Source organism: Struthio camelus, chromosome 13 (assembly GCF_040807025.1).
Source record: "Struthio camelus isolate bStrCam1 chromosome 13, bStrCam1.hap1, whole genome shotgun sequence".
Classification (NCBI taxonomy): Eukaryota; Metazoa; Chordata; class Aves; order Struthioniformes; family Struthionidae; genus Struthio; species Struthio camelus.
The window spans coordinates 2,424,689-2,529,787 of NC_090954.1; the positions used below are offsets into that span (position 1 = coordinate 2,424,689).

At 49.4% G+C, this 105,099-nt stretch overlaps 3 protein-coding genes and 2 long non-coding RNA genes across 7 annotated transcripts; 3 read left to right on the forward strand and 2 right to left on the reverse strand.

Moving 5' to 3' along the window:
- Nucleotides 1-9,275: 9,275 nt before the first annotated feature.
- LOC104147040 (interleukin-5) lies at nt 9,276-12,302 on the forward strand. The gene is made up of 3 exons (XM_068960104.1): nt 9,276-9,401; nt 11,721-11,855; nt 12,210-12,302. The coding sequence occupies exons 1-3, from the start codon at nt 9,276-9,278 to the stop codon at nt 12,300-12,302; spliced, it is 354 nt and encodes a 117-aa protein (XP_068816205.1).
- Nucleotides 12,303-32,945: 20,643 nt separating this feature from the next.
- IRF1 (interferon regulatory factor 1) lies at nt 32,946-39,379 on the forward strand. 2 transcript variants are annotated; one of them, XM_068960081.1, is made up of 10 exons: nt 32,946-33,117; nt 34,414-34,505; nt 34,634-34,733; nt 34,925-35,101; nt 35,449-35,498; nt 35,623-35,758; nt 35,934-36,059; nt 36,735-36,778; nt 37,642-37,777; nt 38,242-39,379. In XM_068960081.1, exons 2-10 carry the CDS (start codon nt 34,419-34,421, stop codon nt 38,340-38,342), a joined length of 957 nt encoding a protein of 318 aa, XP_068816182.1. In that variant the 5' UTR covers nt 32,946-33,117; nt 34,414-34,418; the 3' UTR covers nt 38,343-39,379. The 2 variants fall into 2 exon arrangements, with proteins under 2 accessions (XP_068816182.1, XP_068816183.1); XM_068960082.1 differs by having other exon boundaries at nt 32,976-33,117; nt 36,732-36,778.
- Nucleotides 39,380-44,653: 5,274 nt separating this feature from the next.
- Nucleotides 44,654-59,147, reverse strand: LOC138069176 (uncharacterized). Its single transcript, XR_011144005.1, has 2 exons — nt 59,017-59,147; nt 44,654-58,843 (listed from the first exon to the last, which is right to left on the reverse strand). It is a non-coding gene; the product is annotated as an uncharacterized lncRNA (long non-coding RNA).
- Nucleotides 59,148-63,997: 4,850 nt separating this feature from the next.
- LOC138069177 (uncharacterized) lies at nt 63,998-69,950 on the forward strand. The gene is made up of 2 exons (XR_011144006.1): nt 63,998-64,135; nt 65,785-69,950. It is a non-coding gene; the product is annotated as an uncharacterized lncRNA (long non-coding RNA).
- LOC104146829 (organic cation/carnitine transporter 2) lies at nt 66,528-101,121 on the reverse strand. Of its 2 annotated transcripts, XM_068960079.1 has the most exons (10): nt 100,576-101,121; nt 91,981-92,084; nt 86,998-87,152; nt 85,525-85,696; nt 82,779-82,905; nt 78,050-78,150; nt 74,517-74,731; nt 73,488-73,670; nt 72,243-72,378; nt 66,528-71,286 (listed from the first exon to the last, which is right to left on the reverse strand). In XM_068960079.1, exons 1-10 carry the CDS (start codon nt 100,966-100,968, stop codon nt 71,199-71,201), a joined length of 1,674 nt encoding a protein of 557 aa, XP_068816180.1. In that variant the 5' UTR covers nt 100,969-101,121; the 3' UTR covers nt 66,528-71,198. The 2 variants fall into 2 exon arrangements, with proteins under 2 accessions (XP_068816180.1, XP_068816181.1); XM_068960080.1 differs by lacking the exons at nt 85,525-85,696; nt 86,998-87,152.
- Nucleotides 101,122-105,099: the final 3,978 nt, after the last annotated feature.

Below are 105,099 nucleotides of genomic sequence, written 5' to 3' on the forward strand. Positions count from 1 at the left end.
CATCCTGGTCCACTGAAGTCAATGACAAAATTTTGATACTTTCTTTGTACGCGCTTAATTTTGTGGTGTTGAGCGTTATGGCTGCCATTAAGCAGTGCTTTTATAGAAAATCCTTCCCTGCAGTTCGTGACGTGTGGATGGAAGTCACAGTTTTCTAAAAGAAGTATCACTCTTACAGAAATCCTGGGTTTGTCATTAGCCAAAATATAAATAAGAAAAGGCCTTAAGCCACGTCTTATTAAGGAAACTTATAAAATAGGTCAAGAAGAAATATTCCTGATCTTCAAAAGTCTTTTTCTCTCAGATCAGTAATGAAGGTATATCTTTCCTTCTTATTAAAATATTGCCTTGAACAACAAACAATACTCTGCAGCAATATGCTCTTATTCTTCTTCTTATTTTTATCCTAATTATTAGCATTATCTATTGTTATTATTATAGGAATCTAAGGAAGACCATTCCTGTCCAGAGAAAGAGGTATTTCTTCCGATTGCCCAGAAACTCTATCAAAAATTCTTTGAAAATCTGAATGAAAAGAATCACTGTGCTTGAAAAGCCAGCTGGACACGTGGTTTATACAACACTATAGCTAGTTCTGACAACATACTGCAAATCTACCAGGGAACTCCATGAAGAGACAGCACAACATTAACATGAATGTTTTATATATATTATGGGATATTTATAGCTTTATTTCTTATTGCAGCTATTTATGTATTTATTTAATTTATAGAGAACGTTTGTATTTTTATGGAGTTGTAACGTTCAAAGTGATAGTGAATGACAGAAGTATTTAAAGTTATTCATTCTATTGTATTTTTGTGTGATATAATATTTAGTATGTATGTTAAGGCCTGAATAAAACTGTGAGTGAAATTAAAAAATATATAGATTAGAAGGCAGATCCATAAATGTGTTCTGCCACAAATGTTTACAAAATTGGCAGAATCTTTCTTTTCTGGAGTCAGGAGAAAAAACTGAGAGAAGGCTTACGTTTAAATATGTGTTTAATTCAGTTTGAAATCAATGTGTTTTCCTCAAATTCTATAACATAACTGCAGTGCAGTGTATCTGTATTATGAACATTATTTATTTTATATATTTGTTGTGAAAATATACTTATTTTAACATTACTATACCTTGAAATTTGTTTTCAACCCAAGCTATTTTCAAACTTTGGAGCACAGAGCGGAGAATTTGTGCTTGTTGGCACAGTGCCAGGCAAATATGAGCCTCCCTCCCCAACATAGGTCTTTCATGGGTTATTATAGTATAAATATACTAATGATGATTGTAACAACATAAACAAAAGTAATAGTAAATGATGTCTAATTTAGGCTGGATTTGTTTTTTCCCCGGTATAAAGTAATTTTTTTAATAAAGTGAAAGATGTGTTTGTGATTTATTTTTTCTAAATAAAGATACTACATTTTTCTAGAATCTGAAGTGTGAGAGGAAAATGATGCTTTTATTAACGAACAGACGCCTGTGATGGTTTCAGAATCAAATGCATAGGGTTTCTGCGTGGGTGTGAATTATCTATCTAGCTTTTGAGGCATGAAGCAGTTTGAGGAACCGCCTAATCTACGTGCTGTGTAAGCGTTAAGTCAAACATAGTTGCCATAGACATATTTTTGGAAGTCGTAGAAACTCGCCTATGAAGTAAAACACTTGAATAAGTAATTTAGGAAAGCTGCGCTCAAGGAATTGAATGAGGCAGGTAGCTATGTTTGGAAGATCATATCAGATACCCAAAATATGAGAAGTAAAGAAGCAGAAGGGTGGCTGAGAGCTGAGGATGACGTCCAAAGTCCTGACAGCAGAGCAAAGTGACTCCCGTCTTGCTAACTGAGAAAAGTTAAGATGAAACCAGACATTGTTATTAGTAGTGTATTAGTGCTTAATCCATTAGACTATGAAATTATAAACCTTAGCTGAAGGGAATGAATACCAAAGCAAAGAGGAAATGCAAGAATATTGACCAGTCACACAGCTCAGTGTCTATACCATTAGTCACCGCAAGAGATTTAGCAACAGTGGAAAATATTGAAACTTTTAATTTTGAAACAGCTTAACATTAAAGGTACCTCTCTAAACAGTGCTCCTGTGACGCATCCTAAGATCTTTAACTCAGCTCTTGCGGAGATGACAGTGCATCCTCGGGGATATAATAAGCCAGGAAACCCGCCCTGTGGCAGAGAAAGGGCGCTAGGGACCTGGACAACAGCTTCCACATGTAGCAACTACAAGTCATCTAACACTGGAGAGCTTCATTTTTTTCTTACATTTTATGCTTCATTTCAGTTTTCTGCACAAAAATGAAGAATATCAAAATCAACGTTTTACCTCAGAAAATAACGTTTGCAGAGACCATATAACCCTACTAAAAAAACCCCAAACCTTTCAACCGAACACTGTGGAGTGGCTGCAGCCATTATTACAGCTCATGCTAAAAACTCGCCTTTCTTCCCCAAGGGCGCTAAAACACGTCAAGAGCGGGCGCTGTAACGCAGTCTCTGCCGGCGAGCGGGGCCGATGCGCTCGCCAACGCCAGGCTAAAACAGGCGAGGCGAGCGCGGACAAGCGCGACTGGCTGCTTAAAAGCCCACGTTGGGGCCAACTAGTCCAGGCAGCTTTGCAGCAGAAGAGCGCCCTAAAGCAGCATCCCGGCCTGCAGCACTCCGCTCCTCCCCACCAGCGCATCCTTCCTCTGTTACGCGTAGCACTGGTCTGGCAAGGGGCGCTAATAAAAATACTTTTCTACAGCAGAGCTGTGTTTTCACGACGGCTCTCGCGGGAGTCGGGACCATCACGAGACGACGGTACGCAGTCACAGCGCCCCACGCCGAAGGGCGCCTGGCCGGCGGCCCGGCCGCGACGCCCAAGAGCCGTCGTGGAGCCCTCCTCCAGCCGCCTTTGGAGGCGGCAAGCGGGAGACTCTCCGCGGCTCCCTTTTTGAGGAGCCCGAGAAGCTGGCCTTCCCTTCTCGGACCTTCTGGCTACAGCCCTGCCATACGCCAACTCTGCTTGTGCTTCGCTTTTTTTTCTCTGCTCCGGCGGTAGAGAAAGCCGTCATGGGCCTTGACAAGCAGCGGGGAAGTCTAATTTCTTTTCATTTCGCTCTTCGAGAAACATTTCACTTTCTGTGTTTGCACAAGACTAGACTCTGCAGCTAGCAGTGTTTGGAGCACTTACAATTCTCATTTTGTGCTATCCGCTCTTCAGAAATCACTGCTGCCGGGATAAGAAGACAACTTATGGTCCTTCAGAACATTTTGGAATATCCTGGCTGGTTGAGTGGGAGGAATGGGATTTCAGTGTGTAGAGGGACTCTCTTGCCAGCACCAGGTTTTGGCTGTTTTCATTCTGGCCAACCTGCAGAAAAAGCATTTCAGAACAAAAAGTAGAGGTGCTATTTCAAACTGCGTCCATCAAGATACATGAAGGCGATTTTTAGGAGTCCTGGGAGTAAAAAGGCTGTAGAAGAGTTTATGAAGCTGGCTTGAGCAAAATTTAAAATTTACATTCAACGTTCTCTGTACACCACCGGGGATGAATAGGAAAAGCTTGAGGATTCATTAAATAAACTTGATTAAGGAAAACCTCAAGGCAAAAACTAAAACTGTCCCAGAGCCTGGCCTCAGGAAGTTCTGCAGCCGCATGAGGAGGACACTACACACCAAACCAGCACTCCTTCCTCACAGCGTGGTTTATGGGTGTGGGAATTCAAACTCAGTCTGTCTTTTTAACGATAAAAATCAGAAAACCCCCCAAAAAATAGAAACAAGTACACTGAACTGTCTAAGCTGAAAGAACTACAGTTACCGGCTTTCCAACTCCTACCAATTCAATTTTGAGGCAGGGCAAGCTAAAGGATTTTAGAAACAAAAAGAAATCTTGAAGTTGCGAGAGAAAATGTTAAAATCTAAAGAACTGAGCAGGACACAACTTCCTAACCATTGCTCCTCTAGGGTGTCGTATAAAAGCGGTTACTGCACAGTAGTAGAGATCCTTTTTAACCATTCCCACCCACATTTCCCGTGACACTGATAAGGTTTCTAGCATGGACTGGGCCTGACTTTCGTAAAGCCTTTACTGTAGACTGGGGCGTAGAGAGAGCAGCAAAAGACATCAGCGTTTCTCTTAGCTTTGGCTAAGTCCTGAGGAGCAGCCGGCTCCTCTGCAGGTCATCTTCCTTTCCTTTTTTTTCCTCTTGTTCCTTTTGCCTTGCCTAGCGCAAGCGTCTCACCCTGTGCAAGAGCTCTGTGGAGCTGGGGTGAGAGCGGCATCTAATACCAGCCCCAAAACAACGTTATCCAGCACAAAACAGAGACTGTGTTCTTCTCTTTACTATTCTCCTTTCTTACCTGGGCATCCTCTGCCTTGGTTTGTCTTAAAGAAGAAGCAAGAATGGACCGCGAATAAGCAGGTCAAGGCCATCTCACCAACGTTTTCTCTTTTCTTTCAGCAAAGACAGTTACCAGCATTTTAACATCACCAAAGAGACCGGCAAAAGTAGGGGTTTCTTGCTGTGCTGCACTCTGCGCAGATAAAGGGAAAGGCAGTATTTGTGAAAATGAAAGTCTTTTAGTTAAACTTTGCATTGTATGTGCTTTATTCTTTTGCTGTGTATTTGGTAAAAGGCTCAAATCCTAGGTTTAAAATAACCCTGTAAAACCAAGCGCATTGTTCTCAGTGAAGCCCTGAGGAACTACTCCGCATTGCCCAGACACCTCTGTCCAGCAGACTCCGATCTCCCGGCCGGAGTCAAACCCACTCTCCCCTGCAAAACTAGTCAGATATTTCACATGTCGTTTCCAGAAAATGATCGCTCCCACAGAACATTGCCGAAGCATAAACAACATTCCTCCTGATAGCCCGTTTCTTAAGAAAGCATTTTGCTTTGTGTTACTTAGGTCAAGACCAGTCTTTTCAAAATTTCTCAATTTTCCTGGCTTAGATCTGACTTTAAAAAAAGCAGCTGCGCAGTTTGCTGTGGCAGAGGTGCTCCGGGGAACTGCTGCGCTGGGAAAAGCGTTACTTCGGGATGCTTTTCCAGCATTTCGTCTTTTATCTTCCAAGGTAAGGAACTTGCAAGTTCCATCATCTTCCAAGGAGGGACTCCAGGCTCCCTGCTAGTGCTCTGCTTTTTGCATTTATCTAGCTTTTCTCTGTTGCTGTCTGGAAGAGGTGAGGCTATAACTATGGGTGAAACAGTCACTGCAAGTACAGGAGATGACCAATTTGGAGCCATAAAATTTGCCAGGATAAGAGAGAACTGGGTTTCAGCTGGGTCGCTTGAAACTGACCCCCAGCACAAAATATTCAAACATAACCAATTATAGAAAGCATTTCAGAACGTTTCTACAATTCACTAATAGCACATTTGTATTGTAAGAGAAATTATAAATGATTTCTGGGAATCTTCTTGGTCCCACCGAGACAATTCTCCTTCTGTGGGAATTAAGCTGGCTCCCAAGGCGGGAAGAGATGCCATCTCTGGTCCTGAACGGATTTCTGCCCCAGGAGCTGGGAGGAGAACAACCAGGCAGGAGGATTTTTCCCCAAAAAACAAAGCTGCAATTCTTTATGCAACTAAACCTGTGGCACTGGCTGCTGCCAAAGTCCCTGTGGGACCACAAGGCAGCTCCCAGAGCAGCAGCTCAAGTGAGACATTGCAACAACTGATGAAATTCCTAAGAAACACTTATCTTTAACAAACAATATAATATTTACTATTGAAGTTAACTGATGAAATGCGATTTCCATGTGCAAGATTACATTAGTCAGAAGTTACCCGTTTATTGAGGACTTACGAAATGAAGATATGTTCCAAAGCCCTAGGACACACTCGTACCTCTAGCCTGCCCTTGCAGATAAGAGAGGAAAAGGACACCAAGTCTGTCACAAATGTTACTCTTTTCTAGGACACCATTTGCCACGACTGAAACACCCACACATCATTTCATGCAGCATCCCCCTCCCAGCGCTCCCGAACCACGCAGACCCTGGCCACCACAGCCGCTGCGCGAGGTGCGGTTTGGAGATGGGCTGCTCTGCCAGGCCCTTTTCCTCTTCTTTTCACCTTGGACACGGAAGGGGAGAGGAGGAAGACGCACGCAGGCCTCCTCACCCCAAAGCACCCCAGAGCTCCTCTACTTTGCTCTGGCCTGCAACCCCGCAGAGGAACGCAAATGGTTTCAAGCAGCCGTTGCCATCTTCAGGGGAAAGTCCATCTAGGAAAGTCACTGAAGTCTATTTCATGATTTTCAGAAGTTTCCATTTTCTTGAGCCTGGCAAGCTAGAAAGGCACAAGTTATTGCATGGTCTCCATGCTGCATCAACGGAGCATGCCAGTAAATAAGCCTTATCTGAGCATCACAGCTTCATGCTTATCTAGATGAATGAGCAAAACCAGCTACTGCAAACAGCTGCAGCTTCAAGCTAATGATGCCAGCAAAAAGACATTAAGGTGACAGCAACATACAGCAGCTCGTTAGCTCCTGCATATCATTTTAGGTCCACCTCCGCTGGGGACTGCAATGCTGATAGCTGCTGTGTTTGCTGCAGAGGCTTCGTGGCACTGTTAGTCCAGCAGCTCAATCCTGTATTTGGTGCCAAGCAACAAGTGCCGAGCAGCTCCCACCACAACCCAGGCGCTGCCATGTGCCGGCAGCGGGACCTTCACGAGAACATGTAACTGAGCCACCACCATGCGGGTCAAAAAGTCATAAAAGTGCATGAGCAATCTCAAAATTAGTCTAGCCTATCAACCTCTTCCAAGCTAGAGTAACCACGTTTGTGGTTGAATGGTGCCTGTTCTCATGGGTCAAGATAAGGACCGCAGTTCAAGGCTGATCCCGCCTCTGCTAAAACCAGATGGCTGTGCCTCCCCTAGCAGCATGACTGGACACATGAGTCCAGCCCTCCTGGGATGCCCAAAGACTTTGCGAATACAGTGCAGCTGCAGACTTTAACTGATGAACTTGCTCAGTTCTTACAAGTTAGTGGGAGATCTTATGAAACCTCCTACTACACTTGCTCAGAGGAATTACTGCTTCTCCACGCAGTGCCTGCTCCAGGTCGTTCTCTCCCAAGCAGCGCCTTGCCCTGGTGATCACGCAGCTGCAGCTCTGCACCAGCAGACCCTCGCACAGCCTTGACCCTGGCTTTGCTCACACACTCATATCGTCTGATTCTTTTTTCAGTAATATTCCTAAATTGGCCGTAACATGAAAGCTGCTTGTCAGACCCTGAGTCCCACTGAAATACCTATTTTGTTTGTCAGAGTTCATGAATTCATTAATTAGTTTATTTATTCATTTTCATTTTCCTGTTCATTTCAAATTCATATTAAATCACTTTAAATCAATCCACCTGTTTTTTCTCCAGCTTCCAAAGTCTCATCAGAAATATTTTATTTGCTTGTTATTATTATTATTATCACTACTACTCCTGGTGCTTGCCGTGCCTTCACTCTCTCCGTGCTCACAAATCGGACTAATCGTAGAGCTACAAAGGTGAATGGTGTGGACAGCATCTCTAAGGTAAGGATCTCTACTTGCTTACGCTGTCCTATTTTGTTCTTGCATTGTCCTTCACCTTCTTCACCAGGCATTCACATGTAAAGAAAGTGTTAGACCAGTAAGGAATCTGAAGCTAGAAGATGCGATTTTAAATTATGCAGGCACACCGAGCTAGCTTAAAAACAAAACAAAAAAACTAACACTCGAGCAGGTTTAAGTTACCTCAAGCAGAAGAGGCAAAAAAAAAAAAAAAGAAACTGTATTACCAAACCTTACCATTTTGGAGTAATTAACAAAAAGACTCAATGATTGTACAAAGGTGAAGAACAAACCTTGTTTTGGGAGGAGCTAGCCAGATTCCTGATGAAAGACCAGCTTATGGCTGGCGTTTGTAACAAAAAAAATGCATAGCTATATTTCTTGGGAACTGCAAATCAAGGAGTTCTTGGGAATCTGCCAACCCCAAAAAAAGAAAAAAAGCACGCAGTTCATATAGAGTTTTAGGACAGTGCTTTGATTCTGCAGAAGAGGTTGAAAGCTCAGATGTGTGCAGGAAAAAAAGGAGGAGGAAAGGCCGGAGGCAGAAACTCTGTTAGCAATAGTGTCGGGCGCGAGGACGAGCGGGACACAGCCGCCTGCCTGCAGTAATGACTGCCCCAAGGCCCAACGCAACGGGACTGGCGAGAAGAAGGAGTAACCGTTTACAGAAGAAAAGGAAACGGTTGCAGCAGGGCCCGATGGACCCGCCAGCCCAGCAGCAGAGCCGGTCACTAGAGCCGAACCGGATTCTGCGGCATCCCTGGGGTTGCCAGGCTAAGGGGAGCAGGAGCAAGGAGCGAGCTGGCACTGCTCGCCATGCAACCGCAAAGACCCAACTCTCCCTTATGTGTAGCCCCTCAGGAGTTAAATATACTTACAAAAAAGGGAAATTTCCTGGAGTCCTGCAGCAAGTTCAAAATCAAGTTGTCCATGGATGCCTCCAAGGAAGGGGTCCACACCGAGCATGGCTGGCCATATGCCAACCACAGGGGGAAGGAGGCTTTGCTCAGAAAACTAGTACCATTTTCTGGGAGGCCAATTGACTATAAAACACTTCCCGCCATTGCCAGAAAGCACAGTGGACCAAAAATGAGATTAAATATTTTCACTTATCTGATTTACGAACTCAGTCCGAGGTGATGGGTAGCACCGTGCGTGCTCTCTGCGAGCTCTGACCGATGCCCTCACATGAAGCCCACATTTCTGCAAAGTTATGACCTCTGAAATCACATCATTAGAAAGCACTACGAATAAACATGCGAGCCTTTTGCACAAACACTGTTGTTTTTCTAGGCAATAGTCCATATTTTTTTCTGTAGGATTTTTTTTTTTCACTCCAGAGTCTCTTTTTTCACTGCATGTCTGAAGGCTGAAGGCTGTTATTACGGAAGCAGCCTTTGATTTCTAGAGAAGTGCAGTGGAGACTTAGTCTTGGCTCAGGCCATTATACGTTTTACTGCTTTTGAAATTAAAAGGCCACATCCTTGCGTCTTTGCTACCTACTTCTGCAGAAATGCTGACTGGGTGAGGAAAATGCCCAAAGATTAAACACAAAATTTACTGGAAACCTCTTCCAGAAAGTCTCATCAAATGGCATTTTTTTATCAGTTTCAAAAATCACACTACACTGTTCATTTCCTTGTAAAGAGATGATAAAATGGTAGAGGACTGGTCCAGAAGCACTTAGAGATTCTCTGAGACATCAGGACAATGAAGACACATCTCTATTTTATCTTGCTGGCTACAAGTGTCTGCGCTGCTCCCCAGATGAGCAGTATAGCTGAATTACTGACGTTATTAGAACAAATTTATAGCTCAGTGGCAGAGGACACTCAGGTGAGTTCCACTTACACTCTTCTAGTCTGAAACCTGAGATATTTAATCTTGGTAATATTTAATCTTGCTCTCTGAATACTTTTATTAAAAGTTGAACAATCTATTAGTGTGACATCATATTTTTATTATATTTAATGCATGAAGAAGATATTTGAAAGTCTTAATACATTGTTTTTCAGAGTCTGAGGATTGAAACTCCACTTCATATAGACGTAAGTAAAACTTTTTTTAAATAAAGTTAACCTTTTCATAAATTTAGTCATCTGAAACGAAGAGAGAGTCTTAAACCTATTGTCTCCCCAAAGTACTCAATTTGTATTTAAGATAATAGTTTTGCACTTTAAATGTACTTTTTATGTAAATAATTATATTTTAAAGGAAGATATAATAATTACAAAGTTATTAAAAACATTCAAATATGAGTCAAAGATATGTTGTGACATAAAAACAGCCAAGGACAGTAGTAAATCTTGGCTTATGCTTTTATAAACCTTCTATGGACTAACATATCCACATCCACTAGTGATTTTGTGAATCATCCTTTTTAATGAAAGGCAGTTAAAAAGCAAAGAAGAAGCAGCTCATTGCCTGTTTTTGCTTGCCCATCTGCATCCTGCATGCACAAAGACTTTTTCTCACATCAGAATGTTTAGTCTACTTTTAGAAGTGGATTTTTATTTCATTAGCATTAGTAACAGGATGAAATAGTTGTATTACCACATTTTGCCTGAATGATGTTGTTTTAAAGTCTTCATGGCTTGAGCACAAGACACTAACTACTATGTATCTGTTTTATGGCACCTGTTTTAAAGGAGAGGTTGAATTCCTCTTTCTTCCTTTGCCACCCTCTTTTGCATCTCCAATAAATTTCTCATGTTCTCTGGTAGTTCAAAAGAGCCGTATTAACTCTCTGTGTAAAGGCTGTTTTATTTGCAAGTTGGCTTTTTAATAACCTCTTTCTCTCGATGTGGACACTGCTAGTAAGATCTTATTCTGCTGTGCCTCACCCGGCAATCTAGATTTACCGTGAGAACGCGTTCCAGCCCAGAGCTTAGGTGACATCACGGCCGGGTGCCTATCTGTGAGGATACGGTCCGAGGCGCTGAGGAGCAGAATAACTCACAGCTCCCACCTCAGCCAGGCAGGGCAGCTTCTGGTGGCAAACCCAGCCCGCTTCTTGCAAACCAGGTCTAAAGCCCTCAGCTTTGTCACTCCTCTCTGTGTCGCTGTGGGGAGTTTAACGGAGAACGCTCTCCTCCTCGGTGCAGGCTTTGGGGCTTTTTAGCCTCAGGGTTCTTAGGAATGGGAAAAAAAAGCAGGACGAGCTCGCTCGAGCTCTCCCCGGCACGTGCGGAGGAGTCCCCGCGCTCCTCCGCCGGCCAGGGCTGACCGTCACCAGCACACCGGCAGGAAAGCTGCTGCTCTCCAACCTGTGTTCGGGAGTAGAGAACACACCAAACCATGCGTTATTTCTGCATGTGTTGTTTCTAATTCATCCTTTGCAAAAGCATCCGGCTTCCCAAACAAGGCCTTGGGAGAAGCGATCTTTCTAGGCATGTTGTCCCACTGCCAGGAGGGGCTGACAGCCAGCCACATACTGGACAAGAGCATCATAGGAATGACGCTGGCCTTTAGCGGCTGTCTGCATTTCCTCTGACGTCCACTAATTAGCTTTTTTGCTTTATTTTCATCACCCTCTTCTCCCATTACACCTCTCTCCAGTCTGTTCTTGCCTCTGACGGTGGTTTCCTCATCCTCCTGTCCTTAGCTGAGCTCTTTTAAAACAGTCCCACATCAGCAAGTGCAACTGTCACCACTCAGCTCTGCTGCAGTCTTGTATCCTTTTTAACCATTCTTGTCTGGATTTGTGAGGTCTTGGAGACAAATACCAGCTACAGCTGCTGGGCTGGAACCGGCCAGCTCCAGCAGTCCCAGCTTCTAACATAGGCAGCTTCCCGCATGCAAACTGAAGCCATAAACCCTAATTATCTGCCAACACAAGCAGTCAACATAATGAATCAAACTGGTCTTCAAATGGCCATAAAAGAGAGGACTAAATTTGTAGATCATTATAAGGCTCACCAGGACATTACAGAACATACTAGCGTCTACCAGATTTCCATCTGCAGAGTAAGTAATCATGCACATACATAAATTAAGCACGTTTGCCTAAATCATTCGCAAATATGAGTCCAAAAGTCAGTAACACAATTTGTCACCCAGCTAGCTGAATATAAATCAAGATAATTTTTAATGAACTAGTTGTAGCTCACAGTTACAAATTCCTGTGTTTCAGTTTCGTTATTTCTTCCATCTTAGAATGCAAATTGTGTGAACAAAATCTTTGAAGGAACAGAACTGTTGAAAAACAAACTTGATATGAACAAATTCAGTGCTTTTTTCCAAAAATTTGAACGACTGAAGCAATCACTCACACCAAGCCTGGGAAAAGAGGTAGGAATTTATTTCTGTTATATCGTTTATCAGAGATCATGCAGCAGGGCAATCGGTTAAAAAGTGGTCCACAACTCACAGCTGCACCCTCATTGCTACCCAAAAGGGAATCAATTTTGCTTAGTAGGTGGAGGAAGAAACCCTAATATATGGAAGAAGAAACCCTAGCATTATTTCACATTTCTACCCTTTCCTTATTCTAGTCTTCAGTTTGACCCATCTCTAAAACAAGGATTCACATACATCATTGGCATATTTATAGTTTAAGGAAAATTTATAGGATGATTTCAAGATAAAAAAATTCTACATAATTGTTAAATATTAAACAATTTCATTGTCTTGATTATTTTTCAGGAGGAATGCCATACAGAAAGAAAGAACCCCAAAAGATTCATAGAAAAACTGACAACATTCATCAGAAAATCATCAAAAAAACCAAGAGCGTAAAGTTATTAATTTCTAGGATTGCCGTAGGATTTAAACAAGCAGTAAAATGTATATTTGTTTTAGAAGTCCTCTTTGTGTTAATATCGAGAGGGGCACACCTCCAGTTCCAGTGGTTCTGTATTTGGTCATGTTTGAAATGTAATCGCTGAAATTATCAATGGCAAAATGTCACTCGTATTTGCAGATGAAAATTTAGATGCTTGTTAAAGCAAAAAGTCCAGAGTCTTATGCAAGTACTTGACTACTCAGAAAACTTTTTAGTTTCATGTGGAAAGGTCAAGTTTAGATTTGCTATATTTAATTTCAAAACAGTTACAACAAGAATGAACATGCATGCATGTAAGCAAAAGCTACTGGTTCCTAATACCTACCTTATCTTAGCATATGGCACTGGGGGCTTCACAAACTGTGCCATAAATATTGCACGATATATGGAGATGTGATATGACTATATTTCCTTTGCTGTTTTTTTAAGATCGATTTTTGAGGAGGAACAGTTTCACGAGGGGACAGCGTGCATCCTAGCAACACATGTTGAGAATCCTTTCAGGTTTAAGGTCAAATCTTTGCTAGAAATTTTCGCTGATACTACACAGTCGCAGTAGAATGGGACCCACAAATGGGTATTACTCAATGATTTGTTTAGAAGAGCAAGAATCCTTGTATAGACCAGTAAACCAGTACGCAGCTGATGTTGCTAAAATAGTTAATTTTGCTCAGGGAACCGGTATTGGCTATACTAGTAAAATCTCACCATTATAACGTCTGTCTGTGATGGAAAGGACTAATCAGTACAATTATATTAGCAAAAATTTTCTAGTACAGAGTTGGCTTTGCCCCTATTCTGAAACCAGGATGACCAGCAAAGTCATGTTGACCTAATATTTCACCTACTATGTTTTGCATAAGCTTAGCTACTTACACATCGCTTATCAGCAAGGAGTACAACAACATTGCACTCATGCCTACAGGATTGCCTTGATTTAGTATGCTTAGCACTCAGCCCCAAATTTTTCACAACCCCTGAGAAACACATCCTGAGATTTTTCTCTACCTGCAGCTTTATTAGGATCAATCTAAATTTGGTGACTACTAGTTGTAAGGATGGGGGCATGCACCACTTCGAGAATTAATATTCCTTCCTAAAAAATAATGGTCATGACAGAAGTGTTTAGATCAATCTGAATTTATTTTTATGTTGTCAATTAAATTATATTACTTCTACAGATATATGTATTTCAGAGAAAATATTTATTCTGTATTTTTACTGCTTTTAATAAGGTGAATAAATGTGCATCTCTGCGCTTTTTCCACAAATCTCCTCCAAGCTATTCCCATACTCGTGCAAACCTAGCCACCGCCAAATATCTGATCATCAGCAGAATTAGATCCCTGAGACGAATGAGCTAACATATTGCTAGGGCTATTTCTAATGGTGCACAAGTTAAAAAGCAGGGATGCAAGAAGATCCTTTAAGGTGCACACCTGAGTAATGGAGCTCAGCCAGCACCTCTGGCTTTGCTTTAACAGAGCTGTTTAGGAGACAGGATCACAGAATCACAGCACGGTTGAGGTTGGAAGGGACCTCTGGAGATCATCTAGTCCAACCTCCCTGCTCAAGCACGGTTGCCTAGGGCACGCTGCACAGGACTGTGGCCAGACAGCTTTGGAGTATCTCCAGGGAAGGAGGCTCCACAACCCCCCGGGCAACCTGCTCCAGGGCTCTGTCACCCTCACAGGAAAGGAGTTTTTCCTCACGTTCAGACGGAACTGCCTGTGGTTCACGTTGTGCCCGTTGCCTCTCGTCCTGTCACTGGGCACCACGGAGAAGAGTCTGGCCCCATCCTCTCGACACCCTCCCTTCAGAGACACATACACATTGATCAGATCCCCCCTGAGCCTTCTCTGCTCCGGGCTGAATAGTCCCAGCTCCCTCAGCCTTTCCTCATCTTAGGAGAGATGCTCCAGGCCCTTCATCATTTTAGTAGCCCTTCGCTGGACTCGCTCCACGACCTCCATGTCTCTCTTGTAGTGGGGAGCCCAGAATTGGACACAGTAGTCCAGGTGAGGCCCCACCAGGGCTGAGCAGAGGGGGACGATCACCTCCCTCCACCTGCTGGCAACACTCTGCCTCATGCACCCCAGGAGACCATTGGCCTTCCCGGCCACGAGGCCACATTGCACTCCCAGGGCCTTCTCGGCAGAGCTGCTTGCCAGCAGGTCAACCCCCAGCCTGTCCTGGTGCCTGGGGTTATTCCGCCCCCGGTGCGGGACCCTGCACTTGCCTTTGTGGAACTTCAGGAGGTTCCTCTCCGCCCGGCTCTCCAGCCTGCCCACGTCCTTCTGAATGGCACCACAGCCCTCTGGTGTGTCAGCCACTGCTCCTAGTTTTGCATGATCAGCAAACTTGCTGAGGAGGCACTGTGTCCCTTCGTCCAGGTCACTGATGAATGTGTTGAACAAGACTGGAGCCACTACTGACCCCTGGGGGACACCTCTAACTACAGGCTTCCAACTAGACTGCACCGCTGATCACGGCCCTCCGAGCTCTGTCACCCAGCCAGTTCTCAATCCATCTCACTGTCCACTTATCTAACCCACACTTCCTGAGCTTACCTAGGAGGATGTGGTGGGAGACCGTGTCTAAAGCCTTGCTGAAGCCAACGTAGACAACATCCACTGCTCTCCTCTCATCTGCGCAGCCAGTCGTCCCATCATAGAAGGCTACCAGGTTGGTCAAGCATCATTTCCCTTTGGTGAATCCGTGCTGACTACTGCTGATCACCTTCTTGTCCTTCACATGCTTAGAGATGGCCTCCAGGATGAGCTGTTCCATCACTTTTCCAGGGATGGAGGTGAGGCTGACAGGCCTGTAGTTTCCTCCTTCTTGCCCTCTTTGACTCCATTAGTGATCTACAGAGCACATAATGATGGCCCATGGAGACCAAAACAGTTGGTCATAGAAAAGCTTACTGGTTTCTTTGCCTCTTTTTTAACAATTAAAAGAGAAAGAGAAAGAATCCAAGCGACAGTCTTGGTTGTGCAGTCCAGCTGCACAACCGTGCTGTGGGGATGGCAGAGCTGGGAGCTAGGCAGCTCTTCTGTGCCCTCACATGCAGAGACCTGCCAGCGTCTGCACCAGCATCCCATCTACCGGCCACCCCTTCTCGCCTGCCTGGCTCCCGGCACGGGGGCGGAGGAAACGAGGAACTGATGACGTTACTCATGTATCTACATTTGAAATACTCATACAGACGTCTCCTCAGACCCACAACAGAAATTATAGTCTTTGCCATTCACAAATAAACCTTCATAAACAATGTGCCTTTAGTAGAAAATGTTGCTGCCCTCCTCCTGGATGCCATGCTGAGTTTCTTGATGCTCACCTAAGCTGGAGCTGGGTTGTGGGTGGGGGCAGAGGACTTGGGGGAAACTCAAGAAAGCCCCTCTGTGGAACGAGTGTTGTGGGTTTGATAAGAGGCGGTAGGAGGTTTTCTCCTCCAGAAGTAAGCCCAGAGAGAGCAGCTGAAGTCTGAGAGGCCAGGCCAGGCACTGAGCACCGCTACACAACTGCTCAGAGCCTCAGAGGAGGGAGGGAAAAGACCCCAGGGGAGGACATCCCACCCACTGGGTGGAATATGCTTCTGGCAAACACGCCGTTATTGAATTCTGTGAGAATAAACATTTGGATATAAGATGCCTGTCAGAGGGAGGACAAGAAATAAAGAATTTAATTAGAAAGGTGTTTCAGATTTTTTAGGATTGTTGCAAGGGTATTAGTGACTCAGGCTTCAATCCTGCTGTTATCCGCAACGGAAGAAATCTCCCATGCTAGGGATTCCCCGGTGGAGTGATTCGTGTATCCGTGAACCCCACACAAAGCAGCATGCTGCTTGAGATCAGCAGGATGGAGCTGACCTCTAATGCTCTAATTGCTCGAAAAAGAATTCCCTATTTGGATATCCTCCACATTACAGCTCTGTATTTCACAATTAGCATATCAAAAAACATTGGAAACAGGATGTCAGAATGAAGCACGTTTTGCTAATAAAGCAAGGGAATCGAAAGCTGGGTACTGGCGGCAGGTTCCTCCTACGTTAACTGCACATCACTCGGAATAAACACAGTTTTCCCTGGCCCTAACAGGACATTAGAGAGCCAACCACAATTATCACGATTTGCAAGTTGCAAACCAATAACACTCCAAGCAGGCAAGGAAAATTAATATAGATTAGAATTGACTGAAAAAAAAAAAATCCAACATTTTGGTCTGATTTGGAATAAGACAAAATCTCTGAACTCTTTATATGAAGAAACACTAACGGAAGATCTGACTCCGACGTGTCAGGACGCTCCGTTTCAGGTTGACCCCCGCTCTTCCTCCCTGCAGTGCGCCCCAGGCGCTGCGCCTCGGCTCCCTCTGTGTTTCTCCACGCTCCCAGCCTCCCTGGCAGATCCTGGTCTCCCTCCTGACCAGCCCATCCGCCACCAGCCGCTGCCGTCACTGTGCGGTGGCTGGTGGAGGAGCTGCTCCCACTGAACGTCAAGCCTGTGCAGGAAGGCAGGACCCTGATGACCTGGGAACTACAACTCCCATGAGACACCAGAGGTCTCTACCTTAGCATTTTAATCAACTTCCGAGCTCTATTTTTCTCCTTTACGCATCAGATTAGGCATCAGAATCAGGGACAGCTTTGGCCGAGAGGGACACTGGGTTGGCCGTGGCACAGCTGCGACGGTCTCACACCGCCCTCCAGTGCGGCATGGCTGATGCCTGCGGCGCACGGATCTGCTCGGGTTCGGTTCTTCCACCTTCCGCTGGGTCTGGCCCAAGGCAAAGGCCCCGTTGCGGGGGTCTCTCTGCGCTGCGGGGTGGTGCAGCCACATGGGACCCCCTAATGCAGAGCTCCCACCGCTTTGTTTTCCCATGCGCATGACAAACTCAGTGCATCAAGTTCAAGGACATGGCAGAAGGGGCAACGCGCCAATCGGATAAGAGAAACAATAAAAGAGCCTCCATAATTCAACAATCTGATTGAAAAAAAAATGGCCGAGGGAAATCTTGAAGGGGAGGATTTCACTGGAAAAGGAATACTTGTTATCTTCTTTTATGTTCTGTTTTACCTCTGCAAACTGTCTGGAAGCTCCTTGTTCTGGAAGGGGTTAAGAAATAGTTTATCCTTAACTTTTTACCCCTTTTTTGCAAATTATTCCTTAGACTCTTTTAGCCTGCACAACAGTGATTCTGCTTTTAATCTGCCAGATTGGATTTGGACACCATTTGGACATGTGAGCTACTGAGAAAGGGATTCGTAGCCGGAGAATTTCCAACTATTTGATTTAATTGTGCTGAATTTCCTGGGTCTGACACCTCTCAACACCACGTGCCGCTGCCCAACTCCTTTTTCCTACACATCACCAGAGATCTCTGCTGAAGCACGGGCGAGAATATATGTGATATCAGAAAAAACATGCAGTAGTAAAGCATGCCTTTGTCGCATTGATACTTTTCTTTCCCCCTCTGTGTTTTCAACAGTTATCAGCCAGCTTTCACGACCAGCCAACTCTCACCCAGCTTTCACAACATAGCTTCATCAGATGGCGTGAGCGAGCGCGGCTGCTGGCAAAACAAGGATTGATGGGCAAAATGATTATTTATACGTTACTTGGGCAGGAAAGGCCTCGACCTACCACACTTGTCACTCTGTTCCTGTAACCCAGCTTCCAAAAGGCAGCCGGGCAGACGACGAGGGAGCGCCGCCCGCCTCGCCCGCAAAGCCCCGGCTGCCGGCAGCAGGTGGCAGCCGGCGACCGCAGATCCCAGCGGCGGCAGCAGCGCCCTGGCCCGGGGCGGCTGCGCGGGGCCGGCGCCGTCCCTGCCGCGCAGGTGAAGGGGTAGGTGCCTGCAGCCCTTCTGCAGCCCTGGGACTGTTGTGTTGGTGGAAAGAGCGGGAGGAAAAGAAGAAATGAGGTGCGTGCTAGCAAGGGATGGGGTCCGCACACTTGATAACCGCGCTGGAACGGGTCTGGAGAAAGGATGACCCGCGCTGCCGGAGATCGCCGCAGACCGAGGCCAGGACCCGCTTGCTGCGGCTCTTTCCTTTTCTGGGCTGTCGATACGAAGCCGGACTCCGAAACGCACCTTCCTCTCAACCCTTATGTCTTCGCAACGAGCCTTTGGCCCGACAGTCTTGGAACCGCAGCCTTGGTGAGCGGCGGCTCCCGCGGGCGAGGACGCCTCGGGCCAGCTCGCGCCCTCTCCCGTGCCGCCGGGCCCTCGTGCCAGTGCAAACGCAGCCTAGCGCCGTTAGTCCGGCCTGGGACACGACCGCTCCGAAGAAAGGCAACGATCTTTAACTGCTTTTCTGGCTTTGGCCGTGCAGTTTCCCCTGACCACCTCCCTGCTCCCGGCTCTGCCGCGGGCTTCACGGCGCCGCTGCGCTCTTCCCCCAGCCAGACCTTCACAACTGCCATTGCACGCATTGACTTTCCCCTCCGTAAGGAAAGATAAAAGGTCCTTTCCCCGCCTAGAGCGGCTCAGAGGGGAAAGGACCCGGGACCCCTCCCCGACCTTCCCTGGGCGCGCTGGCATTTCCGTCCTGCACCTGCCAGGCGATGCCGTCGTCTGTCCTCGGCCCCGCAGCAGCACGCCGGCGAGCAGGCGGCATCTCACAGGGTCGAGAGCAGCGGGAGGGAGCAGTCAAACTACCCGGTGGGATCCCGCACTCGCGCGGGATGGGTCAGATAGGAGGAAAAAAAAAAAAAAAAAAAAGTCTTTTTTGAAGCAGAAACACATGCTGACTAGTCTGACAAAGCTAAGGATCCCCTGGATCTCAGTAAAACCCTTCCAAAACGCCATGTAAAACCCCTGCTGATTCCCAGCAACAAGTTTTCAAGCGCTTGGCAATGAAGTGCATCAACCCGAACGCTTGCGCGGGGCTGGCGGCAGTTGCGACCGCCACAGCGAACGGCACGCTGCTGCCTCTCGCGGACTCAGCGCCCATTCCCAGGCACCTCACCCCAAACCCAGGCGCTGCCCTGCCTCCCTGGTCCGGCCCCCCACGCCAGAGAGCACTGCAGGCAGAAGCACCGCCACCGGAGCCAAGGAGCGGCTGGCTTTGAATAGCACAAAGTCATTTCTGAAGAGCTAAACTGTGCCAACAAGCAAAAAATAAGTGAAAAGTTGATGCTGCACTGCTACAGCCTTGAAAAGCAGAAGGCAGTTTCTAAGTATTACGCTAAGAGCATCAGCAAAACACCACCAACAACACAAGAAACCCTCCAAAAGAAGCTCCTCATGACACTGCCTCTTCTAATATTTTGATCTTTGTTCATATTTTTATTATTTTCTGTATTTCTTTTTACCATTTATTATTGGATGCTATGCCGGCATAAAGACCGCTCTTGCCGCGTTTCTACATAGTTATACCTATTTTCCTTCCCGGGATCTCTTATTGAACTAGCTCTTCCCGTAAGACAGGTGAATGCTGCTGCTGCCTTGCTTCAAGGTGCTCCGAGCAGCACCGGGAACGGCGCGCAGAAGCGCCGGCTCCGTCTTCCCTGCTCCAGGCACTGGATCCCTTTTGCTTCGGCGGGAAAAGACTTGCTCTCAGAGCAAGCCAAGACAGCTCTCTAGGAGCCGGGAGGCGCTCAGAAGCGGGGGACTGGCATGTGCCGACAGCCCACGTCAGCAGTTACGTTAGAACTCTAAGCAGAGAGGATGAAGGGGGAAAAACAAGCACTTACTCCTTTTTCAGTCTACATTCTCATTCTCGCTGTGAAAGAATGACGCTATAGCACTCCTTTAACCTAACTGAATGATTTCACAGTATTTCTGATTTATTAGAGCTAAGTCCCATTTGTGTTTACTAGGTAACTATAGTAGCACCTGCCTGCCCAACCCTGCTAGGTGCCAAGGTTTCCAGCCGAAAGGGCATGGCCCGAGCTGAGGGCTGCGAGCAGGGATGCAAATCATCCCCATTAGGATGGGAATTGTGTTGGGTTCCTTGGCACCAACACTTTGCCTCAGGTTTAATTGGCGCAGGAAGGATGTGTCATCCTAAAATATAAAGTAATTGACTAGAAAACAAGCGTTCATTAACATAACAAGCACAAACCCATTGACACAGCATAAAAGCCTGTTAAACGTACACATACAAACGCTTACTGCGAAAGATCGCGCGTGAGACTTCACTTGGCTCAGGGCGCACGTCTCAGAGGAGCCGGACGGGACGGGACGGGACCGGACGGGACGGCAAGGCCCTGGCCGCGCTCCCCTTCTCCAGGACCCCAGCAAACAGCGCGCGAGTCACAACCAGCGGTACACGAGCGGGGAACGAAACACAACAACGGAAAGCGCCAGTGACAGAACAGTCGGCAACAAAGAAGTTAAACCATTCTCCATCAGTCAGGCAAGCGTGACAAGCCAAACATCAGCAAAGGCAGGAGCTTTTTACTTTAAAATAGCTAGCGGATTTAGCTGACAAGCAGAATCCTAGTCATTTTCCCCCAAAACTACTACTTCGGTTAAGCACTCCCCCAGGATCCATCCGGATCCCTTTGCAAGTGTAACGGATTTCAGCTGTATTCTAAATATTGCCTTCTAGTTTCTAAAAGGTTCAAAACAATTGTCTCATCCAGCACACCCAAGAAGAGTCAACACATCCTTAACGTAAAGTGATATTCTTTTACTTTAATTATTATTTTTATGCTTCGTTTTATATTTTTACACTAATTGATCCTGGTAACCATGAGTTACTCATTTTCAGAGCAAGATACTGTATTTCCTATAGCAAATAACAGCAGCTGTCTATAAAATCATGATTTTAGAACTCCTATGTGCCTTGGAGAGGATAAATAGTGACCAGCTGCTCATGGCCTCTTCCAGCAATGGACTAGGGCCCATCGACTAAAGCTTGTGAGATGCAGGTTCAAAGCAAAGGAGCTGGAGGTGTTCTTCACACAATGCACAGCCTGGAACATGCACGTGGAAGAGAAACCCGTGGAGGTTCCTAGACAGACAAAAATGTCCTGGGGTGAACTTAGAGGCTGGGAGAGCATTAAGAGGCTGGGAGAGCATTAAGAGGAAACACCATACACACTTTCACCCATTTCTAATCTTCCTTAGGCATCAGCTTGGGGTCCCTGCTGGAGGCACTGGGCTAGGTGGTGGCAGCCCCTCGATGCGAACCAGCCCACCCGCTCATTCGTTCTGGTATCACGCAGGAAAGGCAAGGGCACTTCTTGCCTTCCCGAGATGGTCACCATGCCCCTCCGTCCTGCCGCGCTAAGCCACAGGGTTTAGGGGGCCTGCACCGCGCCTCTGCCAGCCCCGTGCACGAGCTACCGTCTCCGGTGGGGGCAACCTCAGTCTGCAGCCCTGCGCTCGGCAGCCGCCCACGACTCAGGTGCCTCGTTGCCATCGCGGGACAAGCCTGCAAAGGGGAGGCCGAGACAGCACCTCAAAGGCAGTCCAGAGGCAGTGGGCCAACCGCCCAGAGACCGCTCGGAAGTCAGGTAGCGTTCTGCAGAAAAAGGCTGACGTTATGCTCCTCGCTGGTCGTTCTAGGACACAATTTACTGATAGGAGCTAAACTTCTGGGAGGGATACCGTGGATATCATAGTGGCTACAACTTAACCGTGACTGTGGCTGGACGGCCAGGCCAGCTGTGCTCTGGAGATAGCTAATCAGCAGGATTAGACAGGAGATGTTTCTAAGCGCGCAGATGGAGCGTAGCGACGCTGCCGAGTCAAGCGCATCGCCGTGAGCGCGTCCTTCGGAGACGGGCGTAGGACTGGGTTAAACCGTGCCAGCCGGGCTCGCAGGGGACCAGCTGCCGGAGAGCTTGAACCGAAGGCACACAGAGACTAGCTCTATAAAAATCCGACCAGCAAATTTAGTTTAGTCAGGAGTTTGGAAACTACCCCCCTGACATTAGCATGTCAGGAAGACTCCTCGCAGGAGACAACATAACATGGTAAAGAAAAATAATAATAACGGTAAGGGGCAAAACCCAATTTCTTCGTGCATCTTGTCAGAGACCATCGCCGGGCCCCACGGCTGCGGCGCACAGCTGGGGCTTGCGGGCAGCGCCCCTCGGCGCGCCCTTGTCCGCGGCGCTGTAAATCCGAGAGCCCAGAGCAGCGCACGCCGCCGCTGCCGCCCCGGCGGCTTCGGGCGCTGTTTTATCCCCGGGGGGGGGCAGAATGGTGCCCACCCTCCCCCCTCGGTGGCAGCATCCAGGTGCCACCGGGGGGCTTTCCCGGCGCGGGCGGGTTTTCCCGGCGCGGCGGCTGGAAGTCCCGGCGCATTCCTGCCCCTGAGTCACGGCCGGAGCCCGGGATTCCCCCGCCGCGGACCCCCCCCCCGCCGCCGCCCCCCCCCCCGCCTCGGCGCGGACCCCCCCTCCCCGCCACCGCGGCGCCCCCCCGCGGCCGCACCGCGCCGCGCCGATTCCCGGAAGCGGCGGGGCCGCCGCCGCCGCTCCCCTTGCGGGAAACCGAAACTCGACGGCGGCGGCGGCAGCGGCCCGGCCCCGGCGCACGCAGCACCGGGCGCTCCTGCTTCGGGGCACGTCGGTGCTGGAGCTTCCCGCCCCCGCCCCGCTGCTGCCGCGGGTGGAAGGGCGATGGGAAGCCGCCCCGGCAGCCAGCGGACCCCTGGCCCACCTGCGCCGCAAAGCGGGGCGACCCCGCTTCACCCCGCGGGTCTGTTGGCACTTTAACGTGCTCTGGTTTATGTCGTGCCGCGCCGTCCGTAAAGCCAGCCTGGAGCAGGGGCGGAAACCGCTGGCTCAGCCCCGACGGGCCGGGAGCCCTTGCCCCCGTCACCCGTGCAAAAGGGCAACTTCTTCGTTCCTCCCAGATAAGTCAGCAATTCTGCCATTAAAAGAAGCGAGCGGTCATGTGCTTCCCGCAGCACACTGGCAGTATCCGTAGTCCTGCGAAGCATGACTCAGATGTCAAACACATGCCGTGCCACACGCTGTGGTCCCCCGGAGGGACAGTCTCCACTGCAGTATCACAAACAGTTAACAAATAATACAAATAAAATCTCTGCTTTTTTCAGAGGTCATCTCCACCTGGCAGGCAGGGAAGGCGACGCTGTGCCAACAGGCTGGCAGCCAGGGCGAGGGGCATCATGTCAGGCAGCTGGTGCCCACGAGGTGTTCCTTCTTCCAGAGCCGCTCCGGCCCGGCCCGCAGCTGGTTTCGATGGGCAAGAAGATGTTTTGGACCCTCCGAGTTTGTCTGTGCATTAGCCAACATAGGAAACTGCTCAGGAGGGCTTTTCCCCTCCGTTCCTTGGCGGAAGGGCGAGGATGAGCTCTGCAGCAGATCCATGGAGGCCCTTCTAGCAGACCGGAGACGCTCATCCACATGGCTGTTCACAAGCTCTCCAGCATCCAGCTGGGTACTTAGCTCAGCCTTTCCCCATTACTTTCCCTTTTCTGGAGGGGAAAACCAGCGTTTGTACCATCCTCTTTTGGAGGATCTAAAAAGCAGTGCCCAAAAATGGCCGCTGAAACTGGCTCAGCTCCAGTTCAGCTAAACTGGCGTTGCGCGCTGGGGACCTGCCTTGGCGCAGGGGGACAAGGCTACACTAACGGCCATGCAGAAATGAATTAAATGATTATTCCTGAAGCATCACATCTCACTCTTGCCCACGTGACATTAAACAAACTGCGTTATTATCAAATAAGGCCGCTGTTCTCACCTTTGGTCTGTATTTGACTAGATAGGTTTGGTGGTCTGCATCCAACAGCAAGTTAATATCTGAACAGGGCATAAACTCAGATGTTTTAACAAGTCTACTGCTTGAAGAGCAGCGTTTTCACTGTTTGCTGTAGTTTCACTAGGAGGTTCTAGGCACAAACCCACCGGTTCCTTCACAGCTCTTGTGCCAAGGCCTTACAACAGAAATGGGGTTTGAGTCCTGCAGCACATGAGCAGAAGCTTCCTCAACATATGAAGAGCTTTCCCAGCTTATCCTGACCAAACGGTCTTTGGTGTCCTGCCCCTTGGCTCTTACCTGTGTCAAGGAGACAAGCCTTACTGCGTTCCAGCATCTGCAAGACCTTCCTTTTAGGCAGCTCCTCTGCACTGTGATGGGGCAGTGATTTTAACAGGATCGCTTACCCACGACATATTTTTTCCTTGCAGGCTGTAGCTACCTTTGGTTTAACTTCTGCTCTTCAGATGGGTCACAAGGGAATTAATTCAAGCACATTAAGTTCAAATTGATATTCTGAGGGCATATAAAAAAATCCCTAATACACAACTCACCTTTTTTCTACCGAGGCAAGCCAAAGGAGCTCCAACAGCATCAATGGGACTTTATCAGCGTAAAACGAGAGGACTCCCCATTTGACCTCATCAGGGCTAGCTGCCAGGAACTGAGGACCACAGGGCACCGCAGGCCAGGGTGGTCCTGCTGCTGCCCTTTGGACGTGCAGAGAAGAGATTCACCCTTCTGTGAGTGAAGCCCCTAGAGGCAGGACAGAGCTGACTTTCTCCAGCCGTTGGTGGGGCGGCTCAGGATATTGCAGGTCTGCACCCTCGTTAGGCAAACTCCTGCCAGGTGTCGAGGTGCTTCGCCTCTCGCGGGACCAGGCCCACTGGCAAACTTCACTTTCCTCTGCAAGTTTTTCATGAAAGGTCTGGCTCCTCCTGCAAGGTTGGGAGAAAAGCAAAGAACAGGGGTATTCTGGAGACACAAGTAAAATTCTTTGAATTTTCACTTTTTCCTACCCAATTAAGCCCATAATGCCATTTTATTTTTAGTTTAAAAATTCACAATGTTATCAACTGAGGGAACTGAACTGATTTCAGGAGAGCTTGGATTAGGTGCTAAAATAGATCTCTCAGATTCCAGGAAACTGTAAACGGCCCATCCCAGGATATATTTATTGTAGCCTGCAGATCAGAGCACTCACTAGTATTACCTCATGCCAGCTGGGCAGAGTTTCAACATTTTTCACATTATTTTCCTCCATGTGCTTCAACCAAACTTCCTTTCTGTAAGAGAAGCATTTATGAGAAACAGAAACAACTTGCAACAAGCATTGCAATCTCAAGGCTACAGGCAGAGAAGCAGCTGGTTTTTTGTTACTAGCCTTTTCAGCTTTTCAGCCTGGTACCCTACCATTGCACAGCAGCCTTCAGCCCTGCCTTAACCCCTTGCAGCCCAGAGGGCGCAGCGGGAGGCACGCGTGCTGCCTACGGGCCGGGACGCTGGATGGTGGCTGGGTGCTTGTTATCAGGGAGCCAGCGTATCCCTGGCTCAGCGAAGGCTGCGCACCAATGTGATACGCCTGGGTTAGCCACTGCAAAGGGAGCTAACGGGTTCTGGGTTTGATGGGGAAAAGGGAGGAAGCAAGCAGGGAAGGAAATGAGAAAGGGTCTGCCTTAGAGCTGGTCTCTCTAGGATGGAGGGAGATAGGACCGCACAGGTAGGCAGCGATGAGAAGAGGTGGGGAAGGGAAAGGGGATGAATCCGAGGTCCGGGAGCCGCAGGCTGCTGGGAGGGGAGCGGCGCTGGAGGAGTTTAAAAGAGCAGCAGGTAGCAAGGGAAAACAAAAAAGCTGGGCCCCCAAAAAGCTGGGCCTGGAAGGACTGTTGAGTACTGGTGGGCATGGAAAGGTCACGATACGCTGATGGAAGGAAGCAGACAGAGCAGCAAGGAAGCAGATAAGAGGGTCTCGCTCACCACCCTCCCTCTCTTCCCTTCCACAAAGCCACGCTCCATCCTGTGGTTATCGACCTTCCCTGCCCGAACACGGCACCTCGGGCCCGCTCCCTCCCCAGGGCTCACTGGCATCTGCCCGAGGCAGATTTCTGCGGCAGCCCTCCCTCGTCACCAGCGCCCGAGCAGGGCTTCCCCACCGCAGACCTTCTCTGCTGGTCTGATTCAAGCGCCAGGGAGAGGAGAGCTCCAAGCAAAGCCTGCCGTAAGCGCTTGGCACAATGCACGCACTTCACGTGCAGCAGCTGAAGGCCTTTCCCTCTGCCCATTTTAAAAAAAATATCCTTACAAGCGCTACCTCTCCATTGAGAATCGTGAAGTCTGGACATAGACGGGTGGAGGATCCCTCTTGTCACCCATGTTCCATAAATCACATCACCCAGCTCCCACTGCTCCTTTAGTCTCAGCTTTACTGCGGGGTTGGGTGTTACCCTCCGTGAACGACTCCTTGGCTTGGCCAGCAGACCAGCTCTTAGAAAAGCTACGGCCAGCCCTGCTCTGCCACAGCTACCCGGCGCAATCCGCAGGAAACCGCTCTGCCCCAGGCTTTCTGGTACAGGATTTTGACAACGTTTACAAGTCTAATTCCTAACCATTTCTGTGAGAGGTAAATATCCAGCCTCCCCATCTCAGCCCAAGCTCATTCTTTTTCCACACATTAGGGATTTGAAATCCAAGGGTCATCTGCCTTATACGTACCTCATGCACAGCGCAGGGTGAAGGAGCCTTTGGCGGGGAGCTTGTTAGGAAGCTGGCGGGCTCCTTTACTGCTGCTCTGGCATATAACTTTACCTGGAGGAGAATGCAAAATAAATGCTGGGTGCATTTCCATTCTAGATCCTGGGATGCAACTTCTGCAACCGCATCGGCACTGGAGCGTGCGGGTGTCCTCCCCTTCGCCCCCGCAGCGCTCCCAGCTGGGTCGGGTGCTGGCGGTTGGCTGCGGGGTGGAGCGCGGCAGGCCTCCCCTCCGCTCAGAGGTAATCTTGCTCGGGGGGAAAAACAGTACAGCTGTGCGGCACATGAGATGCAGAAGATACTCTTCTTCCACTGCAAGAGAAGCAACCTCTTCTGATTAGCTCTGGCCTGAGTTTGGCCTACGAATGGAAGAGAAACTTTGTGCCACTATTTTCACTAGGGAAGGGAGAGCGGTGCCATGAGCTCGGAGGCAGCAGTTTCGACTCACTGGTATGGGATGCCTCTGAGAACTGCCCCTTTCGCATGCACATACAGCCCCGTGGTAACCGGCACAGTCTCTGGCACTATTTCTGTAGCACAGGAGCGAAGCCACCTTTAACTGCTGTTTATGGCAGCTTAACCAACCATAACCGTTGAGACAGGAAACAAAGAACTGTATTTCAGCCAGTACACCCAATTCACAATCCTCTGTTCTTGTACAATACACCAGGAACTTTGCAGCTGATCCCTAGCAGTTCCTGGTTGTTTAGTGTTACTTGAAAAACAGTCCTCCTAGGAGCACCTTAATTCAGGACGTCACTAACTGAGATGGAGAGGTGTCCGCTACGGTATCATGAATTCCACTTGCTGGACCACTGTTGGAGTTTTGTTCGGTTTTAAATAAAAACACTATTAAATATTTCCTCTGGATTATGGAAGCAGTCCTAGACTTGGGATCATCTTGAATTGGGTAAATATGATTAAATGTTTTTAATGACCTGCTTCTCTGTGTCTCGGGTTACCATTAAAGAAGAGAATTAGCAAATCACAGGGGTAACATGAAAATGAATACATTAGAGACTGCAAGGTGTACAGAACCAAAAGGCCACCCAGGTCTTATCTAAGGTAAGATTGCCATTAAACAGAGTGCAAAAGAGGACTCCGGCTCTGCGAGGGCACCAGAGATATTGGAATTTGTGGAACTTCTCACTAAGTGATAAACTGGGTGGAGCAGAATGTTTTTATGGCCAATCATCTATTTGCTTCTTGAAGTGTGTTGTTTACTCATTGCTCATATTTTTCTGTAAATACAGGGTAAACTCAAGTGTGTAGTCTTACTGTATTACATATGTTATTTACTCCCATTAGCAGCTGCAAAGTTTGCTAGCGTAATAGTATAAATGGGAATAAGGAGTAGGTTTTGTAACGTTAGTTTAAGGAGAGCCTGATACATAAGAGCATAGGTAAGAGACAGGCTGTTATTTCCTTGTTTGAGCTGAGAGATAACCAAGAAGTAAACGAGCAGAAAGCATACAGCTCCGGCAGGTCCCTCTCCACAGAAATCTGTGTGCAGATCGGGGACAAAAGAGAGATATAAAGATCAATTAAGTTGTCTATCACATTGAGTGGGATCTTGATGGATTTAATTCAGCGGAAAGAAGTGGAGATTCGGGGCTAAGGCTATTAGCCTTCCTTTGTGCACGTCTAGGTGTATTCGTTTGATGCCTGATGCCAATATCTTCTGATAATAAAAACCGAAAATAGTCCATAAGTAACACAACAGTATCCAAGTCATATATCAAACAAGACGTTGTTCAAAATTTAGTCCTTTAAAGTACTTAAGATATCTTTACCTTATACACATGCTGTCCCACCAGACCAGGAAGCTCAGACCGAATTTTTCTTAAAGGTGCCTGAGAGGGAAACAAACACACCATGGGAGGCTGGAGCTTGTAAGGAACTACAAGCTGGTCTTTTATCTACACTTAGGTTGTATAAAAGGGGTTGTGACTATTTCTGTAGATGACTTTTGCATTGGAACCTCAAACACACTCTGTCATCCCCTTTCCGGGTTACATCTCTATGTTATGTCTGACTACTATTTCTGAATACCTTACACGGAAAAATGACTTTATGCTCTCGCACGGACTATGCATTGTACACATCCTCGGGCTATCCCTGCCTTGGCCGTCTACCTCTCTCCTTCTCTGATTATTTGTTTAACCTGCCTAGTATTTATCTACGCTGTAAGTGCGCTGGGGAAGGGTGCCTGCAAAGGCCTGCCTGGAGGACGCCGCTACCGCACAAGAGCATGAAACAGACAAAAATGACTTTAGCGAAAGCACTGACACTTACAGGGTTTTTGTCTTTGTTTTTGCTTTCCTGCCTTTAAATCCAGGTTTGAGGTTTTCTTTAACTTTTATGTTACAAAAATGAAGAACACCTACAATGGAGTGGCCAAGACCAGACCTCAGTTGGGAGTTTTTTGAGAAAAGGCACTGAAAGGAGACTAGATTACAGCTGTGATTATGCCAAGGAGCCCAGTTTAGGCTGTCCAGGCTTCTAAATGAACTGCAGAGAACAGCCAGTCAACGTACGTGGTACCGCGTTTTACCACAAAAGTCATCTGCCGAAAGCAGAGGGGACCTGTGTCCTGTGACTCAGCTGCGGCGCAGCGTGCCCGGGGATTGCTCGGGGGACTCCGGCGCCCTGCTGCTTTTAGCCACGCAGTTAGTGCACGTTCGACAATGGCAGCACTACACTTCTGTACGTCTGCTTGCACCATTTGGAGGAGTCAGGTGGACACCGGACAGCTGGTTGCACGCCGGCCACCACATGCTACAAAAACATAAATGTAGAAGAGATGATCAGCAACATCCCTGATAATTTTCACATGTTTCATTTCATTTGATATCAACTCTGCTTCCACCACCCACCATTGCTCCTATTACTCCAAGCCTTACTGCATCCCTTCTGGAAATGACTGGCACCCAATAAATAAAAATACAGGTTTGGACCCCCTTCTCAATAGGAGACAGTAAACGAGAGTAGTTTGGAGTCGCTACCGATCTGGGGTCCCGCAATTGCGTTGCGTGGGACTCGGCAGCTCAAAGATGGCACTGAGAGACGGAAACTTCACATCAAGTTCGTAAAGAGCAGCCCAAGTCCTGGCCGAATTCCCGTTTGGCTAAAAATAGTCTCGGCTGGAGCCTGCATTTTACTTACTTCCTTTCCTAATTTATTAGTGTCACTATGGGCTGGCAAAAAATCTTCAAGTCTTCATGTTGGGGTGCTCATGCCACATCGGTGGCGACAGCCACTCCAGGTGGCTGCTCCTCTGCTCCAGGAAGCGCATCAGGGGGTGACAGTGCCGGCCCTGCTGCCAAGGAAGCATGTGTCATGGGGCTGAGCATCCTGTGGGGTGTGGGACCCTCATCGGCTGTAGGGCTGAGCCAACGAGGAAAGGTATGCTGCTGGACCTTGTACTAACAAACAAGGAAGGGCTGGTTGGAGATGTGAAGGCTGGGGGCAGCCTTGGCTGCAGTGACCACAAGATGGTGGAGTTCAGGATCCTGCGAGGAGGAAGTAGGGCAATAAGTAGGATCCCAACCCTGGACTTCAGGAGAGCAAACTTTGGCCTCTTCAGGGATCTTCTTGGAAGAATCCCATGAGATCAGGCTGTAGAAGGAAGAGGGGTCCAAGAAAGCTGGTCAATATTCAAGCATCACCTCCTCCAAGCTCCATAACAGTGCATCCCTATGAGCAAGAAGTTGAGCAAAGGGGGCAGGAGACCTGCACGGATGAACAAGAAGCTCCTGGCAAAGCTCAAACATAAGCAGGAAGTGTACAGGAGGTGGAATCAGGGACAGGCCACTTGGGAGGAATATAGGAACGTTGTCAGAGTATGCAGGAATGTGACGAGGAAGGCTAAGGCCCTAAGGCCCATTTGGAATTAAATCTGGCAAGGGATGTCAAGGACAACAAGAAGGGCTTCTTCAAACACATCAAATAGCAAAAGGAAGACTAGGGAAAACGTGGGCCCGCTGCTGAATGGGGCAGGGGTCGAGGCGACAGAGGATACAGAGAAGGCAGAGCTGCTGAATGCCTTCTTTGCTTGAGTCTTTACTGCTAAGGCCAGCCCTAAAGAATCCCAGACCCTGGAAATCAGGGAGAAAGTCTGGAGAAAGAAAGACTCTGCCTTGGTCGAGGAAGATCAAGTTAGAGATCATTTAGGCAAACGTGACACTCACAAGTCCATGGGCCCTGATAAGATGCCCCCCACGAGTGCTGAGGGAGCTGGCAGACATCATTGCTAGGCCACCCTATATCATCTTTGAAAAGACATGGACAACAGGCGAGGTGCCTGAGGACTACAAGATAGCAAATGTCACTCCAGTCTTCAAAAAGGGCAAGAAGGAGGAGCCAGGAAACTACAGGCCTGTCAGCCTCACCTCCATCCCTGGAAAAGTGATGGAACAGCTCATCCTGGAGGCCATCTCTAAGCATGTGAAGGACAAGAAGGTGATCAGCAGTAGTCAGCACGGATTCACCAAAGGGAAATGATGCTTGACCAACCTGGTAGCCTTCTATGATGGGACGACTGGCTGCGCAGATGAGAGGAGAGCAGTGGATGTTGTCTACGTTGGCTTCAGCAAGGCTTTAGACACGGTCTCCCACCACATCCTCCTAGGTAAGCTCAGGAAGTGTGGGTTAGATAAGTGGACAGTGAGATGGATTGAGAACTGGCTGGGTGACAGAGCTCGGAGGGCCGTGATCAGCGGTGCAGTCTAGTTGGAAGCCTGTAGTTAGAGGTGTCCCCCAGGGGTCAGTAGTGGCTCCAGTCTTGTTCAACACATTCATCAGTGACCTGGACGAAGGGACACAGTGCCTCCTCAGCAAGTTTGCTGATCATGCAAAACTAGGAGCAGTGGCTGACACACCAGAGGGCTGTGGTGCCATTCAGAGGGACGTGGACAGGCTGGAGAGCCGGGCGGAGAGGAACCTCCTGAAGTTCCACAAAGGCAAGTGCAGGGTCCCGCACCGGGGGCGGAATAACCCCAGGCACCAGGACAGGCTGGGGGTTGACCTGCTGGCAAGCAGCTCTGCCGAGAAGGCCCTGGGAGTGCAATGTGGCCTCGTGGCCGGGAAGGCCAATGGTCTCCTGGGGTGCATGAGGCAGAGTGTTGCCAGCAGGTGGAGGGAGGTGATCGTCCCCCTCTGCTCAGCCCTGGTGGGGCCTCACCTGGACTACTGTGTCCAATTCTGGGCTCCCCACTACAAGAGAGACATGGAGGTCGTGGAGTGAGCCCAGCGGCGGGCGGAGAAGATGATGAAGGGCCTGGAGCATCTCTCCTAAGATGAGGAAAGGCTGAGGGAGCTGGGACTATTCAGCCCGGAGCAGAGAAGGCTCAGGGGGGAATCTGATCAATGTGTATGTGTCTCTGAAGGGAGGGTGTCAAGAGGATGGGGCCAGACTCTTCTCCGTGGTGCCCAGTGACAGGACGAGAGGCAACGGGCACAACGTGAACCACAGGCAGCTCCGTCTGAACATGAGGAAAAACTCCTTTCCTGTGAGGGTGACGGAGCCCTGGAGCAGGTTGCCCGGGGGGTTGTGGAGCCTCCTTCCCTGGAGCTTTGGAGCCTCCTTCCAAAGCTGTCTGGCCACAGTCCTGTGCAGCGTGCCCTAGGCGACCGTGCTGGAGCAGGGAGGTTGGACTAGATGATCTCCAGAGGTCCCTTCCAACCTCAACCGTGCTGTGATTCTGTGATGCTGTGGGGCGCGGGACCCTCGTGGGCCGTGGGGCTCAGTGCCCCCGTGGGGCCATGCTCTCCCAAGGGGCTGCGGGGCCAACCTCACCCTCCACCGCGAGCGGTGTGGAGCCCCCACGCGAGGCCCTGCCCTCGGGGGCCCGACCCTGCCCGTGCTCCCGGGGCCGCCCCGCTGCCGGCCGGGCCGAGCGCCCCGACGGCCCCGCCAGCCCTACGACGGGGGAAGCGGCGGGGGGGGGGGGACCCCGGCCGGGGCGGGGGGGGCGGGGCGAACAGCGAGGGGGCGGGGCGAGCGGTGCGGAGTTGGGGGGAGGCCGGCGCTCCCCCCCGCGCCGCTAGTGCAACAACAGCCTGATTTCCCCGAAGTGATGCTGGCGGCGGCAGCCAATGGGCGGCGCGACCGCCCCTCGCGGCGGCGCTGATTGGCCGCAGCGCTGCCCGTGCCCGGGGCGGCGGGGAATCCCGGGCGCCGCCGCGCTAAACCCGAGGGCGCGCCCCGCGGGCCGCAGAGGCGGGTCGGCGGGCGGCAGGCGCGGACGGCTCGGCTCGGCTCGGCTCGGCTCGGCTCGGCTCGGCTTCTCACGGCTCGGCTCAGCACGGCTCGGCTCGGCACAGCGCGGCGAGGTGGGTGGCGGTCCCCACCTCCCCCTTCCGCCTCTCGCGCTGCACGGCGCCGGGGCTCCGGGCGGGGAGGCGCTCCGCAAAGGGCGGGCAGGGGCCGTGGGAGCGGCCCCGGGGCTCGGCTCGGCTCGCTGCAGCGCTGGCCTTGACCATGCGGAGGCGGTGCGCGGGCGGGCGCCGCGCCGGCGGGGCGGTTGTCGACAGCCGGGGGCAGCTCGGGGCCGGTGCGCTGCCGGCGGATCTGTGCCGTCGGGGGGCGCCGGGCATCCCCCGGCGGGCAGCGGGCGGCGGCGCCGCGGCCCCTTACGTAACCGGGCCGGGCCGGGCCGGGCCATCCGCGCCGCGCGGGGGCGGGAGGTGAGAGGGCCGGGTCGGGCCGGGTCGGGCCGGGCCGGGCCGCGGCGGCGCCCCCGCCGCGGGGAACTGGCGGAGCCCGTCGCCGCCGGCAGCGCTCCCGCCCGCTGCCCCCGCCCGGCGCGGTGCCCGCCTCGGGGAACTTGGCGCGCTATTGTTTTGGAAATGCTGGTGTGTCTATCTGGGGGGGGGGGGGGGGGGGAAGCAAAAACAGGAAATATATTTATGCAGAGGAAGGGTTGATAGCAAACTGCCTCTGTCGCACTTCGTGTCAGCGGCGGGGAAGCGGCCTCGGACCGCAGCGTTAAGAGGCGCAGTTTTGATGGTGGGGCTTATTTTGCTAATTAGGAGTCCCTTGCAGCCCAGCTTTCTCTTTTTCCTTTTGCGCAACTAAGCAGATAAGACTCAAGAAAGCGAGTGTGCAGTTAGTGCTACTAACAGCACAGTGCGATGGCTGCAGCGCCTGGGGCTCTGTACTGTGGCCGCAGCCAGCAGCGTGCAGGGACCGTGCAGGCAAGCGAGCAGCCCCTCGCTACCTCTTGCCATCCAGCATCACCCACCTCCCACTTTTTCCCGGGAAAGCTGCAAGCCAGTGTTGATCCGTTGGTGCTGGGAGCAGAGCTGCCTCCTGCCAGGCAGAGGTTGAGGCTAGGCTCATTCTCTTGCAGGCTGGGTCACAAAAAGTTCCCTCACGGCACTTCTTGCGGGCCTGCTGCTGCCTCCAGAGCTCAAAACTGCAGCTAGTGTTACATGATAATCCAGCTAGAGCGAGCGAGACTGTGATTCGGAAGCAGATGAAAGATGCTGAGAAAGTTTTGGTCGCACTGGCAGCGTGAGCAGTAGCCAGCGCAGCAGCAGAGGGGATGAAGGGAGGCGGAGGTCGCCGGCAGCATGCATGTGGTCCAGAATGAATACTTTTTTGCTGAGCTATTATTTCTTCCATAGACAACATGCCAGTGTCAAGAATGCGCATGAGGCCCTGGCTGGAAATGCAGATTAATTCCAATCAAATACCGGGACTGACATGGATTAACAAGGTGAGATTTTTTGCAACCAAAACCTATCTATGCTGCTACTGAGTAATCTCTGATTCAATTCATCATTATAAATTGGCACGTGAGGAATCTCCTTTTTTAATTCAAAACTCTTATTGGTTTAACTTCAGGATAAGATGATGTTTCAGATCCCTTGGAAACATGCAGCTAAGCATGGCTGGGACATGGAGAAGGATGCCTGCCTCTTCCGGAGCTGGGCTATTCATACAGGTGCGTGCTGGCTTTAAGATTTTATCTGTCAGATGGATACCTCAAGTAGGGCAGCTTATTCTGTCTTGATTTACAGTTCAGGTTATCAAATTAACTTTTTAAAGAGAAAAATAGAAAAAGATTATTTCCTTGCAGGAAGAACAACCACTGCAATCAAAAGTCTGAATGTTCACACTATTTCTTATTTATAGGAAGATATAAAATAGGTGAGAAAGACCCTGACCCTAAAACCTGGAAAGCAAACTTCCGCTGTGCTATGAACTCCTTGCCCGATATTGAAGAAGTGAAGGACAAAAGCATCAACAAAGGCTCCAGTGCAGTCAGAGTGTACCGAATGCTGCCGCCCCTGACGAAGGATCAGAAGAAAGGTAAGCACGCGGGAAGCCAGCCGGGGCGAGCAGGCCCTGCTGCTGCACTTCAAACACTGCTTGAATTTCCTGCCCCACTTGCAGCAGAGCTGCTGGTAGCAACACTGTTACTGGGGTTAGTCACCGGTTATTGCTATCAGTAACACGTTGCACACGTACAGTAACAGTTTGTACAAACTGTTCATTTTATCCCAAATTCTTAAAACATACCTAAAAGGGATCATTAGGAAGCGACCAGGATTCACTTCTGCAGAGCAGGACTTTGCTCAGAGCTGCAATGGTTCATACTCACGTAAAACGTTGGCTGTGAAGCCCTTTCTCATATTGGTCTTATTTTTATTTAACAGAAAGGAAGTCAAAGTCATCAAGAGAAGCAAGAAACAGGAGCAAAAGAAAGGTATGTGTGTGTGGAAGCAGCTGAAGAAGCTAGAGGTTTTGGTGGTTTTCTTGCTTAATTTTTTTCATATGGGAACTTGTACATTCTTAGACAAGTATCTCATGCCTTGCCCTTATTTTTGTAGTCGTATGAAGACATGAAGACAGAGGAGTCAGTAGAAAGTCTAACCAGTACTACTCTACCGGACGACCACAGTGGTTACACAGTACATGGCTACACGGGCCAGGAAGTGGAAGTGGAGAGCACATCCATCACCTTAGGTGAGATTCAATTTTTAGCACTCTGAGCAGAGTGGCAATTGCTGTTCAGGCTAAAGCAACAAGCTCAGCACCAAAAGGTGTTGGCAGCTTTCTGTAGGGATGGCGTGAACCAGGTGGTGGGGAGAGAGGGTGGTGTGTGCCTGCTCTGAAGCCCGACTCTGGTGTGTCCCCGCAGACCTCTCGCCCTGCGAGGTGAACTGCTCCCTGACCGACTGGAGGACGCCCATGGAAATTGCCATGGCCGACAGCACCAACGACCTCTACCAGCTCCAGGTGTCCCCCCCAGCTTCGTCCTCAGAAGGTTGGTATTGCTTCCCCCCTCCCCAGTCTTTCATCAGTCTACTGGAAATAGCCTTGCTCTAGCAGTCTGTAGGCGAGGCTACAGGATGAGAGAGTGCCCTGGGGTATTCAGAGAAGCAAGGGTTTTCTTGTAGACCAAATCACCTCCACCTGATGGCTTTGGGTTACCGGAGCTGACCAGACTGTGGCCAGGTCACACAAGTGAGGAGCTGGCCTGCGTAACTTGCAGAAGTCATTGCTTACCAGCAAAAGGCCTCACACCCAGCTCTTAAGGCAGATTTCGTCTCGAAATCTTAATGTTATGGCACAGATGGGTCAACACAGGAGGCAGAGGAGAGATTTCTGACCCGAGTGCCCTAGGAGGGAGGGATGCCAGAAGCAGGACACTGAGTTAAGTGCTCAGGTGACCGCCTCCACTATGGCAGCGCCTAGATAGAGGCAAGTGGAACTATTCCCATGTGCTGACACTAACTCTCGTGGATCACCTGCCAGCAACTGGAGAAGTTCTTAAATCTGAATAGTTACTTAAAAAACCAGAAAAAGGTAGTGGTGTTGTGTGAGAAGAGAATGTGATGTGGGTTGTGGTGGTGAATAAGTGTGAGAGAGCTAGCTTAGTGAGGAAAAATTGAAGTATTTGTCTGTTTTCTTCTCCTTTTCTTATGTACTTATGAAGCAGTCACAGACGAAGATGATGACGAAATGAAATCGGACATTTTCAAGGTAAAATTAGCCCTTCTCTTGAGATTGAAATTGCTCAGGGTTGCTGTTTGCCCCAAGACAGGAAGAGAAGCCATTACCTGATCCATTGATAATCCTATACAGGCTGAGCATAGAGTTACTGCAATCCAAGACCCTATTTAATGAGGAAGCCTGAAAAATTAAATACAAGGAGGAGGCCAATTTGCAGGCGCGAACGAGAGAATACGCATACATGGAAATATATACTATTTTTATGAAAGTCAGAGAAAGCTGTTCAGTACTGCTAGAAATAAAGGTTGTTCTGTCAGAGGCTGCAGAGACTTCTGTTCCCTAGAAAGAATTTATTTTTTTTTAATCTGCCCTTCCTTCTGCCTCTCACGTGTACATGTCCAGACACATCACGCTCATCCCACTGATCAGATGGCTACTTCCTTCATGGAAGGTGCTCTGCCTTTGTTTTGGAATAAAATTAGTTTCATACCTTTAGCAAGGGAAGGTAGCACTTGCTCTTTCGCTGTTGCCTTCCCCTTCTCCACCGTCATTTGACGAGGGCGGAAGGACGACATCGTGGCACCCGCGGGAGGGACGGGCCGCCCTTTTTCACTGGTGTCCTGGGGCGCTCGCTGCACGGGCGTTTGGCTTCTGGGCGATTACAGGGCGAGCTGCAGCGTGGTTTTGTGATGTACATCCGCAGCTACCTAGTCGTACAGGTTTTCATCCCTGTGTCAAAACGAAACCTCTCTTTTGCTTTATTTGCCATTACTAAGCTTGCATTGGTCGTAGGGAATTTACTTTGTGCCTGTACTTTTTAAAAAAGTGTTCTCCTCCCCCAACACCCGTCCCCTAACTTCAGGCTTTATCACCATCTCCTTACTCTCTTACAGCTGCTGGAGCCAGTCCAAGAATGGCACGCGACCAGCGTCGAGGGGAAAGGCTACCTCACCAACGAGCCCGGCACGCAGACCTTGTGCAGCGGTTACACCTACAAGGAGCAGGACGCCGAGATCGACACAACTTCAGGTACGAGTCCCCGGACTAGGGCTTATCGTCAAGGGCAAAGGAAGACGCAGAGTAACGTTTTCGTGCGAGAAATAAATTGGGAGGGAGAAAAGCAAGCTGAGGAATTCGTACATTCATCTATTTGGAGACTTCTAACTAGCCTGTCAGAAGACTGAAAAGAATTTGTTGAGATTATTAAAAAAAAAAAAAAAATCCAGAGAAAAAATTATACCAGTAAGGGTATGCGGTAGACTTGTCTCAAGATTATATGCTTTTAAGCTTTTCCAGTTTTCAGGAGCATCTGATAACATAAGAATTTCGACTAGCAATTGCTTAAAAATAGGACAGTGGTAATAAAGATAACATTTTAGCAAAATACTAGTCTATTGAGGAATCATTACATTTTTTTTTCCTATTAATAGGTTGTAACTGTTTTGCTCCTGCTGCGTGTGATTCATTACTCATTTTCATTTTATTTTCTCTAGGAGAACTAGGCTTCCGATTCTTTGACCAGAAAAGCAGCCTGGACTTCTCGTGGCTGGAGACGGTCAGACCCACCATGCAAGCCATCCCCTGCGGCTTGTAGGCCGCTGGCTCTCGCCAACCACCATCCCATGACTCCTTTACAGCCCTGATGAGAATGGAAGTTGTTTGTTACTGACTGGAAGCAGAAAGTAGCTTTTATATTCCGTTTAACTCTTAAGCCTGAAAAAATTTAGCAAGAGAAACCTCAATTTTAAAAAAATTAAAAAGAAAAAAAGGGAGGGGGGAATCCTATCGCATTAGCAGCACTCTTTGCATTGAAGATGGCCGGCTAAGCCGTCGCCCATGTGTGATAGTCACTTCCGATGCAAAACTCTTGCTGTAATGTTGCTAATGTGAGCTGGGGCCCGGAGCGTGCGTGGGGTGCTGTGCGCCAGGGAGGAGGTTGCTGTCCCCCGGGCAAGAGGCGACGAGCACTTTACCCTGGGAGTGCTTAGGAGACGCAGTGCAAAGGGGTCTCCAACCCATTCGTTTTGGTTGCTGCTTACCTGTGCAACACTGGTGAAGCTACGAGCTTCAAGATTGTCATTACACTCTTTAAGAGTCAGCAGAAATTGCACTAACTGGCCCTCTCCTTTGATTTACTCCAGCACCACATAGTTCATCTTTAGCTCAGTTCTTTAAAACTTGTGTAAATAGGTTTAGACCAATAAAATGTGAAAATTCAGTTTGGGCTTTGCTTCTGTGTAGTACACATATTCAGGGGAGCCGCTCATAGGCCGTTATCCTGCTAGTAGGCATGGCATATCTATTTTTCCACATAATAGGTGAAGAGCTGCAGCATGAGACAATTTTTGCACTGATGGGGCAGAACTTCTTATTTATACGCTGCCTTGCAGAGATCCGTTCTACCGCTCGTCATGCTAGGAGGGTGCCAGCAGTACTGTATGCAGTAAGCTGTAGCGAGAGTCGAACCGTGCTGGCTGCGCGGTTGCAGGAGAGTGCCGAATGGAAGAGGTTCTAGTTTATGCATTGTTCATAGGAATTGAATCACTAAGCTGTAATAGAATATTTTCTTGTACATTTTATTTTTGTATATAAAGTGTTGTATATTTGTTTTAATAAATGTTTTATATATGACGTATGTTTGTGACTCCCTGATGTGGGTCTCACTACCGGTGGCGCAGCGCTGCCTCCTGCGATAGGGGCGTTGGGGACAAAGCCCTCGCTGAATAAACGCAACTTGCTGAAACCAAAAAGCACCTGGACTGCTAGGAAGGAAAGTGGAGAGAAAGCTTAATTTTCATTGTATTTTTTTTTTTTGTCCCTTTGCCATGCTTTCTGGGCTGCAAGGTATTACAAACCATTGCGTCCTCGAGGGCGGCTGAGAAGGGGGAACGGCGTCACACCTGGGTCTCCAGCTGCAGCTGGGACAGCCCCCGCGCCCAGCCAGGCTGCGAGCAATGCAAATTCAACCCACGGCCGAGGCAGGAGCTGGAGCCCGGCCACCCCGGGGCGAGCGAGTGTTGAGGACAGCACGATCCAACCGAACCACCGAGACAAAGGACTTGGGCAACACGCTGGAAGGTAACAGGTTGTGCTTAGGAGGCACTGCCAAACTGTTACCTAGGGGAGGGACAAGCGAAAGGAAACTTTCTATGAAGCAATCAGCACTAAAAATATACAGCAGGGATTAATTCCCCCATTCATGCATTAAGAAGAGAACTTTTTTTTTTTTTTTTTTAAAAAGTAGTTATGCTCAGATAGAAGAGGACAGCACTGAAACTTTCACAGGTAAAAGCTCTGACAGGTTTGAGGACAAAAGCGAGTAGCAGCTGGTGCCCACGCCAGGAATCGCTGCCAGGGGCTTTGGAGCCGGCTGGTGGGATGCTCGCCCCAGCCAGCTGCCGGCCTGGCCACAAAGCAGGTATTTGCCTGTGAAAAAGTGCTTCTGACTGGTGACGTCCCACTGCTGGAGGGAACTTATCAAGCCAGTCACTTGGCTACGTGACTAAGTGCCAAGTTCAAAATAGTTTTTGCTTTGAACTTTTGGGGGAGGAGAAAGGAAAAAGATTACCTAGCCAGACAGCATGACTCAGTTCGGCTGAGTAGCAGCTGAAGCACCACGGAGGAGGGTGCAACGTGCTGAGGCTAGGATGGCGCAAGCGCATGCCCTAAGGTTCAGCAGCTTGTCCATCACCCCCAGAAGATGCCGGTGGGGTTCACAGGAGGGACGTTTCTCCTACAGCCATCTAAGGGGGAGCCTCTGCCGCTTGCCCCTGGGGCAACACCATGAGCTCTTCAGGGCAGAGCTCCTGCAAGGGCTATTCAACAAAAAATACTTCCACAGTCTTGAAGTTGGAGTCTCCCGAACTTGCCAATCTCAAACCAGCTTTTCCCAGACCCAGTAAGCTTCACGCAGCTTTCCTGTGTCCAACTAGGAGCTACTGCTGCCCTTAGCATGCACGTGGCTACCTGTAGCCTGGGAAGCAATTCCCACCGGAGGGGAGCGGGTCAGTGCCGCGAGGAGGTCACCTCCAGGCAAAGGCCAGGTGAAGCAGCAATGCGCACACTTTTATGGCACGCGGCTCAAAGGGCAAGGTGCTCTGAACCTTGCACAGACGGTGAGGAAAGAGGGCTGGAAGCAATGCAACAGGTCTAAAAATAAGCACAGCCCACCCATCCTTGCCAGGGACCATCTGAAAAAACATTCATTAAAAAAAAAAAAACAACACATACCCACAAAAAACATCTAGGTGAAAACTGATTGAGTAACTAACCTCCGTAGGCTTGGCGGTCTGTTTGAGATGAGGCTTTTCCCAGTCAGTCATGCTGCAGTTACACCATCGTTGGCTGCAGCTTATATGCAGGCATTTAAACCATTTTAAAACATGACCAAAATTCTTCCTATTTAGTAAGTTAGGATATCACTCGGGCAAAAACCTACCAAAAATTAGATGACAGCCTCAGGAACTGTCCTACAGGGTCAAACTGCAGCAGCCCCACAGCAGATCCCACTGCTGCTTCCTGCCCAGCGAGCAGGATACCTTCCTTCGGTAGGGCCACAGGTTTTACATATCTGTTAATTGCAGCTTTAATGAAAACCCTTGACCTATAAAATAAAAGCTTATTGCTTGTCCCTAATTTTTGTCCAAACTGACTGTTAAATGCCCTTCCATAATTGAGAGTGGCACAGGCGTTCCTCCCCTTTGGTCTGTCCAACACCTTGTTAATATTTTAAACACCTCTTTTAGGAGCAGACAGCCTTTGCACGGCCTGACCTGCCCTGCTTACAGGGCCCTTTCCACCCGATTATCAGCAGAGCTTGCACCTTGCATGAGCTTTGCCCAAGAGCAGCTTGCAGTAGGCAGCAGAGCCTATAATTAGCGTTTCACCTTTATTTGCGGTGTTGATTGGATCCTGATAATTGGACGCATTTCCAGGCAGTCCCTGGATGGATGATGACACAGCTGTAAAGAATAACAGTACTTCAGGCCAAAGGTATGAATTTATAACTGCAGAAAATAGTGCAAAAATTTATGTTTGAAGGGCAAAGGCCAACAACTACTGCTCAGGTAGCAACAAAGCGACTCAGCCTGCAGACGGGATTCCTTCTGCGTGGCGCGGGAGCGTCCCTCCTCTGCAGCGCTGCGAGGGGCCAGCTTTGGCCCTTCCGCCCCGCGCGGCCCAGGCCTGCGCCCGAGGAGCTGCCGCGTTCGCGGCGCCGCGCCTGCAGGGCCGAAACCTGAGCGGCTCCCCGGGGCTGCCACAAGCCGCCATCGGCCCGCGCTCCGGTTTCGGTGCGTCCTCCGAACGTCAGCTGCAGCCCGGCTCGGGTGCCTGGGGGAGGGCTGCCGTGACGGACGGCCCCCGCTCTTCCCCTCGCCCCTCGCCCCGGCAGGCGGTGGCCGGTCCCAGGGCTGCCGGAGGAGCCTTGCAAGCCAACGGCCCCAAAGTGTTAACGGGGGACCAGCGCTGCTTGCAGGAAGGGTCGATTCGCGCGAGGCGCCCCTTCACCCCAACCGTAGCTGCTTCCAGAAGCTCTTCAGACGCAACACCCTGCGCCCACATCCCATGCTTTTTTTTTTAACTCCAGGAAAAGTCAATGTTGGAGCCTGGAGTGGGGTTTTGAGGGGGGGGGGGGGTGTCAGGCTTCCCCAGAAAGGGAGCAAAGCCACGTGTGCAGGGACGGACCGCGGCCAAGCTGCGCGTCCCCCTCCCGGGATGGAGGGCTCCCGAGCCGCTCGCTCCCAAGAAGGCCAATGGTCTCCTGGGGTGCATGAGGCAGAGTGTTGCCAGCAGGTCGAGGGAGGTGATCCTGCCCCTCTCCTCAGCCCTGGGGAGGCCTCACCTAGAGTGCTGGGTCCAGCTCTGGGCTCCCCAGTACAAGAGAGACATGGTGCTACTGGAGAGAGTCCAGCGGAGGGCTCCCAAGATGATTAGAGGGCTGGAGCATCTCTCCTAGGAAGAAAGGCTGCAAGAGCTGGGCCTGTTCAGCCTGGAGAAGAGAAGATTGAGAGGGGATCTCATCAACGTGTACAAGTATCTGAAGGGGGAGTGTCAAGAGGATGAGGCCAGCCTCTTCTCCGTGGTGCCCAGCAACAGGACAAGAGGCAACGGGTACAAACTGAACCACAGGAAGTTCCCTCTGAACCTGAGAAAAAACTTCTTGATTGTGAGGGTGACAGAGCATTGGAACAGGTTGCCCAGAGAGGTGGTGGAGTCTCCTTCCCTGGAGATATTCAAAAGCCGTCTGGATGTGATCCTGGGCAATATGCTCTAGGTGACCCTGCTGGAGCAGGGAGGTTGGACGAGATGATCTCCAGAGGTCCCTTCCAACCTAAACGATTCTGTGATTCTGTGTGATTCTGTGATCCCCGGCCTCCTCCGGCGCCTTGCCTTCCCCGCAGCCCTCTTCGGCCCGGGGGGCGGCACGCTTCCCCCCCCCCCCCCCGCCGCCCCCCTTCTGCTCCCGTCCTAGGGGCGAGCAGTTCGGTTTCCAGAGGAGACACCCCGCCGGCTGCTCGGGCGCCCGTCTGTACGGTACGGCGGCGGCGGCGGGTGCAGCCCGGGGGAGCCCGAGCCCCCGCGCGCCTCCCAACCGCAGGGCGCCGGCTGCCGCCCCGAGGGCCTGCGGGCACCGGATAAGGCTGTATCTTTAAAAAAAAAAAAAAAAACCAAAAAACCAAAAAAAACCAACCCCCCCTCCCCCCAAGAACGTTGCTCCCCCCGATGGTCTCCTTTTTCCTGCAGCTCACAGTGACCCCCCCGCCCCGGCCTCTCACCAAGCGGGTGGGAAGCGACGCGGCCGCTTGCCGAGGGCCTTTCAGACGGGGCGCTCGGGTGCAGCCAGGAGCGCGGCGGCCCCCGTTTCCCCCCCCTCCGCCGGGGACGCCCCCCTCTCCACCGGCTCCGCCACCTCCCGCCGTGCCCCCCCCCCAACCCAAGAAACACCGGCTCCAAGGTGCCCCCTCAGTCCGGGGAGGGGGGGGGGGGCAGAGCGGCGGGCGGCCGCGGTGCACCCAGCCCCGGCGGGGGGGGCGGGGGGGGGCAGCGCTTTGGGTGAAACCTCTGCCTGCGCTCGGGCTCTTGCAGCCGTCAGGGTGTCTCAAGGGAAGCCTCTCGAAGGAGGCGAGCTAGCTGCAGAAGGCGAAAGCGCCAGAGGACCCCCCCCCCCAAAAAAAAACCCCTCCTCCAAACGGCCTTCGTAACGCGCAGCCTTAGGGGACCGAGGCGCGGGCGGCAGGACGCGGTACCTCCCTGAAGCACGAACGTAGCCGCTGAGGCCGAGCGGCGCAGCTAACGGTTGGGCAGAGGGTCAGCGTGGCCTTCTCCTCCCCGCCGCCCGCGCGACCGCCGCGTCCGTCGCCCAGCCGGCGCGGGGCAGCTGCGGAGGGACCCAGCGGCAACGCTGCAAACAAACCGAGAAAAAAGCAAACCCCAGAAGGGGAAACCCTAGCTCCAGCAAGAGTTTTGCATCTGTGCACAAAGAGAAAAAAAAAATAGCAAGAACGAGATTTTTTTTTTGTCTTAAAACGCAACATCGCTCACCTGCTAGACTCACCCCCCCCCCCCGCGCCTGCTCGGGCCCCGGCCAGCTCCTCGGTCACCCCCCTCCCGCGCCAGGGCCGCCGACGCAAGGCGCTCCCCCCCCCCTTTATTTCTCATTCTCCTAAAGTGCAAGCCCGCGCGCGCCATCCCCCTGCCGCGTCTCTGTGCGGCCCTCGGCGGCAGCGGGACGCAGGCCGCCGGGTTCAAGCGCCCCACGAAAGGCAGGGAGCGCGGGGTCCGCCGGGCGGCCCCGGCCTCCTGCCGCTCCCCGGCCCGCGGCGAGGCCAGCGCTCTTCGCGGGTAGACACAAAAGCGGGACGATTTTTATAAAAAAAGATAATAAATGCCCATTTGAAGAAAAAACACAATACCGAAAATTTTATTTCAAATAGCTAAACTATGTCTTGGGCCAAAGCAACCGTGGCCAGCAACCGGTGAAAAGGGCCAGAGGCAAACGAAAGGGTCAGTACTAGGAAACGAGAGCCGAAGCAAGGGCTCCTGATGGGAAAAGAGAAGTGGCTGGGATGTTTCTCGGCTGCTTTCACATCCACGTGCTTCCTCACGTGCATCGCGCCTCCCGCACGACAGCGAGCAGGAAGGAGAGCCGCGAGCCCGACCCCTGCCCGCCACGGACGCCAGCGGTTGAGCGAGGTGGCAATTGAGGTATCGGTTTCCCTCGCATGCAAAAGATGCAATGTCACGGACTCTTTTGGGGTGGCAGACGCGAGCGTATGGGAGCCCGGCCCGGGGCGCCCCAGGCCCCCGCGGCGCGGTGCAGGCTGTCGCCCTGCAGAAGTCCCCGCGCGCGCCGGCAGCGGATTCCCGCCGCGGCGATCCCAGCGCGCAGCGCCGGCACGTCGGGAGGCCAGGACGCGTCCCAGGCCAAGGCGACGTCCCCCCGGCGCCGGGCGAGGGGTTTTACCTTGCTCAGCGCCTCCTCTGCAGAGGCGGTTTTGTTGCAAACAGCCCTTCAGCACCGGGTCGTAACTTGGATTCTCACTTAGCGGATGCTTCCTCTCAGCCTACTTTGGCTTTCGGCAATGCGCTTTAATGGGGTCAAAGCGAAATCTCTCCAAGTTTGAGAAAGGTTTTGAGTTTTTTTTAAAGAACGGGGCGTAAAGCGACATCGCGTACTGGAGGGGGCAGGCAGGGAGAAGCTGAAGGGCTGTTCTGTGATTTATCGGCCCGTCTCCAAAACACCGAAACGCCGTACGCGGCAGGAGCCGGTGGGTGCCCGGCGCCGGCGGCTGGCCCCGGGTCCAGCCCGGGCGGCCCCTTCGGCAGCAGCCAGCAGAGAGAAACCCGGGAGCCCCCGAGCGCCTGCAGAAGGGAAGGGAAGCAGCAGGCCAGCAACGGGCGGTTCTGCGATTCTCCCTCCAGCCCATCAGCGTTTTCACACCGCGACGCCAGCTCCGGAGGAACTCGCGGGGACACGAGCCGCGTGCCGGGGCCCCGGGGCAACCTCGCGGGCGGCCGCGGGGCCGTTCGCCGCCGTCTTCTACCGCAGCCGTTTGGAAACGGGCCGCGAAGCAGCGCCGGGGCTGAACTCGCGTTCACCTCTAGGCAGCCTGGGAAGCGCCAGCCACAAACTCGAAGTGAGTATCTCCAAAGGCACGGGTTTCTTCTTTTCTTTTCTTTTCTTTCCCCCCTTTTTTAGCTCACCCGCCACGGCACTGTATGAAGGCATGTGCAATGCTGCCGGAAGGGAGAACCGCGAAATCCAGGGCTGCGTTTCATGCAGCGTGAAATACAGCCTCCACCGGTCTCACGTCTTAGTCCGGCCTTTGCTGTACTCCGGTTTAACATTCAGACTGAGGGGTGCTGTCTAACGACAAACGTGAGCAAACACGTTACGGGCACAAAGCAACGAATCCTGCCAACACATTTGAGGAAACCCACGTTTCAAATCTGAACTAGAGCAGGTATCTTCACGTATCGGCTGCCAACAACTGCTTTCTTTAACCCCCCCCCGCCCCGCGAACACCCTCAAGCGCGTTATCAGCGCAGCAGACGTTACTTACCAACTGCTTCCTAAAAACCACCCGGGCCCTGGGCCGCGCTCTGCTTTGGGGCGAGAAACGCGGCTGGCGCTGCACCGGCCCCGGCCCCCCGGGGCACCGCCGGCAAGGCGAGCTTTGCCCGTCCAAAAGCCCATCTGCCCGCACCAAGGCGGCGCCACGCAGGCAACGGCGGCGCGAGCCGCCGGCCAAGGCGACCTACAGTCTTTCCTCCTTTCTTCTCCTCCGGCGTCCGGTTCTCATTTCCGACGTCCCAGCACGGGGCAGGGAGCGAACTGGGGTTGCATTGGGTTTTGGGGGGGGGGGGGGTCCCCGTTCCTCCAAAAACGCCCCGCGCGTCCCCGCTCCGGCAAGTCTCCTGGCCGTCATCTCACGCCGCGTGTCCGGGGAGGGGGTCAATCCGGCACCGCGGGCTGCAAACGAAAGGGACAACGTTAACGCCGCGGGTCGGGGGGGCAAAGACGGCCTCTGCCTTCTCCGTCCCCCAGCGGGCGACGCGCCGGGCTGAAAGCCGGGGAAAGCTCTCGGCCTCTCGAGAGCTTATCACGGCAGGGGCGCCCCGAGGCCGGGCCGCCGCCTGCCCCGCGCGAGGCATCAGCCCCTGGGGCACGACACAGGCTGCAGGGCGCTGCAGCAGCCTCGCGGAGGCGGGACGCCGAGAGCTGCGTTTCGCTCCCGGTCCTGCGCCGGGATATCTCCAAGGCAAAAAGTTCTGCTCTCCTGGTAGCCCCGCTGGAAGAGAAACCTGCAACCAGGGAGCCGCAAAGGTTTATCGCCCCCACCAAGAGCGCCGGGAGCCCTTGGCACAGCCTGCAGCGCCCAGCGCTTCATCCGTTCTTAGTCACCTTGCCGTGAAAAATGGTCTCCCAGAGCCCTCCCCTCGCGCACCGCGCCGCGGTGCCTCAACTGTCGAAGATCTGCCTTCCCCGTGACCCGAGGCGACGTCTCACGTCGCCCACAGGACGCGCTTCCCACCTTGCCCGGCTTGCAAGAAAAGCCGGCTGGAGGCGCTGGGCTCCGTCGCCCAGGCTCGCCGGCCCGCGGCGCGGCGCGGGGTGTCACCGGGTGATGGATGGCGGCCTGGCCGCACGGGCAGCTATCTCCGGCGTTCGAGGCTACGGCTACGTGAGCAATAAACCTCGAGCAAGCTTTGCATGAGGAGAAACCTGAACCAGGTGGGGGGAGCTGGGGGAGCGGCGTTCCCGCTCCGCCGGGGCCTGCCCCGGCCGGGTTACTGAAAGGGTGCCGCGCACGAACGTCCTCCTGCACAAAAAGCAAGGGCCTGGGTCTGTCCCCAAACCGGTCCCTTTAGCAAATCCCGACTGGCCCGCAAGAGACGTCAGCTGTCGGAGGAGCCCCCCGGCCGCCGCTGCCTTCCTGCACACCAGCAGCTTCTTGCAGCCCCTTGGCAGGACCTGCCGCCTCCCACCCGCTCCCGACGCGCTTGCAAGGAGGCTGGGCTGCGGCAGACGCGGGGCCCCCGCGCCGGCTGCCCTCCCCTGCCCGCTCCTCCGAAGCATCTACCGTGGGAAAACGCACACCGGCCATCGGTCCCTTCTGGGGAATCATTATCACTTTTTCCCCAGACGAAGAGATTAATTTATCGCTGATATTATTCTATGTCCTCTAACATGGAAGTGCTAGACAGAAAAATGAGGGCGCTCACAGAGGAAAAAGGAGAAAACTGTTCATTTTGCTTCCAAAGAGTAAAGACCAAAAGATAGCTTGCTTTAGCAGAAAACTGGGGGAAAAAAAAAAAACCAAACAGGCTTGAGAAATGTTGAAGAAGTTGTTCAGAAATGGGGAGGAAGGAAGCAGTGTGGAAGAGAGAAAGAAGAGAGGAAATGAGTTTTTCATAAATCACAAACAACGGACAATTTCTGTGGAAAGCAGATAATTTCTACAAACATTTTTGTTTACCGGAACCCTGCCCCCTCAAATCCCTTGTGTTTTTAAATCAAATGCAAGACCAAAAGCCTCACGGAGTCAGAAACGAGGAAGGAATACTACCCTTTCGTTACTTCTAACGGCCACCGGCAGAGCTGGGGGTGAGCCGGGGCAGGGGGACGGGGCACGGGGTCCTGACGCCAAACCCCCTTCTGCTGCCCCTGTCTCTGGGCGCACCAGAAACGCTCAAAAGGCTCGGCTAACTTCCAGCCGCTAAAGCCACGACCGAGACGGAGCCTCCCGCCCCGTGCGGGTGCCTCTTCAGCACCAGTAGGTCCCAGCACCACTAGGTCCCACCAGCTAATTCAGCTCTCAGCTCTGGGTTTTCCTTTCACGCCGCCTCGGGTGTCAGAGGGGTCTGGACTTGCCTCCTCCTCTGCAAGTCGGCGCTTCGATGCTTCGTGCGCTGCTCTGATTTCCTGCAGCTCGGGCGATACAAAGCCTTCTGTCGTGCAGCTCCCTGAGCTGCGACCGGGTGGCTTCGTCCCTCGGGGGCAAGGCTTTGCAGGTAAAAACATGCGAAAAGGACAGCAGAAATCATGGGTCCAGTGCCACAAACGCCACGGTGTCCACAGGCAGAAGGTATCCCGCTCGCCGTGCCGGCCCCATAGGCGACCCTTCCGGACCCCCTGGGATGTCCTCTGCCCCGCTGGGATGTCCCAGGCAGTCACAGAACGACGCCTTGGTGGTTTTGCCTCCTCTTCTCCCTGGGCTCGAGGTCTCACACTGCCTACTTTTGCACAGGATTTTAGGAAGGTCTCTGCTGTTCCACCTCCTTGGTGACAAGCTTTCAGGACCACAGATCAGATTAATCTGATTAATCCTACTTCTACAAACGAATTTAAATCCGCATTGTTCTGCCACTCCTCATCGATTAAATAAACAAGCCCTTATATCACTCTCGGTTAAAACCAAACGGGCCTAATACTGCCCTAATTTATTCGGATGTAAGCCAGAATTAATTTAATTGATGTAATTAAAATTACACTGGTGTTAAATGAATAAATAATAAGATCAGAATCCAAAAGTCTGTTAGTCATTTCATAACTAATACCACTAGAAAATACACCTCGTTAGTGATAAATTTCCCAATCCTTAGGTATGGAGCCACAAAGTTCACTTCTAACACGACAGAAATCTCATACTCTGAGAAACAGCTGTATGAAATACAGAGGGAAAATGTCGTTGAGAGACAAATATACAACTGAACAAACAAAACAGTAGTCTTAAAACAACTTTTTGCACAGCACATCTCCGGTAATCATGTCTTTTTTTTCCCCCTTAATATCAGATTTAATGCTGACACAGTATTTGGTAACAAGAGCCCAAAGGAAGGAAAATTACACATCTTTTTACATACGCTCAAGCAAAATCTCTGATGAGTCTAACATGGGCTCCACACTGGGACCAGGAAGGGAAGTCAGTTCTTCAGATGAGAAAAGAGCAGGTAGCACATGCAAAAGTAACCGGAAGGCAGCTCGGCGGAGAAAACGGTCAGTCAAACTGTGAGCGAAAGGGCGTCGCACTAAAAGGCAGGCAATGACCTCCCGGGAAGTCTCAGGAGAGCCACTAGGATGAGATGGGAAATGGCCCAACGGCGTCCTCTGCACGACCACGCCTCCTGCACGTCCACCCGGAAAACAAGCTGGAGGGTCTAAGCGCAAGTCCAATTTCTTTAGCAAAGTTCATACACTCACTGAGAAAGGCGGGGAGCGGACAGACATTGCACTCCGAAGCATCTTCAGGGCCAGATGTGTTGAGTCTGAATCTCGAAAAGGAGAGGTCTAAAGAACAGTCTCTTAAGGAGAGAAGACAATAACGACTAAAACACACGGTAAAGCCAAGCGTTTCCCAGAGCAGATTACCTTCTGTAATCAGCACAGAACTTGATTTAAAAGGTTTTATTTGGTGGAAGAAAAGCCCAGTTTTATACCTGCACCCTCTCTGATAGATGGGACTGTCCGTACCACGTGACAGACGGACGAGCTCCTTGTTGACAAACTCCTGCTATATGAGATAGCCAGGAGGCCACGTGTTTCTCTTGCAAATGCCCCGATCAGCTTTTAATGCCTTGAACAAAAATCCTGGTGAGTCACCATGCCCATGAGAGCTTCTGCAATAAAAAGGTCCAGCTTTGGCCCTCTCCGAGGTGACAGCTGAACTGACGAACGCACAGCCCACGCATACAAAGCTACTACGTCTGGTGCGAAGACGATGCACGGACCTGGATTGTACCTTGGAGGACATTTGGCAGCACCACGGACTGGAAGGGACCTGTAACTTCATACACCCTTTTGCAATGAGTGCTCTGCCATCGTCTTTGACTGCGTCATGCAAAGCAAGGGTCAGAACTTGCCTTTGGGTGAGCAAAGGGGCTGGTGGTTTTGTGCAAACCCGGCCCAGAAAGGGAACCCTCAGCGCTGGCTGAAGAAGGCCCCGGTGGCAGAGGATCCCACCCAGGAGCTTCCAGGAACGGGGAATTCTGCACCGTGAGCTCTCTCATTTATTTCTGGTATTTCCATTCCCTGGAAAAGGGAATGTGAATAACAAATACTAACTCGGATTGTTTGGATCCTCTAAAAACTTTGTATTTGGTATTCCTTTAAGATTATTCTTTCAAGTTGCGCCTAATTTCTTGAACACATACAAAGAAACTCAGGAACGGCACCCTGCCAATAATCCGCCGAGGCTCCTATTCTCACGCAAAACACACTTTTCAAATGATGCAAAATTCCTTGAAAAATATTAATAAGCAACAGTTGTCTGACAGAATATACTGGGAAAATAAAAGAATTAACTTCTTGCAAAACCTCGGGTCTGTGATGTTGGAATAATGATTCAGACAAGTGAGCAGCATAAAATGGCACTTTCCTAAGTTTCCTTTTCTAAGATCAGTTTTCTTGACAGTATCTCCTATACTACTGCAACCAGGAGCAGGTGAACCATTTCATTCTTTCATTTTTTCTCTTGAGACTAGCTAGAACAACGTTGCCCCGTCACGCCTGCCATGGATTTCGAGCACAAGGAACTGTGCGCGTTTCAGTCTAAGGGGGAAAACACTTAAACTTTCCAACTGTTTGACGGACGGTGCACGCACCATTCATTTAAACAACATCTTTAAATCCCTAACCACGGTCCCGTGTTTCAGGACACTTTCACACCTATCTTCCATGCAGGAATACAGAAGTCTCTACAACATACGCACTCTCCCTGGCGGTCTTTGCCCAGCTGCCCTCCACTGCTGCGCGGGTCCCCGTCCTCTACATTAGAACTAGCTATAGTCCACTTCTGTAAGTTACTCACCCACACAACGTTTAGAGGGGGAAGTCAACCCACCTCTCATGTAGAGCACAGACCCCAGGAGCTCGACCTGCGTCACCCGCCGGTCCCGGGGCTCCTGACAGCAGAGGGACCGGCAGTTTGCAGGCTCGCCCTGCGTGGCAAGGTGGCCCCTTTCGGAGGCTGCACTGCGTATATTTACAGAGGGTTTTTCGCTAGCGGCAGTGGTTGTGCAGCGCAGGGCAGGCGCTCGGAGGAGCCACGACGTTTGACGGGGCCCGACCCGGCAATCCTCGCGCCGCAGGCTGCTCAGGCCGAGTCTCGCCAGGCCACAGGCCACGTCTGGTCCCAACACCCGCCGTAGCCGGGACGGGGGTGTCGAAGCACCCGGAGGAGTTGCAGCACCGGCGCGGAGGCCACCTGGGCTTCGCCCGCCTGTAACAAACACCACGCGCTGGCGGTAACGAGCGTATGGACGCACAGGGGACGTCAGGAAGAGGCTGCAGTCAAGCTGAAGGCAGCGCTGGGACCCACTGTTAGGTAACACGGCTCGCGGGAACAAGCCGAACCACAGCGATCACGCCAGCGTTTTCGGCGGAGATTACATTTCGTTTGCTCCTCTGCTCAAAGCTCCTGCAAACAGCTCCGAAAGCAGCCCAACAAACGCAAGCTGCTCTTCAAGCGCTCCAGCAAGCTCTTCAAGACAACGCAAGCCCGGCAACACCTTCCTCCCCCCCGCCCCGGCTCGCTGCACCGGAGCAGAAATCGCCGTCATCTCTGAAACCCTGCTCGCCACAAAGGCGCGCAGCTTCTCAGCTATTTTCAGCGCCGCCTCTGTGCAGAGACATATTTGTGCGATTTTTTTTTTTTTTTCCTTTTTTCATAACTTCCTCCAAGGCGGTGGTTTTCTGCACTAAAGCCCCACGTTTTTACTCTCCCTAAGTCAACAGAAAGGGCCCTTCCTCTGGCAGGGAGCCTATCTGGCCGGCCCAGCCGCAGTGAAACGGCGCCACGTAATTCGGAGGGTGGAGCGGGATGGCCGGGACGGCGAGAGCCCGCTTGCTTCCCGGGACTCAGCACCCGAGTGCTTCTCTTTCCTTCTTTCAACCGCAGCTTTTCTCTGACTTTTCCATCCTTTTTTTTTTTTGTTTTTTTTGGCCCCCGCTCCGGCTCGCCGAGAGGCGCTCAGGCTGGCGGCCCCGCGGAGGGAGGGCTGCGCCCGTCGCCCCGCCGGCGGCCTCCGCAACGCGCCAGCCCCCCCGGCGCTGCTTCTCCCGGCCTCGGACGCAGCCGGACCCGCAGCCTTTCCGGAGACGCAGCTGAGCCTCGTGGCTTTTTAGCCTACGCGTTCCCACCTTTTTATTATTCCAGCCCCAACCAAAATAAGCACAGCATTGCGCTGTCATTGGTATTACTACGAGCAAAACCGTTGAGGCGCCACTGGGACGCCGTGGGGGCTACCCCTCCACCGAAAAGCAAGTGACAAGAAGCTGCAACGCAGAAGCGCGACAGCGGGCACCGGCGCTTGCTCGCGCTCCGACCGGCGGCCACGACCTCCTGCGCTTCCAATTACAACGTGGATGTTGGGAGTTACGTAGCCCACGGCAGCTCTCGGCAGTTGCTAGATGACCGAAAGGACGTCTAGCGGGGGGACGTACGGGCGGGGGGCGCCCGGATCCGACCTCCAGCTTTCCGACCGACATCCCGGCGGCGCTGGGCAAAGCTCTGCCAGCCGCTGCTGCTGCGCTTCCAGCTTTAGGCGGCTCAGTCGAATATTCGTTGGTGACATTTGACTTCAGCCGCCCAAACGCGCCGTCCCACCCGGACAGAGACGGCCCTGCAGCATTGCAAGAGGGTGCCACTTCTGCAGATTTTTAAATGCTGTTGGCTGGGTTGACTACAGCACTGACAACAGTCCCAGCACTGCCGGAGCAGTGGCAAGCGGCGGTATCGCTCCTCCTCAAAACCCTCTCTGAGGCTTGAGCCCCCCAACGAGGCGTCTGAGCTGGTCCGTGTGCGGGAGCATCAGCCGTGGGCAAATTCCTAAGCTAGGGCGCACGGGAGACAGGCAGCTGTCACCGAGCGCCACCAAGGGCCAAAAGCCTGCAGAAGTCATGGAGCACAGCGACCAGCTAGCGCAGTAAAGACAAAGAGCCGAGTCCGTTACCATGCATTATAAACTGCTAGCTCATGTTTTCAGTTTCTTTTTGCTTTTACCAAAACGGGTCTGTTGCAAATTAATACAATGCCTCAATTTTTTCCTCGCGCACAGTTTCTGCTAGGGTCATGACTGCAGTTCATGGCTGATTCCCCGTTCTTCCCACCTCGAAACGCAGTCGCGGCCCGAAGCCAGCCGTGCCCGCGCGTACAGGCGCAGCCTGCGGGCTCCTAGGGCGGCGCGAGGCTCGCGCACAAAATCCCCCATGCAGGGGTTTGCCTCCTTTGGAGCAAAACCCACCTACCGACCTTACAACCTTTTCGCCTTGAAACACTGACTGCAGCGTTTCTCAGCAGCAAACGCAGTCACTGAGCTCACGTTCTCACAAAGAGCCGGGTAGCGGGTAAGGATGCGGCTGGTGACTTTGCTGAGCTCATCGCGGTCCTCCTGGCTCCGCCACGAGCTTGGCCCCCTTCGGACGCTCCGCTCGGCGGGTCGCCGCCAACGCCGCCGCGTGCGGGAGCACCTCGGCTCCCCGCTCCTCAAGCCTCAGAAGAAAGCAGGGGACGATTAATAGGAAATCGCAAGAGAACAACTGATGGGAAATAGGAAACAGCGCGCATCAAGAGAGCTACCCACGGCGAGACGCCTTCAGCCCCGGCCGCGCGGGCTGCAAACGCCGAGAGGCGAGCTAGCGACAAAGCGGCTCCGGCGCCCTCGCTCCCCTCCGCGCAACGGAGCCTCCTCCGCGCCCCCGGTCCCCGCTTCCCTGCCGGCTTTGTTCGTGTTTCTGCAGGACGTAAAAGGCATAAAACCCTTGTGCGCGATGCCATGGAGGAGATTTCCAACTCGGAAGAAACTTCCTGCCTGAGGAGCGTCTTGCGCTTCCCGGCCGTGCCCGGCACCGGCCCCCGGCACAATTTCCTGCAGAGCGCCGGACCTGCGGCCCCGGGCGCCGGCGCCGCGGCAAGGAGCCGCCTCGGCAGAGCCCGCGCCTTCGGGGCGCGCGGGCACGCGCCGGCTGGCCCGAAACCTTCTGGTTTACGGTTTTTTTTCCCCGCGGGACGCATGATTCATCTCCAAGGGCCTGCGACAGAGGGCTACTGCCCCAGCGCAGGAACGCCTGAACAGCTGATCAGCGCGGCGTCGAGGCTTGAGTCGTTCCAGGAATGGAAGGAAAACAGCAGCAAAGCAAAACCGGGAGCACGGAAAACTGCAGGCGGGTTGAATGACTGCTGGTGACGTGCTTCACCTGAAGCAGAGGAACCAAGAGCACCAGGAAGGGCGCTGGGGAACCGCTCTGCACAAACAGGAAGCGCGCGGCGATGCTTGCAGCAGACGACTCGCATCACGCACCGGCCGCTGCTGGCGCTTCCCCTCCGCTCTGCGCTTTCACCGCCCACAAAACGGCAATACCGGCATCTTCCCCAGCCCGCACTAAAACAATTCAGGCACGCTTACGGAGCAATCCGAGAGCTCCAGATGAAAAGGACTCAAGATAAGAAAAGGAGAGGTGGTTAAGTAACTCAGGGCAGAGAGCGGGCGCGGGAAGCGCGGCGCGGTCCCCCCGGCGTCACCCGCGAGGGCCCTTCGCGTGCGACGCGCCTCCTCCGGCCGCATCGCCCCTCGACGCTCCCTTGCTGCGGTGCTGGGCTCGCCGAGCTTGCTAACGGGACGCCTCGTTTTTAACTCCTCGCTGCCTAAAAGTTGCATTTCTAACTCCCGACGGGGCCAGGGACAGGCAAAGATGCTCCTCGGGGCAGGCAGAAGGGTTATTACAGGGTTAAACTCGCAAGATAAAAATAAAGCTGAACTACTAAGTAAATAAGGCTGGGAAACATTGGCTGCAGCACAACTCCAACAATGAAGTGCTAGCAGGTTTTGCTAAGCGGTCATAACTAAATCAAATATACCTTCATTAGCAAGTCATTATGCTGCTGAGCAGGATTAGTTCAGCAAGACGGTTCAAATTATTTATGGGTGCATTTTATAACATGTGGACATTGGAGTAGTTTTCTGTGTACGCAGTTTGGCAGTCAAAATCAGCATTGCTCTTAGCCTGCAATTAGTTGGATACGAAGCGCTGTGTCCAACACGTTACTGCGTAAGCATGAGGCTAGTCACAACTTTTCTGTTCCTCTGCTTTTTTAGCAGAAACCCGAGTTTTTGACAAAACAGTTTGCATGCCGCCGTTATTTGCTCGCCAGACATTACTTGCTTCCAGCTACTTTGCCGAGCTCCCTCAGCCATGCCTTTAGCTTTCAGTGGACTAAATGCTGCAGCTTTCCGTAAAAGAATTAAAATCTTCCCGCTTTGCCAATTTTTCCTCAAGACAAGCGATCACGGCATGCACCTGCACTGCGCTTGGGGTTTATTTGCCTCCTTGACCCGAGATAAAGCCCTCCGCCTGTTTGCCACCTCGCTCTGCCTTTTCTGCTCCCCCCCGCGATTTACTGGAAGCAGCATGTTTTACGCCCTGATGAGTCAAGCTTCGCGCAGCACGCCCCAGCCGACGGGCGGCAGGCGACCCTTCTGCCGGCCTCCCCAGATAACGCCCGCCAGCGCCGGGGCACGTTCAAAGGCGCCTCCCCGGGCACTGACCGTCGCCTGATCACCGCGGCTAAGTCTGTTCCTCAAAATCACATGATTTGCTCTCAGGGCGTCTAGTTACTGTTTAATTCAGTTATTCAAACGCCTGTAGCCAGACTTACGCAGCACAACTGGTATGAACACGGCGGTGTCGGGTCTTGCCAACCCTCCGCGGTAGAGGCGGGCACCAGCATCTCCACCCAAATCGCACGTACGAAGAGTTGCTTCTCATTTAGCTATTGACATGTCTCCATGTCTTCTGGTTTATGTTTGAAGGCATCTAGCTGGATGGGAGTAGGTCCCGCAGGCTACCACCGTGGGGACGAGCGGAGCGCGGGGACGGGAGGCAAGAACGGGGCAGCGGTCGCCCCAGACCTAGCGGCGAGCCCGTCCCTGGGCAGGTCCCCACGCTTTGGGCTTAGACTTGCTGATCGGCCTCAAAGCACAGCGCTAAAGCCAACACAGGAGGACTCCTTAAGCCCTCTTCTTTCTCACCAGGGATTTTCCCCCAAGATCGTAACAGCCACAAAGGGCATTTTTTGCTCACGCTGGTTCCCTCCTCCAGCCTACGTCGTAGTCCCTGGCACGCTCAGCTCCGGTCCAAAACTGTCTTCGTTCGGGGCCTAGATGGAGCCCGAGATGCTCCTTGCGGCCCAGGAGTTCCTCCTCACGGGCAGCAGGTCGTGCAAGGAAGGGGAGAGGGTGGTGGGACACGTCTGCCCCGGCACGAAGCAGGACCAGGACCAGGAAGCGCTTCCGCAGCACAGGAGCCTCTCCATCTGAAGGGTTTTTTTTTTTCCTCCCTATCACGTTTCTATGTCAAAAGAAACGACGTTATCCAAAAGGCTTCCTGACCAGGAGAGAGAAAAATTGTAACACTGAAAATTCACGCAGGCTAATTTTGTCCCTCGCGCCATGGATGCATATGGTCGAAACGGGAAATCAGGGGGAAGACAGACTTCAACAAATAGATACGCAGTCTTTGAAAAATTATCTAGATTAAATTTATGTTTATATTGGTTAGGAGACAGTGTTCTCCGTTCTTCCCCAAACATGCCAAACACAAACTGAGCTGGTGACGTGGTTCTCATGAGCAAGGTCACGAGCGCGGGACGCCGGCTGTGCAGGAGCACGAGCCTGAGCGCTGCAGCCAGGGCACGACGCAACGCTGCACCCAAAACGGGCAAAGTATTAACAACATAAATAGTTTGCTCAGCGGGAGGAAAAGCACTTAGCAAATGTTTTTCTCCCCAAAGAAAACAGCAACGTTAGAAAGCCCGGAGGCCTCATCGCGTGCCTCGCTCAGAGGAAGCTGCTGGGTAAACTGTGATCCTGCTACGGCCCGCGGCACAGCCTCCCTCTGACCTCGGCCCCAGCAGCGGTTCGCTCCAGCTCCTCCGGCCCGCGCGCAGCTAGCAACCAGGCTCGTGCAGAGCCAGGAAGAGCGAGGCTCCCCGCTCTGAGCCCCCCGCAGACAGCCGCCGCTCCTGGCGCGCGCCTCCCGCCGCGGAGACCCGTGTCATTTCCCACCGCGCGGGGAGCCCGGCACGAGACAGCCCGGGGGGAGCACGCCGTTGACTCGGCGCCGCGACTCTTTCGGACTCCGGCGTCCGTCGCCCCGAACTCGAGAGAGCATCGTTTGCCCAGCGCGGGAATTTATTAGCGATGAGAGGTTGTAACGAAGCTAAGAGTACGGCCAAGCTGGAAATACAACAGAACCGAGAGCTGTCGGTGGTGGGGGTCTGCGGAGCCCCTTCGCCTTCCTCCGGCCCTGGCGAGCACCCCAGGTGCCAGCCCCGCCGCCCCGCGCGGCCCCAGCCGGAGGCGGCCGTGAAACCGCCCGGGGATGGCACACGTCTACGCCTGCCACAAACACTTCTTGCATCCACAGGCGGCAAGGAAAACCCTTCCCTGTCCTCTCCGATAGACCCGGCCACAGGAACAACGTGGGAACACAAACGATTTGGGACATCGCCACTGATCCAGGAAAAAAAACCCTAGTTTTCTTTCCACTGGCATACGCAGTAGAGAGCGTAAGCAGAAGGAGAGCCAAGGCACCCGCGGTGCACCCTGCTTCACGTCCTGACGCTCCTGAAGTTACAGCTGCAGCGAATGCGCTCACCCGGCCGGACATAAAGTAACACAGCCGCTGCGAGGACATATCTCAGCAGCACTATTAAAACTGGCTGTATTTTATTTTCAGAGCAGCTTCCATCCCTCCACAGAAGGCAGACGAAGGCGAGAGCGTCGGCCCGGAGCGGCTCCCTGCGCCTGCCCAGGGCGGTGGGCGAAGCCGGCGCCTGCAGCACCTCCTGCCCAGCGGGCGTTTGGGGGCTGAGGGGCTTCCCCTGCTCACGCTTGTCATCGCAGCCTTCTCACATATCACACTTCTATTAACCACCAGGGACGTTGAGAGGAAGATGATGCAACTGCTGCATGGGAAGTGTCAGCTCCTTTGCACAATCCTGCTTATTGTTTCAGAAAAGAGGCTTTCAAGACTGAACAGTTGTTGCCGTGTTTACTGATCGCCTGAAGAAGGCTTCGGACGGTGCCTTTTCTTCGCTGAAAAGGAGGTAAAAACATCAGGGTGTAAAAACTAGTGAACCCTAGCGAAGCCACAAAATCGGGAAAGCAGAGCCCAGGGCCCGCGATCCTCCCGCTCCCCGTGCGGCTCGCGCCGCCACGGGTCTCAGCGCCAAGGGTTGAACAGACCGGACCCAAGCCTTTCTCTCTACCTGATCTCGGCCCTGCGGCGTTGTCCCAACACGAACACAGGCTGGTTTCTCCGCTGCTCAGCTGAACGCCCTCTTTGGAGCAGCAGTTGTGCTGCAGGGGGTAGAAACAGGGTGGGGAGAGCTCATCTACCTACTGCCGTGTACTGCTGCCACGGGATGGAGGTGACATTGCTCTTGCCAGGAGAGGATCACAGAGAGGAGCTCTGCTCCATGCCAATAACACAAGTGGAATTACAATTGCTGCTCGTTTTCTTTTTTTGACCTTGCAACTTCCCTCCTCTCACAAAGTCAGATCAGCTTCATCGGTCCCAGCACCGCTCACCTAACAGGAGCCTCTTGTGTTCAAGCTCATGAGATGATACATCAGCAAGAAAGGATTGAAACCAAAACACGGCACAGCAAAAAAAAACCTAAATGTAAGTCATAAATAGTAACTTATGAATGTGCATTGCAAGCTGGTGGGAAAGATAACGATGGATCGCCAAGAGCAGAATTATTATTAAACAAAGAGGCGCTGCCTGGCTTGTTTAGTAGGTTAGTGACCCTGCGGCAAGGCTGCCCTGAAAAATCATTTCCTCGGAGCTAGGAAGTAATGTGTCCAGGCAAGAAAAGCGGCAGGCACCGACTGCAACCCTGCCCGACGGTGCGCCCCGTTGCAAACGGGCCAGCAGGCGCGCTGCCGCCCCGGTGAGGTTCGACAGAGCCAGAAGCGCAGCCCTTCCGCCCACCTGCCTGCCTGGCAGCTATTACTTTTTATTGCCCCCTGGAAATCATTAACTCCGTATCCACAAGTCTCTGCAGACAGACGGAAGCACGATAAATGGAGAATGACAAAACTCTGCTTTCTCCAGCTTAAAACCAATTTCACTTTGCGGACTTGTCGTGCAGGCTGGCCGGAGCCGGGCCGCGGCGGCTGCTGGACCGCCACGCCGCGGCGCAGGGAGGTCCCGAAGGCAGCGCTCCAGCAGCGAAACCCCAGCAGAACGAGGACTTTCAGCGAGCGCTACCGTGTGATCAGAACATGCTTTTTTTTTTTTTTTTTCCTTTTTTAACGAATATGATGGAAAACACACAGAAACGAAACGACAGGCTTGAGGCATCCGCGGCCCGAGGGGTCCCGCGCGCGGTGCACGCCGCCGAGGCACCGGCGGCGCGACGGTAACGCCGACCGGCGGGCAGAGCCGCTGGGTCGCAGCCAGGCGAGGGGAGCCGCCTCTTGGGCGGACAGTACTGTTTTAGGAGAGTCATGTTTGAGACCATCACTTTCCCTGGAGGAGAGCAGCAGAACTGGTTGGACAGCCCCTCCGTCATGCTCATTCGCTGGTGGAAAACAAAGAGTTTACAAAGAGAGCAAGCGAGCGGGAAAGCTCTGTTCAGCTTAATCGCTGGGTTAATTAATTGCACGCCAGGAGAACATTGTTTATGTTGTATAAGTCGGGTGGAGCCTCCTTATGCCAGGTTGGCTTGGAGCAAGAGCAGCTCACCCATAAAACCACAGCCTCTCTCCAGCAGGAGCCGAACATCACCTGCAATACCAGGAGAGCAGCAGCTGCTCTACGGCCTTTCTCTCTCCACCTGCCGCGGTTTCACATGCGGCTCAGACCTTCACTATGACCATTTAGGTCAATCCCCTTACACAACGCGTTCCCCTTTTTCCAGTGATGCAACCCCAGCTGCGATTCTTATACGGCCTCTTAGCAGCGTAAGGAAGAACCGTGGTCACATTTTGCTAAAAGAAACGCAAAGAGCCTCTGTAGAGTCAAGGGGACCAGCCCAAATCCCACCCAAGTCACGGAGCACTTTTAGTGGAAGCTGAACTGGCTCCCGGACGAGGAAAGGGTCACTCACTTCTCACTGCAGACTTGCACCTCAGAGCAAAGGGAACAAAAACAAGCATTATTATGATGAACAACCGTATGAGTTTCTCATCCACAAAAACTAAAATACAATCTGTATTGGGAATTTTTCTGTGCATTCCTTCCAAAAAACAAACCTAAACCAAATCAGCCCAGACCACCAGCTATGCTGAAGATCTGGCAGCTGTCTTCCCAGACAGCTGTTTCCCAGTACAGACTCCTCCGTAGCTATGTACGAACGGCTGTTTGGGAGGGAGGACAGGTCATCTGTTGATCAGCTAGCGGAGACGGACAGGCTCATGAGCGGTGCAGTTGAGCACGCTCACGAATGAGACTTCTGCGCTGCCCCAAGCGAGCGGGGCAGGGAAACGGCACTTGAGGTTCTCCACCGCAACAACTTCCTCGCACAGCGGAGGCTGGATTGCGTCTACGCAAGCGGCGCTCGCTCGCAGCGGGGCGACACGTTACCCCGGCGGAGCGGGTAACCCCAGGGACGCGCACCGCCTCTGCCGGGAGCACCCCGGGCGCTCGGCCCCAGCCGCGGGAGCACTCCTTTCCTCTAGCAGACACCGGAGCCGTCCCCCCTCCGCCGGAGCTGAGCCCTTCCACCTCCTCTGCAAACACCCCTTCTGGCTTTCCCACTGCTCTCCCGGTGCTACGGGCTCTGCCCGCACCCAGCGGCCTCCTGGCATTTCTCCACCGTTGGGGCTGGCAGCTATGAGCAGGTTTTTAGGACCTGCTGTGCCTGCTCTTGAGCTACTGTCACGGAGCGCGCTGCAGGACGGGGCCGGGCCTGGCGCAGGTCCACGGCTGCGGCGAAGCAGCAAGCGCGGCGGCAGGCGCCTGCCTCGCCCTGCCGCGGCGCCGGATGCGACAGGAAAGGGTGCGACGGGTGTCAGCGCGAGCACCGCCGTGACAAACAGGAGGTGAGAGACCAAAACAGCCCGCTTGGTGCAGACACCGTAAAGGCCACGGCAGAGCTCCGGGCGGGCAGGCAGGAGGCGAAGCCACGCCAGAGCCGCCCGGAGCGCCCTGCGCGTCCCCCCGCCAGCGGCAAAGACCCCAGAACAGCTGCGTTCTTCTTGCTTTGAGACACCTTCCTCTCCAGCGGAGACCAGCTGGGCTGCAGCGTGCCCGAGCGTCCCTTTGCTGCCACCCTGCAGACGGGAGCCCGACCTCCGGCCTCGGGGACCACCTCGCCCTCGGGGCGAAACGCCGCCCTTCCCGCGGGGGGCTCCTGGCCAGCGAGCAGCTGTAGCTCCCACGCGACGGATGAGCCCCTGCAGGAGCCTGGCTTTGGCTTCTGGAGAAAGAAGCGGGCAGAAACCGAACGGCGTCTCGCCCAGGCTGTCTAAGCAGGGCGGCTGGAGGGCGGGCGCCACGGGCGCAAACCTGGCGACGGCTCTCGGAGGACTTGCAGACAGCCCTCGCCCCCGTCACGCAGCGCGGCTGCTGCATGCAACAGCTATTTGGATTAAGCAAGAACGGGGAGACGTGCCGCTGGGGAAGAGCGACAACTGCAAGCTGCGCTTCCAGCAGACGAGAGCGAAAAGGAGACGACCGAAACGAAGTCCAGAGAGCGGAAAAGAGACTGGAAATGAACCACGAGCTTTTCCAAGTGCTAAAGGCAAAGCCCTGGCACCAGGGTTTGACGGCGGCCTGGTGTAACTGAACTCGACGCATTCATTTCTTCCTGACAGCCGTGTCCGACCGCTCTGATGTGACCAGCAGCTCTTCCCCAACAGCCTGAGTTGCCTCCTCCAAGGCTTCTTGGAGCTGCTGATCTTTCCCCAGGAGTCCTCAGGACCTGGAAGCTCTTCAGAGCATCTCAGTCCCTCATCAGCAGCAAGGGCTGGGGTCTCCTAGCTGAGCCCCTCCTGCAAAACCTCCCCGTGCAGGTGGTGGCCTTGAGGCCACCCCTCGAGGTGTCTGATGATGGTCCTGAAGGGCATCTCCAAGGTGGGAGACCGCGTGGACCGCAGCCAGTGGGACGGGGTGGACCACGCAGCTCAACCAGGCCGCGGCGCACCTGCCGGGTCCTGCAGCATCTGCGGCAGGAGCTCAGGGCCACCCTGACATCTCAAGCAAGCGTTGCAGGAGGGCGGTTCCCGTCCGCCCCAGGCTTTGTCCCCAGGATGCTCCACCCGGGACCTGGGCTCCTGGCCCCCCCCGGCTGCACCCTGTGCGTTGCTTCAGCTGCTGCAGCATCCCCCCGCCCGCCCACCTCCGAAACGTCTCCGCGGTGCTGGCCGCGGATAATTAATTTGATTAATTAATATAATTAATAAATAATAAAAAAAGCCTCGGTCCGCCCCCGCCGCTGGCGGGAAGTCACGCTCCTAGAGCAACGTTTCTGCTTTGAAAGCTTTCTTTAGCAAAGCGCTCGGAAGGCTGTGGCACCTAAAGCCTACGTGGTTTCCCCCCCGAGCAGAATCAGAGCGGCGTTTGATTTGCATAGCAGCGCCAGCGGCGGGCGAGAAGCGCTCTGCAGCGCGGCAGGGCGGTCGCGAAAGCAGCCCGGCCTGCGGCTTAGCTGGTGCTTTCCGTCTCGCGGAGGAGGACGGGCGCCCGCGGCCCTCCGACCGGTTCGACGCGGGGCGCTCGAGCAGGCGGCCGGCGGAGGCGCCGAGCCCCCGGCTGCGGCGGCTCGTCCGAAGCGCGGGAGGGGTGGGACGGCGCGGAGAGGGGGCGCAGGGACGGAGTTGCCCGACACAGCTGGCGCGGAGGGTTCGGATAGCCAGAGACCTGACGGGCGACTGATCTTAAGCCAGCTCGGGGGAGCGAGATCCTCTGCAGCGTCGGCGGGCGCCAGCCTCCGGGAGGCAAGGAGCCGAGCGACTCCGGGCTCTACCAGTGGCGGCTTCGGACCTCGAGCTGCAGCGCTTCACGGGCCTCGAGACCTCCAGGTGCGATTTGGAGGTGCAGTCACGCGGGGAAGGAGAAGCTTGCCGGAAAGGGGGATGTGACTGCGCTTCCAAGGTCAGGCTCCCAAAACGGTGAGATGCCCACCCTGGCACGCAACGGCCGGGCAGCGCAGACGCATCCCCCCCGGCCCTCGGCGACCTTCGCTTAACCGCTTCCCGAGAGGCGCGGGTGACGCGGTCGGGCCCTTGGCCGACGGAGAAGGGCGCGACTCGGTCTGCCCCAACCTACAGCCCGAGCCTGCGGGCTGTCTGCTATGCGCTGAGCGCTCCGGTCTCAGAGAGAGCGCAGGCAGGGCCCGCAGTTACTACCGCGACAAAGTGAACTTCGCCTGGCAAAGGGTAAAGCTCGCAACGCTCAGCGACACCAGTGTTTAGCTGACGCTCGGACTCTGCTCCTAGGAGCCTCCGCTCTCAGCCCTTGTCACAGGGCTGCAAAGCCAACCCTCCCCTCGCCGCGCAGCTTCCCTCCACCGCTTGCTTCAGGGGAGGAATTACAAGCGCCGAGGACAGAGGGGTATCGCACCTTTGGGACCGCCTGCCGGAAGCGTCTCAGGCTCCGGCCCCGGCCCCCTCGCTTCGCCCGGCCTCCCCGCGCGCCCGCTCCCTGGGGCTCCCCTGGCCCAAACGGCTTCCTCGCCTTTTGCAGCTCCCTGACCTTAATCCTCCCCTCCGGCACCACCAGAAGGGTCCCCCAGAGCCACAGTTTAACGCTTGGCCTGAGCTTGAGCAGAGGGGAGTTAAGCTCATAATTGACTGCAATTTGTGCAAATCAGCTTACGTCAAAGCAGCAGGTCTTCACCAAAGCTGCTCTCCCCGCCCGAGTTCAGGCCCCTCGCTGCAAGCGGCGGGCGGCAGCGCCGCGCCAAGAAACGGCTCCCAGACCCCCTGCCCCCGCGGCAAGGCCGCCTGCCCCGGCCTGCGCCCGAGCCGCGGCCCGGACAGAAGAGCCCAGCTGAGGCCGGCAGCCCGGACGCAGAAGTTTTCCGCTCGCTTAACGCCGCTGCCCGAGCTGCAAACGGGACCGCGCCGCGGGGCAAACCCGACAACGCCGACGGCAGCTGCGCCCGGGGGGGCCCCACGCTCCGGCGGGGCCTCGGCAGCGCCCCGCTCCGCGCCGCCTTCCTCCTCCTCCTCCTCCTCCTCCTCCTCCGCCGCCGCCCGGGCGGCTCCCCCTGCGCGGGGGGCTCCGGCCCGGGGGGCTCCGCCGCGGCTCCCCCCAGCCGTCTCCTACCTGCCGGCAGCTCCGCTCCGGCTCCGCGCGGCGCTTTCGCTTTCCCTTTGCCTGCTCCGCGCCGGCCTCCCGCGGGCGGGGCGGCCCCGACACGGCCCCGGCCCCGGCCCCGGCCCCGCCGCCCCCCCGCGCCGCGCCGTCCCCATGCGCGCACCGCGGCCGCCCCCACGCACGCGCTGCATCTGTCCCCACGCGTGCACCGTGGCCATCCCCACGCGCCCCAGACCATCCCCACACGTGCCCTGGACCGTCCCCACACGTGCAGCACGGCTGTCCCCTCACACATCGGGGCCATCCCCACGCACGCACCACGACCGCCCCCATGCACACGCTGCATCTGTCCCCACAGGCGCACCGGGGCTGTCCCTGCACCTGCACACGCTTCCTGTGAAGTTGTTTTTCCTTTGCAAAAAGCAGCATTTTCAGCATTAAACTTTCAGCCAACAGAGATGAACTTTTTTTCTGTGGCAAATTTAGAAGAAAATTTATTTTCTTCAGCATTTCACCCCCCCCCCCAAAAAAAAAAAAAAACTCCACAAACACAACACCTCAGCGGGAAACAGCCGAGGGCCCCAGCTGCCGGAGCCGAGGCAGCCAAGGCAAAGCGTCGCACGTAGCTTCTAGGATGAATTCCTAAAATACATCCCCGGTAGGTTAAACAAAGAAAGAGGGCAGGTGTTTGGCTAAGGCGTAAAACCGAGCTTTCTCCTCCTCCGATGTTTTACAAGGCAGCCGAATCATTATCCTTATTTTACAGGTGGAAGCAGGGAGCAGCGGGAAGCGGGAGCACCTGACGGGGAAGCAGCCCAGCAGCCCACGTTTGCAAGATGCCTCATAGAGAGCCAGGAGAAGAGGACCCACCAACACCTTTTCAGCAGGACACCGTGCGACTGAAGACGATGAGACTTAAAAGAGAGAGAAAAAACGAGGAAGGAAAGGAGAACTGCAGCTTCCTCTCCTGGTGTTCAGGCGGCGTCTCTGCACGGAGCGGCTGGACCGCGCCGGCGCTGTCGCCCTGCAGAGCCTCACGGCCAGAAGGTGCCAAACATCAGCAGTTGCGCAGTGGCCCGGGGGACGTCAGGCTGCCTGGCACTACTCGCACAGCCCGACCTTGGTTCGCTTGGCCTCGGGGCCGGCTCCGCGCGTGCGAGGCTCCTGCCTGGGTGCCAGCAGCACCCGCTGGAGGCACCGCGCTGCCGAGCCGGAAGGGGACCGGAGAGGAGCGTCCCGTCCCCGCTGCGCCTTCCCCTCGCTCACAGCCGCCTCGCCTCTTCCCGAGATGGCAGCTGTGGACAGTGCTCCAGCTACTATGAAGCCCTGTTGGCTTTGCAAATATTTAAAAACCTTTGGGAAAAAAAAAAATCACTGTATAATGAAAGGCTAGTCATGCCTATAGGACTCTACAGAAATGAAGAGGCTGTTATACAAACAAAACGCTAATTAAAACATGAAGATGTTAAAAACAAAAAAAGGGGGGGGTAGTAATATGAGAACACTTCGTTTAAAGAGAATTCCAGATATGATTTTATTCTGAATTTTACAAACAATAAGCATTTTCCTATAAAAAACTACATTAAGAATCAACTTAGTTACAGCTAGGAATATGTACATTCTTAGAAGAAACCAGTCTTTCATTTTGAAAATATTTGTTTTTCTATATACAAGGCTGTGGCCGTTACTAGTAGGTTAAATTACCCCCCCGTGCATTTGTAAGCAACGCACTATGCTGGCTAAGTTGATTTTATGCTTTAAGCAAGCCATTTACAACTGTCCAAGATAAAGTCTGTATTCCACAAATACTAAGACACATCGATTTACTCGCGTGCTCACACACGTAGCACCTTGGAAAACGTTAGAAAGCCCCTGCGGGTGAGCCTGTAAGAGGGAACCAGCTGCAAAGCAGAGGTGGGTATAAGCCACGTTAATCACAATCCATGGGAGCAGCAACGCAGTAGTAGTGTTATCATACCCCAGAATGAAAGTCCCTTGAAAGAACAATACTTTTGCAAGGTGGGGAGGTGAACAGCGAGAAATTTAAACAATGCCCGTCCTTGTGCTGAAGGCAGTTTCGTGTAGAACTACCAAAGGGTTGTGCAATTTAAAGAATATGAGTAACAGCTGCAAACCCAGTCCTAGGCCCGGCTCGCTCCAGCCCAAGTCACCGGGTAACACACCACCACCCTACGCTTTCTTTTCTCCAATCCGTAACCTGGAGACAGGGGACCGGTGTTCACATCTGTTAACAAAACCAGAGTCAGAAGTGATCTGAACTTAGCTGCTTCAGAAAGGCAAGTGCTATTTTAAGCGCTACGTTCAGAGTCAGGAGAGTCCAAACTGAAAAGACTAACAAACGCCGAGTACGAGCAGGAACATCACCCTGACAAAACACTCCTTACGGCACCTTTGAGTTAACCGCGCTTCCACTTCGCAAGCAAGGAGACCGAAGTCACAAGATTGACTCCTTTCATCGCCTTGGGGAGTCATATCTCCGAGCTAGAAACGAAGGGATCCTAGTTCCAGGCTCAGGACAGACGCTGAGTCTTCCCTGCTGAAGATGCTGCAGCGTATACTGTGCTGCAGCAGCAAATAATTCCCCCTGACCAGAAGCACAGTCTGTACTGTGGGTGTGGGTATCTGGGAGGTGCTTCCCAGGTTAAGGTTAACCTGAACGTCAAAGTCCATATTGCCCTCAATGAGCTTGTAGCTTTATCACAACTCTTCTTTCAAAGGCAAACTTTGTCCCTTCCCCCTTACAACGAGTCACTCCTTACTCCTTTGAAGATAACTCTCAGCAAAAACTGCTGGCTTTGTCAAAGTGCAACAGAGCAAGTCTTTGTTTACTGCCTAGCACCCTGCAGACCTGGCATTCAGGTGCTTTCCAACACTGTTAGCAAAAATATTCACTCTTTAGAGAGGAGACAATCTGTAATACTCCCGGTGTGACTTCACTTTAGGACTGAGCTCCTACCATGCATCCTTGTTCTGCCACTAGGCAGAGAGGAGCATCTCCCACCGTGCGAGACCGTGCGTCTCTCAAAGTCCGAAGTTGTAAGAGTGGCCCCTTGGCAGCAGAGTCTCAGAAAGTAGGTCCTAATTCTCCTCCACATCAACATAACACTCAAAGCGACCTGCCAACAAAATGACTAGAAGAAACACCACACGCTGTCCAGAAGTCACGTCTGAAAACGCAGCATTCAGCATACGCCTTTCAAAGCCTAGGTACTGCGCGGTACCAGAGCCTCAGGCATCCGGAGCCACGCTTAGCGCTGCAAGTCTTGCTCGTTGCCAGCACTGACATCACTGTCAGAGGAGGTAACTGCTGTGTCAGTTCCTTTCATCTGCGTCTTATCTGCACAGATCAGATCGCTTTCCTGTTGATGCTATTAAAATATTCCCTCCAGTTCTTTTGGGAACATATATTAGCTAGATTCTGACTACCACTAAAACAAGCTCCTTGTTTTAAAGATAAACTTGAGAATTAGAGTAGGGTAATAAAGCAACCCAGTATGCTAATATTTATCTTCTATGTTTCTGATCCACACTTTCTGTTTTTAAAAAGATTAGCAAGGAAGGAAATAAATTTTGTGACACAGGGTTTGCCATTGTGTCTTTGCAGTATTAGTCATAATTGGGAGACTCCCAATTTCGCTGGCTCAAAAATCACTTAGTAAACATTAGACTATTTAAATATTCAGGAAGAAAAGTCTCACTGTCCAGGCACCTACCTGGATAAAACAGTGAAGAAAAACAACAGCTAAATCTGATGTTATTTGCACTTTAGACTTCAGGACAGGAATTTCTGTAATGGATCGCGTATCAGACAAGCATGCATCTTAACACTTCAGGGTATTTTCTGAAATAGTTTACAGGAGACACTTACGGGACGCAGTTGTTTGCATTGGCAAATGCACGACTAGGAAGTTACAGGTAAACGCGCTTTGTCTCAAATTCCTGTGGTGACCATGTTTCTTCTAAAACACAAAAGAGATTCAACATTCCAGTTCCTAATTTATTTGCAATGAATATTTCAAAAAAAGGTGAGGAACTGACAAATTACATTGTGTCTTTTGGACAAGGGGACACTCTCACCACCCTATCAGCTTGGCAGGGAGACAGGTAGTTTCATGCACTCTCCTGGCATGTATTTGCTCATCTCAAGGCCATTAAATGATGCGCAGCGAGGCTTGCAAAAATCAGATTCTCAATTTTTGCACTGGTTTCAAATCATACACTGCATTATAAACCCATCTGCTAGGGACCTGTCAATCTATCAAAACAAGAGTGACACTGAACCTGCTGAAACTCTGGGATTTCTCTCCTCAGAAGAGCTGACAATACGACACTCCGATAAAAATAAGTTTCTCTCTATCTTAATTTCTGTGACACGGTAGCATTGGCCAACTTCTTGCTACATCCAGAAACTAAAATGAACAAGTACGTGAGAAGATGCTGAGGAAGGAGGAACAAACCCTAATAATTAAGACATTTGTCAAAGGAGTTAGAAAACTACAGTATGTACAATGTTTTCCACGTCTTGTTTCTAACGCAAGCAGGTTAAGAGAGCACAAAACTGCATCAATCCAACTGCTACAGTACGGATCCCACAGACAGAATATGGGGTGATGGTGAGCAAAAGCCTTCAATCAGCTGATCCTAAATAGTTAAATGCAGTAGAAAAATGCTAAACTTTCATAAATGGCTGCTGCACCAGAAAGTAAGGCCCCTAACGGCTTTTACTATAGATGTTTAGATTCTGTTTATTAAACCCTTTACAAGACAAGACAAAACACAGATAAGTGCCACAAAAAACAAAAAAACCAAATACTTTCATTATTCAAATCGGTCACAGCATAATGTAAATGCACTTTCAGAACAGCATAAACAAGATTGACATACGTGTTGTTTTTTTTTTTTTTTTTTTTTTTTTTTTAAAAGAAACACCAGCACTACCAGGGTGCTTCTGTGACCCAAGGAATTATTTCTTGGCAGATTGTCAACATGATTTCTTTTCTTTTTTTTTTTTCTTCTTTTTTTTTTTTTAAACCCACTGATTTCACAATGCAAGTGAAATAACAAACCTTATAAAATCATGCACTTGACACTTGAGAATCAGCAGCCAGAAGTTTATACTAAATATTATTCTCAGTAAATTCCTCCACATGAAGGCAATGCAGTGGCACAGAACACAACAATTTTAGCTCTAAATATTATATTGATTGTGTGTGTTGTGCACACAAGTATGTGAAAGAAGGACAGAAAGAACAACAACAAACAAGAGAAACACTCTGAAAAATAGATCTACGCTTGTTTGCGTCTGTCATTCAAATTGCATAAATGACTTTAAAAACAATTTAGACAGAAAACTTCTAATGCATATCAAACAGCAAGAACCCCAAACTAACTCCTCCCCTCCACATATAGATGACACCTTTTGCATCATTTAAAATAAATATGGCCTTCCAGTACGTCTCGTTCCAGTGTCAGGTGTAAACAATTTCATCGTATAGTTATATTTGAAAAACAGCATTGGAAACAAGTGGAATTTTGTTAGCAAAACTTCAATGCCAGAAATATTTTGTGCAAGACAATCCTCAATCCATTCAGAGTTAAAACATATCAAGTCTTAATTTAACTTTCAGAATCTTTCTTTTCATGTTTGAATTGGTTAAAAAGTTCAGCATGTGCAAAGTCACTTGAGTAAGATTACCAAGCAGCATGTTTTCATAACCTTTACTCTAATAAATAAGTTTTCTTGCACTGAAAGACAGAAGTCAAGGAATCAAAATTAATTAGCAGCTTTTTCTGGCACATTTTAATTCTTGATATGCGTTATCTCTGGAGAAGGTTTACTGAGGAATCCAGGTACTCTGCCAGCCCTTGAACTCATTTTCAAGCATCTTTCATCTGAACTAGATGTTTAAAGTTACAAAGGATTGATCAGATACTGTTCTATGTTACTGATGCATTAGAACAAATGAGGCTGAAAATCTCGTTGAAGGCTATACAGTATTTACGGTCGTATAAAAAGAGAATGTATGGAACAGGGTGTAAATTAATAAATAAAGTTAAAATTATAGGAAGCAAAGTGTTGCCACTAGCCCTTTCCAGAAGGAATATTAGAAGAAAAGTCCATTTAACTTTTAGTCCACCCAGAAGTAGACAGGAGTTTCATCAGAGCGCTGTGCTTTTCAAAATAGCTGGATGTTCTTCTTCATCCCTTGAAACTCTTGTGCTATTAGGTGATGGCCTGTATTTTAGTCTGTAAAAAAGAAAACAAAAAAAGGAAAAAAGAAAATAACTAGTAACAAATGAATAGAGGAAAAAAATCTTTGATATCTCAAACACTATTTGACATTATAGTCTTCTAAGTTTAATATCCTGTTGGCCAGTTTCCATTTTTACGCCAGGTATATGCTTATGTACCTTCCTAAATCAGAGTCACAGCAAAAGGCCAAATATTCTCAAAGCCTTTTTAGTTCAATGGAACGAAATGGAAGAGTTCTGCTCTTCACCAGTACTTATGTGACTTAAAAAAAAAAATCTATAAAGATAAAATATTTTTTAACAGCTTTTGATCCTGCAAAATCATCTAAAACATATAGACTAGGATTAAAATAAAGACCATTTAACTAATAAGCCATTTTTAACCAGGATTGCTACCTGTCAAAAATATTTTGACTAAAACTCATAAAGTATCACTATATCTTTAAAAGCAACTATGTAAAGCAACACATTTTTATAAATGCATTCCTTTCACATACTTTTATTCAGTCAGAGTAAAACGATGAGTTTGGAGCCTAAAGATGTACAAACAAACTTAGAGTGACCAAGATTCCAACCAGGCTCTTACCTTTAACAGAAGGGTTAAATAAATTACCGAAGCCAAAACCAAATTGGTTCTTGTAAACAAATCTTCCCAACTGTTCCGTCATTCTTATAACTTGCAGAATTCTTACCAGCGCATAGCCAACTTTTAACCAAAAACTTCTATGGTGTACAGGCATATTGGCCCATGATTACTTGTGCTATAAATTCATTAGTCTGTACTGAGTCAGTCTGTTCTATTGCTGGTCTATTTTATAAATAGTAAACTTTAAATTATTTAAATACTAAGATGGAGCTATACAAGGAGAAATATACATATACACATGCATGTATATAAATTTATAGATAGAACAGATATACCAAGAAAGAAGATTAGAAGGCAACACTTACCCTTTCACCGTGAGCATTTGCTCAGTTGTGTCAGGAAGAGGCATACCATAGCTTTCTGGCAGAAATAAAGTGAGAATTCCTGATAGTACAGTCAGGCTCCCCATGAGGATGTAAGGCAGAAATCTATCATAGGCACCTAGTAGAACACAAGAAAAGTGAACATCAACCGTAAGTTACCAATAACATTCGTATCTACGAACTTGGGTACATGGTTTCATCCCTGCAAGGTTTAAGCTTTCAGTTAAAAAAAAAAAAAAAAAAAAAAGGTAAAAAGACCCTCAGAGTCTAGCACTCAAAGTATATGTAGATTTATATATGGTTCTGGGAACTCAAGAGACTAGGAGACAATGCCTATGAGAGTGGTTTAAGTTGACCCTACTAAGTCAATAAGATTGCGAGTCTTTAAAATACCTCTTCAATAAGCCTGAAACCCAATTTCTCTGTGTTATGACTATTGTCTAGTGATGTCTTGAGATCCTCCTGTTTTTAACAGCTGAATAAAAATACTATTGCAAGGGATAATTCCACTACATCCTAAAAATCAATCCAGCCTAAACAACCCTTGTAACCTGAGGCTGAGCAAAAAAGAACAGAAGCAGTCACTGTTTGGTTACAGCATGCTAGCATGTTACAGCTAACACAAGACATACATCAAAGCTATTGTCTTGAACCATCCTGTGTGCAATATGAAAACAAATAGATGTAAAGGATTCTAACACAAAGGCCAAGATTGGTATGAATGGAGAATATTCCACCCACATGGAGGATGAGAGTGTCTGGGTGTGCACATCTACCTGCAGTTTCACAAGATGCCCCAGAACCTGGAGACAAAGAACAGTCAGCAAATCCCAATGACTCGCAGAGGTGGGACACAGGTCACTGTCAGCTCCAAATGGGTAAGCCTATCCAAAACCTGCACTTGGTTGCCAGCCTAAGAGGAACCCAGGAGCTCGACACATGTCTTTGATGCACGCATTCTGGTGCTTGTAAGGATGACTGAGAGCGTGAGTGCAAGTGAGTGAAACCTATTTTATTTCAGCTTATTTTACATCGAATCACCTTCCCCTCCTATAAGGTCTTGCACTGATTTTGCCTATGTTGTGGCTACAATGTTGCAACAGCATTTCCCACACAGAAGACGGTTTAGACGCAATTATGTCAGTAGAATTAAGTATTTGAAACAGTACTTTACAAATACCAGCATCTGCCCGGTGGCCGGTGCTGGACAAGCAGTCAGTAACTTACCAAGGTAAACAAAGTAAGGTGAGAGGATACTGCCTAGCCTGGAGGCCATGGAGCTTGCTCCGACTCCCATGTTTCTCACTACTGTTGGGTAGAGCTCAGCCGTGTAAACATAAACCATTGAAAAGGCAGATGTGATCCCAAATTTCCCTAGCATCACCAGGAGAATAGATAGGACACGAATATCTGAAATCAAAAGGCAGGAAGACCTTCAATACAACTCTGACTAATCACCGTATCTATTAATTTCACTGTGATTGCATAACTCCCGTCTAATTAATTAGAGTAACTAGTGTCTTTTTTTCCAGTACAAATCTACAAGCATGAGCAACTTTTATTATTGCTAGGACTCCAAGTCCTTGCTCATTCCCTTTTGTTTATCCTTTGATTCGTAAACACGTGTTATAAACATATCTCCCCACTCCCCCCCCACCCCATAACCATATTCAACATCATTATTAGAAAGAGACCATAGCCATCTTAATCTAACTGGCCTAAAGACATGCACGGTTTGGTATCCAATAAATGTTATTTTGCCCTCCTTTTCAGTTGCCCAACGTTGTTTTAAGTATCAGCATTTGTTCACTACAAGCTTCTTCGCTTATCAGAAAAGCTTCCACAACGGCTTTCCTAGAATACAACCTTTTCATAAGCCCTAAAGAGAAAATCATCACTGACAGTTGTTCGGGAAGTACGTTCTGCAGCCTCTTGGTAACCTCCATTTAGACTAGTCCTAGTTTGGCTCTAGGACCTTGCCAGGGCCCCTGAGATGTACATTACGGTAAAACTGGACTGCAGTGCTGATCCCAACACATCACAAAGCACATGGCCCACCTTTAGAAAAACGTATCTTAACTGACACGCTGTGTGAGCCCCCTACGCAGAAGCACTGGGAGGCAAGGAAGATCAGCGAAGACAGCAAAAATTATCTACATTTAGTCCCCTCAGGATACTTTTTGTCCACATCTGCCCAATCTATGCCAGTGGACTTCACCTAGCAAACATGTTTGATATCAACTAACGGTTCCGTACGTGCAGGCACCAGCTGAATGAAGAGAAGAACACAGCCTCCTAAGAATAACGCAGCAGCCATTGAATACCGTCGGGGGAAATTGCGAAGCAGCAGCCAGGAAATTATATAGGCTGGAACTTCAATCACTGCTGAGAGGAAGCAGTTTACATAGATGTCTCCATGCAAGTTAGGTGTGTCAAGTGAAAGTCCAAAATAACCAATAGAGATTATCATCCTGAAAGAAGCAGAAGAACAGTATCAGACAGATTTGCTCTTCTTCCTGAGGTTCATAAAGACACAAGTTACCAGGAACCTCTTTACATCTCTGTCAAGCACAGAAATCACAGTTTCACTGTGTAAAGCAAATTCAACGTCTATGCTACTCTTTCAGCTTTGAAGCAAGCATCTAAAGTGCTCAGTTCAGAAACAGCAAAGTAACAGTTACGCAACGCTGCTGCATTTTATTTGTTGAGTTTCTCTGGAATTCAAAGATTTAAAAAAGAAAAAAAGATCCTATTCAGCATTAACATTGCTAGGCAAGCCTGGAGCTGTTGCTAGCCTTGCTGAGGCACAGGTCTATGAGCTCACCCGTGCTGGATGTTCCTGCAGCTTCAGTGATCGTCGTTTCTGCTGCCATTGCATGGCTTTGCAATTATCCATTCCACTCTCATTCAGACCTTGCAAAAAAGCTCTCAGTATCTGTCACACTTAGATCTTATTTGTCCCTGCTCCACAGGCCAATGGAGAGGGGCTGACTGCTTCTCACATATGACCCCACGCTTCAGGCCACCCCTGAGAGAGAAGCCGTTCACCCATAATGTAGGGATACAGAAGTTTGTACTTCTAGCGGTTATAACCTTAGCCCAAAAGTTTAGACTACTGAATTTAGGCTGCTTCTTGCAGTTGAGGCTCTTGTTTATGTTTAAAAAGAGAGAGTAATAGCGAACTCTGGGGAGACAGAATTGGTTCTGTGTCATTACCCTCCCTGCTTTGTGCACAAAGTCAGAGAGGAGGAGGATGGTGTCCTGGTAGACCCAAGCTGGCTGGACAGCATCCAAGTCACGTTAGCGTGGCTCTGCGCCTGGGTCAGGCAGTATGACAGGACAGTCCTCAGTAGCAGGGAATATTCCCATCTTTACTGTGCCACTGCCAGATTAGAGTTGGCTCCCATTTGGTCAGAGCACACAACTGTCCTTGGAGACAAATCCTGCGGTATCTTGGGAGACGTTGGGAGAAGGTTATACTTCACCAACAAGTAACAAACGGTAAACAAGGAAATAATGGACACTGGATCAGGATGTGTAAAACAATTAGGCACAGAGCACTTAGCACTTCCTTTCCTTCAGCATTTATATTAGGACAGAACCTAGAGATGTTAAGCGAAACGCTGCACAGCACAAAGTAGATCACTGTCCCTGACAGAAAGCTTATGACTGAAGATTATTCTTTCTCTTCCTTACTTCAAATGGGAAGAGCATTTATGGTCCAATTGCTTAAAATAAAGTTGTCAAGTATACCTGGGAAGGCACAAAGCTGGATGACTACGGGTAAACCCGCATTTCTGTGTATGATCTGCCAGCTAAAGCTATTCTTTTCAAAAGTAATTATTATGCAGTGTTTTCCAAGATGCTGCACAAAATACCCACCTCCGTGCTCCCAGGAGTTATTGTTACATGCAATAAACTATCTGATCCTGCTGGAACTCACTTTCAGTAGAAGTTTGCCATAGCTCATCATATTGGCAACGTTCACACAGGTATAAATTTTCCAGGAAAAATTCAGGAGTATTTACACGTTTCAGGGTGAGGAGATGCCGAATTTTCTCCTCCCTGAGGCAAAACTATCAGAGAGAATAGCTTAAAGGCCTGCTACCCACTCAAAATTAATAAGACTGTTTCAAACCCATTCAAACCCGCATACTATTTCACAGTATGTGACGGTAATGTACTGCTATCTGCAACAACCCTGTTTTATAGAGCTTGTGTGAGACCCTCCAAACCATAGCTCCGAATATACCATCTGTGGGTCAGAAAACATTGCCGTGGATCAGTATAGGATGCTTTATATTTTGGGAAATGATTTAAGAGGAGGTTAAGCAACTGATATGCAAGGTAAAAATAGCAGAAAACTAGCCCGAATCCACTGAATACTTTTCTGCAAGATTCGCAAGAGCAGATAAGATTATGCAAGTCAGTTGCATATGTTTGGCTCTTTCTTCCTACTGCAAAACTCCTTTACTAGGCAGTAAATAGTCATTTGGTATACGGAGTGGATTACGTACTGCCACGTCACTGTGCTTCTTCGAAATTATTTGTCCTGCCAGAAATGCTGTTCAAATAGGTTTCACAATTGGTATAGGTATATATCCATGGGCGCAAAACTGGCTGTGCCTATGAACTCTACTGATTTATTCCATGCAGGCTACAAGAAATGAGGCAGTCTCAATTCTCTAGTTCACTTCCAATGAGAGATGAGAGTCAGCATTTGGAGTTAGAGGCAAGGAAGACAACAGTATATGGAAACTGCATTGACATATCCTCAAAGAAACAACGTGCCCTATCTTTTCTGAGATGTTCTCCTTTCAAGATCCCTTCTCAGTATGTCAGGAGCACTGTGCTTTGCAATGGGCAAGAGAAGCTAGCCTAAACATCAGCCAAATCATCACCTGATCCAGAAAGCCACAGCAGCTTGCACACACCGGTAAAACAGCAGACTAAACTCCAAGCTTTTGCCTCACTAAGGCAAAGGAACGTCATTCGAAGAGGCAGCAAATAGAGTTAAATCCATCATAGTTGAGGGACTTTCTTGGTTAGGACACAGTAGGTACATGCACTAATTACATTTCACTTGGATAGTCTCTGACAGGATGTAAGTTACCCTCTCCATTTTATCGCTTCTGCAAACACAAACAATATCAATTAAAGCCTCACTGAGATTTCCAACACGGGAAAGTGGCAGCTGTTTAACCACACTGAGTAAAAAGTTTTGCTTCAGCTAATGCAAAAAAAAGGTTGAGGATGGCAAGTGCACGGACTGGCTAGCAGAAAAGTCTAGGAAAATCTCAGACTAGAACTTCAAAGGCAGCTTTATCCCTTTAAGAGGCAATATAAAAAGATAGGAAGATTTTCCCCACAAGTCAGCCAGTGCTGCATTCAGACCCCTGGAAAGTAGTTCTCCAACTGGGGACAGGGCAAAAATCATTCCTCTTAGAGACTTCATTCCAGGCGAATGAGAATTCCCCGAGTCCTAATACTGGGAAGGATGCCTATACCTCATAGTCAGTTGATTTGATTCTTGCTTAGCTCAGGATAGGCTAGACTGCTTCTGAAGGAAAAAACAATCCAGATGTAATTCTAGACTGTTGCTGAAATGAAGAACATATGTAACCAGAATCATTCAGCTTCAATTTAGCTCACTGTTTTATGAACTAACCAATTTTGCCCATACCTCTTCAGAATACCTTAGAAGTTCTTGCAAAAGTGCTCAAAGATCAGTTTCTTATTGTTTTGCTGCATGCGTGCTTACATACTCCTGAACCACGTTTTTTCCTTACCAGAGAATCACTGACATAATTGTGATAGTTCGGATATTTTGGGTTTTCACTAGATCCAAAATGGTGTATACTTGTTGGTTCTGGGAATTCAAGTCTTGCAGCTGGAAAGAAAAAACAAACACGGGAACACTAACTTCCTGCAAACAGAATTATTGTGAAAATAATACCCCCAAAACAATTGATACATCAACATTTTGACAGAGCCTTGGTCCCTTTCAACATGCTGCAGAGCAGGAACATGGTGTCTCAGTTTTAACCAAAGGGGTATCAGCCGTAAGAACCAACTACTTGTGAAAGCTGTTCTTCCTTCCTGATTTAAAGTCACTTAAAACTTAGGCTCAAATTAACACTAATTTTCTCTACCTGAGGCCCCATGAAACAACTGCTTATTGTTACTTTTATATTTGAATAATAAAGCAATAGCATTAATTTACAATTTATATGTCACTACTGCCAGAGTTCTTAAGTCCAGTTTTGAGCACTGCACCTTGAGGAGCGTGCAGATTAACTACCAAGACGAGAGCAACAAGGATGATGAGACATTTAAAAAAACGTCATCTGTAAGAGAGTGAAAGAATGGGGTTTATTTAGCCTAAGGGCCAGAAGACTGAGGGAGTATTAAAATATTGAGAATGGTCTTCAAAGACTAGCAAAAGGAAGAAAGCAATAAAATGTCCTCTACATTCTCTGCAGACAGGACAAGAAATAACGAGATTAGAGTGCAGCAGGAGAGATTTAATAAATGATTCCTCATGCTGGACCTAACAGTGATGTATTTAAACCCTGGGATAAATTACTTGATGAGCTGAAGAGTTCATTGTTATCTACTCCGTTTTTAAAAATCTCCTTCAATGAATCTAAGCAAAAAGACAACACATCTTCCTCTCTCTTCCTCCTGAAACCTCCCAGCTCTTCAAAATAAAACAACTTCCACATAAACAACACAAAGATACTTGTGCATGAAGCATGCTAACAACTTTTGTGCTTCATAAGATTATATAAAAGTAAAGAATTTTTAAGATTGGCGTTTGATTTAGACTCTTAAACAAGCAGTAACAAGGGAGTGATTTTTCAAAACGTGTTAAAGGTCACCTAAGAGCACGAGTTTCATTGATTAAAACTGAACTCTGACAAAGTAACATTATATGGCTGAAAAACTAGTTTTCTAGACACGCCATAATTTGCTATCACAAAAGATACTAGGTTTCAGGATTTTATCACAGACTACTTGCTTATCAATTTCATGCTGATTTTTTTATAGTCTCATAGTAAGAACGTTAACAAGATCTTGGTCTTACAATTTTCCACATGGATACAAAATATCCTAATAGGAAAAGAATCTATGTGAATCTGGAAGTCTATTAACAGTTAGAAATCTAACAAAGAAAGAAAGAAAGAAACAAACAAACAAAATGAAAAAAGTAATAATACTGAAATATTTTTAATTTCAACATCTATCGAATTGTTAGCTGTCTTGGGAGCTCACAATATTTAAGCAAAGACTTGTCTTTCCATAACTAGAAGAATTACTCTTGCCTGACAGAGCTCTATTATGTGCAGACACAAAAAACTGTATACAAAGATTTCTTCCTCCCATGATTTTCCAATTCAGCATGACTGGAGAATGTCAAATATTAGTTGGGTACGTTTAAGGACTGAATGCCTTTTGTTGGCACTCGGTACTCCTTCACGGTGTGTGTACACAGGATTATTAGATAAAAGTAAATTATGATTGTAGCTTCGAAATAATGCAATCACTAACTACTTCAAACTTTTCAGAAGTCTTGCTGTCTGATCTAATATAATATACTGTACTCTGTTCTAGCTTTCTCCTTAAAACATCAGACTAGGCTAGTGGAAAAAGTTAGATGTGCTCTAGGACAAAACACACACTATCAAGGGACAAAAGCAACCGTTAGTTTAACTTAATTCTCAAGAATCTCTTCATAATCAGTTTGTGCCTGTTTCTTTTGGCAAGCTAGTTCCTGGAGACTGACTCAGGACCGTTAACTCTTGTCCCTCAACTTAAAATATATATTACCTCCTCAATATCTTGTAAACACAGGCGTCATTATAGTTGGTGCAATGTCTGTATTCAGGTGAAAACCACTTCTGAGGAATATTTTTCTCTGAAGACCAGGAGGATAGAACAGTGACCTGATGATCACGCACTCCAGGCTTCACTGTGTTTGCTTTCATGAGACTTCACTCTCTACTCAGGAAAACAGTTCTCTATATTTTATAGTTGTCACACTGCCTGAAGACAAACCTCCCATGAGACAGGCTGCAGTCAGCTTTGCAGCTCACAGCCCTTTCTCATAAATCACATGATCTTTCCTAAGGACTCTCCAGTTTTGCCACTATTTGTTGCCAAGAAACCAACAACAGGAAACAAAAAAGAAAAAAAAAACAAACAAACCACAAAAGAAACCCAGGAAGACAGTACAATTCAAACAGTCACAGTCTATGAGAGAGAAGTGCCCTGCCTCTCAGCAGCTGGATAACCAGGCAGCGTAATCATTAACAGGACAGGCCAGAGCAGGAAAATATGAAAATGGCTGGGAGGGCAAAAACCATACTTATCATCCAAAAATTTAATCCCCTTCACATGGAGTAACTCAGCACCTAGTTACACTGCGCGGTTCGTCTGCAGCTAGTCACCTGCTGGATCCTAAATGTTTTTAAGTCTCTGGGGTCGAAATACCCCAGGTGCTGCTTTCCAGCTGCATGGGATCAAGGAACGTTCTTGAGATGGAAGCTCTGTCCAGCCCTCCAGCCAGAACGCACGTTCCAACTGCACGAGGCCTAAGGTCCAGCCGGGATTTCTGAGAATCTCTCTGCAGTGTAAACAGACTTCCTAGAAACTCAAGAGACGATGCACACCACCTGCTTTACAGTTTAAGTCTTCAGAAAGCAAACAAAAGAACAGGGTAAACAGACCACTGCTGAAGCAAGACTTTGCACAGATTATTTTGCCACAGTATTATTTTACTGTGACAAAAAGATGGTCAGGAGTTTTAGAGTTAAACGAGAGCCCTTTAGTCTAGCTCATTTTCCTCTGACTGCCAGAACGTTAATCTGCATTTATGGAAGTCAATGTGCTCTGGTTTATCTGTTTGATCGCAAATAAGCGGTGTGTACTCCAGCCCACTCAGTGGCAGAAATCAGCGTTTCTCCCTCAGTCCGGTGTTCCCTGGACAATATCCCTTGTCTAGTCCTTGCCTGCTGCTGCTCCATAACCTAGCCCCCTTCAGAGGTGGCAAACAGATTAATATTTCTTTCAAAGAAAGGGAGGTGGAACTGTCCCAGGGGCAGTGGCCTTAAGCAGATGTTGGAGCTCAGCTTCTGTTCTCCTCCTGGGGTGCTTGGGAATAGGTGAATTTTCATGCCTACAGCATGAGGAGGGCAGAGAAAATATGTTCCAATGAAAATCCATGGGAAAGGCCATTATTAGAAGGTTTAGGTTTTCCCGGCATTCTCAGTCTATTCCAGCCAGATCAGGATGTCTGTCCCACTTTCTACAAATACATCAGCACAAACAGGATCGTGTGCACCTCAACTAACTTGAGCCCAAGCTGAAGCTGTTTCAATCTCAATAGCAACACATTACCGTTCAATGGCTAACCATCTTCCTCAGTATGGCAGAGAGAGGCCTTGTAAACAAAGTGAATACACAGGGTACAGCCACGTTAACAGTAGATCAATTTTCATAACAACAACTGGAAAGTGTCACCTATCAACCAGAACACAACTGGGTAACTGTGCCCCGACACACTCGACAGATCCGCCCACAGAGGTTCCCGTTCTCCTGGATTATGCAAACGATTTGTCCGTCTGACTTCTGGAGGTCACACTGAATGCGTTTGGAGCTGCTCCTACACTTTAAGGCCGGCAACAGCTCAGACAAAGGGGAAAAGCCTAGAGGAAACAAGGCCATATTGAAGGAAATGGATGAGGAAGAAAAGATATTGCTAGATATTCCAACCTAAAGGGGATCGAGTTTGACCTCTTTTTAACATGGAGTAGAAACTGAACCAGAATTCCATTATTTCCAGGGCCAGTGGTCAGGATTAGTTCTGTATTAGACTGGGCAAGCATAAAATCTGTTCAGAGCAGAGGCATTACTATCTGTATCTACTCACTGGGACACAGATAGTTCTGTGCAAAAAGATCAGCAGCTAGAGGGGGAAAAAAAAGAGTAAGAGAGACCAAGAGTTTATACGTTCTTTGCTGGGTCCAAGACGTACTCCTTCTCAGAGCAACATGGCCAGGTCCCAGTGGCCTGAAAGACCAGAATCCTGGGATGTTTGTCAGCTGCCTGGGCTAAGATTTACTGTACTCACTGGGATAAGCCAGACGCTCTGCTAGTTTGCCACTGGCTTCATAGGGTTATCTTTAGATCAAAAAACGATTAGCATACAATTTCTCCAAAATTCTTCCCCCAAAAAGCTACAGTTCAAAAAGGAAAAGATGGCTGTAAACTGAATGAAAAGGCTGTTTGCATTAGAACACTGCATGGGACTGAAACAGCAAGGGCTTTACAAGTCTTAATGAACTGGGGGAAGGATATTCCGCTTCAAGGCTTTTCAAAAAAAATGATGACATTTTACCCATTTGAGAAGCGCATAATATGCCACAGGCATAACTCAGGTCATATGTCTGGAAACTTATCACTTTGCATAGCCATTAATAGGTCCAGCAAACAACTCCACTACTAAATGAATTTTACCTCAGTAGGGTCAAGTATTACATCTGGGGCTGTAATGCCATTAATTTTCGCAGCCTTTCGGATGATGGCTTCTGCCTCTTGAAATCTTCCCTGAGAGATCAGCCATCGGGGAGATTCTGGAATGACCCTGCAAAAAGGTTCAGAATAAAGCGCCTGCATTTCCAGAGACAGCAGTGCTGCAGACACCAATACCACTGTTCCAAGCACGAAGAGCTGAAAACTCGCCATACCTTGCAGGAATTAAAGCAACAATAACAGAAATCACAGAGTCACAAAAGCAGATTAGTAGACTGAAAAAGAACAGACTAAAATGCATTCATGGATTTAAGAAACACTAAGGAACTGAGCTACGATTTAGGAAAAAAAAAAGCAACCAACACTTTCAAAGTACGGAGAAAAAAGGTTTAACTAAAGGGATTCTGAAATGTGAAAATATAAGCAGCATTCTGCATATTAAGAGGTAAACGCTTAGAGAGTAACACACAAAATTAGTGATCGTAAATACTGTCATATAGTCAAGTCAAAAAGGGGAATTCACATGAGTCATTCAACCTCCTAAGTGAAACTGGATGGAATTAAGACTACACTTGCCAGTATAAAGAGAAGAAACACCACCACCATGTGGACTATTTAAACTTTACATGCCGCTTAGAAGTAGTAGTTCACTAACTATTGAAGAAAATACTGAAGTCTCACAGATATGCAACTACTGCTTTTCAGCTTGTACTGCTTTGCAGCTGGTTATATCAGTGTCACCCTCATCATTGCCTGGCTTTCCAAAATAGCTGGTTTCTCATTCTGACCTTAACTCAGACCTACTCTTAAAGCTCATGGATTTCAGCTGGTGCACGAATAAGTGAATTCTTTTGAAATGATAAGCGAGAGCTCACCTTTCAAAAAGCAAAGGATGGATTTGAGTAGAAAGCAGCTCTAAGCCACATTTCAGCCTTCACTGATCAGCCCCCAGGGTAACCTGATGCAAAGGGGAGGCAGCAGGTCAGAATCTGGTGCACTGTTCCTAACAAACTTTAACTTAACATTGCTTGTTCACTGCCTTGTTTGACTGACAGCTGCAACGGTGACAATAATCCTGAGAAAAGCGTCTTCTATCTATGAAGCAATATATTTGTTATAAATGTTTTTCTTTTTTAATTATACTTTTCTTCCTGGTTCATATTACCTTTCATCAGTTTTGACTTTTTTTCTTACAAACTAGCATATTGCTGTATTTTCAGGTTGTAAAAGGTGCAGGAGAGAAAGGAATTTTACTTTAGAAAAATCTGCTCGAGTTCTAATTGTATTACAACGTAGAGAAATACTTCATTTTTTTAGTTTGTTTTTATCTTCATCAAAACAACGCACAACATTTGATGCCAGTTTCCTGCTAACTACAGCTATACAGGAGACTATCTGTTTACTTTTTCTTCAAAGAAAAAACTGTCTTCGGATCACATATTTTCTGCCTCTATTTAACCAACGCCAAGCAGCGAAGCCAACTATTTTTGCTGGTTCGTTCTATTCAGAAACAGCAAAACTTTGTTTAAAAAAACACCCAAACCGAAGAAGGAGTTCTCAAGTATTTCCAACAAACATTTACAGTGAGACAAAGAAGTAGGAGATGAATAGGCAATATGAGAAGGCCTACTCTAGCTGATAGGAAAACAAAAACTGAACATCAGCATCCTATAGCCTTTCCAAACAGCACTGGAGACCACCATAAAATTTTCTCCAGGCATGAGGGCAAGAAAATATGCTAATGCAAAGTTGGGATTGCCTTGTGGTATTTGGCACCCTTCTGGAATGCTCACGTTGGTAAAAGTCAAACCCCTGAAAACCAGTGTAATGTTGTGTAGCTATGCACTTAAACGCTATCCTCTGAAGCTGGCAACAGCTTCCGGGAATTAATTGCTTGCATTCCAGCTACACTGAGCACTACAGCAGTAGCAACACTGAGCGGTGGAAGGATTCTTTGGAGCAGCCATAGAGCTGCAGGGCTTCTGACAGCTTCTGCACGTCAGAAAAGAGAGGTACACCTGTGCCCTGACAGATGCAGCACACCTCATTTCAGCACTGTGTCACGTAAGCCACCTTGGTGAAGTGGCTCAGGGTTATCTGGACGTGGATGCTATCAGCAGGTAGGACACAGTTAAGAGCGTGGCCTGTGGGTAAATGAAAATACAGTGCCAATGACGTCACGTATAAAAGCTATTGCCAGTGAAGGGAATAAAGAGAGGTAACAGTAAGCAGATGTGTCTGTGTGAGACTGCAACAGACATCTGGCTACAGAACTTCTGTTCAGAGTGTAAATGCAAAGGGAGCATGTGAATTAAGAATGTCAGAGCCTTACTCAAGTAGAGTAGAATTATTACACGAGTATGCTGCTTTTGCTGCATTTCTTAGTTTTTGGAAATTTAAGTGTAAAAATATCATTATTTCTTTTTTTTTTTTCCCTCTCCAAAGGATGAGTTTTCTTAATTTTTTATTCCTTTGCACACGCAATCCCTTAATTTTCTAGGAGCCTACAGAAAATGAAGAATAGGGTTTTCAGGTATGAGTTACGGATTGCTCGCACAGCTATAGATTCACGTCTAAAAGATCTTGGGAACAGGAAAGGATATAATGCCCATTCTTCCACCTGCCCACTCATGGGCTTTATTGTTAAAGGCTGGTGGGCATGGAGTCTGGATCGTAGAAACCTGCCAGCAAGACCTTCTAAAGGCTAATGTCTTTACTTAGTTACACTCACCACCAGAGCGCGACGCAGAGCAGCCCAGGTAAAGTAAGAGCGAGAAGCAGCGTCCGCCAGTCTCTGAGGAAGTAAGCAAACAGCGGCAGCAACATATAGCCAAATGCATAAAATACGCAAACGCCTATTGTGCAGAATAGTATACGAACTGATTTGCCAAGAATTTCGGTGCCTGTTAAAAACAAGAGAGTGAAGATTAGTATTTTAACTTAATAGCAACCAAATAACTTACCAAAAATGACTTTAAAAATTGTTTTTGAACTATGTTACATAGGGTAGTTAAAGTAAATAACACTCTCTGCCCTCCAGTTTTAGAGGCACCACAGAGCTACTTTGTGCAAAGATCCTGCATCGATCCAAGCGATTCTACAAGGGAAGAGAACTAGGCCACGCAGCGTTCCTGCAGCCGTAAGTGGCTAAGGTTTCTGTAGTTCTGTGTTCTTGGACTCCTCCGTTTCACGTGAAGACTTAAAAACACCAGAAGTTGTAACTACAAAACATTCACACCGGTTAACTTCAGCTCGATCTCTATAGGGCCCTCTCCAGCTTACAGAGAGAGACCAGCTTCTTCAAAGAATAACTCAGGTGATAAGCCTGAATTAGGTACCTGCCGTGTATCTATCACCTTCTAAAAGACTATTTCTCTATTAACTGGAAAACTTGCAAACGCTTGGAGCCTGTACTTGAAGCTCATGCACGGCAACTAACAAAGGCCAGGCTACTGTGAGCTGAATTACATGCACTAACAGGGGTCAATGCTTCCCTTTAGAAACATTTAGGGACCTGCAAATCAAGAGGTTGAAAGAATATAATCTTCATTTCTACAGAATCTACAGAGATTACAGAAGGTGCAGCACAAGCTCTGCTGTGAAGCTAGCCAAACACTGTTTTCACAGCCTGTACTGGCTTTCTTAGGCTCAAAAGGAATCTCTTGCCAACATTTGTTGCTTTAGACAGTTTCTGTAATTAATATTAATTGAAAATAATTTTTTTTTTTAATCTCAGATTCACAAGGGACTTTACATCCCCTTCTAACGATAGTCCCTTAGCTAAACTAAAAGTACACAAAGCAAGAATCATTATGCCATTTAGTTTTTACTCTAGGCTGTTTTAAGGAGACTTTATAATGTTTTATTTTTTTTTTCCTTTTATAACTTGTATATGAAATAGGCATGTAGGCCCTAAATGGAAAATACAAACCCCTGGAAATCATGTCCAACTAAAAAATGGATTTTGCTTCAAATAATTGATTTCTGTTTTTTACCTTTTAGAACGGTAAGCCACAGAATGGATTCAGACTGCATTTCTATCAACTGGAAATTTCCAGAGAGAGCATGAATTATTCATGCGGGGTGAGGACATACTCTTAACAGCACTGCTTGGCAAAACAAAGCAACACTGGCCAGTATTGAAAACGAGCACGGAAGAAAAGACAAGCAGAGAATGCATGCTATGCCAAATAGCAGTCCATACCAAGAACAAACGCTGCCACGTAGTTAGATATCTGTCCCATGCCGACCAGCACAAAGAGCACTGAAAACATCTCCCAACTGGTACAGAAGACCTGCACGAAGCTGAAGCCAGTCTGCATTCCCATAGTTACAAACAGAACATTCTTCCTGCCAAACCTTCCATGGATAGATTTAAAAAAAAAAAAAAAAATTATACAATAGCATGAAAGAAATCCTCAGAAATGAAAAGACAAGATTACTCATATGCATATTTAGACAGATATAAAATACCTGCAGAAAGCAGAGGTTAAGGAAACGTGAGACATACAACTTTTCTAAATACGTTAAGAATTTCACTGGCCAAGAGGGAATAATATTCCACAGCCTCAATTTAAGCGCAACTTAAACTTTAGGGAAGTGATGGAACACTATTCCCTCTTTACCGATAAGATGAACAGGGAGATAAATCATTGGGAAATAAGTTAATTAAAACTTAACAGCAGTGTTAGATGTTCTTTCTCTTCTAAGTTGCATTCAGTCCATTATATAGATCAGCACTTTAAAAAAAAAAAGAGAAAAAGCTTTCAGAAGAGGTAAAACTCTGGATTGTAAGAAGCTATGATTAGCGAGGGATTCCATGCTGCAGTCTTGTTCTACTTGGTAAAAACGAACTAAATTTAAGGAATTTTAGCAGTTTTGAGGGAGTGATATATTAAGCAAAAATAAAACAAACTAAACTAAACCCAACCCATGCTGGGTTCAATTACAAGAGAGTCGGTCCCCATGTCTTGGTCTGGGTATCTATATAACTAAGTAGGCTTCTCGGGCTGTGACAGGAAGGTTGATGAGTACAGGTTCCTGCAAACCCATTTCGAAACTAAACTTGACCACAAAATCTACAGTTGTGTGCTATAATGCTTAGAGAGATTAGAATGATTTAAGAACAGACCACCAGCAAAATACTTTTTCAGCCACCTACTACTTCTGAACTATTGATTCACCCCGGCACTCCTGCCAGGTGTACAGGGCTCAAGCTCACTGCAAGGCTGTTTCTGTACCAGACCAGTAGATGGTGGCAGACTGTAACAGTATAAGATGGAGTGCAGGCTTGCCAAAATAGCCTACTCAAAGCGGATGCTAGATGCACTTGGTCTTTTGACCATGAACTAGTTGCCCTTCAGTGGTTATGAGAATATCTGGATGAGCTGCACTGTACATTTAGCAGTATTTGTGCATTTCTTCGCCCTCATAGCTACCACTAGAGTCTCCAGTAGTTGTCCCATCTTCTAGCAGGCTGGGAGAGTCTAAGAGTCATTCCTCAAAGGGAAAGGAAAACACAGCTAGCAGAGGCAGCCAACAGACACAACAGTTCGTGCAGCGGTTCACACAGAAGAGGCCAGCAACGCTTCTCAGAACAGCATCCACATCCACAACAATGCTGGTGATGCACTGCAGGGCACAGTCCCCAGCAGCTGCTGCAGCAGCTAGCCTTGTAACATCAGACACCGTGACCCAGATGGAGGTCTAGAGCAAAGATGCAGCTCTGCAGGTCTTGGGCTGCAGGGAGAGCCTGGGGCCTCTCGCTGAGGCAGCAGCAGATGGTCTCAACTGCAGAGGTGTATTTGTCGAGGATCTGCGTCACAAGTAAAGCAGCTGCAGGAAAGGTCAGCACAGCATCAGAGGCGATGAATAAGAGACTGACCCAGCACTCCTCCAAGGCTCTGCAGCTTCAAGATATCACCCTTCCAACCCTACCAAAAGGAGGAGCAGAAAAAGCCTGAGCTTTTTGGGTTTGGAAATGGAGACTCTCATGATGAAGGCTGGAAGCTTGTGACTTTTGGCATGAAGATGACACCTCCTGCTCCACTGCAGACTAGCGACTATGAAAGAGATTCAGTGCCCTTATAGCTGACGAAGGGCTGGGAGTTCTGTCAAATGAAGCATCTGAACCAGAATGAAGTTGTGAGTGAATACAATGGGGGAACCCACATCTGCTGTCCTGACCCACCATCTAGGGAGACCTGCTGCTTTTTGAGGATCTGGGACCTTGTGGAAAGAATGCCAAGGCTTGTCCCGCCCTCAGACTATTACCCCCCCCCCCCCACACACACACACTCTTCCAATGTAGGCAACAATGATACCACCAGGGGAGACCTGGAAAGCATGAAGTATGACTGCTTGGTGCGAGAGGCTATGGTCAAGGACATGGGGGCCCAGGCAGTTTTCTCCTTGATCCTGCTGGTAGTGGGGGAAGTGTTTGAGGAGGAGTGGACCTATCCTGCTGGTCAACAATTGGTTGCGCAGCTGGTATCAGCACTAGCCTTTTGTTATCTGTGACCACAAGACCCTTTTTGAGGAAAGCACTGCTTGGAGGAGACAGGATCCACCTAAGTGGGGCAAAAGCATCTTTGCCAACAGGTTCGGCAACCATGTGAGGAGATCTGTAATCTAGGAATGACAGGGGAGGGAGAGGACAACCAACAATCAAGTGAGGAAGTAGTGGACTGTGAAATCAGCACAACTGCGTGCCTTCCTCAAGTGCCTGCACACTAATGCATGCAGGGTGGGAAACAAATGGGAACAGTTAGTTCTGCACACAGCTTGCCTCAATCTTTACTGGTAAGAACAGCCTTAAGATATCCCAGGCCCCTGAGACCAGTGGGGAAACTCTGGAACAAGAAAGACTTGCCCTTGGTGGAAGAAGATCATGTTTCGGAACACTTAAACAAGCTGGACACACTAAGTCCACAGGCTCTGATGGGATGGACCCGTAAGTGCCAAGGGAGCTGGCCAATGTCACTGCAAGGCCACTCTCAATCTTTGATATTATTGCATGGCAACCAGGGGACGTTCCTGAGGACTGGAAGAAAGCAAGTGTTACTCCCATCTTCAAGGAGGGCAAGAAGGACAACCTGGGGAAGTACAGGCCAGTCAGCCTCACCTCTGTCCCTGGGAAGGTGATGGAAAAAGTAATCCTGGAAACCATTTCCAAACATATGAAGGGCAAGAAGGTGACTGAGAGAAGTCAGCATGGATTTACAAAGGGGAAAAGTCATGCTTAACCAAACTCATGGCCTTCTACAATGAGATGACTAGCTTGGAGGAAGAGAAGAGAGCAGTGGATGCTCGTTATCTTGACTTTAATAAGGCTGTTGACACTGCCTCACAGAATATCCTCATAGACTAGCTGATAACCCAGGGATCAATGCCGTACTCTAACATTTTGTTAATGACGTAGATGATGGGACAGAGTGCACCCTCAGCAAGTTAGCTGATGATACAAAACTGGGGAGAGTAGTCGATACACCAGGTGGTTGCACTCCATTCAGAGGGACCTCACCAGGCTGGAGAAATGGACAAACAGAAAAGGTTCAACAATGAGAAATGTAAAGTTCTGTACCTGGAGAGAAACAACCTCATGTACCAGCACAGGCTGGGGACTGACCAGCTGAAAAGCAGCTTTGCAGAAAAGAACCTAGAGGTCCTGGTAGACACCAAGTTGAACGTGAGCCAGCAACGTGCCCTTGCAGCAAAGGCGGCCAAAAGCATCCTGGGCGGCATTAGGTAGAGCACTGCCAGAAGGTTAAGGAAGGGGTTCCTCCCCCTCTCAGCAACGGTGAGATCACATCTGGAGTCCCATCTCCAGTTCTGGGTCCCGCAGTACAAGAAAGGCATGGGCACGCTGGAGCAGGTCCAGTAAAGGGCCACAAAGATGATTAAGGGTTTGGAGTATTTCTCAAACAAGAAGAGGCTGAGAGCTCGTGGTGTTCTGACTTGAGAAGAGAAGGCTCAGGGGAATCCTATCAATGTGTATAAATACCTGATGGGAAGGAGTAAAGATGACTGAACGAGACTCTTTTCAGTGGTATCCAATGGTAGGACAAGAGGCAGTGGGCATAAACTGAAACACAAGAATTTCTGTTTACATATAAGAAAAAACTCTTTTATTGCAAGGGTGATCACGATCTCTCTGGGCAACCTATTCCAGTGTTTGCAGTGTACATCCTTGGAGATATTCAAAACCCAAGACTTGGTCCTGAGCAGCCTGCTCTAGCTGACCCTGCTTGGAGCAGGGGGTTGCATTAGACGACATCCAGAGGTTCCTTCCAACCTCAACCATTTTGCGATTCTGTGAAGTGAAGACGAACTGCAACACGCGTTGAGATATGTCTAATGGCAAGACAGACAATAGTAACAAAGACAGGGAAGCAAAAACTTCAAGTACTAGCAACCGCAAGTACTGCAGTATATACCCTGTATCTCCCAAAGTCTGTATGGTAGTAGCCAGTTGGATCTGTTAAGGCCCATCCTACCGTATCAGGATAGCAGAAATACCGAGCTTTTTAAAAAAGTTACTGCATCACAAACTAAAAATTCATGATGCTTCCTATTTTTTTCATGTTCGTACTGAAAAACGGAAAAGCCAGAGTACTGTGGGCCTAGAAACACAGCAAAAACCTCCAAATTCTCACGAGTAAGAGTGCTGTTTCTCTGGAGCATGGCTGAATAGCATTCATGCTTTCCAGCTTCCAGAAACATTGGACTTGGACCTTGCATTTGATGACGATGAAGAGAAGCTACAGGTATTTAGAAAGAGAGAATTATAAACGTGACTTCAAAGAAGAAAAACAAGCCCTGGGGTCTCTCTGAACATACTCCAAAGTAATTAAGAATGTCATGAACCTGATTTTTCAGAAGGAACGTGATATCTTATAACTGTGTTCTGGCATTAAAAAAAATAAAGTTTGCTGCAGGAGTGATTTATCTGGAAAATAAAACAACAAAAAAATCAGATAAATACCTACTAAATGTTTATAACATTCTGTTCTAATTTAGGATATTTAGAAGATCTGTATACATTCAGATTAGACAATCACGGAATAAAGACAGCAGCAGCCTCCTTGTTAGTACTCGCAGAAAGACACTTATAGCAAGTTTCATTACAAGAATTGCTTACAAAACACTATCAAACAAAGAGCCAGCAGCTTTGGTGTATATACTTTACTTGTCTGAGAGCTGTCCTGATATGAAGGATCCAAATAGGACACCCACAAAAAACAGGGAGGTACTGAAGGGTCCCTTCCAGTCGTCATCACACACGAGATTCCACTGCAAGGAGAGAGACACTCTTTAAAGAGAGAACACAAACATTTTTTAATAAATAGGATTCCTCCTAAATGCCTTGGCTGAGCCCAGATAATGAAAGTATAGTACAGTTCTTCAGAAAAATCTCAATTCTGTTCTTTGGAATACAAATTTAAATATACACCAAGCAAACCAAGATTTCCATAACAAAAACAGTCTTGGAAAAAAGAGGAAGAAAAAAGGCATTTATTAAACAAAGACTGCAATAACTTGCAATCTCTCACTTGCTTCAGAGCAGTTTGATGCTTCTGGAATAACATGCATGTTATTCAAAATCTGTATCAACAGCTGTTATTGAAAGAGTCTTAATTTTATTTGTTATCTGGAAAAACTGTGTAAATATTAAAAGAAAGCAAGCAAGCAGCAGGGACGCCTTGCCCCTTACCTCCCTGTTGTGCTATGGCTGCAAGAGGTTTCAGGGCTCTCCCCTTCGGGGGCCGGGGCCGCTCGCTCCTGAGTCTGCTCGAGGAGATGGCAGGAGGTGATGCAGCCTCACAGGAGGCCAAACACAAACAGGGAATTTAGAGGCAACCAAACTCTACTTCTGACGCCAGGCCAAATCCTCCTGACCTTATTTATTCAAACAGCTCCCACAGGGTCCCTTCTGATGTTTTAGGAATGGAAACTTTTAGGGATTTAATTTGCATGAAAATAGTTGAAACAAAATTAAAATATTACATTGACTGCAATGATTAATCCCCTTCCACCTTCAAATTAAACAATTACATAGTTTTTTTTCCTCTTAGCTTTTTAAATTCGCACTGGAGCAAATATCAGCGCTTTGACCGGCCCTGCAAGAAAGCCAGGCTGCTGCGTGTCTGAAATCAGCAGTCTACCTCGTTGACGCTCTCTGGCCTGGTAATGCCAGCCTTTCAGTTTGTTTGCTGGCCATTTGTTGAATGCCCACAGGAACTGGCTTTTTCCTTCTCTCTTTTCACAGAGCTATCCCCTCTTCCCTTCTTTGTAGTTTCCTTACCATTAAACTTTTGACTCGGGCATCTCACAAGCCTCAGCCTATTATAGGTCACGCTGCAACTTGCTCTGGTTTTCAAAAGCCTTTCCAGTTTCACACGACGTTCTGAACCGCAAACACTAACACTCAATACAGTGGTCCAATAAATCCTACCAGCACCACCATTGCACATCCTTACTGAAGCTCCTTTCAGAATCACAGCTTTCTAATGGCTCACAAGTTTATAGCGCTTAATAAGGATTTACCCTACTATGGTTATCTTACTGTAAGGGATTTATCTTACCACAGTTGCATCATTTTGACTGAAAATTGTAATAAACACAGTTGCAATAAACCTCTACTTCTTCAACAAAAAGCTATACTTCATTATAGATTAAGGAAGGTTTAAACAATTCTCACAGTTGTTCATTGAGCCTAATCCGGCCAGGAAACTTCAGCAGAGTTTACCTAGCATCTTGGAAATATGCAGCAAATTATTATCAAATTTCAATAGCCAAAAGTTTCAGTCACTACCAAATATCTTCACTGGATCACATTTATTGGGATAACAAATACTACTCTCAGTAGAAATCTTGCATTAATAAAGACTTGCCTATTCACAGACTACCCTTTGTAGCAGCTACTGGAACTAGACATCTTCTTCAGTATTAGAACTAAAATCTCACTAGCCAAAGATTTAGCAAAGTCATTATTTCTCAGCTGGTAACTCTGCAGTTGTGAATTAGCTATCTCCTTTCATCTATCGTCCTCTCTGTACTTCGACACATAAGTTGCACAACACTTGGCTTTCCACTGGCATGCTTGCGCTCAGCAATAAACACTTTCTTATGACCACTGAGTTAGAGACATTGCCTGGAAAAGTTCACTGGATTAAAACATTTTGCATTGCCCTGCCAAAAGCTTATTGCATTGGCAAGTGGAGAGATATCAGCCTTTAAAATGCCACTCTGATTACCATCTTGTTTTTCTGTCCACTCCAGTAACACAATTTTAGGAGCTGTTTCGCTCAAGAGCAATTCAACCAGGCACGAAAGCAAACAACTTGCATATCAATTTTCCAAAAGACGACGACTGTCTTGATCATGAAATGGCAGTTATTAAAGCCATAAAGAAAACCTAAGGTCATAAAACTCCACACATGCACAATGAAAACAAAAAGATTTTAAGGTCCATTACTGCAGTAACTCAGTGCTGAAGTCTTCAGCTTTTCAATGACTTACCAAAGAGCGCTACTGTATGGCTCCTGCCAGCGATGAGGCATCAGTCTTCTAAATTCCCCAACGAATCTGTCCCTGACCTGTACGTTGCCCAGAAAAATGGCACTGATGTACCACTGCTGAAGACCAGCATTATTAAGAGCAAGTATCCCTGGGTTACTTACTGATGGAGTTCTGCTGATGGTGGTGCTGCTCACTACGGGTCGGGACACAGTATATCATGATCAAGTGCTTGAGAACCATGTCCAATTTTCTTTTCTAGTGTCCTGCTGGATATCATAGCCTTTGCCCCAGTGAATAAGATAAGGTTAACCTCAGCAAGTTATCAGGGCTCCAAACGGGAGGAAAAAACACAATTCAGCTTTGCTTCTAACAGCAGTTACCATCAAGTTCCTAAACACTGACACCCAACACTTCAGACACGGCACAAGGTGTTCTCACTAAATCTTATTATGATTTTGCAGGAGGACATTTTCTGCTGCAGTTTAAACTTGTTTTCTTACTCAAACAGCTTATAGCTACTTTGACTGGGCTGTAACTATGTCCTGAACAGTTCACCAGGTTGGGGTGATGTCTTTGCCAGCAGCTTCACACCCAGCAGCAGTAATTGCCCACGTGCTGGGGCTGGGCTGCGCCATGAGAGGAGCCAAGCACTCCACAAAGGATCCAGGGCTGATAAATAAATTCAAAATCCCTTGCTATGTGGCAAGACTAGTTATAAAGCTGGGGAAGAAAAAAATCCAACCAAACAAAATCCCACCAAACCACTCCCTTAGCGCCCCCCCTCCCCCTTTTATTAGCTTCCAGGCTTTTATCAAAAAAGAAAAAAAAAAGGAACAAAAAGTATTACTGTATGTTTAGTCAGAATTACACTAAGCAGCGTAAGTAGAAGTTTAACTGTCAATCTGGCTAGACTGGTATTTCCTATATTCACTTGTCATATGCCTGTCCAATACTAAACTGAATGTTAATAAAACATCTTTAGCCACAAAGTTTCATTCAAACTGCAGTCACAATGAAACTCACACACCTCCAAGATGAAATATTTGAACTCTTTGAACTCAGCAAACTGGGCAATAACATCCAAAGCATAAAATAAAGATATTAAACTAAAACTGCAAGGGAAATTCAGGCAGACACAACGCCACACATCCAGCTGAAGATATGGCCAGACTACAAGTAACAAGTTTGGTTCTTCTAAGTTCTCTAGGAACTTCAGAAGTCTCAAGAGACCAGGGCTACTATATTTTGTGCGTATAGGCTCTGCAGCCATTGCGCTTGCAGAATACCGCTTGCCTCAAAAGGAGAGCTGGCTCTTTATGAATTACCAACACTAAAGCCTGCAATGGCTCCCATCCAGACACTTATGCAGATCCCCTAGGCTGCTTAACTTCTACTGCAGTTTTGTCAACTTCAAAGAGAGCATAACAGAAACCAGCGAAAATCCAGCTGCTAACAACAAGAGTCTAATCATATTTCATCTTAAAATTGCACAAAAATTTGTAATGCATTACAACATCAAAAGTGCAAGTCTAATTAAAGATAAACTCTTCCAAAAGTCAAGTTCTTGCAATACAGTATCACAGCAAACAAGAACTCCATCATCAGCTTATATGTTTGGAAAGTTACAAGAGAAACTGCAAGGCCAACAATATTATTTATGACCTTACATGAAACAAGCACTTTTCTCAGATCACAAAGAGCTGTTCCACTGCAAAAGCACTTGTACTTCCCTAATAGCATTACCAGAACCATAAACAAAGACGGACTGTGACAAAAATCAAATACTTCAAGAGGCTCACTCAGTTACAACCCAGTTATATTAGGAAGATTCTTCTGAATTTTACAGTTACGCTATTTTGTGCCCCTCCATCCTTTTTCTTTTTCATTTTTTAAACATTTCCTACTGTTGCAGAGAAGAGAAGGGAAGTGGGACACTGATGTACTAATATTTTCTTTTTAAAAATCAAAATATTGGCAAGAATTTGGGAATCTTATTCAATATACTGTACTCTCTCCTATCACTTGCTACTCTGTAAATAGAGGTAGGTTCTTCAACAGATCTAGCATTCTCACCACTCAGCACTTATGAACTTTGATTCAGAATCTGTTCTTATTTATATCCATGCAAATACGGTACTCACCACTTAATGAAGAGCTGTGAGTGTATTAAACATCTGTTTTTCTGAGACTACATCTATATGTATATCAAGCACTCAGAAGTTCTAGAAGATCTATGACAGCATATTAAGTTATCTGAAAATGTAAACAGATGTCTGTATCTGAAAAACATATATGGTATTTAATTTCTCCCCAGTAGCTGTTTTAAACTTTTTAGAGAGGAAAAACTTGCACAGACCACTGAGAAAAGTGCTAAACATTTTACATTTCCAACGAAACTTAACTTCCCCCCATAAAACACATTTTTGAGAGAAAAAGAAAACAAGGTACTGACATCAGAAACAGAACTATCAGAAGACCGTTCATTTAAAATTGAATGCAGCGTAACAGGAACATTATCCTATCATTACACAGTCCACGATATGTCAAAATGAGCATTGTTTCAGTTTTCTTTATATCAACTATAGACTATCGTTCTTTAAAAATACTGACCCTATTTGATGTTTTGAAGTCAGAAAGGTCTTTGGATTCAATTCACAAGGGTCCTGTATTATGCACTTAAAACTGCTGAGGTTTTCAAGATGTAACTTAAGTATTTCATTATGTCTGACAGCCATTCATGCTCATCTCATAAGCTGAAAATTGAACTTTTCTTTTTCTGACAAGAATAGCAATATAAAGATTTTGCAACTGGAACTCAGTTAAAAGTCATTCCATAGCTGTGTTAGCTGCTGGGACTGAAAAGCTGTCACTGCTAACTTTAACCAGAAAAATAAGCAGATCTTTCTGTGCCAAGAAAGAAGATGCATCGATTTTAAAAGATGATGAAACCGAATGGAAGTCCTGATGTGGCTTTTGGTCTACAAGGCCACCTGCACTAACATGAATGAAGAGCTCAGTGAGAGCTGAACCTGGATGACATAGCCTTGAGTTATACTTTGCTGCTGGCTCCGCTATTGGAAAAGCCTGTGGAAATTAAGATGCCTAACACGAGTCCAGGAGTTTTTTTGGTAAAGAGAAAAAAAGCTCCACCTTCTTTCTGTCTTCCAACAAAAGGTAAACTTCAAAACCCCTAGTGACACACCTGTACACAATACTCATTTGTGTCATTTCAGATGTTGCTGCTCCAGCCTCAACTTATTCTTTCCTGAAGCTCTGGCATAACTTACTATTCTTCAGGAACCAAGGTTTGACAGCACAGCAGGGCCACTGAACCCCCTGGTAAAAAGGAAATGGGAAACTCAGGGACCTCAAAAAGGCATGGCATCTTTCTCTCCCTGCACAGTCATGCAGGAGTCATAGTTCCAGCACTGCACCGGGCCTCAGGACAGCTCTGTAGTTCCAGTGATAAGCACCCTTCCTCTGCAAAAAACATCAGTAGCTGAAATCTGTTAAGAACAACCCTAAAGGCAGACTTGTAAGGCAAGTCTGCAATACAAAGAGATGCCTCTAATGAACTGATTTCAAACTGATAGCAATACAAGACATGTTCATCATCAACTTTTTAAAAATGTATACACAAAATTCTGTTTCTATTTATGTTCCAGTATGTAAGAATTACTCCCATATAGACTAAAGTGATTTGATCACTGTATCGTCTAAGAATATACCCAAGAACAGTAACCTCATTGCATCATTTTTCTAGTCCTCTATTTAACTTTACTGCTAAATTCTATTCCTAGTTACTCTGCAGAGCCCCAAAAGAGACACTGGGCGTTCACCGATGCGTCCGTGATAAGCGTAAACGAAGCTTTGCTTATTCCTCAACATACAGTATTTCAAAAAGTCAAAGATGAAAAAGGATTTTGTTACACACAAAGCAGTTAATTACTCCAGACTGATTAACAACATTCTCCTGCTCAGTCTGCAGAACTGAGAAAAGAAAATCTGTTTTTAACTGAGAGAGAACGTAATGTTATAAGCTTCCTCTTACCCCTGAAAAGCAGAAACATATACGAGGATCTTTCTCTAAAGTCATGAGAATCTCAAGTAAAAACCTTCCTTGGGGAAAAAAAAAACCCAAAACCCTTCCCCCTCCCAGTGTCAACAACAGAAATGTGGGACAAAGGTCCTCATGATTATTCAACAAGTTAGAGATAAGCAATTAAACTCAAGATTAGTGATTCATAAAAACAGCAGCACCAAGCCAAGAAATTAAACTAGTTTAACGTTGAAAACCTGAAAGTATGTGAAAGGCCACAGCTCTTGCAAAACTGGCTCAGAAACATTAATATAAAAGGAGGAAAAAAAACCCCACTGCCTCAATGCATGATGTCTTGGCAGCGAAACACGGCCTCCCGCAGGCACAAAGTATCTGCCAAACCATACAGACAGCACAGGAGATTTGCTGTAGATTTCTGGAAAAATGTTAGCAACTTTCATTTCTCATAGATCATAAAATTTCCGGAAGATAGTTGATAATTAAGATATGCAAATTTGCACTGAGTTAGAGCTCAGAAAGACAAACTGAAATTACATCTAAGCCAGGTCAATTGCTACACTTAGCCGCAAACTGGAAGGCCGACTGCTTTATATTGCCTGTAACAGCGCACCAGACTTTCACAATAGTGTATTTCAGTAATGACCAGAATCTAGAAATTCAGTTTTCTTCTTCAGGAACAGAGCAGCTTTTTAGAAACAGGTCAAGTAACACCGTCAGTCAGTTGTCAAAAATCACTCAGGCCTCAGCCACTGTCTAAGTTCAAAAGCAGTTTTCAGCAACTGAAGTTTCACCATACGCATGCTGGCCTGTGCGCTGGTATGCGCGTGGCTTCTCCCACGCGCTCCCTTCCTCACCCAGTCCTCTTCCCGAGGAGCGTTTCGGGACTCAGACCAGCTTACCTCCATCAGAGAGCAAGCACGGGAACATCCACCACTACCCGTTCTGCGGAGCAAGAAATAAAGGCCTTTGGGTGGCAAATTTAGCCACTGTTCTGCAAAACTCGTTCACAGACACAAACGGGCAATTCAGCTGTACAAACGGCTTATAAGCCTTTGCAAAAAGCTACGTTTTGAAATCCAAATATTCCTTGCGATCCATTTGCTTGTATCTTAAGTCAATCCAAGCCTGCAGAGCTTTCAGCTCAGACAAGAAGCATCATCAGCACAACTTCACCTTTGGTTTCCTTGACTGGAGAGGTGATTTGCTGAACACAGTTCAGCAGATGTGAATCCTGACATGCTCCTGGAAGGTAGGGCGGAGAAGCAAGCAAGGGGCAAGCATGACGCTGACACACAAAGTTCATGGCTCTTCTGGACACAGCATCAGAACAGGGCTCTCTTATCGCACCAGACTGCTGCGTCTCCTACAACTCCGATGACTCCTACCACTTTTTGTTTTTAAAGGAAACAAATAAACCCCTTTCATCTCATGAGCTCAAAGAGGCACCTTTGATCTAAGCAGCCAGCTGCACCCACTGTTCCCCTGTTGACCCTTTGTGCTCGCTACCTCACTTCTGAGGACATCAGATGAAACCAATTAAGCAGTTAATATACAAACGCTGCCCAACAACGGGGAAAAGTCACCGCATTTAGAAACCACTTTTGCAAGTGAAAATTAAGAGAAATTCATTACATTAGCTCTCAAATACGTTTGGCATGCCAGCTGCAGAAGCTAGGACGAGTCTAGGGCCAGGACTCCAGGCCGCTGAAAACCAGCATCAGAAACCAGTGCTGTGGCAGGCACAGAAGTTTCTTCGGCCCTGCTGTGAAGACACACACCAGTAAAAGCTCTCTGTAACTCTAAAAAAGACTCCTTTGGCTTCTTGTTATAGATCTCAAATGAGGGCGGCGGGGGGGGGGGGGGGATCACGATTTCTGGCAGGTTGCAGAGATTCTGCAGGGGGGAAGGGGGGGAAAAGGGGGGGATTTTTGCACCGTAACGATTGAGAGCGCGGCGAAACCCTCCCGGACGAGCCCCCCACAGCCGGGGGGGCCCCCCGGCTGCTCGCCCAGCGCCCTTCCCTCCCCCCGGACCCCCCCCCCCAACCTGCCGCAGCTCCGCGGTCAAAGTCCCCGAAGAGCCATTCTCTGCCGAAAGGGGACAGGGCAGGCCCGAGGCCGCGCCGATGGGCGCCTCGCTGCCGCCGCCTCCCCCCCTCCCCTTCCCCCTCTCCCCCGGGAGGGGGGGGGTCCCTTCCCGCACCTCGCTGACGATGGTGGAGCGGTAGACGTCGCGGCTGTACTCCCAGCCGTCCAGGCAGCGCTCCTGCTCCAGCGCCTCCAGGTCCACGTCGGAGCCCGGCCGCAGCCCCAGCGCCGAGAAGTTGGCGAGCGCGGCCAGGCGGTAGCGGCGGCAGCGGCTCGGCGCCGCCCGCCCGCCGCGCACCTCCAGCGGGATGCTGGCGTTGCGCCACTCGCCGCTCAGGTTGGCGCCGCCCGGCACCGCGCACCGGTGCTCGGGGGTGCCGGCCAGGAACACGATGGAGAGGCCGTTGAAGCCGTTGGGGATGATGCTGGCGCTGAGCAGGAAGAAGACGAGGCGCTGGAAGCGGCCCCACTCGCCCAGGAAGGCGGTGACCTCGTCGTAGTCGCGCATGGCGCGGCGGCTTCTGCTGCGGAGCTCCGGCCGCCGCTACCTGCGGCCCCGTCTGGCGCGGGCAGGGAGGAAGCGGCCGCCCCTAGGCCCGGCGCGGCCCGGCGTCCCGCTTGCCATGGGCCGGGCCTCGCTCGCGGCCCGGCGCCGAGGGGCGGGGCTTGCCGGCGGGGCCGCCCCTGCCGGCGCCGCGGTGATGGCCGCGGGGCGGGGCGGGGCATGCCGGCTCCCGGCATGCCCCGCCCCCTTCCCCCCCCTCCCTCCCCCCCTCCCCGGCCGCGGCCGGAGGCGGCGAGAGCCTGAGGGGAGCGCGCGGGCTCTGAGGGGGGCGGCGAGGGATGAAGGGGGCGGAGAGACCCTCGGGGGGGCGGTGAGGGATGAGGGGGGCGGAGAGACCCTCGGGGGGGCGGTGAGGGATGAGGGGGGGCAGTGAGGGATGAAGGGGGCGGTGAGACCCTCGGGGGGGCGGTGAGGGATGAAGGGGGCGGTGAGACCCTCGGGGGGGCGGTGAGACCCTCAGGGGGGCAGTGAGGGATGAAGGGGGCAGAGAGACCCTCGGGGGGGCGGCGAGGGATGAAGGGGGCGGTGAAACCCTCGGGGTTGGGGTGAGACCCTCAGGGGGGCAGTGAGGGATGAAGGGGGTGGTGAGACCATCAGGGGGGCAGTGAGGGATGAAGGGGACGGCGAGACCCTCGGCGGGGCGGTGAGGGATGAAGGGGGCGGCGAGACCCTCGGGGGGCGATGAGAGAGGAAGGGGGCGGTGAGACCCTCAGGGGGGCAGTGACGGATGTAGGGGGCGGCGAGACCCTCAGGGGGGCAGTGAGGGATGAAGGGGGTGGTGAGACCCTCAGGGGGGCAGTGACGGATGTAGGGGGCGGTGAGACCCTCAGGGGGGCAGTGAGGGATGAAGGGGGTGGTGAGACCATCAGGGGGGCAGTGAGGGATGAAGGGGGCAGCAAGACCCTCGGGGGGGGCGGTGAGGGATGAAGGGGGCAGCGAGACCCTCGGGGGGTGGTGAGACCCTCGGGGGGGGCAGTGAGGGATGAAGGGGGCAGCGAGACCCTCGGGGGGTGGTGAGACCCTCGGGGGGGGCGGCGAGGGATGAAGGGGGCAGCGAGACCCTCAGGGGGGCGGTGAGAGATGAAGGGGGTGGTGAGACCATCAGGGGGGCGGTGAGGGATGAAGGGGGCAGCGAGACCCTCAGGGGGGCCGTGAGACCCTCAGGGGAGCGTGGCACCGCGGAGGCCCCGAGCCTCTGGTCTATGGGCTGTTTTTTGCATATTTGTGAAAAACAGGAGAGACGGCAGCTCTGCCATGGGACAGCAGGGATCTGCATCAGGACACCGACTGCTGAATAATGGGGGCAGCTTGCTCACCGGGACGGCGCGAGCGGACAGAGGTAGGGGGTCCTGAAGAATGGGACCCTCCGGCCGCGGCGCCGCAACAGGGGGCCGTGAGGGGCTGCTCCCTGGGGACGCGTCCAACACCCACGCCCGAGACACCCACAAGGTAGCAGGGACACGGGTCACACTCATCGTCCCTTCAGGAGTTACGGAGATCGTGTCCAAGGGAAAGGATTCCCGATCTCCTTACTACCTTTAGATGCGTATTTTGTGAGTAAATCTCAAAGGTATAGTCTCGATTTGCAGATGGAGAGGCTGAATTGTGAAGCAGAGATGGAAGGGCGCGGTAGCTTTTAGAGCAGCACAGAGGGCCACGCTGGCCTTGCACCACACCGGTCCCCTTGAAACACTGGCCTGCGCCCACAGCATCACAGACACATGCTGAAGAAAATAGAAATCTATGAATGACTAACATGCTGTCTGTGTTTTGTCAATACTTTTCCTTGGAAGCATAGGCTGGGGCCAACAGAAAGGCTGTGCTCCTGTTTTCTGAGAGCTACGGAGACACGTTATCCCTCAAGAGTGCACAGCACTGGAGCTCCGGGGAAGAGTTGGCGTATATTAATAGACTCCTCAGCCCTTGCTTGGAGGCTGGTCAGAGCCTCAGACTTTTATTTACATCAAAAGCTAGGAGGCAGGAAGGCCTGCAGTGCTGGGATACTGGGGAGAGGCATTGCCTGGCCTCTCAAGAATACCTATCAGGTAGGAATGCTATTAAGGCTGCAGGAATTTCATCTTTACATAACACTTTTTATCTGCCTCTAGAATACTTTTTTTAACTTTGACTTTGTCATAAACTGACTTGCAAAAGTTCCCTTATTTTACGCGCCCAAAAAGTCAGGACATGCATTCTTAAAGAGGCAAGCAAGCACAAGTGTCTGATGGGGTGTTTGTGTAGCATCTGCGAATACCTTTGCTCACTGCCTGCCTGAGCAGGGCCTCGTGCCGGCTCCTGGCACGTGCTTCCCTAGCCTGGGCTGGTTCCCAGCTCTGCACGAGGAGCCAGGCCCGAGCACAGGCCCGGGCTGGCCCCGGCCTGCTGGCGTGTGCTGTGCCTGCTCGTGACTCCTTGGCAGAAGCAGTTCATGAAAACAGGCCTCAGAGCTCTGCTTATCACCCAGCAGGGTCAGAAACCAGAGTATTGAGATGTAAATCATATATTCAATTGACTGCAATACCCTTGGTTTGGCTACAAGTTACAAGCAAAGCAGCCTAAAGGGTTCATTGGTAAGGCTGTGGTTTGGGTAGTTACGCCTGTAAGTCAGGAGCCTCGACTAATTGTTTTGTTCTCAGCACCATCAAGGGAAGGAAGTTTTCTGCAAGTCCAAACGTAAACTAGTTCCTTACCTTGTCCCTGTCTGCAACAACCACCTATTTCTAGAACGCCCATCGTCTGTTAAGCAGTATTGCCTGTAGGTCTAAAAGGGATTTGCTATTAAGGACATGCAGTTTTTCATTTGGGGAGTATTCTTTGAGGCAACGTGTACTGTGTGTTTGACAATTAATAAATGTAAGGAAGTCTTCTATTCTTAGGCCAAAACCAATGAGTCATTACCTAGCAGTGCTGTCAAGAAGGCAGGAAGATCACATCTTCCATAAAGAGGTCTGTTACAAAGCTGTATGATCCCTAAGTGCAAAAACTGACCTTATTCTGCAGAGGTAGTTCAAGTTTCAGATTGCCCTTTTTTGTCTATTTTTCTCCACCTCCAATTGACGGAAGCCAGATGCATACATCTTACACTAATTTTGAGTGCTTCTTTTTAAAAAGAGCTTTCTTTCCATGTTGGAATCATTGTGCTGTGAAACTCTCCAGTTGTTCACGATGGAAAATATGATTTTCTGACAGATTTTGCTTAAAAACGTCCTTTCTTTAAGTGTTCAATTCCATAGGTCCCGTAACCAAAGGGATCACCAAGGTTCAAAATAAAAGGATATAAAGCTTCTGGTTTAATTTCATTTTGCGTTGTCTATCTTATTATTTAATAGGCTTTAGTATATTTGGAAAATTAACTTTTCATGTGGACAGAATACAAGTAAAAGTTATAGGCTGTATAAGCCCAGTTTGGCTGTTATCACAGAATGTTAGGACAAAACAGGAAATGAGATGACCAGAAAATATAGATGACAGGAATCACAAAAAGGAAACAAGCCCAGGAGATAAGACCCGTTCTAAACAAACAAAAAACCCTCTGACCATAAGCAACCCATATGTCCAAAATATAAATATCCATTTGCCTTACAAAAGCTAGGAAATGTGTATTAATGGTAAAGGATACTGGCTTACATTATATAATGAACCACTTTTTGATTATTTCCTCTCTCATTCTCCATCTAGTAAAAAAAATCAGTTTGCTGCCATTTATAAATTGTTTTATGTCATTACAGTATAGAGAATTTCTTTATAATTTTGAGGATTTTTAAAAAAATCTACTGTTGTGAAGACCTGATTTCTGTGGCACGGAAATCTTGGACTCTTGGTATATACTGGGTTCTTAGATCTTGTTCAGGGAGGTCATTGACTTACAGGAAGCTTACTGATGGATAATAATTGGGAAAAGATTTTCTGCTTAATTTCAACATATTTAATCTCCAAGTTTGAAAAGTATGGCAGAATTATCTGGACTGCCTTTCTAGTAGAGGTCCTTTCAAATGCTGGAGAAGATGCTGCTTAGGCTTTAGTCTTTGTGGTTTGTTGCATCACAATTAAAAACTACACTATTGCTTGTTGCTA

Coding starts and splice junctions, on each gene's coding strand:
- LOC104147040 (XM_068960104.1), top strand. CDS start 9,276: ATGAAGACACATCTCTATTTTATCTTGCTGGCTACAAGTGTCTGCGCT. Junction 9,402..11,720: donor CAGTGGCAGAGGACACTCAG/GTGAGTTCCACT, acceptor CTTCCATCTTAG/AATGCAAATTGTGTGAACAA. Junction 11,856..12,209: donor CACCAAGCCTGGGAAAAGAG/GTAGGAATTTAT, acceptor ATTATTTTTCAG/GAGGAATGCCATACAGAAAG.
- LOC104146829 (XM_068960079.1), bottom strand. CDS start 100,968: ATGCGCGACTACGACGAGGTCACCGCCTTCCTGGGCGAGTGGGGCCGC. Junction 74,732..78,049: donor ATTATGTCAGTGATTCTCTG/GTAAGGAAAAAA, acceptor TGCTTCTTTCAG/GATGATAATCTCTATTGGTT. Junction 71,287..72,242: donor CAAATGCTCACGGTGAAAGG/GTAAGTGTTGCC, acceptor TCTTTTTTACAG/ACTAAAATACAGGCCATCAC.
- IRF1 (XM_068960082.1), top strand. CDS start 34,419: ATGCCAGTGTCAAGAATGCGCATGAGGCCCTGGCTGGAAATGCAGATT. Junction 35,499..35,622: donor GAAACAGGAGCAAAAGAAAG/GTATGTGTGTGT, acceptor TTATTTTTGTAG/TCGTATGAAGACATGAAGAC. Junction 35,759..35,933: donor GAGCACATCCATCACCTTAG/GTGAGATTCAAT, acceptor GTGTCCCCGCAG/ACCTCTCGCCCTGCGAGGTG.